Below are 144041 nucleotides of genomic sequence, written 5' to 3'. Positions count from 1 at the left end.
AGTTTTGGTGCAGGTAGGGTGTATGGTATATGGGAATCTCATTTATTTTTAATGTAACATTTTCTGTGATCTATGTACCTTATAAAAAAGGCAATAAGTATGTCAAAAATAATAAAATGAAAAAATTATCCATATAATAGAGTACTACTCAGAAATGAAATGGGATAAACATGATAAACACACAACAAAATGGATGATTCTCATTATAATTAAGCCCAGGAAAGAACCATCCTAATATATAAGTGATTTAATTGATATGAAGTTCTAAATTTTATTAAGAAATCAGAACATTGATTATCTCAGGAGGGTTGGGGAAGGGACCAGTTTAAGTTAGAAAGAGCAGGAGGGAACTTTCTGGAGTGATGTAAATAATTTATCTTCACAAGTGTACAAACTATTTACTGAAGATTTATGAGTATCACTGTATGAAATGTATACACCAATTTTTTTTAATCCTTAAAATGGATACAAAGGAAAAATGAAGTGAATGAAAGGCTGTGAAGAAAATATCTTTGATAACTATTAAAAGAAATTTCATGAAATTTTCTTTATGTGACTTCCACATATGATAAAGTAAATCCATAATATAGTATTATTATGGTGTTTACATATGGATGGTATTTACATATTGATATCAGCTATTTATTTAACATAATCAGTATTTTGTTTAAAACGTATGTTCAAATGAAAAGAACATTGGTAAAAATTCTCATTCAGCATGAAATACCTTAGTTAAAATACCACAGGACTGGACCCAGGGAGAAATGTTTGCACTGCAGACAGACCTGAAAGTCCAGACTGTGCATCAGGGTAACATTGAATGCTTGGAAGAGGTTGGGGCACAGGGGAGCTCTTGAATTTGTTAGTGTCTCTGACAGCTTCCCTTCCATTCACCCACACAATTCAACAGTGTGCCTACGATGTGCCTGAATAAGCCTAGTTCTGAGGAATAGAACCAAAGATAAGACAGACCCAGGCCTTCCCTGATGGAACTCATGTCAATACAGTAAGCAGACAATGGACAGTCAGTTCTCAATTGCATGGTGGTAAAGTATATTGAGGATAAGGGAGCATATGTGGCTCAAGCTGATGAGTGACAGCATCCCAAATGAGAGGTCCTGGGTTTGGTTCCCAGTGCCTTGTATAAAACAGAAACAAAGAAGAAGCAAAACAAATTAAAACAAACAAACAAAAAAACTCAGAGGTGGCAATGTGGCTCAGTGGTTGTGTGCTGACTTCCCAACATCAGGTCCTGGGTTCAATTCCCAGCCCCCAATTCATCAAAAGAAAAAAAAAGTTTATCAAAAGTCGATCTACACAGCATTGAGATATTTGGGTAAAGGAATAGAATTTAGTCATGCAAGCCCAACTGAGATGCCCACTGGCTAAGAACAAAGAGAAAGTCATTGAAGACGAGAGCATGTTTTTAACCTGTGACCAGAGTGACCAGAGTCGTCACTGTGGCATGTAAAAGAATGGCTAGAGGTCATGGTGAGTACTGAATATTTTCTTCAAAGAGCAAAGTGGAATAACTGATATATTTGAAATCAGGAATTCTCTCTTTCCCACATATTTGGTCTGCTGTGTCCCAGGAGCCCTTCCAGGCTGGATGGGGCAATGCCACTCTTTGTCTTGGGAGTCAGCTCAAGAGTAAAGAGGTCGGGAGAGGGGGCAAGATGGCGGCTGAGTGAACATCCCTGTTAGAGTCTTCTGCAGGGAATCGGCTGGGCAGTGTTGGAGACTCTTTGGGACCGGATTGTTTCAGGATTTTTGCTGGTCCGGAGGTGTCTGGACATCGATTTGGAGGGAAGTATACAATAGGTGCTACAGGGAACACCTCACATTTGCTGGGTTTTCCCATCCTCCACTGCCTCATTTCTGTGTGAACTGATTTAGGCTACCTACACTATCCCCCTTCCCCTGCATCTTGATATCCACTATCATCTACTGTCTCTCCTATATTCCACCCCCCACCTCCCGTTCTTTGATCCACAAAGTGTCTAACTCTTAATTTCTAATACCTTTGTTCTGTTTTCTGTCTATTATCCACTCTTGAAACTATTACCTTTCTTTTCTTTTTCCCTCTCTCATGAAAACAATAGCTGTGTAGTTCATACCATATTCCTCCAAAATTCAGTCATCAACTTCATAAAAGGTACTCTACCTACAGCTATAACTCTATACAATCTACATGAATCTAACCTCCATCCTTCCAGATCTCATATTCCTGCTTTATTAACATACATCACCAATACAACTTTACACTTTTCCCTTGCTTACACAATTGCCTTTCCCCAACACTAATACTTTCCTCTAAAGTGAACTTAACCAACAACAGGTAACTAGAATAAGAAGAAAAAAGTGACAAAGAGAAGATATAACACCTGTGCAAAAATAACAACTAATTAACCTCCAAGAGCAGACAAAGAAGCTAAGGAACTGATTAAATTCGTCAAAATAAAGAGATGACCAGAAAGCAACAAAAATCTACGAACCAAACCAATAATCAGGAAAACATGGCTGAATCCAATCAACAAACCAATAATCACGAAGGGGAGCAAAACTTGGCACAAGCAATGAAAGATCTCAGAACATTTATCACCGACAAATTTGATGCAGTAATGAAAGAGGTTAACAACATGAAGACATCACTTGGAGGGGAAATTGCAGACATACGCAAAAACATAACAGATATGATGGGAATGAACACCACAGTTCAAGAAATCAAAAATACACTTGCAGCAAATATCAGCAGACTAGAAGAGACAGAGCAGAGAATTAGTGATGTGGAAGACAGTACATCAGAAATCAAACAGATAGTAGAAGGGGTCAATAAGAAGATAGAAAAAATCCAATTAGGATTTAGGGACCTGAATGACAATGCAAAACGCTCAAACATACGTATTATAGGCATTCCAGAAGGTGAAGAGAAGGGAAAGGGGTCAGAAAGAGTGTTGCAGGAAATAATGGCTGAAAACTTCCCAAATCTACTGAAAGAGACAGATGTACATATCCAAGAAGCACAGCGCACTCCACAAGTCATAAACCCCAACAGGCCCACCCCAAGACATATACTTGTCAAATTATCCGATGCTCAAGACAAAGAGAAAATCCTAAAAGCAGCAAGAGAAAAGAAAACCATCACATACAAGGGAAGCTCAATTAGATTAAGTGCTGATTTCTCTTCTGAAACCATGGAGGCAAGAAGACAGTGGTATGATATAGTCAAGGTACTAAAGGAAAAAAATTTCCAACCAAGAATACTCTATCCAGCTAAACTAGCATTCAAACATGATGGAGAGTTCAAAATATTCGCAGACAAACAGAAACTGAAAGAGTATATCAACAAGAAACCTCCCCTTCAAGAAATTCTAAAGGGAGTTCTGCAGGAAGAAAGGAAAAAACAGGAAAGGCAAAGTTGGAGGAGAGTATAAGACCAACAACAACAACAAAAAAGACAAAAAAAAATATACAAACAAAATATGACAAACACAAATCCAATCAAAATATGGCTAACACAAATAATTCCTTGATAGTAATAACACTGAATGTCAATGGATTAAACTCACCTATCAAAAGATTCAGACTGGGACACTGGATAAGGAAATATGACCCATCCATATGCTGTCTACAAGAGACACATCTTAGACCCAGAGACGCATGGAGATTGAAAGTGAAAGGCTGGAAAACAATCATACAAGCTAACAATAACCAAAAAAAGGCAGGAGTAGCTATATTAATATCAGACAAAATAGACTTTAAATGTGAAACAATTGTGAGAGACAAAGAAGGATACTACATTTTAGTCAAAGGGAAAATCTGTCAAGAAGATCGAACAATCATAAATATCTATGCCCCTAACAAGGGTGCCTCTAAATACGTCAGGCAAACGCTGGAAAAACTAAGTGAAAGAATAGATACATCTACAATTATAGTGGGGGATTTTAATACACCACTATCAACTCTGGACAGAACATCTCAAAAGAGAATCACCAAAGAAACAAAACATCTGAATAGTATATTAGAGGAGCTCGATCTAATAGACATATATAGATCGCTACACCCAAACACAGCAGGATATACATTTTTCTCAAGCGCACATGGATCATTCTCCAAGATAGATCATATGCTAGGCCACAAAGAAAGGCTGAACGAATTCAGAAAGATTGAAATCATACAAAACATTATCTCTGACCACAGTGGAGTCAAGCTGGAGATTTGCAAGGGAAAGAAGCCCAGATTTCACACCACGATTTGGAAATTAAACAACACACTCTTAGAAAAACAGTGGGTCAAAGAGGAAATCTCAAAAGAAATCAATGACTACCTTGAAACAAATGATAATGATAACACAACATACCAAAATTTATGGGATGCAGCAAAAGCAGTACTGAGAGGGAAGTTTATAGCCATAAATTCATATATCAAAAAAGAAGAAAGAGCAAAAATTGAAGAACTAACTGCACATTTGAAGGAATTAGAAAAACAACAACAAAGCAACCCAACAGGAAGAAGAAGGAAGGAAATAACAAAGATAAGAGCAGAACTAAATGAAATAGAAAATAAGAAAGCACTTGAACAGATAAACAAGACCAAGAGCTGGTTTTTTGAGAAGATTAACAAAATTGACAAACCTTTAGCAACACTAACAAAGAAAAAAAGAGAGAAGATGCAAATACACAAAATAAGAAATGAGAAAGGCGATATCACCACTGACCCCACAGAAATAAAGACTATCATAAGAGGATATTTTGAAAAACTATATTCCAACAAAAATGACAATCTAGAGGAAATGGACAAATTCCTAGAAACACATAAACAGCCCATATTGACAAAAGAAGAAATTGATGATCTTAACAAACCAATCACAAGCAGAGAGATAGAATCAGTTATTAAAAATCTCCCAACTAAGAAGAGCCCAGGGCCAGATGGCTTCACAGGTGAATTCTATAAAACATTCCGGAAAGAACTGACACCAATCCTGCTGAAACTATTCCAAACCATCGAAACAGAAAGAACATTACCCAACTCCTTCTATGATGCCAACATTACCCTAGTACCAAAGCCAAACAAAGACATCACAAGAAAGGAAAATTACAGACCAATTTCTCTAATGAACCTAGACGCAAAAATACTTAACAAAATACTTGCTAATCGTATTCAACAACACATTAAACGAATTATACACCACGACCAAGTGGGATTCATCCCAGGTATGCAAGGATGGTTCAACATAAGAAAATCAATCAACGTAATACACCATATAAACAGATTGAAGGAAAAAAATCACATGATTATATCTATTGATGCAGAAAAAGCATTTGACAAAATACAGCACCCTTTCTTGATAAAAACACTCCAAATGATTGGAATACAAGGAAATTTTTTGAACATGATAAAGAGTATATATGAAAAACCTAAAGCCAATATTGTTTACAATGGAGAAATCCTAGACTCCTTCCCTCTAAACTCAGGAACAAGACAAGGATGCCCACTGTCGCCGCTCCTATTTAACATTGTCTTAGAAGTACTTGCTCGAGCACTGAGGCAAGAACCAGAAATAAAAGGCATTCAAATTGGAAAGGAAGAAGTCAAAATTTCATTATTTGCAGATGACATGATCCTATACATAGAAAACCCTGAGAGATCTACAACGAAGATTCTAGAACTCATAAATGAGTTTAGTAAAGTCGCAGGATATAAGATCAATGTGCAAAAATCAGTAGCATTTCTGTACACCAATAATGAGCAAGATCAGGAGGAAATCAAGAAACAAATACCATTCACAATAGTAAATAAAAAAATCAAATACTTAGGAATAAATTTAACTAAAGAGGTAAAGAACTTATACACTGAGAACTATACAAGATTGTTCAAGGAAATCAAAGAAGACCTAAATAAATGGAAGACTATTCCTTGTTCATGGATAGGAAGACTGAACATTATTAAGATGTCTATCCTACCAAAATTGATCTACACATTCAATGCAATCCCAATAAAAATCAATGCAGCCTTCTTTAAGGAACTAGAAAAACTAACTATGAAATTTATTTGGAAAGGAAAGAGACCCCGAATAGCCAAAGACATACTGAAAAAGAAAAACGAAATTGGAGGAATCACACTACCTGACTTCAAAACATACTATAAAGCTACGGTGGTGAAAACAGCATGGTATTGGCATAAGGAGAGACATATAGACCAATGGAATCGAATTGAAAGCTCTGATATAGAACCTCACATATACAACCACATAATATTCGATAAAGCCACCAAACCCTCTCAACTGGGAGAGAGTGGCCTATTCAACAAATGGTGTCTGGAGAACTGGATAGCCATATGTAGAAGAATGAAAGAGGATTACCATCTCACACCTTATACAAAGATCAACTCAAGATGGATCAAAGACCTAAATATAAGAGCCAAGATCATAAAAACCTTAGAAAGCAGTGTAGGGAAACATCTTCAGGACCTTGTAATAGGTAATGGATTTATGAATATCTCACCAAAAGCACGAGCAGCAAAAGAACTAATAGATAAATGGGACTTCCTCAAAATTAAAGCCTTCTGCACCTCAAAGGAGTTTGTCAAGAAAGTAAAAAGGGAGCCCACACAGTGGGAGAAAATATTTGGCAATCATATATCTGATAAGAAACTTATAACTTGCATATATAAAGAACTCCTACATCTTGAAAATAAAAAGATAAACAATCCATTTAAAAAATGGGAAAAAGACTTAAACAGACACTTCTCCGAAGAAGAAATACAAATGGCAAGAAAGCACATGAAAAAATGTTCCAAATCTCTAGCTATCAGGGAAATGCAAATCAAAACCACAATGAGATACCATCTTACACCCATAAGATTGGCAGCTATGAAAAAAACAGAAGAATACAAGTGCTGGAGAGGATGTGAAGGAAGGGGAACACTCATCCACTGCTGGTGGGAATGCAGAAGGATCCAACCATTCTGGAGGACAGTATGGCGGTTTCTCAAAAAACTAGCCATAGATTTGCCATATGACCCAGCAATACCACTGCTGGGAATATACCCAGCAGAACTGAAAACAAGAACACAAACCAATATATGTACACCAATGTTCATAGCAGCATTGTTCACTATTGCCAAAAGTTGGAATCAACCCAAATGCCCATCAACAGACGAGTGGATCAATAAAATGTGGTATATACACACAATGGAATACTACTCGGCTGTAAGAACAAACACACTACAAACACATGTGATAACATGGATGAATCTTGAGAACCTTATGTTGAGTGAAGCAACCCAGACATTGAAGGACAAATACTACATGACCTCAATGATATGAAATAAACAAGCTGCCCTAGATAGCAAGAGACTGAACGATAGGCTTGCAGGAAATCAGAGGATGGAGGAAGGATATGAGCCGATGTCTGCAGGGGTGGAATTTAAGACGAGATGGTGGTAAGTATGAACACAAAGAAGAGATAAAAGGGGGGCAAGGGGTTGCCTTTGCTTGGGGCTTTGCGGGTTTGAGGGTGGCTGGGGAGGGACGGGTGGGTAACGTTGCCCAAAAGTGGGGGGAGGGAGGGGTAGCATACGAACCAGGAGAGGGTCAGGTGTTGGTGGAGAGTAAAATGCCGAGAAAATCATATCAAAATATAATAAAGAGGGTTACCTGTTTAGAATGCTCGGAGGGGAGGGTGTGATGCAGGACGGGCTCCTGGGGAATGTCTAAATGCTCATTCTGCCAGAGTGGGTGACACCATGGGGTAGAAACCCAAGTAGTGAGAGTGGGGGTGGACCCACATCCTGGGGAGGACTAATGCCATCCAATAGAGGGAACTGTATCCCTCGAGAGAAAGGGTGGCTCCCAGGGCATTGGGGCAGTTGAGCAAGTTAGGCCCTGAACACTATTCCATCTATCTCTGGAAGTGGCTCCTCAGGAAACGGAGGTTGGCTATCACTGAGGGCACCAAGGTGGAAGGGAAAATGGACGTTAAATGTGTGGAACCAAAGTAAATGGGGGGTAAGAGAGGAGTTTCTTGAGAGTACACAAGGATGGATATAAAACATGTAATATTACACCATAACATATAGGAGATGACAGACTGATAATGTAAACCATAATGTAAAACATAGGATAACTAAAAATGTAAAGAACTGTGTATCCTAAAGTATGCACCATAATGTAAACACAGATGTCACCTTGTTAGAAAGCTAATGTCTCAGACTCTGTACATCACTTTAAGTAAATATGATATGAATAGGGCGTAAGAGTATCACTGTGGAAGGGAAAAGGTTTTCTGGTGGATGTGTGGGAGTGCTGTATATTATATATATACATTGCTGTGGTCTAGGACTCCTGTGAAGAAAAGCTGAATAATTAGGGGGGGGGGGGAAAAGAAAAAAACAAGAAAAAAATAGGATGTGGAATTTTTTCAAGTCAACATTCTTTATCTAAGTTCTTTATCTAACTTTATCCAAGTTCTTTATCTATCCTTTAAACTCATCGCTATATGCCATTCCCTAGTAAGGGACCATGACATTAAATTGGGCTTCAAATTTCGGGGAGTTCTGGATCACAGAGTGTTTCAACAATGGCAATGGAGGGATACTGGTATGGGATACCAATGACAGGTGATATATGACTGACAGGGAGCTGTACAGAACATATGTCCAGGGTGCATGGTAATGTTTGGATATACTCATAGTGGCAACAATTAAAAACCACAGTAGGGGGGGTACTGGGTTCCTGGCCAGTGGTGCTCTGTCGTGGTCCCTAGGGGAGCAGCGACAGTCTCCCAGGTACAGTGGTGGGGACCGGGAGGGAGTGAGGGTTCAACAGTGAGCCCCTGATACTAATGACTATGCTTGTGAGCTGATAAACCCAAAATAATAACAAGGCCTAGAGCAACTTTGTGCCTGGGAATTTCCTTCTGTCAGCCTTCATGTTACTCAAATGTGGCCAGTCTCGAAGCCAAACTCAGCATGTAAATGCAATGCCTTCCCCCCAGCATGGGACATGACACCCGGGGATGAGCCTCCCTGGCAACGAGGGACCACTATCAACTACCAACTGATGATGCAACTGGAAAATGACCTTATACGGAAGGTTCAATGCGGATCAGCAGAATATCCATGTCTACATAAAATACCATGACTTTAAAATGCTGTTTGACCTAAAGTAAGGGGGAAATGGAAAGGAGAAATGAGTTTATATGGCTACGAGTTTCTAAAAAAGAGTCTGGAGGCTGGCAGAAGGTTTGCCCTCATGCACAACTGAGCAGAGTCAGAGAGACAGATAAAGCAGATACAACCCCCAGATATTGGTTCCTTTGAGGGCTAAAGAGACCCATGGGAGTTATGGTCATGGCCGATGGGGTTAACTACCAGGGCAGATGGCCCCTCTTTGGAAATGGTGTTTATGTGTGATGAATCTGGACTCAGATGGGATCTCCCTTCATAAGGCTTCCATGCTAATGTGCTGGAGGTGCAGTTAATGTTGGGGTTTAAGATATATTTAGGGGATTTGAATCTCTGGACTGACAATGTGATAGCCAGATCCTGAGCCTCAACAGACTCCAGCACCTACAATCTGATTTATTGGACTTACCACACTCAGCTAAGATGGAGGTGAAGAAGGACAACCACCACACCATGGAGCCTAGAGTGATTACAACTGAAAATGGGAGGATTGCATCCAGCATCCAGGTGGAATCTGAGCCTCCTCTTGACATAAAGGTGCAATGGACACAACCAATCCAGTGTCCACATAGAAGAGGTGGCATTGGATTGGGAAAAGGGGACATAATGGACAAAGGGTATGGGGAAAGGCAGGAAGAGATGAGAGGTGGAGGCGTCTTCGGGACATGGAGCTGCCCTGGATGGTGCTTCAGAGGTAATCACCGGACATTGTAAATCCTCACAGGGCCTACATGATGGAATAGAGGAGAGTATGGGCCATGATGTGAACCAATGTATATGAGGTGCAGAGGTGCCCAAAGATGTACTTACCAAATCCAATGGATGTGTCATGATGATGGGAACGAGTGTTGTTGGGGGGGGGGAGAGGGGGGGTGGGGGGGTGGGGTTGAATGGGACCTCACATATATATTTTTAATGTAATATTATTACAAAGTCAATAAAAAAAAAAAGAGTAAAGAGGTCTGGGACTAAAAGAGATCTGACCCTCTCAATCTGCCTGTCTACTAACTGGGACTGATTGTTGTAGATGCATAGGTCAGTTAAATTATTTCCTACTCAGGAAAAGGGAAGGGCATGTTAGCAAAGGTTGGAGACCTGTCTAAGAGAAAGTTAGAATTCAAGGCCCTTAGCCTTCAAGCAGGAATCTATATCACATTGATCTAGTCCTTGTAGCAAACTTACTCACAGCACCAGGACCAAATACAGCTCACAGAACAACTCACAGCAGCCCATCAGGCTCTATGGACTGGGCACCACAGAGACTCAGTGGGATAGACTGTAGACCAGCAAACCTGCAGCAAGGCCCTGTAGCTGCCTCTCTATCCACAAAGAATAATTTTCTGAGTCTGAATTCAAAGAGAACTCTGACCACATATGACAGCTCTCATAGGGAGGTGACCAGAGCATATTCCTGTAGTGGGACCCCAGCTTATTTATTTAGCAACAGCCAGGACCAACATGGAGTCAATGGGAATTTCTTGAAAGTCATATGCATAAGTATGTATGTCAAGTTTGCCAGAAGGAGCCTCAATGAATCTCAGAGCAAATAACTAGGGGAGATACTTAACCCTCAGGAAGCCAGGACACACTCACTAAAGTTATTTTAAATTTATTTCTCTCCCCCGCTCCCTCATTTATCGGCTCTCTGTGTCCATTCTCTGTGTGTTCTTCTGTGAGCGCTTCTATCATTATCAGTGGCACTGGGAATGTTTCTTTTTTGTTGTTGTTGCATTATCTTGTGTCAGCTCTCCCTGTGTGCAGCACCATTCTTGGGCAGGCTGCACTTTCTTTCATGCTGGGCAGCTCGCCTTATGGGGCACATTCCTTGTGTGTGGGGCTCCCCTATGCCAGGGACACCCCTGTGTGGCAGGGCACTACTTGCACGCATCAGCACTGCACATGGGCCAGCTCCACACGTGTCTAGGAGGCCTGGTGTTTGAACCGTTGACCTCCCATGTGGTAGGTGGATGCCCTATCCATTGGGCCAAGTCTGCTTCCCTCACTAAAGTTTTGATGGAGGATGAAGATCATGGGCTATGTGGAGCTGAAAGAGGTGATATAGAAGATCAGCAGGAGCTGAATACCAATCATCATTAATGGTATTTGAACAACCCACACATGCTGTTGTGACATGTGTCATGTCAGACTGGAAGATAATGTTCAGGGAATAGTGGAGATATGCATACGTCATAGCAGATTGACAGTAGGGGAGAGTGAGGATAATGGCCATTGAACTTCACCACTAAGCTTGGAGAAGTGCAAGACAAGGAAGCAGGGCCCCAGGGGAAACATGCCAGTCAACTCTCTGGAGTTCCATTTGAGTGGTGTGTAGAGTGCCCACCTGGAAGTGAGGGCATTAGGGTCCCTCTTCTAGTCTCTCAGTCAGTTCCTAGGAGCACTTTAAAGTTGAAACACTTTTCTTGGTTTGTTAGCAACAGCTTTAAAGGCCCCGGACATCCCAGAAATCCTTTTTACTTACATCCTGTGGAGACCCCAGCATGCTACATGCACTGTGGACTGTAACACTTGTTCAGGTCCCTATCACAGCCAAGTGCATTGAGCAGCACACAGATCTCTCATATTATGTCTTGGAGCTTGAGGGAACTCATGATTTTCATCCTCCATTTCAAGTTCCATGAGTGCAGCTGGATTCAGATTACAAGTGTATGTCCTGCCATGGCCCACTGGGTGGACTGGAGGAGAGTGTAAACTACAGTGTAAACCATTATCCATGTGGTGCAGCAGTGCTTCAAAATGTATTCACAAAATGTAATGAATGTGCCATGATGATGAAAGAGGTTGTTGATTTGGGAGGAGTGGGGTGAGGGGGTTGGGGGGTATATGGGGACCTCATATTTTTTTAATGTAACATTTAAAAAAGTAAAGAGAAAAAAGAGAATTTGGACAACAACAACAAAAATAAATATATAAACACTAATTAAAAAAAGTAAAAAATGTTATTTGTGTTATTTCTCAAGAGTCTAATTTATAGTCAATTTATATCTCAAAGAAGCAGTAGCATATAGTGATTAGATCCATGGATGCTGATATCAGAAAGGCTGGGTTTTAATCCCAGCTCTGCCTTTTACCTCTATCTGTCTCAGATTCTTCATGTAAAAAAGTACAGCATCTATATGATTCAGCTGTTGAGAAGATTTACATATTTATATAACTCTTAGAATAGGGTATAGTCTGAAGTAAGTGATGCTTCTATGTTAGCTTTTATTATTCATTAGTCACTTGAATGAAAAGTTGTATTACATGAGTTAATTCACTTTTATCAAATTCAGAAATTTTTTCAGTGATTTTTCTTTAAAGAATTTTTAAATTACATAAAAGTTACAAAGAAAATATAGGGGATTCCCACATACCCACCCCTCCCTCTCTCAAATTTCCCCCTATAATAATATCTTTCTTTTAGCGTGGTACATTTGTTATAATGATGAACAAATACCAAAGCATTGCTACCAACCATGATTTATAGTTTATATTATGGCTGACACTTTGTACCACACAATTTTATAGGCTTGGCAAAATTTATAATGGCCTGTGTCCATCATTGCAATATGGAGAACAGTTCCAATGTCCCCATGTTACATCTATTCTTCCCTCTCTCCCTTCAGAAACTCTAGCAATCACTGTATTTATGTCAATATTACAAATTCTTTCATTAATTGAATAATAATAAGTGTAATTTCATCCAAAGTTGCCTTCCCCTCTTATGTTTGTTCTTTCCTCAGTCTTGAGGACTGGGGAATGGTGATGCCCATCTATTTCTGATTAAGAGAAGGCATAGATCCCATAGGCCAGATGGATGGACCTGTCTTGCTTGCAGTTGTAGATACTCGTTCAGAGGGATTTTTAAAAAAACAAATCAGTTTTGTTGATACATATTAATAAAGCATACAATTCATCCAAATTGTACAAATTTATTTGGTATAATCACACAGGTGTGTATTCATTACTTCAATCATTAGAGCATTTTCATTATTTCAATAATAATACTAAACAAAAACCAAACATGAAAATTCACCACCTCTCAATCTCTCTATGCTTCCCCTGCTGTAGTTACTCCTAATGATATCTTATCATTAAGATGTCTCTCCTACCCAAACTGATCTACAGACTTAATGCAATCCCAATAAAAATCAGCACAGCATTTTTTAAATGAATTGGAAAAACTATGAAATTTAATTGTAAGGGAAAGAGACCTTGAATAGCCAAAGACATATTGAAAAAGAAAAATGAAATTAGAGGAATCACACTACCTGCTTAAAAACATACTACAAAGGTATAGTGGTCAAAATGGCATGGTGTTGGCACAAGGATAGACATACTGACAAATGGAATCAAATTGAGAGTTCTGATATATATCCTCAAAAATATAGTCATCTGATATTCAACAAGGCCACCAAGCCAACTCAACTGGGAGAGAATAGCTTCTTCAACAAATGGTGCTTGGAGAGTTAGATATCCATATGCAAAAGAATGAGAGCTTTCCATCTCAGATCTTATAGAAAAAGCAACACAAAGTAGATCAAAGATTTAAATATAATAGCCAAGACCATAAAGACCTTGGAAATAAATGTAGGGAGGCATCTACAAGACCTAATAATTAAGATGGTACAGATGCAAGAGTGTCCTTTGTTACCTAGAACAAATGTATATCACTACTGCAGGGTGATGGGAAGCATGGGAAAATACAGCTGGAGTGACCTATGGACTGTGGTTAGTAGTAATATTTGCATCTGTGCAAAAGATGTACTGTGTTGATACTGAGGCAGTATGGAAAATGTGAGCCAAATGTACACTGTGGACATGGTAACAATCAGATGATATTATTTTATCTGTAGCAAATGATATACCACACTGTGGTGCGTTGTGGAGGGATGTTGTTTGGGAATTCTGCACATGTGCATGATTATTTTATTATTTTACAATTTCTGTTATAAAAAATATATATTTAAAAAATAATAACAGGGTGGGTTGGGGGAAAGCACATCAAATGTAAGATAAAGATTATGATTAGTAGTAAGATTTTGACAGTGTTCTTTCATAGTTTGTAACAAGTGTCTCATGACAATGCAAGGTGTTGGTGGAGTGTTGATGTGTGGGACCCCTGTATGATGTTATGCATGTTTGCTTTGTTAAGTTCACAACTTTTATTATAGACTTAATTGTTTATGTATGTTCATATATAAGTGATATAAAAATAATAACAATTGGATTGGTTAGGGGAAAACTACTTTGTTTAGTAGTAATATTTTGACAATGCTCTTTAGTCATTAGTTAAAAAAATTTAAAAACAATGTAAGTTATTGGTGGTAGGGTGAGATGTTATATATGTTTGATGTTATACATGTTTGGTGTATAAGCTCACAACTATTATACACTTATTGTTTATGTATGCTTATGTATGAGTGATATATATATATATATAAATAAATTTTAAAAAACAAACATTAGAAGCATACAACAGTAGACTCAGAATAATGGAAGAATGAAAAAGTGATACCAAAGACAGAAAAGCCAAAATTGAAGAGAAAAAGAAAAAGAATGAAATTATTGAACAAAGACTCAGGGAGTTTAATCACAACATGAAATAAAAATATATGTGTCACGGGATTTCTAGAAGAGAAGGGAAAAGAAACAGAAAGAGTATTTGAGGAAATAGCTGAAAATTTCTCAACTCCCATGAAATAAATGAACTTACCTTTCTTTTGCAGGTTTTATCTTAATTATGAATTCCAAAAACAGATATAGATTTTGTTTGTAAACTTGTCTGTTCCTCTGGGCATGATAACACTTTGATAGTATTAGATTCAGCTGAGACATCTGACTAAATTATGTTATGATTAGGGCTTTTATTCAGCCACATCAGTAGAGTGTGACTCAGCTTTGAGTCCCAGCCCCCTTGGTGGGCTGATAAAACACACTCTTTAAGAGGAGCTACACACACAGAATACATACAAAGAGGATCCTGTGGCCCCTGGAATACAGATGAGACTGATAATTTACACTTTACCTTGTAAAGACAACAGGGCAGCTGAACCTGGAAAGAAACCAGACCCAGAGGAAGAGAGATAAGCAGCATGCCAGGCTACAGCTGAGATCATAAGAAGGTGAAACCACAGAGCCTTAAACAGAAAGAGGAAAGCTGAACCTTCACAGACATCACCTACCATCTTGCTTTCACATGGAGCAACAGCCTTTGGATGAGGAAGTATCTAGGATACCTTGATGTGGACTCTTAAGGGCCTTGTAACTGTAAGATTTTACCATAAATAAATACCCTTTAAAAAAGCCAAGAGAATGTGTCATGATGATGGGAACGAGTGTTGTTGGGGGGGGGAGAGGGGGGGTGGGGGGGTGGGGTTGAATGGGACCTCACATATATATTTTTAATGTAATATTATTACAAAGTCAATAAAAAATAAAAAAATTAAAAAAAAATAAAAATAAATAAAAAAGCCAAGAGATTTCTGGTACTTTGCATCAGCATCACTATGGCTGACTAATATAATATCCAAGAAGTACACTTTATCCCAATTAGAATAGATTTGAATAAACTTACTCCAAGACATATACTAGTAGTATGTTAAATGTCAATGATAGCGAGAAAATTCTGAGATCAGGAAGGGAGAAGAAAACCATCACTTCAAAGGACACCCAGTAAGCCTTAGTTCATGCAGATTTCCTATCAGAAACAATGGAAGTGAGAAGAGAGTGGTATGATACAATTAGGATACTGAATGAGAAAAACTGCCAGCCAAGAATTCTTTATCCAGCAAAACGTACTTCAAGTATGAAGGTGACTGTAAAATATTCATAAACAAACAGAAACTAAGAGAATTCAAAAAAAAAAAAAAAGAATCCAGCATTGCAGGAAATATTAAAGGAAGCCTTAGAGCATGAAAGGATAAGACAGGAGAGAGTGGCTTGGAGGGGAGCATAAAAGAAAGAATAGCAGAAAGGATAACCAATAGAGTAAAAAGACAGATAAATATAGATATGACATATGAAAACCAAAGAAGAGAATGGTGGAAGTAAATAATACATTTACAATAATATAATTGATTGCGAATAGATTAAACTCCCCGATCAAAAGATATAGGCTACAGATTGGATAAAAAAATTAGCCATCCATATGCTGCTTACACACAGGGGTACAAACTGACTGAAAGTGAAAGGTTGGAAAAAGATACTCCATGCAAATAGTAACCCAAAAAGAGCAGGGTTAGCTATAGTAGTATCAGACAAACTTTAAATGCAAAAAAGTTATGAGATATAGAAGACCATTATATATGAATAAAAAGCACAGTCAACCAGGAAGGATTAACAGTCATAAATATCAATGCACCTAACCCATGTGCCCCAAAATACATGAAACAAACTTAGACAAAACTGAAGCAAGAAATAAACAACTCTACAATAATCATTGGAGACTTCAACACACCACTCACTTCATTAGAACTAGACAGAAAATCAACAAGTAAACAGAGACCTTGAACAATATGATAAATGAGTTAGACCTAACACCCATACAGAATGTTGCATCTCCACTCAATGGATCTTTCTCCAAGATAGATCACACATTAGGGCACAACGCAACTCTCAATATATACAAAACAACTGAAATTATACAAAGCATCCTCTGATATCATAATGGAATGAAACTGGGAGTTAATAGTAGACAGGAAAAAGGTAAATTCACAAATGTGTGGAGGTTAAACAACACACTGCTAAATAATCAGTGGCTCAAAAGAAGAAGTTGCAAGTGAAATCAGTAAGTATATTGTGACAAAGGAAAAGGAGAACACAACTTATCAAAACTTATAGGATACAACCAAGGTAGTCTTGAGTGGAAATTGATAGCCCTAAAGGGGCTTATATTGAAGAAGAGGAAAGAGATAAATTCATATTTAACTGAACAACCAGAGAAACTAAAAAAAAAAAAAAAAAAAAAAGGCAAACCACTTCCAAAGCAAGCAGAATGAAAGAAATAATAAACATTAGAGCAGAAAAAATGAAATTGAGGGAAAAAAATAAACATCAACAAAACCAAAATTGGTTCTTTGAGAAGATCAATAAAATTGACAAACCCCTAGCTAGACTAACAAAGAAAAAAAGAGAGAAGCAAACAAATAAATCAGAGATGAAATAAAAGAGGGAAAAGTTTGACTGACCCCTACAGAAATAAAAAGGATCATAAGAGTATATTATGAAAAACTGTATGCCAACAAACTGGACAACCTAGATGAAATGGACAAATTTCTACAAATACACAAACAACCTACACTGACACTACAAGAAATATAAGAACTTAAACCAATCACATTTGAGGTTCATTAGCCAGTCATCAAAAACTTTCCAACAAAGAAAAGTCCAGGACCAGGTGGCTTCACAGGTGAATTCATGTCAAAAAGAGTTAATACCCATCCTGTTTAAACTCTTCCAAAAAATTTAAGAGGAGGGAAAATTACCCAACACATTTTATGAAGAGAACATCACTGTAATACCAAAGACAGATAAAGACACTACAAGAAAAGAAAATTACAGACCAATCTCTCTAATGAACATAGATGGAAAAATTCTCAACAAAATAATTGCAAATGGAATCCAACAGCATATCAAAAGACACACATCATGGTCAAGTGGGATTTACTCCTGGTATGTAAGTCTGGTTCAACATAAGAAAATCAAACATTTTAACAGACCACATGTGGCATTTTATATTATTTAAGAATCCCAAAAAGAGATATTATGTTTGTAAACTGGTCTGTTCCTCAGGGCTTTATACCCCTTTGATTGTACTAAATTCAGAGGTTTCACTTTTACTTTATTAAATCCAGATTAGAAATAGGAGTCAACCATGTCATTAGGGCAACTCATACTTGAGTTCCCACACCCTTGGTGGAGTATATAAATGGATGCTCAATCAAGAAAGAGTATAAAGATTCACAGAGAAGAATGCAGAGGAAGAGAGACAGCTCCATAGCCACAGCAGAGGCCATGGGAAGAGATATTAGCCTAGTAGTTTTCAGCTGAAGAGAAGAAAACAGCTGAAAAGCCCTGAGAGAAAAGCTTTAGGTCATTCTACATCTGAAGAAGGAAGACAGAATGCTTGCAGACATCACCTGCCCTCTTCCTTCAACACTCAGAAACAGAGTTTACTGAGAAAGACCTCATATGACATCATGAGTTAGACTCTTTAGGGCCTTATGATGGTAAGATGTTATACCAAATAAATACCCTTTATAAAAGCCAACACATTTCTGGTACTTTGCTTAAACACTCCTTTTGGTTAATACACAATTTGGTAGCAGGAGAGGGTGGTGATTTTGCAATAACCAAAAATGATGGAACAGTTTTATAAATGGGTAAGGGATAAATTTTTGGAGCAATTGTGAGATGCTTGATAGAAAAGGCCTAGATTGTTTTTAAGAAAACTGTTGGTAGGAATATGGACACAAAAGAGGCTACTTATGACACCTTAGAAGTAGATGATGAAACCATTTTTGGAAACTGGAGGAAAGGTGATCCATGTTGTAATGTCTCAGAGAACTTACAATATTGACTCCTAATGTTGTACAGAAGGCAGAATTTGAAAACTACAAGGTTGGACATTTAGCCAAGGGATTTCCAAACTAAATGTGGAGAATGCACCCTGCCTTATTCTTGCAGCTTATAGCTGTTAGTGGAAAGATATGTTGATAACGGAACCGTTGGGTTAAAAGAAAGCAAAAACTCATTCTGGGAATTTTGAGCCTCTAGACATGAATTCCCCAGAGGAAAGCACACCATTTGAGGACTTAACTATACTTGGAACTTGTAAATCTGGATTGAAAATGCAGTTACCTAGGAAAAACTTGTGGAAAGTCTTACTCTCTCATGGCTTGGATACATGCTTCCAACATGCTAAACCAATAATCATTTTGAGAGAGCCATATGAATGGAATATCTGTCAGCCTGAATTAAAAGGGGCATAGAGGGGAAAGATGGAATGGAAAAGGGCTTTAAGAGGAAAACTACAAAAGCAGAATTCTGGAATTATGACATCTCCTTGGGCCAAGAGAGGAACTCCACCCATGTGTACAGAGTGTTAATTTGCCCTGGCATTCAAAGAGGGGGAGTTCTAATCCAATGATCAGGGAGAGTTTTGCTGTCTCAGGCTACAGAGAGGGTGGAACTCATCCCCCAAGTGTTTGGGTAAGTGATGTCAACATCCCAATGTCTGAGATTACTGGGCTTGTCTCCCATAGATTAGGGAAGGTCAGGTTTCCAATTAATTGCTCTGAGACTGTTGGATCTGTATGTCAGAGATTAGGAAGAATCTTACTGTCACCTCACTGTACTAAGGGGGCTAAGACTTCACCCACAAGATTGTGGAAGGAGTGGCCATCACACCAATGTTCTTGGAGAGTGAGATTTGAAGCTTTGTCCTGAGGTCATTAAGATCTGGATGCTTGATTATGGCGGAACCAAGTAAATGTCCACTGGGCAAGTGTGTGGAAAGGGTCAGTCCCCATGTGTACTCAGGGAAAAGAAATCACCATCTTGAGAATGACTCTCAAATTCTGAAATCTAAAGGAATATAAAATGCAGGTTTAAGGAACTGTAGGGGACCCAAGACTCACACTTCCCTCCCAATTTTCCTTCATGATAATGGATTTGTTTATGCTTTGTCCCTTTGTATAATGGAAGCAGAAAGTTTGTTTTATAACTTTCAGAGATCTACATCCAGGCATGACATTGTCTCAAGGCAATCTGTACTTCTATCAACTGACTGTGATGTAATTTTGTACTTAGCATTGTTACTGATTTAAGGTTTTTAAAAAATTTATGTAATATCTTTCTGGAATTCAGAAGGTGGCAGTTTGATATTATTTATGAATTCCAAAATGTTACATTGATTATGTTTGTACACTGGTCTGTTCCTCTGTGGGTGATACCCTTTTGATTGTATTATATTTAGTAGTTTCATGTTTACTTTATTAAAACAAGATTAGGGATTCGATTTGACCTCATCATTAGGTTGACTCAGAGTTGTGTTCCCACTCCCTTGGTGGGCTATATAAATGAGCACTCAATCGAGACTGTGTAAGTAGATACACAGAACACAGAGGAAGAGATACAACTTTATAGACAAGGCAGAGGCCTCAGGAAGAGAAATGAGCCTGACAGTTTGCATCTGAAGAGAACAGAGCAGCTGAGAAGCCCTGAGAGATGAGCCTTATGTCAACTGACAGCTGACATCAGAAGAATCTGGGACCATGGATTCTTAAGAGGAAGGAAAAAGGCTGAACACTTGTAGATAACATCTGTCTTCTTCCTTCAATATGTGGTAACAGAGTTCAGTGAGAAAGGACCTCTTATGGTACCTTGAATTGGACTCTTTAGGGCATTGTGACTGTAAGCTTCTATGCCAAGTAAATGCCCTTTATAAAAGCCAGCAGATTCTGGTATTTTACATCAGCATCCCTTTAGGCTAATACAACACATTAACCAATTGAAGGAAAAACACACACACGATCATCTCAATTGATGCAGAAAAAGCATTAGACAAAATCCAGCATTCTTTCTTGAAAAAACTCTTCAAAAGATAGGAATAGAAGGAAAATTCCTCAATATGATAAAAGGCGTATATGAAAAAAAAAAACAAACAAAACACAGCCAACATTGAACTCAATGGGGAATGGTTGAAACTTTTGTTTTTTAAAAAAAAGATTTATTTATTTATTTGTTTCTCTCCCCTTCCCCCCCTCCCACCCTGGTTGTCTGTTCTCTGTGTCCATTTGCTGTGTCTTCTTTGTCTGCTTCTGTTGTTGACAGCGGCACAGGAATCTGTTTCTTTTTGTTGCTCATCTTGCTGTGCCAGCTCTCCATGTGTGTGGTGCCATTCCTGGGCAGGCTGCACTTTCTTTTGCACTGGGTGGCTCTCCTTATGGGGCGCACTCCTTGTGCGTGGGGCTCCCCTATGCAGGGGACACCCCTGAGAGGCAAGGCACTCCTTGCGTGCATCAGCACTGCGCATGGGCCAACTCCACATGGGTCAAGGAGGCCCAGGGCTTGAACTGCGGGCCTCCAATGTGGTAGACAGATGCCCTAACCACTGGGCAAAGTCCACCACCCACCTTTCTGTTTAAGATCAGGAATTAGACAAGAATGCCTTCTTTCACCATTGTTATTCAAAATTGTACTAGAAGTTCTAGCTAGACAAATTAGACAAGAAATAAAAATTGAGGACATTCAAATAGGAAAAGAAGAAGTAAAACCCTGATTATTTGCAAATGACATAATGCCATCTTTAGAAAATTCTGAAATATCTACAAAGCTACTTCACCTAATGAATGACTTCAGCACAGTGGCAGGATACAAAAACAACAAGTAAAAATCAGTAATGTTTTGTTACACTAGTATTGAACCATCTGAGGAATAAATCAGGGAAATTTTCCATTTACAATAGTGACAAAAGGATTCAAATACCTAGGAATATATTTAATTAAAGATATTACAGAATCTATATGCAGAAAGCTACAAACAATGCTAACAAAATCAATGAAAACCTAAACAAATAGACATTCCATGTTCATGGATTGGAAGACTAAATATCATGAAAATGTCAATCTACTCAAACTGATTTATAGATTCAAAGCAATACCAATCAAAATTCCAATAGCCTATTTCACAGAAATAGAAAGTCACTTGCCAAATTGATTTGGATGGGAAAGTACACCTAAGTAGTCAAAAGCATTCTAAGAAAGAAGAGTGACATGGGAGGAATTTCATTTTCTGAACTTGAAACATATTGCAAAGCTACAGTGGTCAAAACAGCATGGTACTGGCATAAAGATAGGCACATCAATCTGTGGAATAGAATTGAGACTCTAGAAATAATCCCTCACATCTATGGTCAACTGGATTTTAACCAAATTATCAAGAACCTGTTAATTGGACAAAATAGTTTCTTCAACAAACCATTTTGGAAGAACTGGATAACTATTAAATAAAAGATTGCAAGAAGACAATTATATCATTCCCTATGTAAGAATCAACTAAAAAATGCCCAAAAAATAGATCAAAGATAAATATAAAAGTCAGGAACATAAAACTACTAGAAGAAAATGTAGGGAAACATCTTAAAAGATATTGTGATATGAGCTGGTTTCTTGAACCTTACACCCAAAGCACATGCAACAAAAGAAAACACAGATAAATGAGACCTCCTCAAAAATAAACTTAAACACTTTTGCATCTCACAGGACTTTGTAAAAGGGTGAAAAGGCAGACAACTCAACGGAAAACAATATTTGGAAATCACATGTCCAGTAAGTGTTTAAGATCCATGATATGTAGAGAAGTTACAACTCAACAATAAAGACAAATGACCCAATTAATAAATGGCCAAAAGACTTCTATAGACATTTGTCAAAAGAAGAAATACAAGTGGCAAGAAAACACATGAAAAACTTTTCAACATTACTTATGATTAGGGAAATTCAAATCAAAACTACAATGAGATATCTTATCTCCCTCATCAGAATGGCTGCTATTTAAAGACAGAGAACTGCATTGTTGGAGAGGATATGGAGAGATAGGAACACATTCACTGTTGGTGGGAATGCAGAATGGTACAGCCATTGTGGAAAACTGTTTGACAATTCCTAAGGAAGCTGAAAATAGATTTGCCACATATCCCAGCCATACCACTACTGAGTATATTTGCAGAATAACTGAAAGCAGTGACACAAATAGACATCTGTAACTTATGTTCATATTGGTGTTTTTTACAATTGCCAAAAATTGGAAACAACACAGGTGCCCATCAAATACTGAATGGATAAATAAACTCATATATTCAGTGGTAAAAAGAAATGAAATTTTTAAACATATGACAACATGGATGAACCTGGAGGACATGATGTTGAGTGAAGCAAGCCTGTCACTAAAGGGCAAAAATTGTATGACTGCATTAATATAAACTAAATGTATTATGCAGCATATTGCATAATTCCATTTGTATAAAATGTAAATATAAATCAATTTATAAAGGCGAAATTTGATTAGTGGTAGGGCTAGGGAAGGCATTCTAAGGGGTGTGGAGTTTTCCTTTTTGGAGTAATGAAATATTTCTAAGATTTTTTGTGATGGTGAATGCACAACCTTGTTGTTACATGAAAAGCAATTGTTCATTCACTTTAGATAGTTCACAGGGTATGTGAATATATATCAAAAATGCTTAAATAATTGTGCAAGACTAGCCAGAAATAGCAGCTATATACCGCAAGGGAAATAGAGAGAATGAGATGTGAAGTATTTTCTTATTTGTCTGTTTTTTGTTTATTACAGAAATAATGAAAATGCTCTAAAAATGATTGAAGTGATGAATGCACAACTATGTGATTATACCAAATACCTTAATTGTTCACTTTGGATGAATTGAATGCTTTATTTATATATATCAATAAATTGATTTGTTAACAAATAGAAAATAGATAAATGGGACATCATAATTTAGAAATTTTGTTGCTCAAAGGACTTTATCCTAAATGATAAATGACAGCCTATTCAATGAGAGAAAATATTTGGAAAGCACATATTGATAAAGGATTAATATCCAGTATATATAATGAAATATTTCAATTTAACAACAAAATGACAAACAACCCAATTAAAATTTGGATAAAAGACTTGTGTTGGAGATTTGGACCCAAAGGTATCAGAATGAAAGAAAGTGAAAGAAAGAAAAAGAAAGAACAAGAGAGCTGGGATCAGGGGGTCTGCAAGTAATAACTTCTCAGAAAACTTTATTGTTCACAAGGGGCTCTCTATATACCCCAGTGTGCATGTCAAGAAGCAGGCATACATATATAGTCTAAGGAATTAAAAAAATTTATCTCAACGTACAAAGTCTAAGTGTTCTATTCACTACAAAAGATATGTGCTCATCTTTTCTTTCAGCCTTTAACAGCTTCATCCCATTTGCCGGGAACTCCTAATTACCACATTCTTTAGGTTGCAAGCTCAGCCATGGAGACAGCACTAGCATGGAGACAACATGTCTCTCCTTGTGAGGCCACCGTGCCTCAGTTTCCAACATCTCCCCCTTTTTGTTTTTGCTGAGGTGACCATGCCTGTCTTAGGTTGCCCTCCTCTGAGAGTCTTACCCATCATTGACTACTGGCCAAGCTCTTTGACTTGGGGAAATTATTGAAGTGCTTTTGCTAACACCAGGTTATTTGCATGTCCCATGGCTGTTACGCTTTGCAATTTTCTTCAAAAGCACTGTCTGACACAGGCGAGAATCATGAGCAACAGAACAAATACGATTAGCCCTATTCCTAAAGCTGACAGGAAATGCTGTGATTTCCACCAATTAACTGGGTTAAATTTTATAATATGTGAAATCATATCTGAGAAAATATCCTTATCATTGGCTACATGAATTTGATTTTGAGACATCTCTAATATTTTTCTTCATAATTCCACTATTTCCAGAGAGATATTACTTTTATGGCCTAGCAAATGATTCTTATTTTTTCCCCATTCTATATCAGATGAATTATAGGCAAGAGGAGTAAAACAAAAGTTGCTTTCATTCCAATCACATTTCAATCCCCTTAAGTTTAAATTATACAATTGATCTCCAATATGCAAAACAGCCAATTCTAAATCACTAACCCAATTATTTAACTGTTCATCAATGTGCTCTTGGCTATGACACAAATCACTAGCATTTTTATGCCAATCATACACATATTGTTGAGTCTGTACTTTCACATAAACCTATCATAGCAGAAGCAGCAGCTGTAATGATTCCAATCAGTCCCAAAATGCTTATAATAAGCAGTCCAATAAAGCATTTAGTCCATTTCAAGAATTCTTATGTAGCAATAATTGACTTTCAGAAGATGACTGCCAAACCTGCATCATTCTCACTGGTATCCAGATGTATTTTCTTCATCTGGCCATTGCTAATATTTCTCCATCCTGCAACACACTTCCTGATATGTATACAAGGCACCATTTTCATAAAATTGTGAATCATTCTTAATAGTTATCTTAGCAGTTATGAAAACAAATGGATCTCCAACACAGGTTTTAAAATGTTATGTTTGATTAAGGGTCAAATACTGTCCTGTCTTATTTATATTTCCCAGCCATTCATATGGAGGGGCAATTCCAAGAAATAGTTTCCACAAATTCTTTTGCAGGTTATGACTATGAGTGCCATTAGGCCAAGGGGCTGGTATCCATTTTCCTTTGTAATGTTAACAGTTCCTGTCACAATAGCATAAGGAGAGAGCACACAGGTCCAAAACCCATAGGCAGACACAAGGTGCAAGTTCACAGTTCCAGAAAGTAATGAATACAGCTCAGGTGTTTTTTGTTGTATTACTCCCTGGAGGGTTTGAATTGTGCATCTGAGGGTGCACTCCTCTCAAGAGCAGGAGGGATCTGATCTGATGTTTCAGTCATTGGAGTAAGCATGAAGGAAGTTATGGGGATGTCTATGAGCTGTTGGCAAATAACAGGCAGCCGGAACTGCTGGGCTAGGCACCACAAGATTTGGTACTCATGATGTTCATCTTTTCAGAGGAGCCACTTTTGCCTTTTCTCAGGTTTCAGTGGCAGGGACATGACAGCCACCTGCTACTACTAGCAGGTATCCCAGATGTTTTTTCATAATCTGAGGGTGATTTACAACAGTCCATCATTTCTGTCTTGTTTTTAGTATTTGCAATCTACCCCTGGATAGGGATGGCAGTCTTTAGAGTGACTAAACACTATTGGGTTAGGTCTTTCGCTTTTAGCAGGGCCTCCCATGCTGCACACAATTGCTTTTTTATATTTTGCTTTTGGCCTCTTTTCAGAATTGTGATTAAAACCCAAGGGGTACTTGTTTAGAATTTTGCTTTTGCCACAAATCTACCCAAAGCCAATATGGGTGCTTGCTACATCCAATTCATAGGCTAAGTTAATGTCCACAATTTACCTTCTTGTTATTATTATTTAAAGCAGCTTGCTGGAGGTTTTCCTACTTCCATGAAGGACCTTTCCCAGTTAATACATACAATGGTTTTAATATTTGAGACTAAGTGAGAGATGAAAGATTTTCAGTATTCCAACAATATTACAAACTACATTAACATGAGAAAACATTGCAATTTATCAATTACAGCAGGTTATAGTTTTGTTTTACCGAATTAAACATCATTGAAGAATTTGATAGAGCAGCAGGGACCCTGCAGCCTGTCCCAATTGTTTGCTTAGTTTAGGCTCTTAAGATAAGATAGTATTGTTTCTGATGTTTCTTTTCATTCTGAAAAAAGGATTACTGGTTAACATAATGTCATCAGTAGAGTTTCACCCACTGATTTTTTCTATGCAGCTAGATTATCACCATGCCAGGACAGATGGTTGGGCTATGCACACAGCCTTGGGGAAGCACTGCAAAAGTCCATTGTTGGATTTTCCATAGGTAGGAGAATGCAGGCTGGCTTGACTTGCCTAAGGAAATACCTAAAGAAAGTCTTAGCACGTTTTAAAACAAAGTGATAGTGACATAGTTGGATATTAATTTTTTGCAACAAACTAGCAATATTTGTGACTGCTGCATACTACAATGTTGTTATTTTAATTTATGATAAGAGGTTGTTTCTGTGACACATATCTTTTTATAATAATTAAAACCATAAATAACCACATTGTACTTCTGTTTAATATTATGCTGAAGTATTGGTAAATTTATACGCTGTTAAGTAATCATTTGAAACTTTTACTCATACAACTTTAATTAACAGGGGGTTAAAAAATCTCGCTAATTTTATAACACTTTTAAACACTCAACATATAACATATTAAATTAACCTAACTGTTACTTAAAATTTTTTCAAGGTGAAAGAACAAATCTCTTGTAATTAGTTTGGAATAAAAAGTAAAGCAGGTTTAAACATTATTTTCCTTTAAAAGAGATAAGACCCTTTCTTCTTCAAACACAGGAAATGATGAGGTTAAAGCACAAGAAGCTATTTTGATAAAACAGACTTTCTTTGTATATACTGATTATTCAGGATAAAAACTCTATATCCTTAGTTCAGATCAGTGAGATAATGAAATATTTGTCCTTTAATGACTGGCTTACTTCAGTCATCACTGTCTTCAAGATTCATCCATGTTGTCTCATGTTTTAATACTTCATTCATTTTTACAGCTGAGTAATATTCCAGCATATATATATATACTGCATTTTATTTATCATTTCATCCATTGACGAAAACTTGGGTTGCATCCATCTTCTGGCAATTGTGAATAATGCTGTAATGAACACTGGTGTATTTATGTTTGCAGAATTGCTTTCAATTCTTCTATTAATGGGATTGTCAGATAATATGGTAATTCTATACTTAGCTTCCTGAGAAACTGTAAATCTATCCTCCCCACTGGCTACAGCATTTCAAATTCCCACCACTGTGTCCCAACAGGAACACAGGATAAGTATTCCTGTTCCACCACATCCTCTCCAACCCTTGTAGTTTTGTTCTGTTAATAGTAGTTAGGCTAATAAGTGTAAGATGATATCACATTGTAGTATTTCATTTGCATTTCGCTAATAGCTGGTGTGGCTGTTTGGGATTATTTATTAATTCAAAAAGGGAGATTATGTTTGTAAACTGGTCTGCTCCTCTGGGTGTGATTACCCTTTGATTATATTATATTCAGCTGAGATGTCTTACTAAATTATGTAAGATTAGGGATCATTATTAGAGATGGAACTCAGACTCTGATAAAAGAGACTCTCGTAAAAGTAGGCACATAGGAAAAGAGCACATAGGGATAGAGATGATGCCAAGACACAGATGAGGCCCCAGGAAGAGAGAGAATCCTGATAGTCTAGAGCTGGTCTTGTGAAAAAAGAACAGCTAACTCTAGAAAGAAACAAGCATTGGGGAGAGAGACAAACCTTATGCCAGCCTACAGCTGAGATCAGAAGCTGTGATTTTGGAGCATTAAGACGAAGGAGGGCAGAACCCTTACTGCCCACCATCTTGCTTCAACACATAGCAAATGACTTTGGATTACAAAGTACCACTTATGGTACTTTGAGTTGGATTCTTTCCAACTTTTTAATTGTTTGGAAAAGTGTAAGCAGGAATGGTATTAGTTCTTTGTGGAATGATTGTAGAACTCACCTGTAATGCCAGCTGGTTTGGGGATTTTCTTGGTGGGGGAAATTTTGATTTTTTTAACAATTCAATTTTATTGATACATGCTATTAAAGCATAAATCCATCAAAAGTGTACAATCAGTGCTATTCAGTGTAATCAAATATTTGTGCATTCAGCAATTCAACCATACTTAGAGCACTTTCATTATTCCAATTATAATAAACAAAATTCTTCACCTTTCAATCTCTCTATGCTTCCTGTGCTGCAAATAGCTGCTATTCTTTTTCCATCTCTCTAGCATATTTCTGTTTTTATTTAGGAAAATCAGTCACATATGAAATGTTACCCATATTTATGTTTTACATGAGGTATCACTATCTTATAGAGTTTGGTGGGGAAGGTTTTGATTACTAGTTCAATCTCACACTTGTGATTACTTTTCAGTTCTATTTTTTCTCTCATCAATCTCATTACTTGTAATTTAACTGTTGAGGTCTTCTATTTCTTCTTTCATCAATTGATTTGTGTTTCTAGAAATTTGTCCATTTCATCTAACTTATCCATCAAATATTTATCAAAGTATCTTATTATGATACTCTTTATTTCTGTGGTGTCAGTGGTGATATCCCCTCTCTCATTGGTGATTATATATGTATTTGCAATTTCACTTTTTTTAAAGTTTGTGTCAATTTTATTAATCTTCTCAAATAACCAGCCTTTTCCTTTCTTTCTAATATTTTTTATTGTGTTTCATTTTAATTATGCTCTATTCTTTGTTATATCCGTCCTTCTTCTTGTTTTGAGATTAGTGTGTTGTTCTTTTTCTAGTTCTACCAGGTATGGCATTAGAGCTCTGATTTTAGCTTTTTCTATTTTTAAGGTAGGCATTTAGGTCTACACATTTCCCTTTCAGCACTGACTTAATGGTATCCTCTAAATTTTCATAAATTTTATCTCATTGTCATCCTCTACAGGGTAGGTACTGATTTCTCTGTGTGTTTTTAGCTTTCATATATTTGTGCTTATTCCAGTTCTACATCCTTTATGGTTTTCTAGTTATATTCCATTGTGGTCAGAGAAAGTGCCCTGTATAAGTTTTTTTTTTTTTTTTTTCCATTATTAGTTTTTAATGCAACCTCAAACATTTTACTAACAATTCTGATTTCCTTTTGAAATAGGCTTCTGTACATATCCACTTATATACAAACATTATTAAACAGGATTTTAAAACAAACTTTATGTACAAAAGATCAGCATTCTTATAAATAAAAATATTAGGTGGCAAAAAGGCACTTGTAAGTAAAAATCGACAGTAGTTTGTACAAAACAAAAACATTTTTTACCTTGGATATTGTACAATAAACAATCCCTATATCATTGCTAACTAATGTTAATGATGTAACTTTTAAAAACGCATTTACATATACTCTGAAGTTCATTTAATAAAAGCACCATGATTCTCTCTAAGTTCACACTGATGTAAAGTTAAAACACAATTACCAAAAAACCCAGTGTTCAATATTTTCCTTGTTCAAAAGTTTTTGTATTTCTAAATGGGAAACTTTATCTGAAATTACCATAGTGTAAAACAAAAAATAAAACAAAGAAACCCTGCTGCTTTGACTTAAAACTCTACAATTATTGCAGGTTGCATTTTTTAAAGAGCACTACTCATGCACTCCTTGAAAACTTTTTAATACTATTGCTGGCAAAGTTTTTGGATATCAAATAACTTAAAAGTTACTTCAAACCAGTTGAAGCTTTATTTGAATGTTGACAACTTAAAAAATGCTGTACATCAGTTACAAAACTGAATAGGAATCATGCCAATTCATTTGGTGTGCAAAAATATTTTTCCACCACACAGAATTTAAGGGTTTCAGAGAATTTCTTTTTCAAATTTACATATTACAAAGAAATACTAAGTGGGTATTCCTTTCTCAAGGAGATGTTAGTATGCTTCCACTCTCGTCAAACTTCTTATCTTTTGACAAAGTGCTGCAACCTGTTTGAGCAGTTCTGTTTTTGTCCTGTAATTGTTCCACTGTTTCTTTGTGAGCTTTTTCCATACTGTTCATCTTTGTTCTCAAATTCGACTCTTGGTACTGAAAATCTGCTGTTACTTCAGTTAACTTTTTATCTTTTTCTAGAATGGTCTGGTCTCTTTGCTGCAAGAGACACTTAAGTGACATCTCTTCTTCTTTCAGTTGACTTATAAGGACAAAATTGTCTGTTCCCCCACTATCTGCTGACTGATTTATAGAGCTACTGACAGAAATGGATGCAACTGGCAAATTCCCTTACTAATGGCACACATTACATACACCTATCTCTATCGGATGGCTTAGATTCGAATGTGGGTTTTTTCTTTGGAGTTTCATTATGAATTGCTGCAGAGAATTTATGGCTTTTTTTCCCACAGTTCCTGCTCTTGTTCTGGACTCAGGTTGCTGATTTTGTGATGGCTACTGCTGTGGCGGTGGCGGTGGTGCTTCGGGTGAGGCTGGTCTTTCTACGGAAGAGATGAAGATAAGTTGGAATGTGACGACCCCAGGCTCTTCCTCTGCTCCTTTGTCTTCTGTAAAACCCTCTTGTATGATAAACTACACGACCAGCATAACTTCCCACCCACCTTTCTTCTTCCTTCCTCCTTCCGATGAAAAGCACACTACTGTTTGCACTGTTCACAGGTCTGAGGTGGTCCATATTTTTTTTCTGAATTTGTACAACGTTGACACTTGGTGCCAATAAACGCTGCAATTATGTTAAGTACTAAAAGATTTGGGCGTCCCAACTTGCTTCACATTTTGAGCACACTTCTTACAAATTGTTAGTTTTGCTCTCTTGTTGAAATTCTGATCTACAGTAAGTGCATTTTACAATAGGATGTGCAATCTGACATTTCTTGCAGAGCTGCTGTCCCTGGGAGAATGGGATAGGGCTGGGTGCACTTGGTGCAGGCGTGCAGGGCCGAGGCCGCCTTCCTGCGCCCGGTCTCCGCCCGGCGCCCTCCAGACCTCACCGCTGCAGCCCGGCCCCGCCTGCCGCCGCTTCCCTCCGCCGGTCCTTCCGCTGCCAGCAGCGCCGTCCGGCTCGCCCACTACGCCCGGAGCGGTGGACGGAGTCGCTGCGGCCGGCCACTGCCCGCTTCCTCCTCGCCCCCCCGCCCCGCCGCGATTGGCCGCCGGGGCGGCTGCTCAGCATGCCCACAAAGGCGGCGGCGCGACCAATGGCAGCCCGGCGCTTCGGGTGCGCGAAAGCCACTCTGAGCCGCCGCGCCCCGCGGCCCAGCCCTGCCTGGGGCTCCGCGGTCCTCAGGCTGGCGCCCCGCCCCGCGCCTGCTTGGCCGCCACTGGGCCAAGCGCTAGCCCCACCCGGTCTGCCCTGCTGAAAGGTAAGCCTTCCCATGGAGCGGCGGCCCCAGGCCTGGCCTACGCCCACTCGGGCCTTATCCCTGTATACATTTAATCTTTCTAAATTCATTGAGACTTGCTCAGTGACTTAGCATATAGTTTATTCTGGAGAGTGATCCATGAGTGGTAGAGGTAATGTATATCCTGCTCTTTTGGAGTGTGATGTTCTGCCTATCAGTTCAGGTTTCCTATCACATGTTTTTCAAGGTCCCTGTGTCTTTCTTGAGCCTCTGTTGAGATGTTCTGTCCAATGCCCATAATGGTGTGTCAACTTCCCCCACTATGATTCTAGAGGCATCTCTCTCTTCCCTTAGTTTTGCCAGTATTTTCCTGAAGTATTTTGGTGCTCCCTGGCTAGATGTATAAATATTTGTGATTGTTCTTTTTTCTTGGTTGAGTACCCATTTTGTTAATATATACTGTCCATCTTTGTCTCATACAAATGTTTTATATTTCAAATCTATTTTGTCTGATATTAGTGTAGCTACTGCTGCCATTTCTTGGTTAGTATTTGTATGTAAAAGAATTTCCAACCTTCCCCATGCAAAATGTTCTGGTCCCTGAGTCTAAAGTGGGCTTCCTGAAGATAGCATATAGATTGCTCATATTTCTTTATCCATTCTGCCAATCTGTGTCTTTAGTTAGGAAAGTATAATCCATTAACTTTCAATGTTATGACTGTAAAGCAGTACTTAAGTTAACCAATTTTTCTTTAGGCTTATGTATGTCATATTTTATTTTATTTTTTTAAAACTATTAATTACTCTTACCAATAATCATCCTTTCTACAATTTCCTCTAACCCTATCCTGCTTTTTCCCCTTTCAACCTACGGAACTCCCTTTAGTACTTCTTGAAGGGCAGGATTCGTGTTGACAAATTCTCTAAATTTCTGTTCATCTTTGAATACTTTGAGTTCTCCTCAATCTAAAATGAAAATTTAGCTGTATACAGACTTCTTGGCTAGACGTTTTTTCTTCTAGTACCTTAACTATATCATACCCCTGCCTTCTCAAGTCCATAGTTTCAGGTGAGTAATCATTACTACCTTCCCTTATAAGTGGTGAATCTCTTTTCTCTTGTGCTTTCAGGATTCTGTCTTTGTTTTGAGCTTTTTGACAATCTGATAACTATATGTTTTGGGGTATGCCTTCTAGGATTTACTGTGCTTGTTGTACATCACACTTCCTGAACATGTATGTCCTCATAAGAGTTGGGAAATTTGGGGGTATTATTTCCTCAAACACTCTGACAGCATCTTTCCCTTCTCTTCTATTCTGGAATGACTATACTGTATACACTTGTGCATTTCATGTTTTCATTCAATTCCCTAAGTTCTTGCTGAATAATTTCCATTTTTTTTTATGTTTTATGACCTGTGTGCTTTTAGTTGTCCTGTACTTTGTGTCACTAATTCTTTCATCTGATTGTTCAAATCTTTTATTATATGCTAGTATTGAATCTGGAAAATTTCTTTCATGGTGTCTTTCATCATGTTAAGATCTGTTATCATCAGTATGTCACCCCCATTGTCTTTCTGATATACTATAACTCTTCATTTCATTGAGCAGATTTAGGATATTTGGACATCTTTGGTTCTTCCATATTGTGTGTCTCCTTTTACTTGTTAGTTTGTTCATGAGATTGGATCATGAATTCTGGTTTCTTAATATGTCTTGTAATTTTTGCTGATATTCAGTTTATTTTGAAGCTCTCATTAGGTTGGTTAGTTTCTCTTTCTAGTGTAGGGTTTTTGGTTTTGTGTTAGGAGCACCTTTTATCACTCAGTAACTCTTTTTCTATATATCTTTGTCCATTTTCAACAGAAGAAAAAACTAACTCCACAAAAAAAGGAAAGAAACAAAAGTAAAAGAGAAAAAATAGAAAAGAAGGAAAAGGAGCAAAAAGAAAAAGTAAATATTGAGAGGGATAATAGGAATAAAAATTGTAAAGGTGAAAAAAAGAAAAAACTGAAAATAAAATAATGTATGTTCTACCATATAAGAAAATAAAATAAAACAGGGAAAAACTGGAGGAAAGAAAGGAAGAGGAAAATAGAGTATTAAAGATGAAAGAAAAATAAAAAGAGGAAGGAAAGAAAAATAAGAAAAAGGAGAATGAAATGACATGAAAAGGGAGGAAAAATAACAGATAAAAGGGAGGAAAATAAAAAGGGAAAAGTAAAAACATGAAAAGTGTAAAGAAAAGAAAAAAACTAGAAAAATACAAGAAGGAATGAATGAAAATGAGGAAAAGGAGAAGAAAAAATAGACAAAACAAAACGATACAAAAAAACAAAAATTTGGTTCTCCATTTCAGACCACCCAATACACACAGACTGCTTGATTTGGCCAATTGATAAGAACACAAGAATATATTTTTTTAAAAGCAGGCCTCCCTCTTAGGTCACTAGGACTTCAGTAGTCTACTCTTCTCCAACTGTTTTTACTTGCCATTAAATACACCCACAGCCAGCCTCTCTGCCAGGACCCAGATAAAGAAAAAAATTTTTTTTCAAAACTTAAAAGTAAAGGAAGTAGAAAAAGAAATATTTCTGGCTAATTTCCCTCTGCTCCCTCTATGTTTCACTCAGCTCCACCTACTCTAAGCAGGCTGGCCCATAGGTCTGCCTGTAAGATTGCTTCTCATGAGATTCTGTGATCCCTAAGAATTGATTGTGTGGTTCCCTGTCCCCCTGAGCCAGATGTGTGAGTTTCCTTTCCTGCGTTGATGACATTCATGTGATTTCACTCATGTTAGATCTCTCATGTTCTTTATGATAAAAATATCAACTGAATGCTTTCCCACAAAAGTGACATTCATGAGGTTTCTCTCCAGTGTGAGTTCTCTCAGGTTTTTTTTAAACAGAAGAGTGATAAAAAAGGCCTTTCCCACAGATGATATTCATGGTATTTCTCACCACTGTGAGCTCTCACATATTGTTTTAGGGAAGAGTATTGAATGGAGGCTTTTCCACAAAGATTACATTCATGTAGTTTTTCTCCAGTTTGACATCTCTCATGGTAGTTAAGGCAAGAGGTTACAGTGAAGACTTTCCCCAAAAAATGTCATTCATAGGATTTCTCTCCAGTGAGTCCTCTCATGTCGTTTAAGGGAAGAGCAATGAATGAGGCTTTTCCCACATAGATGACATAGGTAGGTTTTCTCACCAGTGTTGAGTTCTATTATGTTCTTTAAGATGAGAATGTTGTCTGAAGCCTTTTCCACATATATGACATTCATGGGGTTTCTCTCCAGTGTGAATCTTCTCATGGTGTCTAAGGGAAGAGCGATGAGCGAATGATTTACCACAAAGATGACATTCAAGGGGTTTCTCACCAGTGTGAGTCCTCTTATGTTCTTTAAGGGAATTGTGACGAGTGAAGCATTTCCCACATAGATGACAAGCATAGGGTTTCTCACCAGTGTGAGTTCTCTCATGTTGTCTAAGGGAAGAGCGATGAATGAGGGGTTTGCCACATAGATGACACTCATGGGGTTTCTCTGCAGTGTGAATCCTTTCATGTTCTTTAAGGGAATAGTGATGAGTGAAGCATTTCCCACACAGATGACATGCATAGGGTTTCTCACCAGTGTGAGTTCTCTCGTGTTTTTTAAGATTACAATAATAACTGAAGGCTTTGCCACACAGACGGCATTCATGGGGTTTCTCTCCAAGGTGAGTCCTCTCATGTCGTTTAAGGTAAGACTGATGAATGAATGATTTACCACATAGATGACATTCATGGGGTTTCTCTCCAGTGTGAGTCCTCTCATGTTGTTTAAGGGAAGAACAAAGAGTGAAGCATTTCCCACATAAATGACATGTATACGGTTTCTCACTAATGTGAGTTCTCTCATGTTGTTTAAGTTTAGAATATTGACTGAAGACTTTCCCACATAGATGACATTCATGTGGCTTCTCTCCAGTGTGAGTCTTCTCATGTTGTTTAAGGGAAGAGCAATGAGCAAAATATTTCCCACAAAATTGGCATAAATAGTATTTCTGTCCAGTATGAGTTCTCTCATGTTCTCTGAAATGATAATATTGACATTCATTATTCTGCTTATGCTGATTAAATGCTGAATGGTCACTGTGTACTTTCACCATTGGACTGCTAAAACATGTTTTCTTTGTCATGTAATTTAAAGCATATTGAGTCACTGTGGATCTGTCAATGGTTTCTTGCAAATAATTGCATTTGAAGGAATTCCTTTGAATGTTAGATCGCTGCTGTGGAGAATTAGGTGAAAGACTGTAAAACATTTGTTCTTATACATGAATTTCCTTATTTCCTTACATATGAATGCTAACCTATTTCCTCAGTGATAGAGTCTAATTAATATAATTCCCATGTTACTTTCATATATACATTATTATTCTCCATACGCAGAGATTTTCTTTATTATAGAAATCCAATATCAGAGCTATGTGATCAAGTTTTTAGAATGCTCATAGTTGAATCATACTTGCCCTTTCTATTCCATTTGTTCATGTGTTCAAGTTCTAATGGACAACCCATCAGATTTTATACATTAGACAAAGGTAGCTACAAGCCAATTGGTTACATGAGGATTACATAACACATTATATAGGAGTGCTGACTCAATATTATAAGAGTGTTGGTTCATTCTCAACCAGTTATGAATGGCTGGATGTATAAAAATTATATATGTGAAATGCGTTTATGCAACTCTTTTTTATATGTTCTCAGGGTAGAATTTTTGGCTTAGATTAATTTTTCCCTAAATTTAAACACAGATTTTTGATGGATTAACATTTAATCCCAACATTCATTACTATTAGGTTATTTCACTGAATTCCTAATTTGTTCCAACTCCAGGTATCTATATGTAAACTAGGGTTCACACAATGAAGCTTACCAATGACATGATTTCAGAAGTGTCTTTCCTACAGATAGGTCGGTTGAATAACTTTTCCATCATTTTCCATTTTTTAAAGGCACTTTTGCTGCCTGTAATAATTGGAAAAAACACAATAACATGTTAGAGTAGGATTAAGAGCATGAAAATGTTTTGAGTTTCCAAGTATACCTCTCGTTATGTTTCCAACATTCACAGTGATCTGGAAAAGAATATCAACTTAATGAATATTTTAAACATAAAACATTATAACCATATTAATGGTTGCAATAAAATTAATGCAATAAAATTGCATATATGACTTTTTTTTGAAACTGGACCAATGTATGTTAATACTACAGGGTGTTAATATCAGACAAAAACATGCTAAGTGAAAGAAATCAGATGCAAAATATTACATATGATTCCATTTATATAAAATGTAAATATGAATCAATTTATAAAGAAATTAGATTAGTGGTTATGTAGGGATGGAAAAGGATTGCTAAGAGGAGTGGAGTTCTTCTTTTTGGGGTAATGAAGTTCTAAAAATTTTTGTAGTGATGAATGCACAGCATTGTGATTACACTAAAAGCCATTGATTATATCCTTTGAATAGACAGGGTGGTATATAAATATATCTCAGTAAAACTGCTTAATAAATAAATCTGCGAGAATAGTCAGAAATAGCAGCTATGTACAACAGAAGCATAGAGAAATTGAGAAGTGAAGAATTTCTTGTGTGTCTGGTTTTAGTTTATTATAATTATTGAAATAATGACAATGCTCTAAAAACATTAGAGGTCCTTCAGAAAAAAGGGAAGAATCCTGTTAATTCTAAATAGGGAGAAATCTTTGTTTCCACAGTGATTTAATATCTTTAAACAATTCAATTTTACTGATACATATTAGTAAAGCATACAATCCGTCCAAGTTGTACAATCAATGGTATTTGGAATAATCACGTAGCTGTGCATTCATCACTTTAATCATTATTAGAGCAGTTTCATTATTTCAATAATAATAAAAAAGACAATAATTCATCACCTATCAATCCTGCTATGCTTTATGAGATTATTTTGTTAAAAAAATCCAGTAAACAAATCCACCAGAATGATCTAAATTCTATGTGGGAAAAGATACATGAAAAATTTTTTGATTGTATTCATAGCCCTTGGAGCAGAATACTTATTTCACAACAGCGAATTATCCATTCAAAAAGTATTCATTGAGTTCTCAGCACTGCACTGAATGTTGGAAATGGAGATTCATGAAAGACATTAAGTTGTGGTCAAGACCAAATTATATTGGGGTTAAATAGATGTAAGTAAAAAGTAAAGAAAGAAATTTCATTTAGGCAGTTGTATGTGTAATAAAATAATATAAATATATTAAAATTATAGCCTATAAAATATAAGAGAAAATAATTATATGACAGTATTAAAAAGGTGATCTAGGTATTGAATTAATAAATGGAAGATGATTTTTAGTAAATATAAAGGTAAATTGTAGATACATAGGTTAGAAAGGTGATAAACACAATAATAGATTCTTACTGACTGAGACGAGGTGATTGATATTCTCCAGCATCACTTCTCTGAATAGCTTTCTCTGGGAGGAGTCTAGTATGTCCCACTCTTCCTGGGTGAAGTCTACAGCTACATCTTTAAAGGTCAGTAACTCCTGAATTATCACAAAAATTGGGGTTCACATAGGGCTATCCTTACAATTGTCCGGAGCATGATTGCTCAAAATAACAGCACTAATCTCTAGAATAATCTCCCATCTTACATTGAATTATCTTAACCATAAAAATTCTTTCATACTTAATAATTCTATTAAAACACTGAATCATTGGCCAAGGTCTTTTTCCAAGTGCATCACTAGTTGGTGCTTCAAATTAATCCCTTGGTTCCAGGGAGTCTCATCCATGGAATTCATGTCCCATCCAGGTGGTAAGGTGGTGCATTTATTTGTTCATCATGGTTTTGGCATTTTGTATGTTTTATTAGGCACTGCTTATGTACTTGAAAGATTCTTGCCCCTCTATTTGAGAATGTAGCTGGAATGCCCAGGATGGGGGTTTAAAATGCTGTTATTGTGAGGGTCTCCACACACTAAGATAACATTCTATGCTAACATGAACATATTCCTATTTTAAAGAGGCATGCTCCAGGTGTACCCTTTACCATAAATGCCCCCTACTGACAGCATCCTGCTTCAGTGACCCTTTTCTGCCATAGCTGCCAAAATAACACTCCCGCAACTGTAATATCAACTACAGTCCTCCACCTCCATAAATTTCACTTGTTCCTTACTCCAACTCTTCCCTCAGCTTCATGGATAGCCTGAGCCATCCTGCAACCCTTCACACACACACATTCCAGCAGCACTGCCCCCACTCAAACTGTTGCTACACCATTAGCCCCATCCTGTGCCAAACCAACTGCATCCACCTTATCATAGTTTCTCCCCAGATTGAGCATCACCTCACCAATCTCTACTCCTTTTCTATCTACTGGCAAACTATCTTCCAGAATCAATTTCTGTGGATCTGCTAAATAACCTTAATTCTTATCAGTGAGATTATGCAATATTTCTCCTTTAGTGACTGGCCTATATCATTCAACATAAAGGGTTTAGTATTCATCTATATTGTCTCATGTGTCAATACCTCCTTCTTACAACTAAGAAATAGTCCATATATATGTGTATATTCTAAATCTTGTTTTTCCCTTCATCCCTTGATGTAAATTTGGGTTGCTTCCAAGTTTTGGAAGTAGTGAGTAAATCTATGATAAACATTTGTGTGCATATGTATGTTCATGACCCTGCTTTCAATTCTTCTGCAAGTGTATACCTTGTATTGGAATTCTTGGATCATGTGGCAATTCTATACTTCGTTTCCTGAGGAAACACCAATCTGCTCTCCACAATGGCTGCACCATTCTACATTCCCACTAGCAGTGGATGAATGTGCCTATTCCTCACCTTCTCACAACAATGTGCATTACCTTGCAACATATGACAACCTATTTCCCCAATACAACAGAGTTAGACTCATTTATAATTTGCCTAAACTTGATTATTCTACCCCTTTTGAGCCAATAATTAGTACCATACCAGTTAAATAAACATCCTTGAGATCTGAATCTTCAGGCTGTCAATATATCAGTTGAGCCCTGAATCTCAGCAGAGTTTCAGCCAACACCTAATGTATAGTTAATCAGACTCACATAGAGAACAAATATAATCTTGATGCTGGACAACCCCTAATCCCCAAAAGAGAGAGTATCTACAACTGCAAGTAAATCATTCCTTCTACCTGTCCCATATGATCTAAGCATCCTCTCAATCTGAAGCAGAGTGGAAACTGCCATCATGTAATCCTCAAGATTCAGGAATGAATAAACATAAGGAGGGAATACAATCATGGGCCAAATTAGATATTGTATTAATGGAAGAACCTGTTAAACTGACGTAAGATTGTGGTTAGTAACAATGTTTCAATATTTATTCATCAGTTGTAACAAATATACAACACTACTGAAAAATGTCAATAGGGACAATGTGGAAGAGGGAGAAATCGGGTGTACAGAAATTCCTTATACTTCTGATGTAACACTTCTGTAATCTAAAACCCTTCTAAAAATAAAATTTATTATTCAAATAAGAGTATTTTTTTTAAAAACCCACCCAGCACTTAAAAACAGATTAAGCATGTAAAACTCAATGTGTATGGGTTCCAATATAATTACAAATTCTCAACTGACATCTGCCTTTCTGACATGCTCACAGTCACATATACCTTCTGCATGGATAAAACCCTGTAGGTAAGGAATATCGCATGCCATATTGTATGATATACACATGGAAATTTCACAGTAAATTTGTAATTATGATATTTTGCTGCTGAATGTAAAGCTTTCACTCAAGCATTCATAAGTAAAACTATCTTTCCCTTCAATTTTAAGTTAATTTACAGACATCATCAATATTATTTTAACTGCCCTATAAGTTTGAAAGTATTTCAAAATAAAGTTTTTAAAAGAAAAAAATGAGTATGGTTAGATTATAACCCTTTATACATGACCTCGTTTTCCTCTCATTTATAACATTGTTTAATAATATGTTATACATTTTGACAAATCCAATCAGCTAATGTGTGAAGTACTTTCTACCTAAATTAAATTCACAGGTCTATTATTTATAAAAATGGCAGGGAGATTTGGAGAAATATCCCAAGATCTGCAAAACAGGTTTCATACAGAACTCAGATTCAATAAGGTTTGCTTGCCTCATCTCTACATATCTGACGTATTCATTATATTGTGAAAATACAGATAGATCAGGGCCACAAGCTGTGGACTCCTGAGACCATTGTACTGAAACTGGTCCTAGACTTACCTGTCCTATGTTAGGGGATTTCCCAATGTCAACACTTCCTGGGGTCTACATATATTAGTTCTCATTATCTCTATTTTACCTTCATGTCATCTGTCTGATAAAGATTAAGAGAAGCCTCTTCATTGCTTCTGGTATCTCCAAATCTTTAAAAATTTCCAAAGGGACATAAATTTTATTCTGCTTATAATAAGCCATCTGAATACACAGCCAAAATGAAGGAAAAATAATTCCTATATGTTACATCCATTTATAAAATTTGAATAAATTTTATTTAGGGAAATTGAAGTTGGGGCATTTAAAGAACAGTGGTAAGGAGAAATTTGTACAAATACATTCTATCAAAACAAAATTGGGGAAAATAAATAATTGATTCCTCATTTCCTTTTTTAAATTAGCTTCTCTTGTGTTTCTGGCAAATATACTTAGCCTTACACCCTAGTACCTACAACACTGTATTGATTGAATGCACCAGTAGTAAACAGCCTCTGTTCTAACTGTAAAATTATATTCTTACTCATCACTATCACCTCTACTCACTACATACCAAAGCAATTTCAGGCACTAGCATGATTCATGAATAAATTATTTCTCTAATGAGGCCATGAGTTGGATGAGAAAAAGAAAACTTCTCATCTTTCCAGAGAATACCCAGGCTTTATGGAAGCTGGAAACAACTATTATAATGGTTGGAAAAATGACTGCTTATTGATCAGTCCCTAACTTACCATAATTATTCTAGAGTCCTGTATAGTCTTAATTTAACCTCAGATACTTGAATAGCTCCTGAATGCACTTGGATTATCCATGCCAATAGGAAAAATCTTCCCATCTGCTGGCAACAGAGGTGCAATTTCAGTTAAAGAATTCCCAACTCACCTGTGAATCCATTGCCAATATTTGAGCTGGCATCTGTCTTCCTCTGGATTTTCACTCAAAACCAGACAAGCAGAAGGTTAGGAAAGCTGAGAATGGAGAAAGATGTCTTAAGAGTCAAGACTCGACCACAAATTCCAAGCCTACCTGTTATGAATGCTGAACCCTTCACCTGGTAATAACCCTAACCCAATCAACAAGAGGAACACAAAGTGTGCTCCAAGGGAAATAAGGGGAGGTCAGAGGTCTTACCTTCACTGGCTAATAAAGATGATATGAATACATTCATTGTACAGATAACATGAAAATGCATTAATTCCATTTATTAATTAGCCCATGATATTCAAAGACTTTCTTTTATAATTTTTAATTAAAAAAGATATTTAGATTACATAAAAGTTACATTAAAAACATAGGGAATTCCCATATGCCCTGCTCCCCACACCACCCACATTTGCCCCCATTAACAACAGCCTTCCTTAGTGTAGAACATTCATTGCAAAATTGATGAATTCATTTTGGAGCATTGCCACTAAGCATGAATTATAGTTTACACTGTATTTTACACTCTCTCTCACCCAATTCTGTAGGCTATGGCACGATATGCAATGGCGTATATCTCTCATTGCAATGTCATTCAGGACAGTTCCCAAGTCTTGAAAATGTCCCCATATTACACCTGCTTTTCCTCTCCCTGACCTCAGAGCCTCCAATGGTCACTGTCTCTACATCAATAATATAAGATTTTCCATTGTAGAATCACAATAAGTCTATAGTAGAATACCTGTTAAGTCCAGTCTAGTTCATAGTTCACTCCCTAACCCTGAAGATTCTGGGATGGTGATGCCCACTGCACCTCTAATTGAGAAGGACTTTAGTCCTATATGGCCAATGGATGGGACTATCTTGCTTGCAGTTCTAGGCTCTATTGGCTCCTTGGTATTGTGGTTGTGAATCAACACCTCCTTGTTAATTGTCTTGGGTGAGTCCAATGAACTAGAGAGTAGGTGCTGCAAGTCCATTGAGGCTCAGAGTCCAGCTGGCACATGGACAGTCCAAAGATTCAAGTCTACTGGATGTACACGTACCAACTCCAGCTCCGACTGTAGTTTCAAATAGAAGGGAATGAAGAGCCATGTGTAGGGAAACCACAACTGAGTCGAATTCTGTCACACTGGGGAGCAGAAACCCCAAAGTAGGGCCCCCTGGTAAGGCACCAACCTCATGAGTTATCTACTCTGACCATAGTGACTGGGTGTCTCCAGAGCCCTCAGGAGCCCTGCTATTTTGGGTACTGTCTAATTTGGCAGTCAATGAATGCTCTACAAGATCTTGCAATGATGGATTCAGGCCATGGTAAGTTTCATCAAAATTTATAAAAGTGTATACTCCAAAATGTAAACCATAATGTATACCACTGACCATGGTTGGTAGATATACTTCAATATTTGTACATCAGTTGTGACAAATGTATGATCCACATATAAAATATTATTAAGAGGGAAAGGGGGAAAAGGGGGGAGAAGTAGGATATTTGGAAGTCCCCTATATTTTGCATGGGACATTGCTGTGACGTAAAACTCCTTCGAGAACAAAATGAAAAAAGTAAGACATTGGGGGAAAATTTGAGGAAACTGCCTGTATGTACAGGACAACAGATCTTACAGTGATGAAAAGTGAAGTGTCAAAAAAATTTATATTTTTATTATTTTTTAACTCCATTTTTTTTTTGTATTTTATTTCCCATTTTTAGAACTAACACTATTTCATTTTCTTATTAATTGTATTTGGTCATTTTGATGGCTTCATTTTTGAAGAATTTTGGGATCACAGAAGGCTTACAACTGTGGCAGGGGAGGATCATTTTTGTGGGGTGTCAGCGAAGGGTATACAGGGGAGAAGGTTAACATGGGCATATATTTTAGACATGTAAATCTGTTCAGATGTTCATGGAGCATTTTTGTAGTGTGTGGAGATTTGCACAATAACAACAAGAATATTGAATTCCCATCCTGGGGAGCTATGCCCCATTCTCTGATGAAACAGCAAGAATCCAAGTACAGAGGCAGTGGCTAGTGAAGAAGGATGGTCATTGATGGGCCCTTGATATTGATGACTGGACTTATGAAACTTTACTTTTGAAATAGAAACTTAGCATAGTATTATAGGGTGCCTAAACATTACCTCTTGAGAACCTCCTTGTTGCTCAGTTGTTCCCTGTCTCTAAGCCAAACTCAATATATAAATGCAATAACTTCTCCCCAGCATGCGACATGACTCCCAGAGGTGAGCCTCCCTGGCACTGAGGGATTACTACCAAGCACCAACTAGCAATGCAACTAGAAAAAGACCTTGATCGGGGGGGGGGGGGGTGGAGGGTAAGGATACATGAGCTTATGTGGCTAAGAGAATTCAAAGTGAATCAGGATGGGAACGAGTGTTGTTGGGGGGGGGGAGAGGGGGGGTGGGGGGGTGGGGTTGAATGGGACCTCACATATATATTTTTAATGTAATATTATTACAAAGTCAATAAAAAATAAAAAAATAAAAAAAAAACAAAGTGAATCAGGAGATCATTCCAGAGGTTACTCTTATGCATATCTCAGCTGGATCTCATTGACTGTCAAATTAGACTGAGACTATCAATTGCATCTATGATTCTAAAACATAGGAATCCCTTACCCAAGCCTTCATTGGAATTGTGCGTCCACCACAAAAACAGAAAGCAGGCTGAAATTACTCAATTATACTTATTGGTTTTTGCACTAGCATTGGTTCTCCAACATCAATCTCAATCTCAAATAACTTAAAGGTTACATGCCACCCTTAGGTATTACCTGGAATGTCACCACTCATGTCACTAGTCAGATCCTTACCATGTTTACAAAGCATCTTCCTTATATAGTCTGTTACCACAATTACACCTCATGCCCAGATTTTCCTGTCACAAAGAAACCTCCATTGCATGGAGTGCACTTCCAAAACATCAGCTTCCACCTCACTTAATGTTTACTACCAATCAATCCAAGCATAATTATGTCAGCATATTCTCCCTGAGAATGACATTCCTGATGTCGCTTTATTTATCCTATCTGCCAAGAAATATCTTAGTTTACCACTTCTACACTAATAGGAGATCACTCATTATCTGTCTTGTTTTTATTGCATCTGACACAGCACATTACTAAGTTCTTGCTTTAGGTCTCAGTGCAGAATCATGACTCCTAGTGCTTTCAAATGTATCTGATACATCTTGATAATTGAGTCATTTTTCCACATTCCATAATTACTTAATGTCCCATAGGACTTTTGGACATCACATTCTCTCACATTTCACATTACCTCCTAATTACCAGTTGAATGACATAATTTGAGAAATCACCTCAATTTAGCACCATAACACTACTGCAATCATTATTTTTGCATTCCTACTCATTAGTTAACCCTTCTCTTTCATGAAGAGTCTTATCATCTGATTGAATGTCTCCAACTGAATTCCCATCTTTCCTGTTTCCTCTTGCAATCTTTACCAATATCATGTCTCTCTTATCATAATCACCTCATCATTTAACATCGTTTCTCTTCTATTAAGAATGAAAATGTCCCCTGTGCCTATTTTCTCTCTTGTGCCTGACCTCTTCCTCCTCTCACAATCAATCTGTATGGCATTTTTAACCTGTCACATACAGCCTAAAATGATGAGTGAATAACATCACTGACTTCCTCTTTAAAAATCATGCTATCATCTCCAATGAGCTCCCCCTGGATAAATCCACTTTGTGTGCCTCAGTCTATAACTTGGAAGTAAAGAATTAGACCTTTTGAGAATTTTCTTTTTCCTAGACTTCTGTGGTATCTCAGTCCCTTGAATGTATTCAGGCTATTCTAGTTACTTCATTTTGTGTTCTGTGTGGTACTTCTTCCTCAAACTATTTTATAAGAACATCTCAAGACTCAATTGTAGCCCCTTTCTCTAACATTTCTGTACACAGTCATTACATTCTTACACATGTATTCAAATGCTTCAAGTTATCGCACCCACAGCTCTAAAATGACAATGAAGATCTCTATTTACACAGGTAGAGACACAGAAAATCAAATATAACTTAAGACATTACTCACACAAACCCAGAAATCTAAAACAAAAGTATCTTCCTATACAGGTCACTCTCTGGTTAATCTAGATGTCAATCAAGATAAATATAATCAAGATATGCTACTTTAACAAAATATTTCCCTTCAAATTGGGTAAACTGCATTGAGGACTCTTCAGGTATCCAAGGATTAAAGTATAAATCTGCTCAGGAACACACAAATGCATTTAAGGCAAGCTATTATTTCATCACTGAACACCACAATCATCTTTCATTTCTACCACAATCCCTTCAAACATTTTCCCAAATCATATTATGATCCTTCAGTCTCTATTTTGCATTTCTTCAGAAATCCTTTCACTGAACTCCAAGGTAAGATAGGTTTTGCCCTTCCTATAGCCTCTATTACAATTCTACTATTCCTTCAGGTCACAAATATAATTTTTCATTACACATTTATTTGTTTGTTCATATGTTTGTCTCTCCCACTTGTCTAACTGCATAAAATTGTTCTCTGAATGTTAATTTTAGGTGAATTTCCCTTTGAAAATTAATAAATAATTATAAGTCCAGAGATACTGTATATCCACAGTAACTTAACAGGATGTCAGATGGCCTGGATGCAACTGCCTGCAGTCAAATTAAATAATACTTTCCAAATAAAAAAATATTATTTCTAAAATAAATCACAACTCTCCCACCTGATAATTCTCTCTTTTACTAATCAGAACAAAAAACGACTGAGAAGGGAAGGAATCTAAGTCTTATTGAGGCTATCACCACACTCTGTAGTTCAGAGTTTCTTTCTCTCTAGGAAAAGCACCATTTTGATGAGTAATCCTCTTTTTATGCAGTTGATAACCTCATCACTCCTGTAATTCAAAACACATCCCTCAGTTAACTCAGATGTAGTCAAGATAAATCTAATCAAGTCATGCCTTGTGTCATTGACTTCTTTCTAACAGTCTCAAAATCCATCTTCCTACCTTGTACAAGAGGCTCACACTTTTATGGATTTTGCTTGTGTTAAGTAAAGTAGAGCATCTATAGGAAGAAGGTGTCTATTAATATGTATATCTATAGACTTGTAATCAGAGTCCTTAGGATTGGGGAATAAAATGTAGACTAGAGTGGACTTACTGGTATTCTACTACAGACTTTTTGTGATTTTAGCAATGGAAGAAATTATATCATTGATGTGGAGACAGTGGCCACTGGAGTTGTTAAAGACAGGAAAAGGGAAAAAGAGGTGTAATCTGGGGGCATTTTTGGGACTTGGAGTTGTCCTGAAGGAACAGATGCAGGATATAATATATCCTGCCATAACCTACCAAATGGACTGAGAGAGAGTCTAAACTACAATGTAAACTATATTCCATGCTGTGTAGCAGTTCTCCAAAATGTGTTCATCAATTTGAATGAAAGCACCACATTAATGAAGTTGTTGATGTGGGGAAAAATGAATGCGTGGAGTGGGTCATATGGGAATCCCCTAAATTTTAAAAATGTTACATTAAAAAAAATGAAGTCCCCTTTCCCGCCCCCCTCCCCACCCTCACCCCACTCCTCCCACATCAATGACGTCTTTCATCATCATGGGACATTCATTGCATTTGGCGAATACATTTTGGGGCACTGCTGCACCACATAGATAATGGTTTACACTGTAGTTTACACTCTACCCCAGTCCATCTAGTGGGCCATGGGAGGACATACATTGTCCAGTAACTGTCCCTGCAGTACCGACCAGGACAACTCCAAGTCCCAAAAATGCCCCCACATCATATCTCTTCTTCCCTCTCCCTACCCTCAGCAGCTACTGTGGCCACTTTCTCCACAGGAATACTACAATTTCTTCCATTACTAATCACAACAGTTCCATAGTAGAATATCAGTAAGTCCACTCTAATCAATACTCTCTTCCTCCATCCTGTGGATCCTGGGGTGGCTAAGTCCACTCCACCTATATTGAGAGGGAACATGGATGATGGATGCAATTCTCCTGCTTGCAGTTGTAGGACTCTTGGCTCCCTGGTGTCATTCGTGGTTGACCTTCTTTACCTCCCTATTCACTGGCCAGGGTAAGTCCAATAAACAAGAGGGTAGGAGCTACAAGTCTGCTGAGGATCAGGGCCTGGCTGTCACATGGACAGTCCAGAGATTCAGGTCTCCTGAGTATATACCAACCCCACCGCCAACCACAGGTTCAGTAAAAGTGACAGAAGAGGCATGTGTAGCAAGGTCACATCTGAGTCCAACTCCATCACACTGCAGAACACAAAGTCCAAAGTAGGGCCAACTGACATGACACTGAACTCCAGAGCCATCTGCCATGACCACAGAACCTGTGGGTCTCTGCAGCCCTCAAGAGAACCAGCACCTGGGTTTCCATTCACCTTGGCTGCCATGACCATAGAATTTGTGGGTCTCTGTAGGCCTCAGGAGAACCAGTACCTGGGGTTGTATTTATTTTGGCTGTCTCTGGGACCCTGCTGAGGCATGCATAAGAGTGACCCCTCTGATGACCTCCCACCTCTTTTTTGGAGACTCATAGCCATCGAAACTCATTTGTCCTTTCCATTTTCCCCTTTTATTCAAGGTCAAAAAACAGTTTTTAACACCTGATATTACATGTAGGCTGAGATATTCTGCTGGTCTGAGTTGACCCTTTTATTCAAGGTCTTTTTCTAGTTACATCATCAGCTGGTGCTTTGTAGTAATCCCTTAGCACCAGGGAGGCTCATCCCTGGAAGTCATGTATCTTTTTAATAATAATATATTTAAAAATTAAAAAAAATAGAAAAGGCTTGAACTCAATCAATATTTTCTGTCACTCATTACTATAAAAATAGAAAATTTTGTTTTGGAAAAACATATTCAAGAAAAAATATTTTAATTGTTCTTGAATATGTATATTTTACTACCAAGAAAAGGAGAGACCATCCAGTAAAGGTCTCATTATGTCAGATATTGCTTCAAACTTCAAATTATTTAATGTTCCCAAAATAAGTGATTAAATTTCACAGTTGATTTTCCTATGAATAAGATGGGCTTTAAAGAATTTTTAAATTTAAAATTACAAAATAATTATTCAGACATACCTTGAGATATAGAAGCAGAAATTATTTCTGTAGGGAAATCAAGCAATGTATTTCTATTTTAGGTACCAGCATTTACATCCAAACAAATACTTTGCCATTTTTTAAAAATTCACTCTTCAGAAATTAAAACTTTGTGCTTTATTATTTTGGTAACATGCATTTTAGGTAATCAATTACTCCATTTTTATGATTTTATAATATAATCCTAATTGTTTTCAGCCTAATTTCTGTAGCATTAGTAAAATAAAATCTGCAGAGCATACCAAGTACCTGAGGATAGATATAAATTTTTGCAGGAAAGCAGTTAAGTTCTGTCTATTTGCTTTCTTTGATACTAAGCAGACCTTATATTTCCTCTTTGTGAAGAAAAGTGTATGATGTAAGCATGGAATGCTTCACACATTCTTTTATCCTTATCACCATGAGACTTAGAGTTACCAGGCATCATATTTATCTTGAAATTAACTAGAGTAGAACACTAGAGAAAACTCCTGAGCCCATTCCCAGAGAAGTCAGCTCAATAAACTTCTTTGTTTTATATCCAAATAAAAGCTGTATGAAATCCCTCAATAGGGAGGCAGATATGAGATGGATTACATCTCCTGTCATCTACCTTTTGATAAAACCACTTTTCCTCCCTAGCCTAGTTTGCTGTGTCTTCCTATACTGCTGTGCCATGTGATGACCTGTGGACCATTCTTGACACCTTTAATTTGGTAACCAAGATGGGACTAGTGTCCTCATGATAAGGATGCTGCTCTGTTAGATGTTCATGGGCTCTGGCTCTGCAGCTGCCAGAGTATTTTATTCTGAGATTTGGAACACGGAACTCTTACCCTGGGTATCCCTAAAGGTGGTAGAGCATAAAGGGAAACAGGTTAACTTCTCTGTGTATTGTGTGTGAGGTTGTACTCTCCTTCTTAGCAGCACAATAGCTCTGGCTGAAGCTGGAAGTAGAAATATGTCATGCTTGATTTTGGAGCTTGCACTGGGAAAGGGAACAGCCCCTGATATAAGGAGGTGTTACTAACATTGGTTGCCTAGGTTTCTTGGAACTTGTTTAGCCAAATTACTGAAATGAGAAATAACCAGATACCTGAGGTGAAAGAAAAGAGTAACCTAATAGTACTGTACAATAGTACATTATTAAGTACTGGGAACAATTTGGGTATGAACTAATGAAAAAAAGGAATGACTGGTCTTTGAAGGTAAGTCTGGCCTCAATATGCATTAGAGGATGAACAGAACAAAAATGACCAGCACATGGGTCCTCAGAGTACAATACTGTTCTGCAATTGGATCTATTCCAAAGAAGCTTAAGCAAATGGGATGGGATTCCTTATATTCAATATTTTCTGGAGTTAGCCCCAAAATTTAAAAAAATTTTTTAAAAACTTGAGAGATTATTTCTTTTTTTAATTTAATTTTAATTTATTTTTTCTCCCCTTCCCCCATCCCCCTGCCCCGGTTGTCTGTTCTCTGTGTCTATTTGCTGTATCATCTTCTTTGTCCGCTTCTGTTGTTGTCAGCGGCACGGGAATCTGTGTTTCTTTTTGTTGCATCATCTTGTTGTATCAACTCTCCATGTGGGCGGCACCATTCTTAGGCTGCACTTTCTTTCGTGCTGGGCGGTTGTCCTTACGGGGCGCACTCCTTGCGCCATGGGGCTTCTCTAGGCAGGGAACACCCCTGCGTGGCACAGCACTCCTTGCGTGCATTAGCACTGCGCATGGGCCAGCTACAAACAGATCAAGGAGGCCTGGGATTTGAACCATGGACCTCCCATGTGGTAGATGGATGCCCTCACCACTGGGCCAAGTCCACTTCCGAGAGATTATTTCAAACATAGTGTACTGCCAATTCGTCAGGCCCTGTGTCCCCAACACTTGAAAGCCAAAAATGGCAAGGGTTTACCACCCTACCCAGTAAAAAATTACTCATACCTCTGAACCAAAGCAGGAGTTAAACAGCTGTAAGGATGGGTGAATAAAAGTAAAAAAAAACCCTCCATGATTCTATCCACACTGATGATGTTTTTTCTTTCTGGTGATGTTTTAGATACCATCATTTTGAATACATTGAGACTTGAGATTTTCACAACTTCTATATCACCTCCACTGCCATATAAGAGGGAAAGAAATGAACTAACCTGATTTACCATTAGATCTCCCAGAAATTAACTCCCTACCCTACACCAAAAGGGGTGAGACTTTTAGTCAGGGTGCCTCTACCTTGGAAGAGCAAAGTCAGGGCCAATTCCCTCTTTGACAACTACCTGCAGGAATGGATGAAAGAAAACTCAAGGGGCTATCTATATATGCATACTCCATTTCCAATAGCAGACTTATATAATTGGAAAGATTGAGTCCTTAACTACAGATAGGATACCAGAAAGATGAAAATCTCTCTTCAAATCTATATTTGGAACCCTCACAATAAATTGGGCAGCTATCCAATGAATGTAACTGTAACTTCAGAGGAAAAGTAAATTTTATTAGAAAATGATCAAGATCATGCTGACTTTATAGTCAACAGTAACCCTCACAACCCTATTCATGTCCCAGGGAGTCAGGCGGTTCAAATAACTGACACCATTTGAAAACTGAATGAACAATGAACCCAAAAGTGCATAAATCCTAGTAAAGCTACTGTGAGACATCTACTGTTCAGACTGTCAAAGACCAAACATTAAGAGAGGATTGCTTACAAGGGAGCCTTAATAAAGCTAGGTTCTGTTCTGTCTTCAGAAACTATGGAGGTGAGAAGGCAGAGATATAGTATGTTTAAAGTATAAAAAGATAAAAATGGCCAGCCAAGACTTCATTATCTGGCAAAAGTATCCTTCACAAATGAAGGTGAGTTTCAAGTTTTTACAGACAATCAAAAACTGAGTATGTGACCAAGAGACTGAATCTATAAAAGATATCAAAGAGTGTGTTACATTCTGAAAGAAAAAGACAATGACGAGCACCTTGGACATAACAGAGAAAATCAAAGCATTAAAAGACAGAAAAGAGGAAGATATTACAATAGAAAGCAAAAGGATAAAATGTACAAAACAAGCAATGCTTTTATAGCCATAACACTGAAAGTTAAAAGATTAAACTTCCCAATTAAAAGACATAGACTGACAATTGATTTTTGAAATAAGCCATCTTGATTTTCTGCAGGAGACTCACCTCAGATGCAAGGATACAATCAGGCTGAATATGAAAGAATGGAATAAGATATTCCATGCCAATAGCTATAAAAAAGAGGAGGTATGGTGATAAAAAAGACTGTAAATGCGAAACTGTTATAAGAGATGAAATATGGTTCAATATTTTAACAAAAGGAACAACTGACCAAGAAAAAAATCAATATTAAATATTTATCCACTTACCAGAGATGCCCCAAAATATATGAGACACACACTAGCAAAACTGAAAGGAGAAATAAATGTCTCTAAATAATTCCTAAAGACTTCATCACTCCCAGTCAGCATTAGAACATCCAGGCAGAGGATAAATAAGGACACTGAAAGCTTGAATAATATGATAAATGAACAAGGTCTAATAGATATTTATAGAAAATTATACTGCAAAACAACAGCATATATGCTCTACTCAAGTGCTTATGGATCTTTCTTCAAAATAAGAGGCATAAGTCAGATCTCAATAATTATAAAAACATTGAAGTTATACAAAGCACTTTCTCTGACCCTACTAGAACAAAGTTGGAAATGAATAACAGGTGTCAAAAAGGAAAAATCATAGATATACGGACACTAAAGAACATACTCTTAAATAATCTGTAGTTTAAAGAAGAAATTGCAAGAAAATCAGTAAGGAACTTAGGTTTCCAGAAGAAGCAATGGAGAGAAGAAAATTTATAGTCTTCAATGTTTACTTTAAAATATAAGAGCTAAAATAAAAGACCTAACAGCACATCTGTAAGAATTAGAAAAAGAACAGGAAATCAATACTAAAGCAAGCAGAAGGAAAGAAATAAAAATTAGAACAGAAATAAATGAAATGGAGAATTAAAAACATTTAGAGGAAGCAGACTTGGCCCAGTGGTTAGGGCATCCATCTACCACATGGGAGGTCCACGGTTCAAGCCCTGGGCCTCCTTGACTCTGTGTGGAGCTGGCCGACACACAGTGCTGATGCGCACAAGGAGTGCAGTGCCACACAGGGGTGTCCCCGTGTAGGGGAGCCCCACGTGCAAGGAGTGCACCCCGTAAGGAGAGCGAACCAGTGTGAAAGTTCAGCCCGCCCAGATGGCACCACACACAAGATGACACAACAAAAAGAAACAGATTCCCATGCCACTGACAACAACAGAAGTGGACAAAAAGAACATGCAGCAAATAGACACAGAGAACAGACAACTGGGGCGGGGGGGAAGGGGAGAGAAATAAATAAATAAATCTTTAAAAAAAAACATTAGAGAAAATCAACAGAATCAAAAGTTGTAAATCTTTCAGTTTACTGATTAACCAAAAGCTAGATTAACAAATAAAAAATAAAATCAGAAATGAGAAGAATGAATTATCCCTGACCCAGCAGAAATAAAACAGAGTATGAAGATACTATCAAAAACTGTATGCCAACAAACTAGACAACATTGATAAATGGACAAATTTCTAGAAAACGTAAACAAACTACACTGAACCTCAAAGAAATAGAAGATATCAACCAAACACACACAGTAATCAAAAACATCCCCCAAATGACAGTGGTTAGGTACTGGTGCTCCTGAGGGCTACAGAGACTCACAGGTTCTACAGTCACGGCATATGGCTCTGGAGTTCAGTGTCTTGTCAGTGGGCCCTATGTTGGAATTTGTGTTCCTGAGTGTGATGGAGTTGGACTCATATGTGACTTTCTACATATGCCTCTTCTGTCATTCTTACTGAACCTGTGGTTGGAGCTGAGGTTGGTGTATACTCAGGAGGCTGGAATCTCTGGACTTCCATGTACCAGGTAGGCCCTGAGCCTCAGCAGAGTTGCAACACCTACTCTCCAGTTCATTGAACTTACGCAGTTTGGCTAACAGGGAGATGAAGATGGTCAACCACCACAATAGGGAACTGAGTGCCTACGACTGCAAGCAGCAGAAACGCATCCATCATCCATGTGGGATCTAAACCCCTGCTCTATTTAGCGGTGGAGTGGACATCACCATCCCAGGGTCCACAGGGTGGAGGAATAAAATATGGTTTAGAGAGGGCTTACAGGTATTTAACTACAGAACTATTGTGACTCTAGCAATGGAAGAAATTGTATCATTGATGTGGAGACTGTGGACATGGTAGTTGCTGAGGGCATAGAGAGGGAAGAAGAGGTGTGATGGGGCATTTTGGGAACGTGGAGCTGTCCTAAGTGATATTGCAGGGACAGATGCTGGACATTGTATATTCTGCCATGGCCTGCTGGATGGACTGGGGGAGAGTGTAGACTACAGTGTGGACTGTGTTCCATGCAGTGCTGTAGTGCTCTAGGGTGTATTCACCAAGTGCAATGGATGAGCCACAATGATGAAAGAGGTTGGTGTGGGAGGAGTGGGGGTGGGGGTGGGGGAGTGGTATGTGGGAACCTCTTATATTTTTTAATGTTCCTTTTTTTGTGATCTATGTATCTTTTAAACAAAGGACAATTGAAAATAAAAATAAAATGACAGTGATGAAAGGGAAGGAGGTGGGGCAAGATGGTGTCAGAGTAAGTGCATCCACATCCTCTCTCCTACAATAAATGGCTGAGTGGGGACAAAATCCTGCCTAAATGAGCAGTTTTTTGAAACAACAAAGCAGGAGTCTCCTAGATACTGATCTGAAGAGAGTGCAAAAAAAGAGTGCTCAAGGTAAAACCATTTTTTTTTCCTGGTTCTTGTGACTGGAGCCCCCTTTCAGGTCAGGTAGCCATGGCATTCCACAAACCCTGCCAGTCACACAGCCAGAGGAGACAAACTCTGATAGTGGGAGTGTTCTGCTGAAGGGTAGAGAGGGTTCCCACGAGTGCAGGTTCAACTGTCCGGACACCCCTTGTTGAGCATTGAGGAGAATACAGCTGGTTTGAGGAGAAATCAGAAAGAGGGGAGAGGTGAATCTGTTGAAGCACCCTGATTTACCTAGCCAACTTGGGATAGGAGAAATTGGTCTGGGAGAAGGTGGAATCAAGCAATTAAATAGTCCTGTGCAGCACAACTAAGGGAGGAGGACAATAAGAAGAGCTTAGTGGGCTTCCTATAGCATATATAGGATTTGGCAAGGTGTGGGTGTTCTCTCTCAAAGAGGTTAAGCGTCATTATTTTCTGCACTGCATTGGTTCATCAGGGTTCCATTTGAATTTCAGAGGGGAGCACTCACATGGGCTTCATGCTGCCCTGGGAGAGAGTGAAGTGAGGAAGGGAGAAAGGGGGGAGGACTTTTCATAATCTGTTTATTCAATAGCAAAGAGTCAATCCTACCCCAGGAAGGGGACTCATTTTGAGGAGCAGGTTGACCCAGAAGGAGGATTTGGCTTAGTGGAGGTGTTTCAGCCTTGAATGTGCAAGGTCTCTGTTTCAGTTCCTGGATACTCTTTATTAGAGTAGTGACCCCACTGGGATATTAAAAGGCTAGCTGATACTTTGAGACAGGGAAAACATAGACATTGTTCTTGTAGTAGCTTCCCTTGGGCCTCTTATTTTTCATAAAAAATTATTTTTGTTACATAATTTAACTTAGTTTACTCACTAAAACCCACTTCAAAATCTGCAGCAAGAAAGCTGCAGGGTAATTGATTGATAAACACCAGGAGCCTGACAAGCTCAGCTGGGGCTGAAGAGGGAAGTCTAATTTTTAAAAATATTTCGTTGACTTCTTGCTCAAGGGCTTGTCTGGTTTTTTGTTTGTTAGTTTTCTTGTCTTTTCTCTTTCTCTCTCCATCTCTTTTTTTTTTTTTTTCTTTTTTTCTGTTAGGTGCTGCTGGCTTGTTTCTTTTTGCTGTGCTTCCTCATCCTCAATTTCCTCTTTTCTATGTGTACTGATTTTGGCAACCAATGCTCTCTCTTTTAATTCCTACATCTTTCAATCTTATACTGTCTGTTATTGCTCTTACATTCCACCTCTGTTTAGCCCCCAATTTTTCTAGTTTTTTTATTTCTAACACTTCTATTCTGTTTACTATCTTTTATTGACTCTTTCTGTTATTGTTCTCTCTTATCTCTTTTCCTCTCTCATGATCATGCTGGTATTTTAATTAATACTCTATTCGTCTCTGTATTTAGTTTCCCATATCATTGTAGGTACTACACTTTTTTTATTTCTATAACTCTACACAGCTTACATCAGTTTAATATTCATTCTCCTAGGTCTTATGTGGTTCTTCCACAAATATTTACATTCAATACTACTATTATTGTTTTTCCTTTCTTGTAACTTTTGCTTTCTATGGCTGTAATCTTTTTTCCTTCAAGGAAACTTAGACAACAACAAGGATATTGAATAAGAAGAATAAAGTGTCAAAGAGGAAACCTAACGCACACACAAAAATACACTGAAATAGAACTGAAGATTGGATGGAGAAGCTAACCAACTGAACAAACCTGTACACCAAAAATGAGCAATCTGAGGAGGAAATAAAAAAATACCCCTTTACAATAGTAAATTAAAAAATCAAATACCTTTGAATAAATTTAAAGAGATAAAAGACTTATACACAGAAAATTATGTAACACTGTTAATGGAAATCAAAGAAGACTTAAATAAATGGAAGCATATACCCTGTTCATGGATAGGAAGACTAAATAACATTATGATTTCTCTCCTTCCCAAATTGATCTACAGATTTAATGCAATCCCAATAAAAATCAAGAAAGCATTCTTTTAATGAACTGGAAAAACTAACTATGAAATTCATTTGTAAGGGAAAGAGGCCCTGAATAGCCAAAGACATATTGAAAAAGAAAAATGAAATCAGAGGAATCACACTACAAAGGTATAGTGATGAAAATATCATGGTATTGGCACAAGGAGAGACATACTGACCAGTGGAATCAAATTGAGAGTTCTGGGGAAATGGACTTGGCCCAGTGGTTAGCGCATCCGTCTACCACATGGGAGGTCCGAGGTTCAAACCCCGGGCCTCCTTGACCCATGTGGAGCTGGCCCATGCGCAGTGCTGATGTGCACAAGGAGTGCCGTGCCATGCAGGGGTGTCCCCCGCGTAGGGGAGCCCCACGCGCAAGGAGTGCGCCCATAAGGAGAGCCGCCCAGCGCGAAAGGAAGTGCAGCCTGCCCAGGAATGGCGCCGCCCACACTTCCCTTGCCACTGACAGACAACAGAAGCGGACAAAGAAACAAGATGCAGCAAACAGACACAGAGAACAGACAACTGGGTGGTGGTGGTGGGGGATTAAATAAATAAATAAATCTTAAAAAAAAACAAAAACAAATTGAGAGTTCTGATATAGATCCTCAAAAATACAGTCATCTGATATTTGACAAGGCCATCAAGCCAACTCAACTGGGAGAAAATGGCTTCTTCAACATATGGTTCTTGGAGAATTGGATATACATATGCAAAAAAATGACAGAAGATTACCATCTCACACCTTATACAAAAATCAACAAGAGATAGAATGAAGATTTAAATATAAGAGCTGAGACCATAAAGACCTTGTAAGGGAATGTAGGGAAGCATCTATAGGACCTAATAATTGGAAACAAATTCATGAACTTCACTCCCAAAACACAAGCAGCAAAAAAAAAAAAAAAGATAAAAATGGGACCTCCTCAAAATTAAAGCCTTTTGCACCTCAAAGGAGTTTATCAAAAAAAGTGAGAAGACAGCCAACACAATGGGAGAAAATATTTGGTAACCAAATATCTGAAAGAAGCCTAATATCCAACATGTATAAAGAAATTCTGTATCTCAAAAATAAAGACTAACAACCCATTTAAAATAATGGGCAAGAAACCCAGATTGTAAATGCCTTACCTTCCCCCCAGCATGGGACATGACTCCTGGGGATGAGTTTCCCTGGTGCTGAGGAATTACTACCAATCACTAACTGGTGATGCAACAAGAAAATGACCCTGAATGAAAGGGGGAAATGGTAAAGACAAATGAGAATATATGGCTAAGAGTTTTCAAAAAAGAGTTGGGAGGTCATCAGAGGGGTCACGCTTATGCATACCTCAGCAGGATCCTAGAGACAGACAATGTGTATACAACCCCAGGTACTGCTGCTCCTGAGGGCTATGGAGACACACAGGTTCTACGGTCATGGCAGAGGGCTTTGGAGTTCAGTGCCTTGTCAGTGGGCCCTAATTTGGAATTTGTGTTACTTAGTGTGATGAAGCTGTTACCTTTATACACATGCCTCTTCTATCCCTTTTACTGAACCTGTGGATGGGACTGGGGTTGGTGTATACTCATGAGACGTGAATCTCTGGACTGGAAATGTGCCAGCTGGGCCCTGAGCCTCAATAGAGCTGCAACCCCTTTGCTCTGGTTCATTGGACTTACCCAGAAAAGCTAACAGGGAGGTGAAGATGGTCAACCACCACACAAGGGAACTGAGGGTGTCTACAACTCCAAGCAGGAGAATAACATCCATCAACCCTGTGGGATCTAAGCCCCCTTTCAATACAGAGGTAGAGTGGACATCACCATCCCAGGGTCCATAGGATGGAGGAATAACATAAGGATTAGAGTGGATATCCTGATATTCTACTATAGAACTGTTGTGATTAGTAATGGAAGAAACTGTAGCATTGATCTGCAGAAAGTAGCCATGGGAGTTATTGAGGGTAGGGAGAGGGAAGAAGAAATGTGATGTGGGGGCATTATTGGGATTAGGAGTTGACCTAAATGATATTGCAGGGCAGATGCTGGACATTATATATACTGCCATATCCTGCTGAATTTACTGAGGGAAAGGGTAAACTACAATATAAACTATTATCCATGTGGTACAGAAGTGCTCCAAAATATATTCACCAAATGCAATGAATGTGCCACCATGATGAAAGAGGTTTTTGATCAGGGAGGAGTGGGTAGGATGGGATGTGGGTTATGTGGGAACCTCTTGTATTTTTTAATGTAACATTTTTTGTGATCTATGTATCTTCAAAAATACTATAACAAACATAAAAATAATAAAATTATAATAAACACAAATACATTTTTTTTAAATGGGCAAGAGATTTGAGCAGATGCTTCTCCAAAGAAGAAATACAAATTGTTAAAAAGCACACAAAAAGATGCTCAACATCACTAGCTATTAGGGAAATGCAAATCAAAACTACAATAAGATACATTTTACACCCATTAGCCTGATGGCCATTAAAGAAATAGAGGATGACAAGTTTTGGAAAAGAAGTGGAGGAATGGGAACACTCATCCCCTGCTGGTGGTAATGCAGAAGGGTCCAGTCATTCTGGAGGACAGTTTTGCAGTTCCTCAAAAAACTAGCTATAGATTTGCCATATAACCCAGTAATTTCACTTCTGGATATATACCCAGAACAGAAAACAAGGACATAAACCTATATATGCACACCAATATTCATAGTAGCATTATTCACTATTGCTAAAAGTTGGAATCAACCAAATGCCCATCAACAGATGAATGGATAAACAAAATGTGGTATATACATACAATGGAATACTACTCAGCTGTAAGAATAAAGAACTAAAGCATGGTATAACATAGATGAATCTTGAGGACATTACGTTGGGTGAAGCAAGCCAGGCAATGATGGACAAATACTACATGACCTCTCTGATACGAATTAAGTAATTCAAACTCTCTCAGAGAGCTAAAGACTGGAAAATAGGCTTATAGGAAATAGTGGATGAGACAAAGGTTGTGACCCAACATGCACATGGGCAAAATCTATGATAAAGTGGAGGTAAGTAGTTGTGTATTGAAAGGATAAGTACAGGCATAGGGATACTATTGGGTTAGGGATTGCAGGCTTTAGGGGTGTCTGGGTTGGAAGGGTGGGTCAGATGGTCAATGGAATTGGGGAGATGGTTGAAAGGAAGCAAGTGAACATGGGAGATTGTCAGGTACGTGTTTGAAACTATAACATTGAGAAAACTCTCTGGAATATATAATAAAGAAGGGGTACTGGTTTAAGGTGTTTGACAGGCATCTGGCATAGGGTACACCTGGGGCAGGCTTCTAGGAAGTGTGTGAAGGCTCATCATTTCATAGTGTGTTTTATCAATGGGTGGGTATGCATACGATGAGCAGGAAGGTGTTATGCCCCCTCCTGGGGAGACCTGATGTTCTCCAACAGAGGGGAATATGTCTCTTGAGAGCACGGGTGGCACCCAATGGGGGAGGACAGACCACTTTGTCATATCCTCAGAACAGTTGCAAGTATCTATGAATCTGTCCTTCAAGCAGTGAAGCTTGGTTTTCACTGTGGGCCCTGATGGGAGGGAGAGAGAGGAATAGAATAGTTGGAAATGTGGGTAAGTGGGGGGCAATGGATGTGTTCTGCATGATCCTGCAATGATGGATACAGACATGTTAAATATCACCAAAAATTTATAAAGTTGTATAGTCTACAATGTAAACCATAATGTAACCAACACTTTATGAAAGTGTACAGTCTAAAATGTAAACTATAATTTAAGCCATAATGGGACCACGGTTAGTACCTATGGTTCTATATCTGTACATCAGTTGCAGCAAATGTAGCATCCACATGTAAAAAGATCATTGCTAGGGAAAGGGGAAAAGGGTTGATATTGTATATGTGGGATTTCCCTTTTATCTATATGTGATTTTATTGTGTCCTGAAACTTTTTTGAAGACATAATTGAAAAAAAAATGTAGACACCAAGGAAGAGATTGCTTTGCAACTGTACATATAGAGCAATAACTATTACACTGATGAAAGGCAAAACTTCAAAAAAAGTTTGATATTTTCATTTTTTAATACCCCAATTTATTTGTTACTTTGTTAGTTTTTCCAAATCAGTACGTATTCTATTTCTAATCTTTAAATCTAGCATTACGATTTCATTTTCCTATTAATTTAATTTGGCAATATATTAGACTTCATTTTTGAAGATTTGGAACACAGAGGGTTCAACTTTGGTGGGGAAGCATTGATGTGAGGTGTCATTGATGGAGGATACAGGGGTGGAAGGGATTTCTCCAGGGTATGCGCATACATAGGGTATATAGGTATGTTCAGATGTTTATTCGGTATTGACATAGGGGGTGGATTTCTACATGACAACTAAGGGAGTACTGAGTTCCCATTCTGGGAAACTCTGTTGCACTCCCATATGGAGCAGCAACGACCTCCAAATGCAAGGGCAAGGACCAGTGAAGAAGGATGGTCCAATGATGGGCCCTTGATACTAGTGACTATGCTTGAGTATGTATGTTTGAGGTGTCTACTAGGCCTAGAGTTACAAGGTGCCTAAGAGTTACCTCCTGAGAACTTCCATGTTGCTGAAATCTGGCCAACTTGTAAGCCAAACTCAACATGGAAATGCATTGCCTCCCCCCTAGCATGGGACATGACTCCTGTGAATGATCATCAGTGGCACAGAGGGATTACTATAAAGCAGCACCTGGTGATGAATCTAGAAAAAGACTGACTAAAAGGTAGAAATGGTAAAGAAAAATAAGTTTTATATGAGTAAGAGACTTTAAAATGTGTCAGGAGGTCATCAGAGGGGTTATGCTTTCGCACCCCTCAGCATCTCAGAGATAGCCAGAGTAGCTGCAACCTCAGGTAATGGTGCTCCTGAGGGGTATGGAGACACCCAAGTCCTACAGTTATGACAGATGGCTCTGGGGTTCAGTTCCTTGCCAGAGGAATCTACTTTGGAATTTCTGCTCCACAAGTGTGATGGAGTTGGAATCAGATGTGATGTCCCTATGCATGCCTCTTCTATCAATTTTACTGAACCTGTGGTTGGTGCTGGGGTTGGTCAATGCTCACTAGATTTGAATCTTTGGAATGTGTATGTGCCAGCTGGGCCCTGATCCTCAGCAGAGTTGCAATGAATATTGTGCAGTTCATTTGCCACACCAAGGTCAGGTAACAGGGAGGTGAAGATGGCTACCCACTACACCAGGGAACTGAGTCTACAGCTGCAAGCAGGAGAATTCCATCCATTAGCCATGTGGGATCTAAGCCCATTCTCAATTTAGAGGTGGCATGGACATGGCAATTGCAGGGTCATCAGAATGGAGGAATAAAATATGGGTTAGAGTGGACTTACTGGTATTCTACTATAGAAATATTGTGACTTTAGCAATGGAAGAAATTATATCATTGATGTGGAGACAGTGGCTGTGGGAGTTGCTGAAGGCAGGGAGAGGGAAAAGAGATGTGATTGGCGCATTTTTGGGACTTGGAGATGTCCTCAATGATATTGCAGGGAGAGATGCAGTACATTATATATCCTGCCATAAAACACTGAATGAACTGGGAGAGAGTATAAACTAAAACATAAATTATAATCCACACTGTGTAGCAGTGCTCCAAATGTACTCATCAAAAGCACTGGATGTACCACACTAAAGAAAGAAGTTGTCCATATGGGAGGAGTGTGGGTTGAGGGCAGTGGTGTATAGGGGAACCTCTTATAATTTTTATGGTAACATTTTGTGTGATTTATATATCTTTAAATAAAGGTAATAAGAAAAAGATTAAAAAAATCCAGCAAGGAGTTAGGGATTTGAATGACAACATAAAACACATAATGTACACATTATAGGCATTCCAGAAGGAGAAGAAGAGGGAGAGGGGACAGAAAGGTAACTGGAGGAAATAATGGATGAATGCTTCCTAAACTGATTGAGGAAGATGGATGTACATGTCCAGGAAATGCAATACACCCCACACAGTATAAATCCCAACAGGCCTACCCCAAGACATGCTTATCAAATTATACAATGTCTGAGACAAAGAGAAAATACTGAAGGCAGCAAGAGAAAAGAAAACCATTACATGCAAGGGAAGTTCAATAAGATTGCTGATTTCTCATCTGAAACCATGGAGGCAAGAAGGCAGTGGTATGACATAGTCAAGGTACTGAAAGAAAAAAATTTCTAGCCAAGAATACTCTATTCAGCAAAGCTGGCATTCAAAAATGACAGACAGTTCAAAATAATCACAAAAAAACAGAAATTAAGAGAATATGCCAATAAGAAACCTGCTCTTCAAGAAATCTTAAAGGGAGTCCTGCAGATTGAAAGAAAAAACCAAGAGAGACAGAATTGGAGGAGAGTGGAAGAACAACTAAAACGCCAAATAGAGAAAAACAACATATGACATACACAAATCCAAAGAAAATCTGCCTAATATAAGTAATTCCTTGAGAGGAATGACACTGAATGTTAGTGGATTAAAATCACCTGTCAAGAGACATGGATTGTCAGAATGGATAAGGTAAAATGACCCATCTATATTCTGTCTACAAGAAATCCACCTTTGACACAGGGATTCAAGAAGGTTGAAAGTGAACACCTGGAATTAAAAATAACCAAAAGGGCAGGAATAGCTATACTAATATAAGACAAATTAGACTTTAAATGCAAAACTATTGTGAAAGACAAAGATGGATACTACATATATTTTTAAAGATTTATTTTTTATTTATTTCTCTCCCCTTCCCACCCTGCAGTTGTCTGCTCTCTCTGTCCATTTGCTGTGAGTTCTTCTGTGACCTCTCCTATCCTTAGCAGCACCAGGAATCTGTGTCTCCTTTTGTTGCATCATCATGTTGTGTCAGCTCTCCAGTGCATGCTGGACTTGCTTGGGCAGGCTGCACTTTCTTTCACACTGGGCAGCTCTCCTTACGGGGCTCACTTCTTGTGCATGGGGCTCCCCTATGTGGGGGACACCCATGCATGGCAGGGCACTCCTTGTGCAGATCAGCACTGCACATGGGCCAGCTCCACATGGGTCAAGAAGGCCAGGGGTTTGAACCACGGACCTCCCATGTGGTAGGCGGACGCCCTATCCATTTGGCCAAGTCTGCTTCCTGAATACTACATATTAGTAAAAGAGGTAATCATTCAAGAAGAAAGAACAATGATATACATTTATGGACTTAACCAGGGTGCCTGAAATACATGAGGTAAACCCTGGGAAAAATTATGGAAAAATAGATGCCTGTACAATTACAATGGGAGGTTTTAATACACATTATCTCCATTATAAAGAACATTTCAACAATGAATCAATAAAGAAACAAGGACTCTGAACAATGTATTAGACTATCTGGACCTAATAGACATATGCAGGACATTACATCCAAATACAACAGGATATACATTTTTCATGAGTACACATAGGCCATTCTCCAAGAGAGACCACATGCTAGGCCACAGAGAAAGTCTCAGTGAATTCAGAAAGACTGAAATCATGCAAAATAATTTCTCTGACCACAGTAGAATGAAGCTGGAAATCTGCAGGGACCAGAGAACCAGAATAGGCACAAAGATGTGGAAGCTTAGTAACACACTCTTAGACAAACAGTGGGTCAAGAAGGAAATCTAAAAAGATATCAGTAACTTCCTTGAAACTAATGAAAATGACAAGAAAATATATCAAAATTTATGAGGTGCAGAAAAGCTGTACTGAGGGAAATTCAAAGTCATAAATTCTTATATCAAGAGATGAAAGAGCTAAAATTGAAGACCAAACTGCACATTTGGAGGAACTGGTAAAAAAAAAAAACCAACCAACTAACCCTAAAGGAAGAAGAAAGAAAGAAATAACACAATATGAGCAGAGCAGAAATAAGTGAAATAAGAAAATAGAAAGCACTAGAAAAAATAAAGAGCTAGTACTTTTTTTTTTAATCTTTTATTTTTTATTTATTTTTTAATTACATTATGAAAAATATGAGGTCCCATTCAACCCCACCGCCCCCGCCCCCCACTCCCCCCACAGCAACACTCTCTCCCATCATCATGACACATCCATTGCACCTGGTAAGTACATCTCTGAGCATCACTGCACCCCATAGTCAATGGTCCACATCATAGCCCAGACTCTCTCACGTTCCATCCAGTGGGCCCTGGGGGGATCTATAATGTCCCGTAATTGTCTGTGAAGCACTATCCAGGACAACTCCACGTCCCGAAAACGCCTCCACATCGCATCTCTTCCTCCCGTTCCCCACACCCAGCAGCCACCATGGCTACCGTTCCCACACCCATTCCACATTTTCTCTGTGGACATTGGATTGGTTGTGTCCATTGCACATCTATGTCAAGTGAGGGCTTAGATTCCATATGGGTACTGGATGCACTCCTCCCGCTTCCAGTTGTAGACACTCTAGGCTCCATGTTGTGGTGGTTGACCTTCTTCAACTCCATGTTAGCTGAGTGGAGTAAGTCCAATAAATCAAAGTGTAGGAGCTGAAGTCTGTTGAGGCTCTGGGCCTGGGTGTCATATTATCAGTCCAGAGATTCAAATCCCCTACATATATCTTAAACCCAGCACCGACTACAATTCCAATAAAGTAGCATGCAAGTCTTGTGAAAAGAGATCCCATCTGAGTCCAATTCCATCACGCAGAAACACCAGCTCCAAAGAAGGGCTATCTGTCATGGCAGTGAACCCCTTCTGCCATGACCATAGAACCCGTGGGTCTCTTTATCCCTCAAAAGAACCAATACCTGGGGTTGTATCTACCTTATCTGTCTCTTAGACTCTGTTCAGTTGTACATAGGGGTATTCCTTCTGACAACCTCCAGACTCTTTTTTAGAGACTCACAGCCTTATAATCTCATTTCTCCTTTCCATTTCCCCCTTACATTAGGTCAAACAGCTTCCCGAAGTCATGTCATTATATGTAGACAGGTATATTCTGCTGTTCCGCATTGAATCTTTAATTCAAGGTCATTTTCTAGTTGCTTCTTCAGCTGGTATGTGGTAGTGATCCCTCGGTGCCAGGGAGGCTCATCCCCGGGTGTCATGTCCCACGCTGGGGGGAATGCATCGCATCTACATGCTGAGTTTGGCTGTGAGAGTGGCCACATTTGAGTAACATGCAGGCTGTCAGGAGGAAACCCCCAGGCACAATGCTACTCTAGGCCTTGTTCTTATTGCAGGTGTATAGGCTCAAAAGTGTAACCATTAGTATCACGAGCCCACTGTTGGGCCCTCCTTCCTTCCTGGTTCTTGCCGTTGCAAGGAGCTAGTACTTTGAGAAGATCAATAAAATTGACAAACCCTTAGCTAGACAAACAAGATAGAAGATGCAGGTGTACAAAATAAGAAAGGGGATAATACCACTGACCTAACAGAAATTAAGACTACCATAAGAGGATATTTTGAAAAACTATATGACAACAAGAAGAACCATTTAGAGGAAATGGACAAATTCCTAGAAACACATAAGCAGCCTACAATTTAGAAAGATGAAATTGATGATCTCTACAAACCAATCACAAGTAATGGATAGAATAAGTCATTAAAAACTTCTTAAATAAGAAGAGCCATGGGCCAGATGGCTTCACAGGTGAGTTCTCCCAAACATTCCAGAAAGAACTAACGCAAATCTTCCTTAAACTATACCAAAAAATCAAAATACAAGGATCACTGCCTAACTTATTCTATGATGCCAGCATTACCAAGCAAAGACAAACAGGGATACCAAAAGAAAGAAAATTACAGACCAATCTCTCCATTGAACATCGATGCTAAAATCCTCAACAAAGTAGTTTCAAATCATATTCAATAGCACATCAAATGAATTATACACCATGACCAAGTGGGTTTCATTCCTTGTTATGCAAGGATGGTTCAACATAAGAAAATCAATGTAATATACCCATAAACAGATCAAAAGAAAAAAAATCCCATGATCATAATGACCAATGGAACGTAACTGAGAGTTCTGATAAAAATCCTCACATATAAAGTTATCTGATATTCAACAAGGCCATCAAGCACACTCAAATGGGAAATAATGGCCTCCTCGACAATGGTGCTTGGAGAACTGGATATTCATATGCAAAAGAATGAGAGAGTATTACCATCTCACATATTATACAGAAATGAACTCAAGATGTATAAAGATCTAAATATAAGAGCCAAGACAGTAAATCCATATGGAAGCCTAATATAAAGCATATAAAAAGAAATCCTATATCTCAAACATAAAAAGATAAACAACCCATTTAAAAAATGGGCAAGTGATTTGAACAGATGCTTCTCCAAAGAAAAAATACAAATGCTAAAAAGCGCATGAAAAGATTCTCACTAGCTATTAGGGAAATGCAAATCAAAACTACAATGAGCTACCATCTTTCACCCCTTCACTTTGGGCCCACAGGGGAGAAGAGAGAGGAATAGAATTGTTGGAAGAGGTGGTAACTGGGGAGCAATTAATTTGTTCTGCATGATCCAGTAACAAAGGATACAGACCATCTTAAATATAATGAAAAATTTATACAAGTATATAGTCTAAAATGTAAACTGTAATGTAAATCATAATGGAACCATGGTTAGCAGCTATGTTTCAATATCTGTATATCAGTTGCAGCAAATATAACATACACATGTAAAAAGATCATTGCTGGGGAAGAGGAAAAAGGGTTTGATGTAGGGTATATGGGAGTTCCTTATAATCTATATGTGACTTTCCTGTGACCGAAAACATTTTAGAAGACAAAAAAAAGGACACAGACACTTAAGGAAGAAATGTAAGATATTGCCTTGCTACTATACATACAGGGCAACACCTATTACACTAATGAAAGGCAAAATGTAAAAAAAAATTTAATGATATTTTCCCTTTTTTAATATCCCAACTTATTTTTAACTTATTTTAGCTTTCCTAAATTATTATGCATTCTATTTCTAATCTTTCAAACCTATTATTACTATTTTCTTTTCCTATTAATTGAATTTTACAATATATTAGAGTTCATTTTTTAAGAACTTTAGGATCAGATTTGAGCAACTATGGCAGGGGAGGAGATCTGATGTGGGTGTCATTGATGGGGAAGCATGGGTGGGAGGGAGTTCTCCAGGGCATGCATATAAGGTATATTATATTTGGAAGATCAATGGTTATTGACATAGTGGGTGGAGTTTCATATGACAACTGAGAGAGTTCTGTGTTCCCATTCTGGAAAACTGTTTCAATCCCCAATGGAACAACAACAGTCCCCCAAGTGCAAGCGCAAAGTCCAGTGAAGAAGGATGATCCAATGATGGGCCCTTGATATTGATTACTATCCTTATGAGCCTGTGTGCTTGAAATTTCAAATAGGCCTAGACCTGCAGGGTGCCTAAGTATTACCTCTTGAAAACCTCCATGTTGCTCAAATGTGGCACCTCTCTAGGACAAGCTCATCATGTAAATGCATTGCCTTCCCCTCAGTGTGGAACATGTCTCCTGAGGATGAGCATCCCTGACACTAAGCAATTACTGCCAAGCACCACCTGGTGAGGCTACTAGAAATAGACTTTGAATAAAAGCGGGAGATGGTAAAGACAAATAAGTGTATATGGCTAAGAGACTTCAAATTGAGTTGGAAGTTCATCAGAGGGACATGCTTGAGCATATCTCAGCAGGATCTCAGATAAAGCCAAAATACATACATCTCAAGGTAGTGGTGTGCCTGAGGCTTACAGAGACACACAGGGCCTTTGGTCATGGCAGATCACTCTGGATTTCAATGCCTTCCCAATGGGCCCTAATTTGGAATTTGTGCTCCCCACTGTGATGGAGTTGGACTTAGATGTTACCTCTCTTTGCATGCCTCTTCTGTCACTTTTACTGAACCTATTGTTGGAACTAGAGTTGGTGTATGCTCAGGAAATGAATCTCTGGACTCTCTCTGTGCTAGCTGTGCCCTAAGCTTCAGCAGGGTTGCAACACTTCCTCTTCAGTTTGTTGAATTTACCCAAGTCACGTAACAGGGAGGTGAGGATGGTCAATCACCACACCAGGAAACTGAGAGTCTATAGCTGCAAGAAGGAGAATTCCATCCATCAGCCATGTGGGATCAAAGTCCCCTCTCAATTTGCAGGTGGAGTGGACATCACCATCCCAGGGTCCTCAGGATGGAAAAATAAAATATGGATTAGAGTAGACTTACTGGTATTGTAATATAGAATTAATGAGACTCTAGCAATGGAAGAAATTATATTATTGATGTGGAGACAGTGGCCAAGGGAGTTATTGAAGGCAGGGGGAGGGAAAAAAGGTGTGATATTGGGGCATTTTTGGGACTTGGAGTTGTCCTCAATGATATTGCAGGGACAGATGCAGGACTTTATAAATCCTGCCATAACCCACTGAATGGACTGGGAGAGTGTAAACTATAATGTAAGCTATAATCTATGCTGTGTAGCAATGTTACAAAATGTACTCATGAAACGCAATGAATACCACACTAATGAAAGAAGTTGTCAGTGTAGGAGGAGTGGGTGATGTGGGAAGTGTGGTATATGGGCATCTCTAATATTTTTTTAATGTAAGATTTTGTGTGCTCCATGTATCTTTAAAAAAGATAATAAAAATCCAAAACAAGAAAAGAAAGATAAGGCCTAAGAACATTTGTATTACTAGAAGAAAAGCTATAAAACAGGACTGTATAACATAGTGAAACCTCATGTAAAATATGAATGGGTGAAATTGTATATATGACTGCTTTTACAAAATATAAATACTAATAAATTGGAGAGAAGAAAACAATAGCAGCTATGTATATCAGGGTAAGCATAGAGAGATTGAGAGGTGATTGGTTTAGTTTGTTTGCTTGGTTAGGTTTTTTTTTGTATTATTATTATTACTGGAATAATGAAAATGCTCTGGGAGTGACTGGAGTGATGAATGCAAAAAAGAATACCATGGATTGTATACTTTGGGTCAACTGATGTTTTATTAATATGCATCAATAAAATTGACAAAATATAACACCTATTCTTGATAAATAAAAAAAAATCACTCCAAAATGTAGAAATAAAAGGAAACTTTTCAATATGGTAAAGTGTATATATGAAAAACCCACAGGAAACATTGTACTCAATGGTGAAAGACTGAAAGCTTTTCCACAAGGATGCCCACTCTCCAGTTATTTAATATGGTGCTAAAAGTTCTAGCTAGAGCAATTAGGCAAGAAAATGAAGTAAATGGCACCCAAATATGAAATAAGAAATAAAACTTTATCCACTGTTAATGTGAACTTATTAGAAAATACCCCAAAACCCACCACAAAACTATTAGAATGTATAGAGAATTTCAGGAAAGTGGCAGGATACAAGGTTTATATGCAGAAATCAATAGCTTTCTATACACTTTAAATGAGCAGTCTGAAGAGCGAGCCAGAAAAAAATTTGATTTACAATATTGACTAAAAGAATCAAATATTTCTGAATAAATTTAACCAAGGACATAAAGGACCGTATTTAGAAACTATAAATCATTGCTAAGAGAAACCAAAGATGATCTAAATAGAAGGATATTCTGTGCTCATGGTTTGGAAGTCTAAATATCTTTATGAGGTCAATTGGATCTGAACTGATTTACTGATTTAATTCAATCCTAACAACAATTCTGATATCCTTCTTGGTAGAAATGGAGAAGCCAATTAACAAATTTATGTGCAAGTATAAAGGTCCCCAAATAGCCAAAATTATTTTTTTAAAAATGAAGCTGGAGGACTCTTCCTTCCAGGCTTTAAAGCATATTATCTAGCTTACAGTGGTAGAAACAGCATGGTACTGGCATAAAGACAGATAGACTGACCAATGGAATCAAATCAAGAGTTCATAAATAGATCCATAAATCTATGGTCAAGTGATTTTTGACAAGGCTGTTAAACACACTCAAATAGACCTTAATAGCCTAATCTCAAATAGTGCTGGGAAAATTGAATATCCATATCTAAATAAATAAAGAGGACCCTTATCTCACACCTTATACAAACATTAAAACAAAATGGATCAAGGACCTAACCATAAAAACTAGAACTATAAAACTCCTAGAAGAAAATGTACAGAATCATCTTCAAGAACTTGTGGTTAGTGAAGGTTTCTTGGACCTTATACTCAAAGCACAAGTAACAAAAGAAAAAATAGTTAAATGGGGCTGTCTCAAAATTAAAAACTTCTGTTCTTCAAAAAACTTTGTTAAGAAAGTCAAAAGGCAATGTATATATACAATGATAAAAAAATCTTGTGAAGCACTATACCTGAAGAGGGATTTATCTCCATGATATGTAAAGAGATCACACAACTTATCAAGAAAATGACAAGCAACCCCATTTAAAAAATGAGCAAAATAAATGAACAAAAATTTTCCTGAAGTGGCCAAAAGACATGTGAAAAAAAATTAATATCACTAGCTATTAGGGAAATGCATATCAAAACTCATCTCCCAAAATACAGTATGGCCATTATTAAAAGAACAGAACAACAGTGGCAGCACAGGCCCACATGCAGTAGCAGATCCCTATCACCAACCTCCCCTCCCCTACCTTCCCCTCTCTCCCTTCCCCCTGGGACCAAGGGAAAGATCATTGCACACCCAGAACTGCATGCTGCCTGAGGCCAAGCATCTCCACTGCCAGCAACTGTCCCCTCCCCACCCCACCCCAGTCCTCACTCTTCCCCCAGAGCCCAACTGCTGCCTGGGTTGCTCAGCCACCACCTAGAATCCCCACAGGGATGTGCCACCATGCCCCAGCTGGAGGCTGTGCAAGGGAGTTTGTGCAGTGGCCTGAGATTGGGCTTCTGCCCCTGGGAGGACCAGAAGTGAGCCATATGCCCCACACTCCCCTAGGTCACCAGCCAGACCTGGTGAGAGTAGGAGCAGCAGCAGCAGTAGGTCCTAGGCCACACACCACTTCTGCAGGGCAGTTCTGACTCATTGCACTTTAAAGAGCATCTGTAGAAGAGGAAGAAGGAGATGGGTGATAAAATATTTACTTCTCTTCCAACAGCCAGGAAATGCTTGGAAGGCTAAATATGCTGCAAAATGATGGACATTTTTGTGATATTACTACATGTGCCCAAGACAAATTCTTCTGGGCACATAAGGTGGCCCTAGTGGCTTGCAGTGATTTCTTTCCCACCAAGCTTCTGGACCTAGCCAAGGATGAGAACAAGATTGTGTTGGGTTTATATCATGTTACAGTGACTGGCTTCTACCCGTTAGAATATGCTTACACAGTCACTCTGTCAAGTAACAGAGAAAATATTATTGATGTTCTAGCTGACTCCAACTACATATGAATATTTAATATTGCCAGCACCTGCTTGGTGTTCATGAAATCAAGCATTTTATGGAATACACCCAACAACCAACCAGAAAATGGTCAAGATCCTGGAAAAGAAAATAATTCCAACTAATTTTATTTATCAAGTTGGAAGCATTATTCCTGTGTCTTCAGAGTGCAGTGTGACAGAATCATTCCTATTTGCCAAGAGTTCCAGAGAATGCATAAAAGCTACATAGTTATGTTTCCTGAAAGTCCTGGAAAGTGTGGCAAACAAACAAGTTCACCTCAGGTATTGAATTCTTCAGCTTCCTACTCATAAAGTAGAAATCAACCAGCTGATGCTTCTTCAGCTTTTCCTTGAACTTTTACTTTTGGAGTTGATCAAATGATGTAGCCTGAAAAGGTTAAGCAGGTGGAAAATACCTGGACTTTATAATTTTCTTGCCCATCTGAGCCATGTAGAAGAATGGTTGAGTATGTGACTTATGAGAGCACAATAACTAGCTTGCCTCTGTGTACTGAAGAAATCCATATCAAAGTTAAAAAGTTAAGTGAAGAGGATGTTCATGAGAAGTTTCCCAGCCTGTCCGTACATCTCAGAGTTCTCTGTTTGATCAGCTGACAGTACTTGGAAGTGAGCAAGTTCAAGAGGATCTCCTCATTAATCCGTAGTCTTCCTCCATAAGTATGTCTTCTGTGTTTCTCATGATACTATGTAACCAATTCAGCAAATATTTTTAAGTGCCTATTAGATAGCTATGAAATGTAAAGAAGGGTAAAATATGATAACTAAACTTTTCTTAAAAAATGCTATTAGCATTACAGTTTTTTTTTTTTTTCATTTACAATTTGGGGAAGAAAATACATTTAAACAGCAGTTGATGGGCCAAAAGCAAATGTTACAAATTGTAAATTACTTTCAATGCAAAAAAAAAACAACCCCCCCACAAAATGCCAATTTAAAAAACAACAGAAAACTACAAGTGCTGCAGAGAATGTGGAGAAATAGGAACACTCCTTCACTGTTGGTGGGAGTATAAAATGGTGCAACAACTGTGGAAGATGATCTGATTCTTCATAAGGACACTAAATATAGAAACACCATATGATCCTGCAATCCCATTACTAGGAACATATCAGAAAAACTGAAAGCATTGATTTGAACAGATATTTGCACACCAGAGTTCATAGTGGCACTATTCACAATTGCTAAAAATGGAAAAAACCTAAGTGTCCATCAGCTGATCAATGGATAAACAAGATGTGGTATATTCATATGATGAAATATCATTCAGCTATAAGAAAATGTCAATTGGGGAAGCACATGAAAACATGGAGTAACCTTGAATATATTGTATTGAAAGAAACAGGCCATACTCAAAAGGAGGAATATTGCATGGTCTCACTGATATGAACTGAATATGATGAGTAGACTTACAGAGTTGAACTATGAAGTGTAGGTTGGTCAGAGATGGAATGGGATAAGAAGGGGAAGAAGATATTGGAAGTATGTAGTATGTTTAATAAGATCAAATGTAAATGCATAACAATGGTCAGACTTGATGGTAACCTTATAATGAATGTAAGAAACACTTTTGGTTTATGGATGTGATTGTGGCTGAAATGAGGAGTCTAGGAAGGTTAATCTTACTTGGAGAATAGCTGGAGGAAAATATTGGGAATGTGTAGCAATGATTTTGGAAGTAGATGAGGATTGTAGTTAATAAGATAAATACAGGAATGTTCTTCAGGGTGTTAAGAATGTGGTAGTACATGTGAAAAATATAACTAATGTATTTCATGGATTATATTAATAACAATATTGTAATGTTTTTGTACCAAAAGCAAAGTTGGTAGTATATTAATTCTAAAGGTAAAAAAGTAATATGGGGTTAGATTTTGTGAGGTATGACTATGACTAAGCATTTTTTCTCCTTTTTTTATTAATAAGAAGACCTGTTTTATGTCATTTAATGAATCTTTGTTCATCTGTATATCTTTCTGAATGCTAGAGGAACAACGGAATTTGTAGTTGTAATTGATGAGCTATAAATGCCTGAAAAAGAAAAAAAAGTGTTCCTCATTTGGGACCTAATCAGACCTTGCTTGTCAGACTTTAACCTCTCCATCTTACCAGTCCTGAAACCTGGCACACAAGAGTAGAGATCTGTGCAAGACTTAGGAGTTGATAATCAAGTGGTAGAAGACATCCACCCAATAGTGCCTAATCCATATATATTCCTTGTCAAGACCTTAGATGTTTAAGCTTTGATCATTTTTTAGAAATGAAAGATGATTTTACTGTGTACCCTTAGAGAAAGAATCAAAAAAACATTTTTTTTTTGTTTTTGAATGGGAGGATCCCAATACTGGAATAAAACAACAACATTGTTTGACTGTATTGCCACAAATATTCAAAAATGTGCCAACTCTTTTTGGACAGACACTGTCCAAGGACTTAAAATGAATATGTCTCCAAGAAGGACATTTTCTTCTGAGTGTTGATGATATAGCTAGCAAAACCCAGGAAGCCTCAAATCAAAACACAAGAGTAATGCTGAAGAGACTACCAGAGAAAGAATATAAAGTTCCTGTAAAGAAAACTCATATCTTTTATTGCCATTTTTGATCCTCAGTTCAGATGGATGGATTTCAGAATTAAGAAACATCTGAAGACACAGATGTTTATTTGAGTACAGCTCAGTATTATAGCTTGAGTTCACAGTGTTATACCTTGTGTGTTAGCCTGGCTGTGATGAGTATGGAAGTGCCCTCAATATTATAGCTCAAGCCTTGCCTGGGCAATGGTAGAAGTGCCCTCAGCATTACAGCTCAAGGCTGGTCAGGTGACAATGGATGTGCACCTGGGACAAAGATGGAAGTGTGCCCAGGTCTTTGGGGCTGTGCTTGATATAGGTTCATTGTGTAGCCATACTGGTGGTTGAGCCTTAAGTTGCAATGCTCAAAATGGTTAGTTATTGGGTTCCACAAGGGAGCATGTACTGGGGTTTCCAAGCTAGATTAGCATTTTATGTTAATAGAGTATACTACCTGGGAGGCATCAGATTGGTTGATTAATTAGGGTGATGGCTTAAAAATCTTTTCCTATTGGTTGGCTATTCCTCCCTCTGCCTAAGGTCAAAGTTAGGCCACCAGCCCACTCAAAACCCATTTAAAATAACTTGAGTTTGGGGGTGTGTGGAGTATATGGGAGCCTCTTATATTTTTTAATGTAACTTTTCTTGTGATCTATGTGTCTTTAAAAAAGAAATTAAAATAAAAAGTTTAAAAAATTAAAAAATAAAATGCCTTGGGCTTTAAATTTCAGAAGGACTGAGTCCTTCTGCCCAGGAGAAAGGAAATCTTATGTTAAGTGTCAGAGACCCAAAACAGAAAGTACTTATATGGTTTTTAGGTATGGCAGGCTCTGGATACCAAATTTTGGACCCACTGCTAAATGTCCATATGGAGCCTTAAAGAGGGAAGAAAAGTATCTTTTAGAATATACCCCAGAATTTCAAAAATTTCAAGAGCTCCTGTCAGCCCCAGCCCTGAGGCTCCCTGACCTATGACAAGGCACTGCATTGGGACAAATTGTATAAGAATTTGGAATAAACGTCAGGCCAGTTGTTTACTTATCAGAGCAGCTCAAGTCTGTTGCCTTCTCCAGGAAACAGAGTTCTCAATGGGTAAGACTTTTAAAGGGTCTGACTTGGAGCCCCACACACACATCTCTCTCTGGAGCATGCCCACAGTCCATGCTTCAGACCATGTACTTTTCTCATTTTCTTTGTTTTTTTAATACACCCTTTTCTCCCTTGCCTACCAAAGACCATGTCCTTAAATTCCTTTATGTGACATAAGCCAAGAATCTAAAGCCCAGAACCCAGAGCTTTCTGCTAACAGACTAATGTCCCATTATCAGACCCAGCAGAAATTTTCTCTAATGGGAACAGTTCCATGGATCATGGAAAGCACAAGGCGGACTACTCGGTCGTCACTCCCACTGAAATATTAGAAGGAGAGTCTTTGCTCCCAGGAACTTCAGCACAAAAAACTGAATTGCTCTTTAAGAGTCCTGCTATTGAATGCAGGACAAAAATCAAATACATATACTAACTCTAGATATGCTTTTGCCATCCTGCACACCTATGGAGCTTTTTGGAAGAGTGTTGGTTTGCTAACCACTACCAGTAATATTAAACATGAAGATTTAATCCTGCAACTGCTAGATGTCAGTTTTTCAATCAGTGGACTTTGATATAATCACATAGTTGTGCATTCATCACCTCAATCATTTTCAGTGCATTTTCAGTATTTCAATATTAATAATAAACAAAAACAAATAAGAAAATTCTTCAACTCTCAATCTCCCTATGCTTCCCTTGCCTTACAGTTGCTATTTCTTGCTGTTCTTGTTCAAGTATGTATTTATTAAAGTTTTATTATGATATATTCTATCCAAAGTATAATCCAAAGTGTATAATCGATGTCTTTTAGTACAATCAAAATTTTGTGCATTCATCACAAAAAGATTTAGAACAATTTCATTACTCTAAAAGGAAAACTATGCATACATTAGCAGTCCTTCTCCAGTTCTACCACAATCTAATTTTATCCTTTAAATTGATTTATATTTAAATTTTATATAAACAGAATCATACAATATGTAGTGCTTTGTGTCTAGTTTCTTGCACTTACCATGGGCTTTTTGTCTGATAGTAAAATTTTGTAACATTAACATACATTTGTTTAGTTTCAATGAAAAAGTCATGTATGTGCAATTTTATCCATAGTAATTTTTCACACATACTTTTACTATGTTACACAGTTCCATGTCACAATTTTTAGAATAGAAAATGCGAAATTGCAGCACATTTGTAACTAGAAATATTATTTGAGTATGACTGTGGCTTAAAAGGAAACTCTAAGGTCACGTATATAACAAACAGGATAGATGCAGTTTCATAACCAAAAACAACTGGTAGTCATCCACTCTAAAGGACATCCATCTAATAATAGCAAAGATGCTAGATGCAATAAGCTAGCAGATAGTGCAGCAAAAGAAATATCCAAGAGGGAAAACCCTTCTGCAACTCTTGTCATGTTTTATCAAAAACTCAAACTGTTACCTCCCAGTAAATGGGGACCTGAGCTTGAAAGACTTGGGAATCTTCAATATTCAAAAAAAGCTTGGCAAGGACAAAGAATTGGAATTTTAAAATTTAACAGAACAAGGATGGTTAGCAAGTGGTCATGACCATGATGATCTATATAAAATTCTTGCCCCAGAAAGACTCTGTAAACCAATCATAACATACTTTTACCAAATTACTCATTATGGGTGTGAAACTCTAAATGGATTAGTAAGTTCCCGGGGGGGGGGGGGGAATCCCAGTTTATCCTGAACCATTCAAAATAAAACTGATCAATGTGTGACTTGTACTCAAGTGAATCCTTGACCCCACAGTAAATCCCCACATAATCAAAAGGAGTAAAATATTGAGGGTTGGGTGGAAAAGACTGGTAAGTTGATTTTACTGTGATGCCAAAGACCCCAGAAAATTTTAGATACCTGTGTTTGTTGACAATTTTAGTGGATGAATGGAAGCCTTCACAGACAGAAAAAGCCCATAAAGTTGTTAAATGTCTACTAAAGGAAATTATTCTAGGTTTGGACTCCCTCTATCCATTCAGTTTTAATCATTTCCATGTCTAAAGTAATCAGAGGGGGTTGTGATTTGCTGGGCATTGATTGGTGACTTCTCTCTTCTTATAGGCCTTAAACCACAGTAGAAACAGAACATATGACCTGAACATTAAAGGAATATCTAGCAAAACCCTGCCTAGAACCACAACTAAAATGGGATAAAGCCCTCCTGAGGATAAAGAGTAGCACCCTGAAGTGGGCTATGTTTAAGACCTTATGAAATAATTTATAGAAGGTCATTTCTAAAAGCTGAATATGATAGCAATATGCATCCTAGTTCTGAACTAGCCACCATACAATATGTGAAATTCTTAGGAGCTATCCCAACTGAAAAACAATTATGCTTCCAACTACCTTAAGGTCCCCACTGATACTCCTTTACACAATTATCAACCTGGAGAGTGGGTGTGGTTGTATACGTGCAGAAAACTACCCCAACGACAATTAAATCCCAAATAGGTGTTGCTTGTCACTCACCCTTCTCTTGAGTTACAGGGCCTAAAACCATGGATCCACCGTAGCAGAATCAAGCCACAACCAATCCTAGAAGGTGATTCTCCACCACTTACTCAAAAAGTAGCCATTACCATTGACCCACCCAAAGATCCACAAGTATATATATCCAGTATACTTGTGAACCACTCTCTGGATGCACTCAAATATTTGTTTAAAAAATCTTCAGTAGTAAGTAACTGGTGGTTATGGTTCTTACTGTTAATTGTACCTTTTCTCATTTTCCTGGGACTTGAGATCTTGGATAATTTAAAAATTTTTATTTATTTAGGATTGTCTGAAAATTGATTCAACAACACGATTACTGAACTCTGATATATGCTCTATCTCCTGTCCTTAACTGTACAATCACAAGACAAAAGTCAGTTCCTCCAATGGGATCATTCTTATGATAACTCTATAAACCAGTCCAATTCTTGAGTCTGTGGACAGCAGCCAACTTCAGGTGTTTCTGGATTACCTTTGGGATGTCTCCCTTACAAGTTACTGATTGGAAAGCTTTAAAGTATTTTATAAAAGTAATGCAAAAAATGGGAAGGAACATTAAATACCATAGATATAAGGAGAGCCAAGCCTGATTATTGACCAGTAAATAAAACCTGGTCTCTGATTGTTTATTAATGTTACTAATAGAACTGCTTTGCAGTATTCCTCTCAGTTACATGATCAAACTGACAACCATAGGAGAAGAGTTTGGACATTTTCAAGTTTGGGATGGTATGGTTTGGCTCGCCTCTGGTTGTGGTAAATTAAGTCAAGCAGTACCTCTGTTTTGGGAAAAACAGAATCACTCCCAGAGCACAATCCTTCCCTTAGTCATAAACTAGTATACCTGTTACCTGAAATTTGCCAGGAATCACTTTGCAGCCTGCTGAATTGTTTGGAACTGACTGAGAAAACAGACCAGGAATATACTGGATAGCACCAAATAGCACACAGTGGATTTGTGGGACAACCCAGTGCCTCTGATTACCCCAAGGCTGGTTAGAAAGGTGTACCTTGGGGCCATGATGGGCACCAGGCACAATATGTATTGTAATATTAACCAGAGCAGAACACTAGAGAAACTGTCCAAATCCTTCCCAGTGATCTCAACTCAATGATTAACTTTCTTTGCTTCCAACCTGTATAACTGCTATAAGAATACCCCTCATTGTGGAGTCAGATTTGAGATTGGTTAGATCTCCTATCCTCCATTTACCAATAAAATCACTTTCACTTCCTAGCTTAGTTTGGGATGTCTTTCTATTCTGCTCCACCAAGTGCCAAACCTATGGACTATTCTAGTCACCTTTAATTCCAGAACATATTCTTCAGGAAAGTGATAATCTCTTTGTTCATTAATGTGTAAGTATTGGAGGTCAACTCTGAGCTAGGCCTGTCCAAGGGCATACTAGTGATTAAAACAGAGAAACTTACCCTATGTAGTTTAAGAGCCAGTTTAGACGAGAACATCTCTCTTAGAAATAATATTTTGAGTGAAGAATAGCTCCAAGGTTTCTGAGCCACTGTGTGCCAGGTTAGCTCATTCAATAAGGTTGGTTTTACTTAAGAAGAGCAAGATTTTTAAAATGTGAGTCCACCTAAGTTACTGATGATAAAATTCTGAGAATCTTAAGGCAGAATATATTTTCAGGTCTGGAAATTAGATATGATATTTGGACTGGTAAGTAAATTCTATAAACATAGATGATAAGTAAGGTTGAAGGAATTGAAGATATTGCCTAGGTTGAAAGAAAGGAAAGGCTAGGATTGAGATCTGATGAGATTCAACATTTAATGTTTCAGAGATAGCCTGACAATATGTAGAAACACCAGAAATAATCCAAGAGAGTGAAGCAACCTAGGAGACCAGGAGAGAATTAGATTATAGATTAAGGAAATGAGGGGATTTGTTGAGGAAACTTAAAGGTGAAAAGGGATTCATTGGTTACATTGAGATGAAAATAATGAGCCTTTCAAGGGTAGTAGATGTATGGGATATATGAGGTGACGGTGTAAGCTATATCAGAGCATATTGCAGAGTGAGCAGGAGATGAAGAAAAACTTACTAACTGTTGCTCATTGAAAAAGGCTGGCCTCAATTGGAAAGAGAATTGAATACCTGGGGATGTAAAAATTATATACCAATAAAATTCAAATATATTAAGATGTTCAGGGGGCAACAAGTAGCATGACTGAGGAAAAAGCATGTCTTAAAGAAATGTAGTATAATGTTTAATAAGCAGGTGATATCTGCTACATCTAAGACTATGAACACTTAAATTGTATTTTATTTTATTGTTTCTATTTCTCTCCCCTTCCCCTCTCCCCCGCCCCAGTTGTCTGTTCTCTGTGTCCATTTGCTGTGTGTTCTTTGTCTGCTTCTTTTGTTGTCAGCGGCACAGGAATCTGTGTTTCTTTTTGTTGCGTCATCTTGTTGTGTCAGCTCTCCATGTGTGTGGTGCCATTCCTGGGCAGGCTGAACTTTTGTGCTGGGCAGCTCTCCTTACGGGGTACACTCCTTGCACATGGGGCTCCCCTATGTGGGGACACCCCTTCATGGCACAGCACTCTTTGCACACATCAGCACTGTGCATGAGCCAGCTCCACACGGGTCAAGGAGGCCCAGGGTTTGAACTGCAGACCTCCCATGTGGTAGGTGGATGCCCTATCCACTGGGCCAAGTTGGCTTCCCTCAAATTGTATTTTAAATTAAAAATCTGAATGATGAAAGAAATAGAATCAATTATAGAATCAATATATGGAAATTGATAGTAAAGGGTAATGAGGAAGGCAAAGCCACATCTCATAGTTTGGAGAACAGCCCTGTAATCCAAAAAATAAGAGAGGACCTGGAGGCCAAGTCAATTCTGAGGCAAGTTCCAAGAAAAGCCACACTTTGCTCTTATTCCCATATTCTAAACTTGTCTTTTTCTTTCAGAAAATGCAACCACTATTTGCATTCCCCTTGTAAAAGGAAAACACTTAGTAAATCAAATGAGTGATACATTCCAGGAAACAAACCTTGACTGCACAGTTACTGAGTTTAGTCAGGGTTTCATTTTGATGGATTTAGAAGGCACTGCCCAGCAGTTCTGATGGATATAAAATGACTGAATACCTGAAACAAGTAACTTGTTTCTCTACTGTTTGCTAGAATACAAAGGAAAGAATTGTATGTAAATCAGAAGTTAATGAGATGCAACCCTCTCTCTTTTTGCCAAATTCCACATTTGATGGTTAAGAATATCCTGTTGAAGCAATGAAGTATGAAAACCAGCTTCAATTAATTGTCAGGACTTGTGCAGAAGAAACCCCTTGCTGTCCTCACTTCAACTTGCTTAATTAACAAAGAAAATTTCCACCCAGGGGTGGAGTTGTTCACCTCTTTCTTGATCATGCAATGTATGTGTAAGCATGATTTCCTGAATATACTAATCATACAATTATATAACCAGCTATGTGTGTTCATCCATATGCATAAAAACTAATGTATAACCAAAACAAATGCTAACTAATAACTTGGGTATTTAAGAAAGAGTGAAAATGTAGCTTGAGAAATCAAGTCGGGGCCTCACCACCCCTCGCTCGCACGCACGCACGCACGCACGCACGTTCATTCTCCGTCCTCGCGCCCCTTTTCCTACGCTTTCCTCTTCTCCCCACCGGAGGAGCCGCTCTCTCCGCGCGGTGCATTCTGGGGACCCAGGCCAAGCCCGCCACCGTCGCTTGAGGAAAGCGTGAAGAGGCCACAACCGGGGAGAAAACACCGGAGAGGAGTCGACTCCCCAGCAGCTGCAGCCAGAGAGGCCCGCCCACCCGCTCGCCCGCCCCTTGCCCCGTTCACAATGCAGCCTGCTTCTGCAAAGTGGTACGATCGAAGGGACTATGTCTTTATTGAATTTTGTGTTGAAGACAGTAAAGATGTTAACGTAAATTTTGAAAAATCCAAACTTACATTCAGTTGTCTTGGAGGCAGTGATAATTTTAAGCATTTAAATGAAATTGATCTTTTTCATTGTATTGATCCAAATGATTCCAAGCATAAAAGAACGGACAGATCAATCCTATGTTGTTTACGAAAAGGAGAATCTGGCCAGTCATGGCCAAGGTTAACAAAAGAAAGGGCAAAGCTGAATTGGCTTAGTGTGGACTTTAATAATTGGAAAGACTGGGAAGATGATTCAGATGAAGACATGTCTAATTTTGACCGTTTCTCTGAGATGATGAACAACATGGGTGGTGATGAGGATGTAGATTTACCAGAAGTAGATGGAGCAGATGATGATTCACAAGACAGCGATGATGAAAAAATGCCAGATCTGGAGTAAGGAATATTGTCATCATTGGGATTTTGAGAAAGAAAAATAACTTCTCTGCAAGATTTCATGATTGAGAAAATTCCTGAGTTGATAGCTCTAAAGGCAAATGCTGTATTTGCCTCCTTTAACACATTTTTTCAAGCTGTTTGTTTTTTAAAAGGCTTCACTAAGGGTTGATATGTACCATTGTATGGGGCAATTTTAAGTCAGCTAAGGCAATAACCTTATGCATGAACATTTCCCAGACTTCCATGAAGCTGTTGAGATCCTAGGCAATTGATACAGCAGTTGTAATAAATAAAAACATTTCACCTAAGTCTCCTTTATTCATAACATAGATAACTGACATGATAGGAAGCTCTCAGCTTAGAGAAAGGTAACTAAATTTTAGATTTTAGAACATGGACAAAGTGGCTGAAATAAATTGGCTGATACCGTAAACTGTTAACCTGCTATTCCTCTGGTGTATCCTTCAGGGTTGTTCCATTAAAATTTTATTTTTCAAAAAATTTACTTCACATTATTGTATGTAAGTGATCACTTGTCAATGTTCCAGATGTATCTTAGCTAAAACTAGTGAATGCCCTAACCTAGATGGTTTTTGAAGCCTGTATTTTTGGTATTGTTTAACCCTTAGGCTTTTACATCTCTTAGTGTGGAGGACAAAAAAAGGCTGTACATGTTGCTTGAGAGTCTGTACATTAGACCAAATTTGTATTTGCACTGGCAGTATGGCAAATGAGTGAAAAAAATGTTAAATACACTATTGGATTTTTTATTTCTTTTTTTTTTTTTTTTTTTTTGATTCAGCTTATTCCAGGGCTGAGAAACCTCAATTTGTGTTCTTGACAGTGGGATTTTTTTAAATGTCTACATTCTTTCTAATAAACTGTTGGAAGACTTCTTGGCTATCAAAAAAAAAAAAAAAAAAAGAAAGAAATCAAGTCGGAGTCACGTTAGTTTTGGCCTTGGCACCTTACTTTGGCAGATGTAATAAATATGAGTTTGCCTAACTCTTGTGTTGAGTTTTCTTCATGCTATCTCTGGTTATCTATAAAGGTCCTGCCTTGTAGTCTAATAAATTGTCAACTCTGATGGGACTTATATAAATAAATAAAAATAGTAACCAGAGAATGCTTCCAAGGTGAAAATTGCAGAGGGGGATGTCTGCACTGAGGCATCCCGGCATCTAGTAGCTGCTGGGGATTCTCCCAAGGACTCAGGGGTTCCCCAGGGCAGAGCCCCTTTCCAGCCACCAAAGGAACAAAGTCTCATAAGGTTAGGATGGAGAACCAGGTCATTTCCTTCCCCCGGCAGGTGAGATCATTCCTTTATTCATTATGTTTTTCTTCTAGCTGACCATGAGTTAGCATTTGGTTTACCTTTGCTAAAATAGTGAAGGTTTGGTTACAGTGGGAGAGGTTTTGGTGGGTTGAGTCCCACTCCCTCACTACCTGAGAAGGGAGACCTGCTGTTTGGTTTCGGCTAACTGCAAGCTAGCATTTAGTTTACCTTCACTAAGGTAGTGGAGGTTTGGTTACAGTGGGAGAGGTTTTGTGGATTTGAGTCCCACTCCCTCTCTCCCTTTAAGGGGAAGCCTGTTGCCTTTATTTTGGCTGTTCTCTCTGTCTCTTTCTGCCACCATGGGGAATGAGGCATTGGTACCTGAGTGTTCCCTACCAGGATGCATCCTGAAAAATTGGTCTAAATTTGGGGGATTTGGATTACAGGAAAATAATTTTAATTATTTTTTGTAATGAAACTTGGCCTAGATATATAAATGACAGAGAAATTTGGTCAGAAAATGTGTCTTTGAATTTTAATACTATACTGCAGTTGGGCTTGTTTAGTAAATAGCAAGAGAAATGAGCAGAAATCCCATATGTTCAAGTCTTCTTTGAGTTGTAGAAAGATAAGGAAACTAGGAAGAGTTGTGGGTTAATATATGGGTCCCCTGCAGCCATAGTTACAAAAACAGTTGAGGTCCTGGGATCCCTTCTCTTAGAACCCATTGATGAACTCCTTAAGTACCCCGCCACCTCATTTTTGACCACCTCTACTTCCCCACCAGGGCCACCACCAAAACCCATACTTCCCTTAGAGGTATCAGGCCCTCTTTCCCTTCCATATGGGCCTTTCCTCCAATCTCCCTCTTATACTCAGAGTAGAGCTGTTTTTGGCTAGTATAGCCCTACCCCCAACCCAAAGGAGACTGTAGGTCAGTTCCTGCTCTGGCAAGTTCCAAATGGAATTGATGATCAAGGATGCCACTGAGGCTTTCTTTTTGTCCATACTCCTTTTACCACCTCTGGTTTGTTTAATTGGAAAAATAACACTCTGGCTTATTGTGCAGATCCCAAGAAATTAAAGGCCCTGTTTCCATTTTTGCCACACACAACCCAAGCTGGGTTGATATACAAGCCCTTATGATTATCTTCCTCACCCCTGAGGAAAGGCATATGGTCCTGAAAGAAGTACAATGAGAAGCTGAGGCATTGAGGCAGGTGGCACCTCAAAACCCTATTTATGGCCCCCCAAAGGAGGCAGTCCCTGAAACTGATCTTCATTGGATTCCTAACGATCAAGGCCATATGAACACCTTGATCATTATAAGATCTGCATTCTTGCTGGACTGTAGAAAGGTGCTCCAAAGCAAAAATCAATCACTAAATTACAGGAGGTCCAACAATAACTGCATGAATATACTTCTGCTTAAAGCATATCTTTAATGCTTTTTGCAGATATACAGGCATAGACCCAGAAAAGCCTGAAAATACATTCATGGTAAATTTAACCTTTATTAGTCAAAACGCCCCTGATATTCATCAGAAATTGCAGAAGTTAGATAGGGAGCTTTGTATGCCTATCTCACAATTAGTGGAAATGGCCTTTAAAGTGTAGACAAATAGGGATCAAGCCATGGAGGAAAAACAACAGAAGCCGATGAAACAGCAAGCAGTGCTATTGGCACTGGTAATAGTGCACAGGATACCAAGGCATGTGGGCAATCTTGGGAACATAAAGCCAGGACACCTGAATGGTTCTGAGCACCAAACTCAGAACCACAACAGTGCCCCTATTGCAAACATAAAGGTCACTGGAAAAAGGAGTGCCCCAAGCTAAAAGAAGGAAAACCCCAAATGATGGTGATGGGGAAACCCACAGTGGCTCTTAATGATGGAGTCTAGAGCTCAGGAACTGGAGCCTTCCGCCCAGTATCCCCATCTTGGAATAAGAACCCTGGGTAATTGCAAGAGTGGGAGGGAAGCAAGTCAAGTTACTCATGGATACAGAGCTACTTAGTAGTTAATGAACAACTAAGCCGTCTTACTAAAAAGGAAACCATTTCTGAAGTCATGGGAAAAACTTCACAACTACAATTTTTAGCCCCTTTAAGCAGCTACATTGGAAAATAACCAGGTTCACCAATTGTGCTACATGCCTGAGTGTCCAATCTCCATTTTAGGAAGGGGCCTTTTAGCTAAACTTCAAGCAGAAATCACTTTTAAAAATGATATCTAAATGTGAGAGTTCCAACAATCCAAGCAGGGGCCCTCCAGGATGCCCTTTTAGCTGAAGCAGGAGGAGGACATGAAGAGAATAACTACCCCTTCAAATAGACTCTCAGATAAATACACTGGTTTGGGCAACAGGTCTTCCCAGCCACTCTGTGTGTGCAAATCCAGTAAAAATAGTTAAAACCTCACACCCAGTCAATTCATATCCAGCAGTACCCACTTCCCTTTAAAGCAAAAAATGGGGTTAGCTCCAATAATTCAATGGCTATTGGCCATGGGGCTGATCTGAACTTGCAAATCACCCTATAATACTCCAGTTCTACCTGCTTTAAAGCCTGGTACAAGTGGAGAGTACAGGTTCATCCAAGATTTAAGGGCTATAAATAAAATAGTTGAGGACTGTAAGAAAGAAATCACCTTTTGGAAGAAAATAAGGCTCACCGGATTGTGGAGAAGAAAAGAATTTATTCTCAGTCGTGCAAGAAGGGGTGCACTATCAAAAAATGTGGCTGGCACCCCAAAGAAAATTACACTCTTTATACCCCTAAGCCTAGCACACTAGCCCTTCCTCTGTTTCTCCATAGATTGGTACTTCAGAGGGTTACAACATATCTGGGAAATTTAACTTTACCATATAAGTTCTGCAGTTTTTGATTAATGCCTTCCCCCATCGCATTTCCACTCTTCTGGCTTTTACCTGTTCCTTTTGCCAAATAAGGTATGGAATTTAGTGCTGAATTGGTATTGACTTAGCTCTTTCTGGTGCATCCTTTTTACTGGCTATAGGACAGGCTTGAGCTGGTTTCCTTTTTTCCTGCTTAACCCAGAAGTGGCAGTAGGCTGCCAGGTTACATTAATTAATATATTATTCCTTTATGTGAAAACTAAACTGATCTCCATCTCTTACAATCACTCCTCTTTATTTTAAACTCTTTTTAGTTTCCACATTTCTTTTTTTTTTTTAATTTTTTTAATTTTTTATTGACTTTGTAATAATATTACATTAAAAATATATATGTGAGGTCCCATTCAACCCCATCCCCCCACCCCCCTCTCCCCCCCCCCCAAAACACTCGTTCCCATCATCATGACACATACATTGGATTTTGTAAGTACATCTTTGGGCACCTCTGCACCTCATATACATTGGTTCACATCATAGCCCATACTCTCCTCCATTCCATCCAGTGGGCCCTGTGAGGATTTACAATGTCCGGTGATTGCCTCTGAAGTACCATCCAGGGCACCTCCATGTCCCAAAGACGCCTCCACCTCTCATCTCTTCCTGCCTTTCCCCATACCCTTCGTCCACTATGTCCACTTTTCCCATTCCAATGCCACCTCTTCTATGTGGACATTGGATTGGTTGTGTCCATTGCACCTCTATGTCAAGAGGAGGGTCAGATTCCACCTAGATGCTGGATGCAATCCTCCCATTTTCAGTTGTAATCACTCTAGGCTCCATGGTGTGGTGGTTGTCCTTCTTCAACTCCATCTTAGCTGAGTGTGGTAAGTCCAATAAATCAGATTGTAGGTGCTGGAATCTGTTGAGGCTCAGGACCTGGCTATCACATTGTCAGTTCAGAGATTCAAATCCCATAAATATATCTTAAACCCCAACATTAACTGCACCTCCAGCACATTGGCATGAAAGTCTTATGAAGGGAGATCCCATCTGAGTCCAGATTCATCACACATAAACACCATTTCCAAAGAGGGGCCATCTGCCCTGGTAGTTAACCCCATCGGCCATGACCATAACTCCCGTGGGTCTCTTTAGCCCTCAAAGGAACCAATATCTGGGGGTTGTATCTGCTTTATCTGTCTCTCTGACTCAGCTCAGTTGTGCTTGAGGGCAAACCTTCTGCCAGCCTCCAGACTCTTTTTTAGAAACTCGTAGCCATATAAACTCATTTCTCCTTTCCATTTCCCCCTTACTTTAGGTCAAACAGCATTTTAAAGTCATGGTATTTTATGTAGACATGGATATTCTGCTGATCCGCATTGAACCTTCCGTATAAGGTCATTTTCCAGTTGCATCATCAGTTGGTAGTTGATAGTGGTCCCTCGTTGCCAGGGAGGCTCATCCCCGGGTGTCATGTCCCACGCTGGGGGGAAGGCATTGCATTTACATGCTGAGTTTGGCTTCGAGACTGGCCACATTTGAGTAACATGAAGGCTGACAGGAGGAAATTCCCAGGCACAAAGTTGTTCTAGGCCTTGTTCTTATTTTAGGTTTATCAGCTCACAAGCATAGTCATTAGCATCCGGGGCTCACTGTTGAACCCTCACTCCCTCCCGGTCCCCGCCACTGTACCTGGGAGACTGTCGCTGCTCCCCTAGGGACCACGACAGAGCACCACTGGCCAGGAACCCAGTACCCCCCCTACTGTGGTTTTTAATTGTTGCCACTATGAGTATATCCAAACATTACCATGCATCCTGGACATATGTTCTGTACAGCTCCCTGTCAGCCATATATCACCTGTCATTGGTACCCCATACCAGTATCCCTCCATTGCCATTGTTGAAACACTCTGTGATCCAGAACTCCCCGAAATTTGAAGCCCAATATAATTTCATGGTCCCTTACTAGGGAATGGCATATAGCGATGAGCTTAAAGGATAGATAAAGAACTTGGATAAAGTTAGATAAAGAACTTAGATAAAGAATGTTGACTTGAAAAAATTCCACATCCTATCTTTTTCTTCCCCCCCCCCCCCAATTATTCAGCTTTTCTTCACAGGAGTCCTAGACCACAGCAATGTATATATATAATATACAGCACTCCCACACATCCACAAGAAAACCTTTTCCCTTCCACAGTGATACTCTTACGCCCTATTCATATCATATTTACTTAAAGTGATGTACAGAGTCTGAGACATTAGCTTTCTAACAAGGTGACATCTGTGCTTACATTGTGGTGCATACTTTAGGATACACAGTTCTTTACATTTTTAGTTATCCTATGTTTTACATTATGGTTTACATTATCAGTCTGTCATCTCCTATATGTTATAGTGTAATATTACATGTTTTATATCCATCCTTGTGTACTCTCAAGAAACTCCTCTCTTACCCCCCATTTACTTTGGTTCCACACATTTAACGTCCATTTTCCCTTCCACCTTGGTGTCCTCTGTGATAGCCAACCTCCGTTTCCTGAGGAGCCACTTCCAGAGATAGATGGAATAGTGTTCAGGGCCTAACTTACTCAACTGCCCCAATGCCCTGGGAGCCACCCTTTCTCTCGAGGGATACAGTTCCCTCTATTTGATGGCATTAGTCCTCCCCAGGATGTGGGTCCACCCCCACTCTCACTACTTGGGTTTCTACCCCATGGTGTCACCCACTCTGGCAGAATGAGCATTTAGACATTCCCCAGGAGCCCGTCCTGCATCACACCCTCCCCTCCGAGCATTCTAAACAGGTAACCCTCTTTATTATATTTTGATATGATTTTCTCGGCATTTTACTCTCCACCAACACCTGACCCTCTCCTGTGTTCGTATGCTACCCCTCCCTCCCCCCAATTTTGGGCAACGTTACCCATCCGTCCCTCCCCAGCCACCCTCAAACCCGCAAAGCCCCAAGCAAAGGCAACCCCTTGCCCCCCTTTTATCTCTTCTTTGTGTTCATACTTACCACCATCTCGTCTTAAATTCGACCCCTGCAGACATCGGCTCATATCCTTCCTCCACCCTCCGATTTCCTGTAAGCCTATCGTTCAGTCTCTTGCTATCTAGGGCAGCTTGTTTATTTCATATCATTGAGGTCATGTAGTATTTCTCCTTCAATGTCTGGGTTGCTTCACTCAACATAAGGTTCTCAAGATTCATCCATGTTATCACATGTGTTTGTAGTGTGTTTGTTCTTACAGCCGAGTAGTATTCCATTGTGTGTATATACCACATTTTATTGATCCACTCATCTGTTGATGGGCATTTGGGTTGATTCCAACTTTTGGCAATAGTGAACAATGCTGCTATGAACATTGGTGTACATATATCGGTTTGTGTTCTTGTTTTCAGTTCTGCTGGGTATATACCCAGCAGTGGTATTGCTGGGTCATATGGCAAATCTATGGCTAGTTTTTTGAGAAACCGCCATACTGTCCTCCAGAATGGTTGGCTCCTTCTGCATTCCCACCAGCAGTGGATGAGTGTTCCCCTTCCTTCATATCCTCTCCAGCACTTGTATTCTTCTGTTTTTTTCATAGCTGCCAATCTTATGGGTGTAAGATGGTATCTCATTGTAGTTTTGATTTGCATTTCCCTGATAGCTAGAGATTTGGAACATTTTTTCATGTGCTTTCTTGCCATTTGTATTTCTTCTTCGGAGAAGTGTCTGTTTAAGTCTTTTTCCCATTTTTTAAATGGGTTGTTTATCTTTTTATTTTCAAGATATAGGAGTTCTTTATATATGCAAGTTATAAGTTTCTTATCAGATATATGGTTGCCAAATATTTTCTCCCACTGTGTGGGCTCCCTTTTTACTTTCTTGACAAACTCCTTTGAGGTGCAGAAGGCTTTAATTTTGAGGAAGTCCCATTTATCTATTAGTTCTTTTGCTGCTCGTGCTTTTGGTGAGATATTCATAAATCCATTTCCTATTACAAGGTCCTGTAGATGTTTCCCTACACTGCTTTCTAAGGTTTTTATGGTCTTGGCTCTTATATTTAGGTCTTTGATCCATCTTGAGTTGATCTTTGTATAAGGTGTGAGATGGTAATCCTCTTTCATTCTTCTACATATGGCTATCCAGTTCTCCAGACACCATTTGTTGAATAGGCCACTCTCTCCCAGTTGAGAGGGTTTGGTGGCTTTATCGAATATTATGTGGTTGTATATGTGAGGTTCTATATCAGAGCTTTCAATTCGATTCCATTGGTCTATGTGTCTCTCCTTATGCCAATAACATGCTGTTTTCACCACCGTGGCTTTATAGTATGTTTTGAAGTCAGGTAGTGTGATTCCTCCAATTTCGTTTTTCTTTTTCAGTATGTCTTTGGCTATTCGGGGTCTCTTTCCTTTCCAAATAAATTTCATAGTTAGTTTTTCTAGTTCCTTAAAGAAGGCTGCATTGATTTTTATTGGGATTGCATTGAATGTGTAGATCAGTTTTGGTAGGATAGACATCTTAATAATGTTCAGTCTTCCTATCCATGAACAAGGAATAGTCTTCCATTTATTTAGGTCTTCTTTGATTTCCTTGAACAATCTTGTATAGTTTTTGGTGTATAAGTTCTTTACCTCTTTAGTTAAATTTATTCCTAAGTATTTGATTTTTTTATTTACTATTGTGAATGGTATTTGTTTCTTGATTTCCTCCTGATCTTGCTCATTATTGGTGTACAGAAATGGTACTGATTTTTGCGAATTGATCTTATAACCTGCGACTTTACTAAACTCATTTATGAGTTCTAGAATCTTCGTTGTAGATCTCTCAGGGTTTTCTATGTATAGGATCATGTCATCTGCAAATAATGAAATTTTGACTTCTTCCTTTCCAATTTGAATGCCTTTTATTTCTGGTTCTTGCCTCAGTGCTCGAGCAAGTACTTCTAAGACAATGTTAAATAGGAGCGGAGACGTGGGCATCCTTGTCTTGTTCCTGAGTTTAGAGGGAAGGAGTCTAGGATTTCTCCATTGTAAACAATATTGGCTTTAGGTTTTTCATATATACTCTTTATCATGTTCAAAAAATTCCCTTGTATTCCAACCTTTTGGAGTGTTTTTATCAAGAAAGGGTGCTGTATTTTGTCAAATGCTTTTTCTGCATCAATAGATATAATCATGTGATTTTTTTCCTTCAATCTGTTTATATGGTGTATTACGTTGATTGATTTTCTTATGTTGAACCATCCTTGCATACCTGGGATGAATCCCACTTGGTCGTGGTGTATAATACGTTTAATGTGTTGTTGAATACGATTAGCAAGTATTTTGTTAAGTATTTTTGCGTCTAGGTTCATTAGAGAAATTGGTCTGTAATTTTCCTTTCTTGTGATGTCTTTGTTTGGCTTTGGTACTAGGGTAATGTTGGCATCATAGAAGGAGTTGGGTAACGTTCTTTCTGTTTCGATGTTTTGGAATACTTTCAGCAGGATTGGTGTCAGTTCTTTCCGGAATGTTTTGTAGAATTCACCTGTGAAGCCATCTGGCCCTAGCTCTTCTTAGTTGGGAGATTTTTAATAACTGATTCTATCTCTCTGCTTGTGATTGGTTTGTTAAGATCATCAATTTCTTCTTTTGTCAATATGGGCTGTTTATGTGTTTCTAGGAATTTGTCCATTTCCTCTAGATTGTCATTTTTGTTGGAATATAATTTTTCAAAATATCCTCTTATGATAGTCGTTATTTCTGTGGGGTCAGTGGTGATATCGCCTTTCTCATTTCTTATTTTGTGTATTTGCATCTTCTCTCTTTTTTTCTTTGTTAGTGTTGCTAAAGGTTTGTCAATTTTGTTAATCTTCTCAAAAAACCAGCTCTTGGTCTTGTTTATCTGTTCAAGTGCTTTCTTATTTTCTATTTCATTTAGTTCTGCTCTTATCTTTGTTATTTCCTTCCTTCTTCTTCCTGTTGGGTTGCTTTGTTGTTGTTTTTCTAATTCCTTCAAATGTGCAGTTAGTTCTTCAATTTTTGCTCTTTCTTCTTTTTTGATATATGAATTTATGGCTATAAACTTCCCTCTCAGTACTGCTTTTGCTGCATCCCATAAATTTTGGTATGTTGTGTTATCATTATCATTTGTTTCAAGGTAGTCATTGATTTCTTTTGAGATTTCCTCTTTGACCCACTGTTTTTCTAAGAGTGTGCTGTTTAATTTCCAAATCGTGGTGTGAAATCTGGGCTTCTGTCCCTTGCAAATCTCCAGCTTGACTCCACTGTGGTCAGAGATAATGTTTTGTATGATTTCAATCTTTCTGAATTCGTTCAGCCTTTCTTTGTGGCCTAGCATATGATCTATCTTGGAGAATGATCCATGTGCGCTTGAGAAAAATGTATATCCTGCTGTGTTTGGGTGTAGCGATCTATATATGTCTATTAGATCGAGCTCCTCTAATATACTATTCAGATGTTTTGTTTCTTTGGTGATTCTCTTTTGAGATGTTCTGTCCAGAGTTGATAGTGGTGTATTAAAATCCCCCACTATAATTGTAGATGTATCTATTCTTTCACTTAGTTTTTCCAGCGTTTGCCTGACGTATTTAGAGGCACCCTTGTTAGGGGCATAGATATTTATGATTGTTCGATCTTCTTGACAGATTTTCCCTTGGACTAAAATGTAGTATCCTTCTTTGTCTCTCACAATTGTTTCACATTTAAAGTCTATTTTGTCTGATATTAATATAGCTACTCCTGCCTTTTTTTGGTTATTGTTAGCTTGTATGATTGTTTTCCAGCCTTTCACTTTCAATCTCCATGCGTCTCTGGGTCTAAGATGTGTCTCTTGTAGACAGCATATGGATGGGTCATATTTCCTTATCCAATGTCCCAGTCTGAATCTTTTGATAGGTGAGTTTAATCCATTGACATTCAGTGTTATTACTATCAAGGAATTATTTGTGTTAGCCATACTTTGATTGGATTTGTGTTTGTCATATTTTGTTTGTATTTTTTTTTTGTCTTTTTTGTTGTTGTTGTTGGTCTTATACTCTCCTCCAACTTTGCCTTTCCTGTTTTTTCCTTTCTTCCTGCAGCACTCCCTTTAGAATTTCTTGAAGGGGAGGTTTCTTGTTGGTATACTCTTTCAGTTTCTGTTTGTCTGCGAATATTTTGAACTCTCCATCATATTTGAATGCTAGTTTAGCTGGATAAAGTATTCTTGGTTGGAAATTTCTTTCCTTTAGTACCTTGACTATATCATACCACTGTCTTCTTGCCTCCATGGTTTCAGAAGAGAAATCAGCACTTAATCTAATTGAGCTTCCCTTGTATGTGATGGTTTTCTTTTCTCTTGCTGCTTTTAGGATTTTCTCTTTGTCTTGAGCATTGGATAATTTGACAAGTATATGTCTTGGGGTGGGCCTGTTGGGGTTTATGACTTGTGGAGTGCGCTGTGCTTCTTGGATATGTACATCTGTCTCTTTCAGTATATTTGGGAAGTTTTCAGCCATTATTTCCTGCAACACTCTTTCTGACCCCTTTCCCTTCTCTTCACCTTCTGGAATGCCTATAATACGTATGTTTGAGCGTTTTGCATTGTCATTCAGGTCCCTAAATCCTAATTGGATTTTTTCTATCTTCTTACTGACCCCTTCTACTATCTGTTTGATTTCTGATGTACTGTCTTCCACATCACTAATTCTCTGCTCTGTCTCTTCTAGTCTGCTGATATTTGCTGCAAGTGTATTTTTGATTTCTTGAACTGTGGTGTTCATTCCCATCATATCTGTTATGTTTTTGCGTATGTCTGCAATTTCCCCTCCAAGTGATATCTTCATGTTGTTAACCTCTTTCATTACTGCATCAAATTTGTCGGTGATAAATGTTCTAAGATCTTTCATTGCTTGTGCCAAGTTTTGCTCCCCTTCGTGATTATTGGTTTGTTGATTGGATTCAGCCATGTTTTCCTGATTATTGGTTTGGTTTGTAGATTTTTGTTGCTTTCTGGTCATCTCTTTATTTTGACGAATTTAATCAGTTCTTTAGCTTCTTTGTCTGCTCTTGGAGGTTAATTAGTTGTTATTTTTGCATAGGTGTTATATCTTCTCTTTGTCAGATTTTTCTTCTTATTCTAGTTACTTGTTGGTTAAGTTCACTTTAGAGGAAAGTATTAGTGTTGGGGAAAGGCAATTGTGTAAGCAAGGGAAAAGTGTAAAGTTGTATTGGTGATGTATGTTAACAAATCAAGAATATGAGATCTGGAAGGATGGAGGTTAGATTCATGTAGATTGTATAGAGTTATAGCTGTAGGTAGAGTACCTTTTATGAAGTAGATGACTGAATTTGGGAGGAATTTGGTATGAACTACAAAGCTATTGTTTTCATGAGAGAGGGAGAAAGAAAGGAGAGGTAATAGTTTCAAGAGTGGATAATAGACAGAAAACAGAACAAAGGTATTAGAAATTAAGAGTTAGACACTTTGTGGATCAAAGAACGGGAGGTTGGGGGTGGAATATAGGAGAGACAGTAGATGATAGTGGATATCAAGATGCAGGGGAAGGGGGATAGTGTAGGTAGCCTAAATCAGTTCACACAGAAATGAGGCAGTGGAGGATCAGAAACCCCAGCAAATGTGAGGTGTTCCTTGTAGCACCTATTGTATACTTGAATTAAAATAAAAATAAATGGAAGATGAGGGACAAGAGGGAAAGAGAAAACCGAAAAAAAAAAAAAACTAATTATAATAAAGAAAAAAGAAAAACATGAAGAAAGGAAGAAAGAAAAAGAGGATGGGCAAACGGTGGGGAACGGATAGGGAGAAGAGAGATACAGGTATACACGTGTCACAATTGCAACACTATCTAAAACAACAACTTCCCCCCGCTTTGCCCTAAAACCCCCCGTCTGTCTGCCCAAATGGGTCTGCAAGCACCTCCCTTCCCACAAACCCCCAATAGGCCGCCCAGGGCCCACGAACTCCCCAGTACTGCAGATGCTCCAAAAAATAAAATAAAATAAAATAAAATAAAGTAAAATAAAAAAAAAAAAAAAAGAACAGAAACCCCTCCGCAGGCCCGGCTCCGCCCGCCGCGGAGGCTTGGACCGGCCCGGCTCCTTACGCCGCCTCGGCCTGGCCTGGCCTGGCTCCGCCCGGCTCCGCTCGCTACAGCGGCCCAGCCGGCTCCCGCGTCCACCTCCCGCCACCGCGGCCTGAACCGGCCCCGCCCGGCTCCGTACCCGCCGCGGCCTGACCCGGCTCCGCCTGGCTCCGCTCGCTACAGCGGCCCGGCCCAGCTCCGGCGTCCACCTTTCACCACCGCGGCCTGGACCGGCCCCGCCCGGCTCCGTACCCGCCGCGGCCTGACCCGGCTCCGCTCGCTACAGCGGCCCGGCCCAGCTCCAGCGTCCGCCTCTCGCCACCGCGGCCTGCACCGGCCCCGCCCGGTTCCGTATCTCCCACATTTCTGTTCTTCAAATTTTCTAAGAATTATCTCACACTCTTTAACATAGGGATCTCCTTCTTTAAGGGGTACAGATTGTTTTGTCTATACTTTGTGAAGATTTGGTTAGGGCAGTTTCAATCAGTCTTTGAACTAGCCCTTGGGCACATAGAATGATACAGCATCTGACTGTGGTAAGCACCCCAGCTGAAATAATGAGGGAAGTTAAGAAGGACAGTGCAACCCCTTTCCATTTTCCAAACTTAAGTATCAAGCCATCTTGTGAGTGAATTGTTAATGCCAGAATTCTCTACTAATTCCTCGGATAGGGCTATTAGGCCATGTAAAGCTTTAGTGATAATTCTGTCAGGGGCAGTGTTATTGGGAATGAATGTACAGCAACTATCTCCAATCATAACACAGAATTCCCCCTTCTCAGCTAGCATTATATCTAAGGCCATTCTATTTTTCAATGCCATTCTGCTAATAGCATTTAATTGTCCTGCAGTTTCATTAGCTGTATCCTGGTGTAATTAATAAATCTCGATTATAATAAATGTAATTAATCTAATCTACAGTTTTATTAATGGTGACCCATCAGAACAAGAATGACTCAAAACCAGCTGCTACCTGGTTTCTAGCTTTAAATTCATCTGGGACTCCTTCAGGACCTCATATTATCCAAATTTGCTCCTCAAAAGAACCAAGTAGGCTTCTCTTTTCTCTCCCTCTCTGGGATGTTATAGTAATTTCTTTTTCAAATACCAAGGTGAATAGGATAGCCAAATGGACCAGAGCACAGGATCCACCCCACCGCTCAGCCAGTATTGGTTGGAGAACACCTTTTCCACAGTACCCCTACAAATCTGCTCAAGGTATGACCAAACTGGAGAAATTATCAGTACTATCATTGCTCACATTCCACACTTGTGTACATGAGGCCATGGTTCCAAGGTCCCAGAGTCCTTCCCACTGTCTAGAGAGACAAGCAGAGTGATTCCCTGGGCCTAGGTGGGTGGTGGGTATGGCCTTGACGTTTCCTTTTTTGACCAGTGGGAAGAAAGAGGATAATGTACTACCATTTTTGCCCGAAGTAGCATTCTGGAAGAGGAATATTATGTACTTAAAATTCCTTTCATCCTTCTCCATACCTAATGGAAAGGGAACAATATAAACAGTAGGTCAGCCTGTGTACAAGAAAATAGTTGCTTTTGTTTAGACTCTGAACTGTGTATTTGATCCATTCTGCCCAGGCATTTGTGTCTACATATCCTATATCTATTTCTATGGTCTGCCTTAAATTCTCTTCCTTAAGCATCCTGACTGCTTTGGAATCATTCTGCATCAAGGAACTGGCCTTTAGTGGGTTTTCCCTTGATATTTCTGAAGGGTTAGCTGGAGGGGATATTGTTGACATCATATCCACAGGAAGAAGAAGGATTTGAATACAGATCTTCCCTAGAGGACCTTTACGTATAATGTCCACCCCTATCCATAGACTCTGTCAGGGGAAAAATAACGATTGTTACTGCTGAATTTGTCTGCCTTTCTAATGGTTATTACTACCAGGTTACCCTGGAGGCTTTGCATTCAGGTGGGTTATTACCTTTATAAAAGATTATCTTGTCCTCTAATGGTTTCGAGTGAGTATGGCCTCCTTCATTCCCAGTGGTCCACTCCTTGTACAGAAGTAGTCCACCACACAAGGCTCCAATTGAGATGGGGGGGGGGTGGTCTGAGATAACATCTTGGTGACTCTGAGCATAGATATTTATTTTGCCCACTCAGCTGCTGCTGCTGTCTTAAATCTCCACACCTTATCACTTGGCAGGCAACAAATTGCATGGTCTGAGACTCTAGGCCTTTGGTTGTATTTACTATCAATTTAATGGGGTTTGTCATGACCTGATTCTGAAACATCATAGTCAGTAAAAATATTCCTATTTTCAGAAACTTTAAGTCCTTCATCTGCTAGTCTCTTAAGGCACTAGACAAGGTGGATATAGATAATGGCCTTCCCTCTAAGTGGAGGAATATTTTCCCACAAAGTTCACTGATATAGAGTCTGACCTGTCCCTCCCCCTTTCTGATATGCCTTCCCAACTACTGCCTTCTCAGAGTGATCTTTAAGGGATCTGAAGTTGGAGTTATTTCCCAGGACTCAGACAGTGTTGTTGGTTATTATTGTCTGGATCATCTACTGGTCCCTTTACTCGAGTGTAATGAGTCCAGCCTTTTTCTGCCATTTGACTGCTGTTTCAGTTGTCAGCAAGACTTGACAAGGTCCTTCCCAGGTTGGCTGGAGTTTGGAATCTTCCCATGACTTGATCAGTACTCAGCTGCCAGGTCAATATGTTATAGATTAGCGATATTGACCAGACTCAGACTTTGAATAAAGTTCCATTTGAGAGCTTTATTAGCCATGCAGCAACTGTCTCATCCTACACAGAGGAGACAGCAGCCCCGAGTCTAAGGGAAGAGGTGTTTTTATACCCTTTCAGGAGGGGGGAGGTTACTAACAAGCGAGCAGGCATAGAAGCGAAACACTGCAGTTAGCTGAAGATAGCATATCTATTTTTTTTCTTTTTTAAAAAGCCCTTTCTTGTGAGCAGTCCCATGTTATTTATTGGCCCTTTTCTTGGGGACAGCCCTAAGTTATTTGTTGGCACTCTCCTTGGAGACAGCCCTAAGTTATTTATTTATCTGAAGGCACTTGCAATTCCTATTTCCTAATGTAGTTCTATTCCTATTTTCCCAATGTGGCCTTACCCTTACAACTGTTGGTGGACTGCAGAGTTTAGAGGCTGAGTCAGAGCTAGTAGACCTCAATATCTGAGGGATGACAAAGTAGAAGATAAGGCCAGTAAATAGTTCTTAAGGGAGTGCGGTCACCCCTCGGGCTGAAGAGTGGTTTGCTGGCCCGGCGGGGGAGCGGCCGTGGTAGGCCAAGCCGCTGCCCCCATAATAGGGTGGCTGGTCGGACTCACCGCCACCCCTGAAGGGAGCTCAGCATGGGTGCAGAGTGCCCTCGGGTCTCCCCTTCTCGGCAGCCATGCTTCCGCAGCCGCCCCTCCTCCCGGATGGCGCCACACGATGCCTGTGGGGCAGCACCCTTCTTCTTTCTCCCTGCGCAGGCGCAGGGCAGAAAATTCCAGTCTGCCCTTTTCCCCTCCCCCGACAGCAGCAACAGGCGTGGGCGGAAAAATCCAGTCTGCCCTTTTCCCTTCCCCCGACAGCAGCAACAGCCAGGCGTGGGCGGGAAACTCAAGTCTGCCCTCCACCCCAGCAACAGCAGCCACCAATCCCTAAACCCTGCCCCTTCCCCCAGCAACAGCGACAGCCAATTCCTAATCACCACCCCTCCCCCGTCCAGTACCGCCACTGACCTTTCTCCGGCAACCAATCAGAACAGGGCGTGGCTTCGACCAATCAGCCTTCCCCAGCCCCTATAAAACTGTTGCCTCTCCCTCAATAAAGTGGACTTGCGTGTTTACCTTGTCTCCGCGGTAGTTCTTCTGCTGTGCGCCCTCCAGTCCTGAGAGCCCCCGACAAGGGCCTGGCCTCCCTTGTCCCCAGTTCATCACCTGCTTCTCCGGGCGACCCCTTCGTCGCCGGCTTCGCCGGGCGACCCCGTCAGCCGAACCGCACAACCCCTGTGAGACCGACCCCTCGTCTGCTGCCGGACCGACCCCTCGTCCCAAGCGGGACTGATCCCTCGTCCCGAGCGGGACCAACCCCTTGTCCTGAGCTGGACCAACCCCTCGTCCGCAGCCAGACCCCACCTCTACCGACCGAGCAAGCCGCCGCAAGGGAGAGATTTTTTTACTTTAAGGAATGGAGGTTTCCAATCTCCCGACAAGGTGTAAAACCCTCTTACTATTCTATCATGGTTGGAAGAAGATGACTATGGCACCCTGGGTGAAACTGGATGAAATCTTTGTATGGCTAACAAGATGGAAGAAATAAACAAGAAGAATTTGATGATATTGGGTTTCACTGAAAGGATACTGGGCCACAAAAATAGAAAAAGCCAAGTGCCTAAGGGCTACATCTTTTCAAAGTTGGTGGGCTTTATTTTACAGGTTTTTATAAGAAATTAGTTTTCAGGTCTTACACAAGGAATGGTTACCCACAGATATCTTGAAGGGGTTAAACTGAAATGGATCCCAGCCACCTCATTTACTGTTTCCTTCCTGGCAGAAAAATGTTTAGCCCTGGCAGGATGTCATGTGGGTTTGCCAGTCCTCCCCAGGATATGAGTGGTCAGGTTTTAGAATAAGGGCTAGGAGGGAGGCTTGGATTAAGCAAGTTCATTAACTACTTAGAAAATGAAGTTTATCAGGATATTTTACCCTGTTCAATATTCCTCTGCATATAATTTAGGAAAGATATTACTATAATCATCAAGCATATATCTAGAATAGGACAGAAATAGGTATAGTACTTAATACCAATCAGTGCACTAATGAATGAGTAAGGTTTGTTTGTTTTTGAATTGCAATTTTCTACATCCAAGGTCCATGTTTGTAGCACCATACAAGTTCTCTCTACATCAGAGCAGGTCATAATGCCAATTATGTTTATATTCTACTCACAGCACTCTGGTAATCACTGCTCCACTTAGCATGTCCTTCACATTGCCAGCATGCTGCAGCACTGTTGACCCTACAGAGAAGCTAGGAAGGTAGGCACCAGTATTCCACAGGCCTGGTGCATAGTGCCCTTCAGCACCATGGAGATATTTACTTTTAAAACTTCAGCATGATCACATTAAGTAACAAGTAGTTCATTTCAGCAATACAGATGCCCAATGGAATTAAGATTATCTTCTTTGACCATCACTTCAATATGCAGATTGAAGGGGCTTCTGACAGTTTTTCCTGTTATGAAGCTACTTTTTGTTATTAAAATCAATTCAGTTTCTGTTTAATACTGACTTACTGAAATTAGCCATTCAAATAATGATTTAAACATTGCTTGTACAAACTTCTTACAACTATTCATAACTAGTTCCTTCATCTATAATAGTTACTTCATTTTAAGACAAAGTTCACTTTCACAAAACACATTCCTTTACTAAATGCTACCTTCAACAATGCCTTCTACCACTTGCCATATGCATTCAAGTTTTGTCCTAATTACTTCCATTCTGATTTTATGAAATCCAGCAATTGTATTTTAGGAAAACGCACATCCCTTTGAACAAACTTACCAAATTTTAGTCAGCACTCCCACAAACATTTTACATCTTTCTATATCTACTTAAGTCTCACATTCCTCATTCTGTTCTGTGAAAAAAAAATAAACTCACCTCCATTTTGGCATTTCAAGTATTTCCATACTTTACCAATATAAGTTTATTTATTTATTTTAGCCATTTGAATAGAGTTAAGAATTTTCAAGGTCAATTTTATATTACCACCCATATGTATTAAAACATACACTGAACAAACAGAAAAGCACAAAAAGAATTATGAAATCAAGGTTGGCATGGAGCCAATCCTCATTTGCCCCATATTTTGCCAGAATACATTGGGCAGTCACTTCCTTTCCCTTGATCTGATCATTACTGGTCCAGTGTTCAAACATCCTCCCTAAAGGACTATCCACAAGAATGTCCCCAGGGAATCCTACAGATACCCTCTTCCCCTTTTTCCCAGTTGACCTACTGCCTCTTTTTCCTCTTCCAAATCTTGTCTGGGTCTCTGTCTCAAATCCTTCACTTCATCCATTTCCAGACCTTTCTCTCATGGAAGAAGGGAAACGTGAATTGGAACTCTACACTCACTCATGCAGTATGTCATGTGTTTCATGTATGAACAGTCAACCTCAGCCTCATCAGAATTTCTGACCATCAAGGTAATACTTAATAATCCTTGTTCTTTCCCTGGTCCATGCATGGAGTCATCTGGTTAATGAGAGGCAAATTTTCCTTTCCCTTTTTCTCATCCACAATCAGCAGATCTAAGTGTCTGTTCTTGGGTTCCTTGGCTGCTAGAGGCAAGGCCCCCACCAGTGGAGTCCAAGACCACTTAAACAGCAGGTGATACCTCCCCATCTTCCACCCTGGAGGTCTGCTCTCTGAAGCTTCAGGATCCCAGATGAGCCCCCAAAGTTTAAGAAGGAAATCTCCTTCTGGAAGAAAATAAGGCTCACCCAATTGTGGAGAAGAATAGAATTTATTCTCAATCTTGCAAGAAGGGATACACAATCAGAAAATGTGGCTGGCACCACAAACAAAGAAAAATGACACAATTTATACCCTTAAGCCTAGCATGCAAGCTCTTCCTCTGTTTCTCCATAGATTGGATACTTCAGACGTTATATCCTATCTGGGAAGTTTAACTTTTCCATGCAAGTTCTCCAGTTAATTAACAGCTTCCCCCATCACATTTCAACTGTTTGGGCTTTTATCTGCTCCTTTTGTCAAATCAGGTATGGAAGTTAGGGCTGAATTGTTATTGACTTAGCTCTTTCTTATGCATATTTTACTGGTTATAGGACTGGCTTAAGCTGGTTTCCTTTGTTCCTGCTTAACCTGGGAGTGGGCCATTGAGGCAGTAGGCTGCCAGGTTACATTAATTTTTTCTTCTTTTATGTGAAAACTAAACTGATTCCCATCTCTTACAAGATATCCACCCAGTTGTGTCAAACCCATATACCTTGCTTACTACTCTCAATGCAGAAAATGAATGGTTTGCAGTATTAGATTTAAAAGATGCCTTCTTTTGCATTATTTTGGATAACTCCCTCAACAAATTTTGCCTTTGAGTGGGAAGAACCAAGTGCAGGACATAAGCAACAATATACCTGGACTGTGCTGCCCCATGGGTTCAAAAATTCCCGAACCATTTTTGGTAAACAGTTAGCCTAGGACTTGTGAGAGACAGGTACATTAAGTAGGCAATATCTTCAGCATGTAGTTGACATTATAATTGCAAGCCCAACCCAAAAAGAATGTGCTAAAGATAAATTGAAATGCTAAATAGATTAGAAACCTTAGGGTACAGAGTCTCAATGAGTAAAGCACAGTTAGTTCAGAAATCAGTCCACTACCTTGAGTTTGAACTAAAGAAAAGAACAAGGACCCTGAACAGCTAGAGTAAAAGCTATTTTAGAAATAAAAAGCCCAAAGATTCATCACCAGCTGCTGGGATTTTTAGGCATGGACAGGTTCTGCTGAATCTGGATTCTAAATTTTGGGCTAATAGCTAAACCCCTGCACACCACTTTGGTTGTTGGGGATGCAGAGCCCCTCCACTACACCTCTGAATGTAAGCAAGCCTTTCACCAACTGAAGAGGGAGCAAATGAGTGCCCCTGCTGTGGGATTACCAGATCTCAGAAAGCCTTTTGATTTATTTGTCCATGAAAAACAAGATGTAGCCCTTGGAGAATTTACCCAGAAATTGGGAGGTGATCATCATCATTCAGTAACATATTTCTCAAAATTGCTAAACAATACTGCAAAAGGGTGGCCAGCATGTTTAAGAGCTGTCGCTGCAACCTATCTTACTACAGGAAGCTGAAAAATTTACATTAGGACAGCCCCTCACCATTCACACCCCCATCAAGTACCCACACTGCTTGAAGGAAAAGGAAATCTGTGGCTAACCCAAGAGAGGCTTGGAAAATATCAAGCAGCACTCCTAGAGAAGACAGAAGTTAAATTAAAAGTTTGTGCAACCTTAAATCCAGCTTCTCTGCTCCCATCAAGTACTGAGGAAAATACCTATTCATGATTGTATAGAAATGTTGGAGGAAGTCTTTTCTTCCAGGAAAGACTTGCAGAATACTCCTCTACTAAATCTAGATTTAGAAATCTTCACTGATGGAAGTAGCTTCATTGAAAGGGGTATTTGAAAAGCTGGATAGGCTATTGTAACTGTGGGGGAAACACTAGAAGCTGTACTGTTCCCACAGAGAGTTCTGCACAAAAAGCTGAGCTTGTTGCTCTTCTTAGAGCCCTCTAAAGAGGAGATGGAAAAAGAGTGGACATTTACACTGATTCAAAATATGCTTCTCTTACCTTGAATGCACTTGGGGCCACTTGGAAGGAGAGAGGACTTTTGTCATCTGGCCAGAATGACAATAAGCATGCCACACAAATAACAACTTTAGAAGCAGTAAAACTACCCGCAGATGTAGCTGTAATGCACTGTTGGGGACATCAAAAGGGAGATTCCTATGTAGCCCTAAGGAACAGGCAAGCAGACCAAGTGGCAAAAGAGGCCACAAGGAAAGGCTATCCTCCTAGTCAAGTAGCTGCAGTCATTAAACCTCAGATTCCTCAACATATAGAGGAAATTTTGTCTGGTCTATATCCCTGCAGACCTCAAACATGCAAGAGAATGGGGTTTTCAACAAAATTCAGAGAAACCAGAAACGGGATAAGTGGCTGAAAAACAGCCAAGGACAATTTTATCTGCCTGAAAATCTAGTATATCCCCTACTCTCATCATCAAACCACACATTTGGGACAGCAAGCACTGCTGAGCCTTCTTCACTGACTGGTGGTGGAACCTCACCTTGCTCAAGCAGTGCAGAAAGTCTCTAACCAGTGTTTTACTTGCCAGAAAATAATCTGAAGGGGACATCATGAACTTCTATTGGGACACAAAATTGAGGACTTGTCCCAGCTGAAGACTGGCAAGTAGGCTTCACAGTAATGCTAGAATCCATAGGAAATTTTAAATATCTTTAGTCATTTGTAGATACCTTTTCAGGGTGGGTGGAATCCTTCCCTTGAAACACAGAACAGCATTTCATGGCAACTATACTCCTCCTCCAGGAAATCATCATGAGGTTTGGACTGTCCCAAGCAATTCATTCAGATAATGAAACAGCTTTTATTTCAGCTGTGGTGGAAACAATGAACTATACTTTAAAGAAAACCTTATGTAAAATTTGTCAAGAAACACTGTTGAAATGGACAGAAGCACATAACCTAGCTCTCCTTCAGGTCAGAGTGGCCCCTGGAAGAGAACATAAGTCCTTTCCAGCTTATGTAAGGAAGGCCCTTTCTAAGTAACCCGAGGGAAAAACTGAATTTGCCAGCAACTTTAGAGGGAGCCCTCCATAAATGGGCTTTGCAATTAGGAGACCTCTTTAACACTATGCATGTATGCAAAAATGAACCTAAAATACCCCCACTGTCCAGCCTCCCCACCCCTTCTCAGTCTGGGATCAGGTTCTTTTAAAAAGTTTGGAAAACAAACATCCTGAAGATCAGCTTAAACCCAAATGGGAAGGAATTTACACAGAAGAAGCCCACTAGTAAGATAAGGAATCAACTGACTTATATGGAACCTGGCAAAGAGTCCACATGGACATCAATAACCCCCAAGAGGCTGCTGGAAGACTGTCCACAAGATTCTGCCTTTCAGCAAAAAGACTTCCTCTGGAAGCCAGGAGAAGCCCCGGATATTCCCCAAGGACTTTACCATTTGGTCCTCATGGGGGATTGATGGGTGGGGTAATCAATCAAAAGAGCAAACAGCTGTAACTGCTCCTATGCCATTAGCAAAGGGGTGGAATAATTAATGGTTCAAAAAGCAGGCAGAAGGCCTGAAAGGGCTCTCTCACCTGTGGACCTCTGTTCCTGCCCTCTGGACCCTGTTTTTGCCCTTTCTCCCTGCATGGTTGCCACACAAGTAAAACCTGGGCATTTATAATCTACAATGGGGAATTGCAGTCTGTAAATCAGCCCACTTGACCACTTTTCAGCCCATTCTTCTTCAGCTGCAACCATGATCTGTTATTTTCTCCCATTTCTCATCCCTCCCTACCTGAATAAATTACTGGCCTAACTCCCCTAATGCGCTCTTTAAATTTATTTCTGCATCATAGTCAAGAACCTAGACAAAATCCAGTAACATTACTATTAACCTCTTATTCTTAAGTTACAGGGAATCAAGCCCTGGGTCCATCATACCAGAGCAAAACCTTACTACTTATCAGAGCAAGCAGATAGAGGAGGTCTTGAGGCAGAGATCACAACAGAGCATGAAGCAAAATAGGAGATGGAGCCAGTTGAGAACATGCAGTTCCTGTTCAAGAAGAAGAAGAAAAAAAATTTCACCAAATACTTATCTTGTTCTTTTTTCTACAGGACCTGCCAGTAACTAGTGCTGAGGGAAGATCGCTCATCTCTCACAAATAATTTGCAGATGATCTAAAACCTCTGCAATAGAACAAAGTGTTGGTACTATGTAAAATTTGCAACATCAATATCAAGCAATGCCTGGCCCACCTATGTTATGGAATGCTTTAGTCAATCTGCACTTTGAAAGCAGCAGTCAGGAAAGCCCACTCAAACAAAGTTCACTTGAACCACTTGTCCATCTCCTAAATGCGGTGTACATCAAATCATCACAACACCTCCAATAATCAGAAAAATGTTTACTGTGGATACATGTGCATTTTAGCCAATTCTACAAGGCCTGGACCCCAATTTGGTTCCCTGCACCTAAATCAAAGTAACTTGACTGCCTAGGTATCCCCCCAAAATGTTAAAAGCAGAAGTGCAAATGTCTGTACCATACCTACTAGCTCAACAAATTGTCTTAATTTGCATCTCCAATTGGGGTCTCAAATTCTTAAGAAACAACCATGTACTCATGTTTTCATAGGAAATTTAAAACAAAATTCAACAAGCTTTGTAAAGGCAGACCCTGAGGTATGTATAGCATCCTCATTAACAGCACAAATGATCAAAGCTGCAGGCAACCGAACTCTTCCTATGTAAATCACCGTAACATGTATTACAATGAAGCTAATCCATGTTCTTTTTCAGAACTCCTAGTGGAAGGCAATCCCATCACCCAAAAATAGACCCATTCCTTAGTACTGCCCTAACCCAAGGGGAAGTTTCCCTTTTTATATTGTACTCTCGGCCATAAAGCAAGTGAGAATGGAAACAAGGTGTAACAAATATAACTTTTACTACTAGCTTAACGTCCAAAATATCAGTATATTTTCTTTGTGGAAACTCTGCTTATCTATCCCTTCCACCATATTGGAAAGAATTTTTAAGCTTGGATATATTTTCCCTGCAGTATTTACAATGAAGGATAGCACCACCCTACCCTTCCCAGTAACACAATTTAGTCCAGAACAAAGAGAGCAATACCATTAATCCCCTTATTTACCTTCTTAGGAATCACAGCATCCACTGGAACTGCAGCTGCATCTTTGTACCTAGCTACTGATCTCTCCAAAGTAGAGGTAGCAGACATAGCTCAGATAGCAGATACTATCTACACAGTGCAAAAGAAAATAAACTCCTTAACTGCAGTAGTGCTGCAAAACCACGACTTTATTTACTAACAGCTGCACAAGGATTACATGTTTATTCCTCAAAGAGTGTTGTTACTCTGTAAATGAATCAGGCAAAGTTCTTGAGAGCATTGATGAGCTAAAGAACAAAGCCAATGACCTCATGACACGGGAAAGTACTTTTCCTTTTTGAACCCATCTAACCTTACCAAATGTCTGCTCCCCTACATAGGACCATTAATTATTATTAATTCTTTTAGCACTTGTACCTTTACTTATATCATGCATGTGACAATGCTTTATTCAGAAGCAATTGTATACTTTAACAGACCAACTTTCCCTCCTTAGACCACTCTCTTACAATAGTTTCCTAAAAGATCAACACCCATAATGTCAGCAGAAGTAGTTACAAAAGATCTGAACTTTGTTCCTTTCACCTGCAATAAGAATAGTGCCAAAAGTAGAAGGAGGGAACTGATAGATGTAGGATGACTGAATATCTGAAAGTAACTTGTTTCTTTCCCTGTTGCTAGGACACAAAGGAAAGAATTGTATGTAAAACAGAAGGTAATGAGGTGCAACCCTCTCCCTCTCTTTCTGCCAAATTCCACTTTTGGTGGTCAAGAATATCCTGCTGAAGCAATGAAGTATGCAAATCATCTTCAACCAGTTGTCTGGGCATGTGCAGAAGAAGCCCCTTGCTATCCTCACTTCAACTTGCTTAATTAACATAGTAAATTTCCCACCCAGTAAATTTCTTGATCATGCAGTGTATGTGCAAGCATGATTTCCTGAACATACTAATCATACAATTATATAACCAGTTATGTGTGTTCATCCAAATGCATAAAAACTAATGCATAATCAAAACAAATGCTAAGTAGTAACTTGGGTATTTAAGCAAGAGTGAAACTGCAGCATGAGGAGTCAGTTCTGAGTAACTTCAGACTCACCTTGGCTCCTTACCTCTGCAGATGTAATAAATGTGACTTTGCCTAAATCCTGTATTGAGGTCTTCTTCATGCCATCTCTGCTTATCCATAAATGCCCCCACCTGTGACAAACCAGGCTGGCTCTGTGAGACCCTGATGGAAGTTCAAGGAAGACCTTGAATGAAGATGGTTGAGGACAATAGTTGTCATCATGTTTGGCTGAGGAGCCTTGTAAGTCACATAGTACCCATATAAATTTGTTTGGTACATAAGGGGATGAAAGTGAGTATGATGTTCTGAACACAGCCTGCTGTAAACACACAATGAGATATTTAATCACAAGCTGTACTAGGTTAGATGTACTTATGATTAACCAGGAAAATAGATTTATGAGTTATGATTCATTGTTAATTCTGCATCAAGGCTAGAAACAAGGTAATATGTACAGGGAGAAAAAGTTAAGAGCTTCTTCTTTCAGCATACAACTGCAGGGTATTTATGTACTTTCTTTATGTGTCTGAGTCTTGCTGGACAAGACTTCCCAGTTCTGAACCTCAACAATTGGTGCCCAAACAGTGACCCAATGCAGCAACAAGGACAAGGAGGGACACTGATCATCATATGTTCCTGGTAAGGAAGCAGGACAATTCACATCCATGACTCATTGTAACTATGGGAGCACAGTTATCTAAGGAACAGTGAAAATTTCTTAAGATTTTGCAGCAGTCACACAAAGCTGCCAGAGCTAAGGTAGCACAGGAGCAACTTGTGTCTTTTTTCCAATGTCTCTTTGATTATTGTCTTTGGTTTCCCAAGGAGGGGAGCCTAGATTTTCAAGACTGGAAAAAGGTAGGTGAGAAATTGAACTATCATCATGAAGCAGCAGGACAGGTTACTGTTGAGCATTTAGCCCTCTGGGGTTTAATTAAATTTGTGCTTGACCCAGTACAATTGGATTCTGATCCTGAACCATATGAGACTTTACCAGCACCCTCAGCCCCTGAGGCTTCCAAAGAAATAATTTCTAAAGCCTATGTACTTGAGAGAAATATCTCTGAATATGATCACAATTTTGTTCCCCAAGTACAAAAAGGTTTAAAAGAAGCCTTAAAGGAGGGGGATATATCAGCCAGTCTATATCCTGTCATCTTAAATCCTCAACAACAGCCTGTCCATAAGTCCCTTCCTTATAATGTGTTTAAAGAAATAAAAAGGAATATGAATGACAATGGAATGCACTCCCCCTATACAGAGGGACTCCTTGGAACCTTGGCAAATGCTCATGCTATGATACCAGTAATTCAGAAATGTTATTCCCCACTCTAACTATACCAGTTCAATACAGTATTGGGTTAACTGAGTATCATGAATGAGCTGAACAGCAGAACACTCATAATCTTAATTACCAGATTCCTATTATTCTTGAAGCTCTTCTTGGTATAGGCCAATTTGCCAATCCTTGGGCTCAGGCTCAAACAGATCAGAGGTTGCTTACTCAATGTTCTGAATTCACTCAAAAGGCATGGAAGGCTGTGCCAGAAGGTAAATGCCCTCAGAAATCTTCACCTCCATTAGACAGGGTGCCAATGAACCTTATATGGATTTTATAGATTGACTTAAAGAGGCCATTGGTCAATAGACAATATTCGGGCTGCTGAGATGTTACTTATGCAGCTAGCTTATGAAAATGCTAATGCTGATGGTCAACAGGTTCTGTTACCTATCAAATCCACTGCAGTTGCCATAGGAGATTATCTGAAAGCTTGTTAAAATACGGGCACTGAAATCCATAAAGCAAAAGTTCTTGTTGCTCTTAATAATGCCAATGTCACTTGTTTTCAATGTGGAGAAAGAGGACATGTTCTGAGGAATTATACTGTTAAAAATTCTTCTCCCTCTGAATGCTTTCCCACTCAAGTCTGTCCTAAGTGTAAAAAAAGAAAGCATTGGGCTAAGCAATGCAAATCCCAATTTAACAGTCAAGGGTGACCCCTATAGGGAAATGCCCAATCTTCAATCACTAACCTTAAAGCAAGCACCAGAGGAAGTGTCAGACTTGACCATGGCTCCACCCAAGAAATAATTCAGAAAGATCAAAGATTGAATTAGTTCCTACAGATGTCTGGGGCCTCTACCCAAAAATACCTTTGGACCTCTTGTAGGATGATCTAGTGCTATTAACAGGCTCACTGTTCACCCTGGTATTTTTTTTTTTAAGGTTTATTTATTTCTCTTCCCTTTCCCTTTCTGTTGTCTGCTCTCTGTGTCCATTCGCTGTGTGTTCTTCTGTATCCATCTGCATTCTTGTCAGCAGCACTGGGAATCTGTCTCTTTTTGTTGCATCATCTTGCTGCATCAGCTCTCCATGTGTGCAGTGCCACTCCTGGGCAGGCTGTGCTTTTTTCGCATGGGGCTGCTCTCCTTGCAGGGTGCACTCCTTGCACATGGGGCTCCCCATGAGGAGAACACCCCTGCCAGGCACAGCAAACCTTGCATGTAACAGCACTGCACATGGGCCAGCTTACCACATGGGTCAGGAGGCCCTGGGTTTAAACCCTGGATCTCCCATATGGTAGGCAGATACTCTACCACTTGAGCCAAATCCACTTCCCATACCCTGGTGTAATTGATAATGATTATACAGGAGAAATAAAAATTATGCTTAGTTCCAATGTGTTTCAAATTGTTCCACAGGGGCAGTGTATTCCACAATTTTTGCTGTTTCCTATTCCTCTTATCAAATCAAAATCCAAGGATAGAGCTTGGCAGTACCACTGTTCAACAATTCTGGCCTCAGGCCCTATAGCAGAATAAACCTATGCTAACAATATCCATAAATGGAATAGAATTTCCTTGGCTAATTGACACCAGAGCTGATGTATCAGTTATTTCAGAGTCCTTTTGGCCATCTGTCTGGCCTAAAGAATCTTGCTCCTTTCCAACGAATCACAGTTTCAACAAAAGAGAACACAATTCTATGCTGTTACAGGTAACTGGGTGTAGCAGTTTGATTTAATTGATGAATTCCAAAAAGAAATATTGGATTATGCTTGTAATCTGACCTGTACCTGGGCATGATTGAGTTATGATTAGGGTATTGCATCCCTACCCCTTGGTGGGTGGGGACTCACACATAAAAGGCATGATGAAGAACAGAGTGGGGGATTTCTGTTAGAGTTTGATGTTGAAGACCCAGGAAGTCAGCACCCAGAGGAAAAAGAAGCCAGCACCAGGAAAGAAGGAATCTTAAACCCAGAGAAAAGCAAGCCCAGGAATGTAGGAACACAGGAATCCTAAACTCTTGCAGACGTCATCAGCAATCTTGCTCCAAATAGATTTTGGTAAGGGAAGTAACTTATGCTTTATGGCCTGGTATCTGTAAGCTCCTACCCCAAATAAATACCCTTTATAAAAGCCAACCAGTTTCTGGTATTTTGCATTAGCACCCCTTTGGCTGACTAATACACTGGGCCAAATGAACAAGGACATTTTCAACCTTATGTTGTCCCTATCCATATCAATTTGTGGGGAAGAAATTTACTATTTCAGTGGAATGTCAAAATCACCATTCTGCATTTTTAATAATGGTCACTGATCATTTGGCTCCTTTGCCCCTTACATGGATCTCTAACAAACCTGTATGGGTTGATCAGTGACCTTTATCAGAGGAGAAACTTTACCATGCACATCAACTGGTAAAAAAACAATTAGCCCTTGCTTGCCTAGAGGTGTCCCACAGTCCCTGGAATACTCCTATCTTTGTTATTCCAAAAAAGTTTGAAAAATTGAAACTTATTCATGATCTTAAACAAATTATTCAACCCATGGGAGCCTTACAACCAGGTCTCCCTAACCCCACTTTGACCCCCAAAATTGGCCTTTAATTATTCTTGACTTGAAAGACTGTTTCTTTACTATTCCCCTGGCTGTGCAAGATCACCCTCGTTTTGCTTTTTCCTTGCCAGCTATTAACAGTGCTTCTCCCATGCAGAGATATCAATGGACTGTGCTTCCTCAAGGAATGGTTAAGAGTCCCACCATTTGTCAATATCTACTTTGTCAAATTTTACAGCCTATTCATGAAAAATATCCAACAGTTATTCTCTATCATTATATGGATATTTTACATTCAGCTGATACAGAAAAAAGCTTAACAGGTTATTTGACATGAAGTCCTTCACATCATCCAAATTAATGGGTAATTCATTGCTCAAGAAAAAATTCAGAAAGTTGAACTGTGGCAGTATTTAGGTTATATTTTAGACAGCAGAAATGTGCAGCCATCAGCCTTTAAGTTAACCATTCCTTCTGAACTTAATTTGAATGATTCACAGCATATTTTAGGAGTCATAAATTGGATAAGACCCACATTGGGTATTCCTATGTATCAACTGCAACATCTGTTTAATATCCTGATGGGAGATACAAATCTAGCTTCCAAACCTGTGTTAACTGATGAAGCCAAAGCTGAATTGGACTTAGTGTCACAAGCTATCTCACAAAGGTATTTACAACATCTTAACCCTGACTTCCCAATACATTTTTTCTGTCTTTTTGCACCACATTCTCCAACAGGATTAATGGGTCAGTTGACTCCAGCATTTCATATTCTTGAATGGGTTTATTTATCCCATATCCCAAAGAAATCACTTACTCCACATGATCAACTTGTTGTCTCTTTGATCATAAAGGGATGGACTCACTGCTTGCAGGTAAGTGGAAAAGAACCTTCACCATTTTTCATTTCCTTTACCACCTCACAGTTCAATGATCTGCTACAGCATTCTCATGATTTTCAAATTGCTTTAAAAGATTTCTATCGGAATGTTAACTTTTCCCTTCCTGCTGATAAATTCCTCCAAAACCTGCATACCTTGACCTTTACTCTCCCTACTGTTACTTCTCATCATCCCCTTCCTCATGCTCTCACTGTTTTCATCTACAGACCTGGAAAAACTGGTAAAGCTACCTGGAAAACACCTGACAGCTGGCAATCATTCACTTTGCAGGGCTATTCATCCACTCAAAAAGCTGAACTCACAGTGTCATTACATCCTTATATTTTTCTTCATAGCCTCTAAACATTGTTAGCAACTCTGCTTATACTGTCTACATGGTTTGTACTATTCAAACTGCACTTATTAAACCTTCAGATGACAAAGTTTTACACACATTTTCTTACCCTCCAATCTCTTTGAGATGCTTGAGTTAACCCTGTTTATATTTCTCACATCCATTCTCAAACTTTTCTACCAGGACAAGTGACAGAAGGGAATGCCAAAGTTGACCACTTAGTCATGACTTCTACACTTGCTTTTCAACAGGTTCATCTTTCTCATGATTTCTTTCACCAAAATGTCAGAGCTCTCATGAAAGTTTCATTTGTCCCTAGCTCAAGCTAAACAAACTGTCCACATCTGTGCCAATTACTAAGCTGTTAATTCACTGCAACCTGTAATAGCTGTTAACACATGCAGTTTACAGCCCAATAAAATTTGGCATTTAGATGTAACTCACTATCCCTTGTTCAGTCAATTGAAGCATATTCATGTTACTATTGACTCATTCTTGCATTAGTTATTTACTTCTTTGCATGCTGGAGAATGATCTTCTCATGTACACTTGCATCTTCTTCAGGTTTTCTCTGTCATGGGTCATCCCCGCACTTTGAAAACTGATAATGGTCCTGCTTATACTTCACAGGCTCTTCAATGTGTTTTACAGTATTGGATTATTCAACATATAACTGGCATTCCTCATAATCCACAAGGACAAGCTATTGTAGAACATTCACACCATCTTAACATTGTAGAACATTCACAACATATCTTAAACAAACAAACAAAAAAAGGGGGAATACAGACCTCCCACCATGGGATCAGTTACAAAAGTCTCATGTCTTCAATTTTTTGAATTGTGATGCTCATTCCCATTCTGCCATAGAAAGGCATTTTTCTAGCCCCTCATGTCCTCATTCACATCTGCTGGTTTGGTATAAAGGTCCTAACTTGAGCCCTGAATGGCAGGGACCCACCTCTCTCATTACGTGGAGATGGGGGTATGCTTGTGTTCCTACTTCTACAGGAATCCACTGGCTGCCAGCCAGGAATGTTAAATTGAACCATGGATCTCTCCATGAAGGGTCTCCAACCCTACACCTTCAAGCTGAAGATGACCATTACCCCAGATGAGTTGGACTTTCTCTGCCTGCTGAAGCTTTTGAAAAATTATGAGTCAAATACTTTCTTGGCACCTTAATAGCTGCAATAATTTTCATAGTAGCCATTGCAGCACTGACTACTACTACTGCTGTTGCTCTAACTGCTTCAATTCAAACCGTGAAGAATTAGATTCATTTATGAACAATATGATGAACTGTTAATTCAAACAAGTATAAATAGTGATTTATGTCTAGATTAGATGCTTTAGAAGCTGCTGTTGGGTGAATAGGACAATGCCAAAAAGCTTTAACTGTGTGATTTAAGTTGTCATGTGTATTAGCCAAAGGGGTGTTGATGCAAAATACCAGAAATTGGTTGGTTTTTAAATATTTATTTGGTGTAGGAGCTTACAGATACTAGGTCATAAAGCATAAGTTATTTCCTTCACCAAAGTCTATATTTGGAGCAAGATGGCTGATGACATCTGTGAGGGTTCAGGCTTCCTGGGTTCCTACATTCCTGGGGCTTGCTTTTCTCTTGCTTCAAGGTTCCATCCTTCCTGGGGCTGGCTTCTCTTTCCTCTGGGTGCTGACTTCCCAGGTCTTCAGCATCAAACTATAACATCAGAAATCTCCAACTCTGTTCTTTATCATGGCTTTTATCTGTGAGTCCTCACCCACCAAGGGGTGGGGATCCAATGCCCTAATCATAACTCAATCATGCCCAGGTACAGATCAGATTACAAGCATGATCCAATATTTCTTTTTGGAATTCATCAATTATATCAAACTGCTACATCATGTGATAACTTTTTTCATATTTGTTTAACCCCCCTTTTGCAAGATTTATGGAATGAAACTTGGCAGACTGTCCAGCATAATCTTAATACTGCTTTCTCCTGTAATGTGCCCCAAGAGCTTGTGTTATTAAAAACATGTTTGTCTCAAAATCACCACAAGCATAGTCAAACAGATATTAATGTAATTATGTCCATGTTACATTGCTTCTCCCCTTCTAATTGGCTTCCACATCTCAGTCTACACAACTGGATACAATCTGTTTTCATTATATTATTGATTCCAGCCATTCTTTATCTGTGCTATAAGTTTATTTTATTGAATACAGGATACATTACCTGTGGAGGGCAGCATGCAGGGTAATTAATTGATGAGCACCAGCAACCTGAGAAGGTCTCCAGGGGCCTGAGAGGGAAGTCTGTTTTTCCTGGTGGCTTCCTGGTTGTTTTTTGTTTCTTGTTTGTTTTTGTTTGCTTTCTTTGTTACCTTTTTTGTTTTACCTATTTTTTCAACCTACTTTATTTCTCATTATTTCATTTTCCTGTCTTCTGCCTTTTGTTACTTTTCTTTCATTCCACCACTTCTTCTGTGGTCTTCATTTTTTAATTTTTTCTTTTCCTCTGTATCCCAGTGTTTTCTTTCCTTTTATTGTCTCCTCATCTCTCTGGTCTTTTAATTCATTCTACTTTTTCCTATTTTATTTTTTGTTTAACTTTTTTCTACTCATCTGTCTGAACTTTTAATTCATTCTAACTTTCCTGTTTTTTCTTGATTTTTTCCTACTCCACCTTTTCTTAGTCTTATTCCTTTGTATTTTTTGATTTTTACTCATATTACTTAGTTTGTACTTCCTTCACAGTTCTTCTGCCACCTTTTAAAATATTATTATTACTATTATTCTCTTTTACTTCTTATGTATATCCTTTTCTCTGGTCCTAACTTTTTTTCAGGGCAATACAGACAACTGCAAGGATATAGAATATGAGGAACCAAACATCAAAAATTATCCTCACCACACCCAAAAAAAAACAACAAAAAATTAACCCTAGAATAAAAAGAGAAGCTAACCAACCAAATAAGCCAATCAAGAAAAACAGATACCAGACATGAAAAAAATCACAACCAATAATAAGGAAAAAGAAGATATGACTCAGTCTAATGAACAAACTAAACATGGGAGGTGCAGAATGTGGGACAAAAAATCAGGGTTGTCCAAACAAACATCATGAATCAACTTGAAGTGAAGAAAGAGATAAAGCATATTAAGAAGACACTGGGGGAACATACTAAATAAATTGTAAACACACACAAAAAGATAACATATGATGGTGATAAATGGCAGGATGCAAGAAATCAAAATTACACTGGAAGCACATAATAGCAGACTTGAACAGGCAGAGGAAAGAATCTACAATGTGGAAGACAGTACATCTGAAATCAGACAGATAGTAGAACAGATAGATTAAAAGAAAAAATCCAGCAAGGACTTAGGGATTTGGATGACAACATGAAACACAAAAACATATGCATTACAGGCATCCCAGAGGGAGAAGAGAAGAGAAAGGGAGTAGAAGTATTGGAGGAAATAGTGTCTGAAAAGTTCCCAATTCTATTGAAGGACATAGACCACACATGTCTAGGAAGCACAGCACACTCCAAATATATAAATCTTAACTGGCCTTCCCAAAAACATATACTTGTCAAATTGTCCAATGCTCAAGACAGAGAATACTAAAAGCAGCAAGGAAAGGGGATCCATCACATATAAGGGAACTCAATAAGATTAACTGCTTACTTCTCATCTGAAACCACAGAGGCAAGAAGGCAGTGGTATGATATAGTTGAGGTGCTAAAAGAAAAACCTCCCAGCCAAGAATTTTCTATCCAGCAAAGTTGTCATTCAAAAATGACAGAGAGTTGAAATATTCAAAGATATAAAGAAATTAAGAGAGTATTTCAATAAGAAAATTGCCTTTCAAGAAATACTAAAGCGATATCTGCAGGATGAAAGGAAAAAAACAGGAGAGGGAGAGTTGGAAGACAGTATAAGAATAACTAAAAAGAGAGAAGAGAAAAAAATAACATAGGGCATACATTAACTGAAAGAAAATATGGCTAATGTAGTTTAATTTCTGGAACAGTAATATCATCAAATGCTAATGAATTAAACTCACCAATCCAGAGACAGACTGGCAGAATTGATAAGGAAATATGACCCATCTATATGCTGTCTAGAAGAAACTCTTCTTAGACCCAGCAATGCAAGGAGGCTGAGAGTGAATGGATGGAAAACAATGCTACATGCAAACAATAATCAGAAAAGGGTGGGAGTAACTACACTAATATTGGGCAAAAGAGACTTTAAATGGAAAACTACCATTAAAGATAAATAAGGACACCATATATTAATAAAAGAATAATCCATCAAAAATAAAGAACAATCATAAATGTTTAAGCAACTAATTAGTGTGCCTATGAGGCAAGCACTGGAAAACCTAAGTGGAGTAATAAAAGCCTTTAAAATTATAGTAAGGGAATTTATTACACCATTATCATCATTAGACAGAACATCTTAAGAGAGAATCAATAAAGAAATGGAGACCATAACTAATATATTAAAGAATCTGGACCTAATAGATGAATACAGAACATTACATACAAACAGCAGGATACATTTTCTTCTTGAGTGCACATTGAACATTCTCCAGGATAGACAACTTGCGAGGACACAGAATAACACTCAATAAATTCAGAAAGATTGAAATTATACAAAATAATTGCTCTTACCACAATAGAATGAATCAGGAAATCATTAAGGGGCAGAGAAGCAGATTAGGTACAAAGATAAGGAGGAAATTTCAAAAGAAATCAATAGCTACCATGACATGAATGAAAAAGACAACACAACTTATCAAAACCTATGGAATGCAACAGAAGCAGTGCTGAGAGGGAAATTCATAGACATAAATGCCTAGATTAAAAAAGAATAAAGAGAAAAAAATCAAAGACCTAACTGCACACATGGAGGAATTAAAATAGAAACTAACCCCAAAGCAAGTAAATAGAAGGAAATCACAAAGATTAGAGCTGAGCTAAAATGAAATTGAAAACAAGAAAGCACTAGAAAATAAAAATAAAAAGTTGGTTCTTTGAGATTAGTAAAATTTATAAGTACTTGCCTAGATTAACAAAGGAAAAAAACACAAAATGAAAATACATAAAATACAAAACAAAGAAGGGGATATCACCACTGAACACACAGAAATAAAGAGGATATTTTGAAAAATTGTATGTCAATGAGATGAATAATTTCTCCAAATTCCTAGATATACAAAAACAGCCTACATTGATGAAAGAAGAAATGGATGAACTCATAAGACCAATCACAAGTAACCAGGTAAATTATTCATCAATAACCTCCCAACCAAGAAGATCACAGGACCACATAGCTTCAAAGGCAATATCTACCAAACTTTCTGGAAAGAACTAACTCCAATCTTGAAAAATGTCTTCCACAAAGTAGATGTGGAGGGAACATTGCACAACTCATTCTATGATGCCAACATCACCCTAGTACCAAAGCCAAAGATGCCACAAGAAAGGAAAACTATAGACCAATCTCTCTAATGAACCTAGATACTAAAATCTTCAAAATACTTGCTAACTGTATTCATCAGCGCATCAAATGAATTATACACCATGACCAAATGAGTCTCATCCATGGTATGCAAGGATGGTTCAACATAAGAAAATCAATGAATGTAATACACCATATAAAGAGATCAAAATTAAAAATCAAACGATCACCTCAATAGGTGTGGAAAAAGCATTTGAAAAATACAGCACCTATTCCCAAAACAAGGATGTCCATATTCCCTGCTCTTCTTTAACACTGTGTTAGAATATTTGCTTAAGCACTGACACAAAAGAAAAGATATGAGCTCAGTAAAGTGTCAGGTAATAATAATGTGCAAAAATCAGTAACATTTTTGTACACCAATAATAAGCAATCTGAGGAGGAAATCAAGAAAAAAATCCATTTACATTAACAAAGAAAACAAATACCTAGTAATAAATTTAAATGTAAATAACTTGTATGCAGAAAACTATACAATGTTAAGGGAAATCAAAGATCTATATAAATGGAAGAATATTCACTGCTCATGGATAGGAAAACTAAACCTCATTAAGACGTTTATCCTACACAAACTGATTTACAAATTTAATGTAATCTCAGTAAAAATTATCACAGCATTCTTTAATGAACTGGAAACATTAACTATGGAATTTATTTGGAAAGGCAAGAGGCCCTGAATAGCCAAAGACATATCAAGAAAGAAAAATGAAATTAGAGGAATCACACTACTTGACTTTAAAACATACTAAAAACCTAAACTGGTGAAAATTGCATGGTACTGGTACAAAGACATACAGGCCAATGGAACTGAATTGAGAGTTGTGATACACACTCTTGGATATACAGTCAACTGATACGTGACAAGGCACCAAGCCCTTTCAACTGGAAAAGAATGGCCTCTTCAACAAATGCTGCTTGGAGAACAGAATGTCCATATCCAAAAGAATGAGAGGTGAACACCATATCACATCTTACACAAATATTAACTCAAGATGGGTCAAAGATCTAAAAATAAGAGCTAAAACCATAAATATCTTGGAAGACAATGTAAGGAAGCATCTACAGGATCTTGTATTAGGGAAATGGTTTCCTGAACTTTACACCAAAAGCATGAGGAATAAAAGATAAAATACATAAATGAGACCGCCTCAAAATTAAAAACTTTTGCACCTCAAAGGAGTTTGTCAAGAAAATGAATAGGTAGCCTACTCAATGGGAGAAAATATTTGGTAACCATTTATCTGACAGGAGTATAATACCCAGCATATATAATGAAATCCTACACCTCAAAAATAAAGACAAGCAACACAATTAAAAAACCAGCAAGTAATTTGAATAGATACTTCTACAAAGAAGAAATGTAAATGGCTAAAATGCACATGAAAAGGTTCTCAGAATCACTATATATTAGGGAAATACAAATTGAAACCACAATGGGATATCATCTTACACCCATTACTCTGGTGGCAATTTAAAAATACAGAAGACTACAAGGGTTGGAGATGTGAAGGAATGGTAACCCTTATCCACTGCTTGTGGGAATGTAGAATGTTACAGCCATTGTGGAGGACAGTTTGGCAGTTCCTCATGAAGCTAACTCTAGAACTGCTATATGATCCAGCAACCCACTTCTGATTATATACCCAGACTTGTATCAGGGACATGAACAAATAAATGCACATCAAAATAGCAGCATTATTCACTATTGCCAAAAGTTGGATACAACCAAAATGTACATCAACAGATGAATGGATAAGCAAAATGTGGTATATAGATACAATGAAATATTACTTTAGCTGTAAGAAGGAATGCAGTTTTAACACACAAGATAACATGGATGAATCCTGAAGACCTTATGTTGAGTGAAGCCAGCCAGGCACTGAAGGATAAATATTACGTGAACTCACTGATATGATCTAAGCAAATTGAGCAGACTCACAGTGCTAAAGTGTGGAATATAGGTTTAGAGGAGAAAGAAAGGGAGAAGTTTGTAAGTCAGTGCCCATATGGGCAAAATCTATGATAAGGTAGAACTGTGTAGATGTGCAGTGGATTGGCATGACAGTGGTACAGGGATGCTACTGGGTTGGGAAGTGCTGGTTTGGGAAACTGTAGGGTGTGAAGCGTGGGTTGGGCTGTCCATGGAACTAGGAAAGGGTTAGAGAGGGAGCAGGTGAACATTGGGGATTTGTGGGTATGTGGCTGAAACTACAATGTTGGGGATGTTCTTTTGGCAAATATGGCGAGGGTGACTGGTCTTTGGTGTTGGATGTGGGGGACATGTGGGACAGGGCATACCTGCGGCAGCCTAAGGAGTGAGTACTCATCTTGTCCTAACGTGTTCTATCATTGGGTGCAGACCCGCACAATGATTGGGAAGGTATTGGTCTCCTATCCTGGAAAGTATTGCTCTGTTCTCAAATAGAGGGGTGGGAGTCACTAGAGAGCACAGGCAGTGCCTAATAGGGGAAGACAGGGCAGTATGTCAAGCACTCAACATTGTTACAAGTAACTATGAATCTTGTTCTTCAATGAGAGAAGCTTGGTTGTGCCATGGTTCTTGAGGGAAGGGGGAGGGAGTAATAGAGCAGATGAAACATGGGACATTTGGGGGTGATGGAAGTGTACTACATAAATATTTTTGATGATGGATATAGCCATGTTAAATTTTATCAAAATTTATAAAATTGTATTGTTCAAAATGTAAACAATAATATAAAGCATTCACCGTGGTTAGTAATAATGTTTCAATATTTGCACATCAATTGTAACAAACGTACCATGCACATGTAAATTGTTATTAATAGGGGAAAGGGAAAAAGGGGGAGGATGTTGTGCTTATGGGAATCCCCTATATTCTGTACATGACTTTTCTGTAATCTAAAACTTCTTTGAACACATCAAAAAAATTAGACACTGTGAGTATAAATGGTGGAAATGTCACTATACATACAAGACAAAAGATTTACAGTGATGAAAGAAATGTAAAAAAATTTAAATATTTTGACAGTATTTTTTATTGTTCCAAATTTTTTATTTTTTAAAATTTCTTGTATTTTATTTATTTTAAAAACTATCTTATTTCATTTTCTTAATTATATTTGGTCATTTTTTTGCTTCATTTTTGAAGGTTTGGATCACAGAAGGGTTACAACTATGAGTGATCATTACTGTGAGGTCTCAGTGATGGGGGATACAAGAGATGAAGTTCACATGAGGCATAACTATAAGGCATATAATTGTGTTCAAATGTTCATGGGGCATGGTTATGGTGGGTGGCTATTTACATAATAACTGTAAAAATATTGAATTTCCATCCTAGGGAGCTCTGCCACATTCTCTAATGGAAGAGCAAGAAACACCTGAGTATAGGGGCAGTGACTAGTGCAGAAGGATGGTCCATTGATGGGCCCATGATATTGATAATTATACTTATAAAAGTCTAATCTTGAAATTGAAACTTAGCCTAGTGTTCTAGGGTGCCTAAGAGTTACCTCCTGAAAGCCTCCTTTTTGCTCAAATGTGGCTTCTAAGCTAAACTTGGCATATAAAAGCATTACCTTTCCCCAGGGTGGGACATGACTCCTGGGATGAGCCTCCCTGGCACTGAAGGATTACTCCCAAGCACGAACTAGCAATGCAACTGGAAAAAGACCTTGACCAAAAGGGGTAAGAGGTAGAGACAAATGCGTTTATATGGCTAAGACACTTCAAAGTGAGTTGGAGGTTATCCCAGGTTACACTTATGCACATCTCAACAGGATCTCATTGGCTGCCAAAGTAAATATTGCCTCAAATAGCATAGATACCCAGACACTATAGGCATGCCAGAGAACTCAGGAGTTTGGTGCCCTGCCAATGGACCCTACTTTGAAATTTATGCTCCCCAGTGTGACAGAGTTGGACTCAGTGGTTATTTCCCTACACATGACTCTTCTGCACCATCAATTTGGACCTATAATTAGTATTAGAGTTGATAGCTGTATGTCCAAGAGACTTAAATCTTTGTGCTCTCCATGTGCCAGCTGGTCCCTGAATCTCAACAGAATTGCAACATCAACTCTCTAGTGCATTTGACTCACCCAAGACAACTAAGGAGATGATGGACAATGACAATTCCAGGGAAGAGAGAGTCTACAACTGCAAGCAGGATAGTCCCATCCATCTGCCCTAAGGGATCTAAGCCCCCTGTCGGTTGGATGTGGAGTGACTATCACCATCCCAGAATCCTCAGGATTGGGGAATGAACAATGGACAAGAATAGTATTCTAGAATACTAGTATTCTAGTATAACCTTATTGTGATTCTTGCAGTGGAAGCACTTTTATCACTGATGTGGAGGCAGTGGCCACTGGAGGTTCTGAGGGGAGGAAGAGGGAAAAACAGGTGTAATAATGGGACATTTTCAGGACTTGGTAATTGCACCAAATGACAATGCAATGACAGATACAGGCCATTATATATACTGCCTTAACTTACAAAACTGTGCAGGAGAGAGTGTAAACTACAATGTAAACTATAATTCACATTTAGTGACAATTTTCCAAAATGTGCTCATCAGTTGCAATAAATATACCACACTAATGAAGGATGTTGTTAATGTGGGAAAATATGGGTGGGATAGGGAGTGGGGCATATGGTAATCCCTTACATTTTTTTTGTGTAATATTTATGTAATCTAAATATCTTTTTAAAGCATGAAATATATACTAAAAACAGTCAGAAAAAAAAAGAATAGAAGGAAATTCCCTCAAAATAATAAAGGACATTTAGGAAAAGTACAAACTAATGGGGAAATACTGAATGCTTTCTCCCTAAGATTAGAAATGATACAAGGAAACTTGTTTTTACCACTGCTATTCAATATTATGTTGAAAGTTTTACCCAGAGCCATTAAACAAGAAATAAAAATAATCTTGTAACCTGAAAAAAAAATAACAAAGTATAGCAAATGTAGCTCAATATTTGTGCATTTGCTTCCCATGTATCAGGTCCTGAATCCCATCCCCAGTATTCCTTAAATAAATAAAGTGAAGATGAAGAAATATGAATACTTGTGATTGGCATTAGTCTTGTGAACAAAATGAAACTGGATAGTGTTATGGAGTGTGGAGGAGGGGAATGTTAGCGCAGAGGCCACATTGCAGTTTCTAGAGCATTTATTCTTACTAATTCTAGGATAAATTGAGAAGACTATTTTATAATTTTGTTTCTGTACATTACAAATTAAACACTCACTTGTTCCTTCCATTAATGCCTACTTCCATATTTATTTTTCTGTATTGTAGCATTTTGTCATTTCTATCAATATATTTTTCATAAGTTTTCCTTGTGGTTATATATAACAATCATATTTTATCTGATATTTTATTACTATTATTGTTTTTTTTTATTTTTCAAGCCCTGAATCTTTTTGTGCCCAGGGTCTGCCCACTCATGCTTCTCTATGAGAACTGTGAAGTTTGAGTCCTAAGATATTTTAAAAATTTAGAAAATTTTGCATGCAATTATTTGAAAAAGAATTGTATAGAAACAGTTGAGTACTGATTATAATACATGGATCATAGAAAATAGGCCCATCCTTAGGGAATGGGTATTGTTCAAAATTTTCCACATTTTCTAAATAATATCATACATCTCCATGTCATTGATTCTTGGAAGGAATAATTCTACCAACATCTAAACCTCACAGGATGAACTGAAGAAATGAAGATTTTATGGACATATTTCTGTCATCATTATTAGAAAATCTGATGGTATTAAAATAACTACAAATAGATATCATAATTCAAATAATCCAAAAAATATTCATCATAACTTTGATAGAAAACATGAAAGTTACATTGGTAAAATGGAAAAGGGAATCCTTTTAAATAATGTACTAGGACCCTCAACAGCATGGGGCAAAAATATACTTTTTAAACTTGCCTACAAATAAATGACTTCATGATGAGAATTTATTGTCATTGCTATTGGTGAAATTCTCTATTAAATGACTTTTATACTGAAAACAAGGAGTGTTAAGTATTCATAAATTTATAGAGTTTGAATTACACATTCTTTTATTACCCCACCATCACCAATCTCAGTTCAGGTTTCTGTGAAAGGGTTTGGGACAGTGAACACTGATGGCTTTCATTCAGTCATCCTTGAAACTGACTCAGGTAGCCCACCATATAAAATCCTCATCAATGCCAAGCATTCCTTGGTTGGTTAACTGACTTTTTCACAGCTTTTAAATTACTTCCCTTACAAGTGGTTTCCATTAATATTAACCCCAAAATTTGGGCTTTAATAATAATAAATACCCAAATCAGTGTCTGTCATCTGTCATCAACATTTCTGAGCTTCTTCATACACCAAACTCTGATGTAAGATGAGACAGACTGACTAGACTCCTGAACATTTGTAGTTCATTGTCTGGTGAAGGATGAAGTCAAGAAGTTTATTATTACAGAGGTACAGACTTTGATAAAATAAGAGAGGTTCTGGTAAGCTTGACAGGCATTATTATTGGAACTGAATATTCAAGTAAGTTTTCCAAATTGTTATATTTACATCAGAATTTGAAAGAAGGCCATCCTGGAGGTTTTTGTATGCTGTATCACCAATAAAAGACTTCATAGACAAATCATTAATGAACTTTAGAGGAAAGCGCTATTATTTTGCCCCACAAACCCTAAAGCAATGGAATTGAACAATATCATAAACCACATTGACCCTGGAAAATATATACAAGTCATGCCAAACAGTAGCAGAATGTACCTACTTCACTAGTGTACCTGGGGTATTCTTCAAAGTAGATCAAATATCTGGTCACAAAAAAGTCTAAAAAATTTTTAAAGATTAAATATATTCTTGAACAATAATGGAATGAAAGTAAAATTCAATTCCAGAAAGAACCCTTGAAAACTCACACATATATGAAAATTAACAACATTTTTAAACAAGTGGGTTAAAAAAAATGAGGAAATTAGAAAATACTTTGAGATAAACTAAAACCATAACATAATGTACTAAAACTTATGTGATGAAATTAAAGGAGTGTTCAGAGTATAATTTATAAGTATAAAAGATTACTTTATTAAGAGGAAAATCTTAAATAGCAAAAACCTAACCCTACAAATTAAGGAACTATGAAAAAAAAGCAAACTAAGAGAGATATCATGGGAAGGAAGGAAATAATACGGATTAAAATGGACATGACGGAATAGGGAAGAGAGAAAATAAAGAAAAATGAACAAATCCAAAAGGTGATTTTTTGACAATAAAATTGCCAAACCTTTAGCTCCACTGATAAGGAAAAGAGAAAACAAGAATAACTAAGGTCAGAAATGAAATTGTCCATAACTACGGACTATAGAAATTAAATGATTGTAAGATAATACTGTTAATAATTGAACATCAACAAATTATAAAAGTCCTGCTTTATTTTGGAACCTGACTCAGAACCAAGCTGACTTCGCCACGTCTTCCAATTGGGGGTTCTGGTGAATTCTTCAAACAATAAATGTGAGCAGGCCTCATTTACTTACACTTTTATAAGTCCTGACTATATTCAATCTTTTTATACCAAAGAACTATCTTCCATTTTATTGTATCAACTTTTGCCTCATCATTCTTATTGCCTATTTTTGACTACTTGTCTTTTATTGATTTTTGTTCTAAATCAATTTCATTATTTTTAATTGTGTTGTCCAAGATTTAAGGTCTTTGCTTTTCAATACTATAAGCAATAGCCATACATAACTATTAAATTTAAATTAACTAAATTTAAATAACATGAAAAATTTAGTGCTTTAATAGTACTAACCAAATTTCAAGTGTTCAATAGCTGTATGTGACTATCAGCAGTCATAATGGAGTGTGCAGATACAGAACACTATCTTTATTGCAGAAATAATAGGCACATTGATCTGAACCTAGATATTTCTTCTATTTATAAATTATTTGTTTTTGTTCTCTATTAATTCCCTTCCATGTCTACACTCCAGCAATTGTTCTTTTATTTCTTTGAACTTTTTAAGATACATATTTACATCATTTGTTTATTTTAATTTATATAAGTATTTGACACAATACAAGGCCAATAACTACCACAGGAATATGGGTCTAGATTTGTGACTCTAGAAATTTTATGTAAAATATTCAAAAAGAATTATTATTTTTCATAACGTATGTTTGTTATTTGGGCAAAGGATATTTAGAAGAATATCACCCTTAATTTTCAGTTCATAGATTGCATTTTCCATGCTCACCATTATTTTCTGGTTATGTTTCCTTTTGAATAAGGAATCTTGGTCATCCTTTCCAAATTTTTGAGGTTTGCAACCATCCTATTGTATGAAACATTTATATCATGGGACCATGTGTTCCTTAAAGGTAGTTTTTTTTTTTTTTTTCCATTTCATATGTAGTTCTTTAATATATACTTTGTTGAACAATTGTGGAAATTATTATACTTTTGAGAAAGTAGTAAGGATATTCATTGTCAAAACAAGCAGAGATACAAGCCTAATGATGTTAAATAGATTACATAGGTCTGAGATGGAATCCTTCATGCTAAGTGCCATGTCAGCAAACCAAAGCTTAACTGAGTTCCTATCTTTTTAAGTATTCCTGTCCCAGGGTCTAAATCTTGGGAACAACAAATCACAATGCAACAGCTCCCTTCTTCTTCTGTAGCTTAGTTCCTCTTAGTCAAGGATAAGCCAAGGCAGGAACACTGCCCTGTGCCAATCAGTAAGACTGCTTCTTTAAGACTAACTTTTTCTACTACAGAATCCTTCTTGCTTTCACTCTTCAAAGCCCCTTCCACTTTATGGCTTGTATGTTACCTGATTCATGAAGAGATTTAAGAAGCTGTGAGACCCAAAAAGTTCATTCCCTTTGGATGTTTCTATGGTCTTATTTTTGGCAATTCTGGATATGAGGATAGAATCCAATGGTAACTGCTAATGACTCTGGATACAAGAAGACAGACAGACAAAAGTGCCTGCTGAACTCTGTATTTTCTTTTCTACCCACCATTTCCAAGGTTCATGGATGAGTCTCTCTCAGATCTGAGCTCCACTCTTTTTGCATTTGAGCTCTCTGATTTTGCTAGCTCTCAGACCAAAGGTTAGTGGGTCAATCTTAATTGATGAGAAAGTCCAAATTTTGAGCTTGGACTGAGTTGCTAGTCTTTTGTTACACCAGCTTCATTTCTGCTACTGTTTTTTTTTTTGTCCTGTACACAAGGTAAGAAGTAAAATGATAAAGAGGGATCATCCCCTTTATCTAAAAACTTTGATTCCCTATACTCTGGCATATTACATATTCAAAATTTCTGTGGTTGGATGCTGTGCCAATCTAACAAATAGGCATGAAAGACAACCTGGAATTTCAGTGTCTGTTCTGAGGATCAGAACAATTAGACAAAATTATTCATCATTCCATAAGATGAGCTCTAAAACTGATCAGCTGAAAGGAATGTCCACTTTAATTTATACTCAGAGTTTACTAAGATATCACAAGACTTGAAAATAGTTTCATTAGGATTCTTTGCAAAAGGCAAATGAGAAATTATAAGATGATGAGATTTTATATTTATTTCTATGATTTTATGTATGACAAAGGGCTACTTTTTTTTTTTTTAAGATTTATTTATTTATTTAATCCCCCCCCTCCCCCGGTTGTCTGTTCTCTGTGTCTATTTGCTGCGTCTTGTTTCTTTGTCCGCTTCTGTTGTCCTCAGCGGCAGGGGAAGTATGGGCGGTGCCATTCCTGGGCAGGCTGCACTTTCTTTAGCGCTGGGCGGCTATCCTTACGGGCGCACTCCTTGCGCATGGGGCTCCCCTACGTGGGGGGGCACCCCTGCGTGGGGCGTCACTCCTTGCGCACATCAGCACTGCGCATGGGCCAGCTCCACACGGGTCAAGGAGGCCCAGGGTTTGAACCGCGGACCTCCCATGTGGTAGACAGACGCCCTAACCACTGGGCCAAGTCCGTTTCCCCTTATTTTTAATTCAAGCTATAAGCTCTCTATTTGTGTCTGTCTATAATTTTGATATTTTCCTACCTCTGAATGGTATTACAAAATTAACTTCTCAAATTCCCTCAAAGAGCTCTGTTCAAGTTTACACAAAGGTAAAATAAGCACTTACACATATAAATTAATTCTCCTTTAGTTCCAGAAATTAAGGAAAACAAACTTCTAATATTTCCAGTGAAAGCAGAATATTCAAAGAAATGAATCTAATCTTTTGATGAGAATTTAAGTTTACACAGTTCATGTAAAACCTAGGCAAAGAGGACTGATTTAATATTGTTAGCTAAATAGAAATAACTATGTCTTTGGAATTATCAATACTAAGTACAATATAACAATAATTTCATTCCACTTGGGTTATTTCTTCCTAAATGTATAGATTTCAATCAAATAATAAAGGATTATATCTACTAGATTCTTAAGATAATAAAAAAATGTATATTGTGTTCAGAGGGATGTTGGGTTAAAGACAGTTTACAAGAACTTTTATAACTTAAATATGTAAGGAAGGCAGGATGTATTTTGTTAAAAGAAAGGAAAAAATTTTGTCATGAAATGAAATGACATGTCGTTCAAAATGAGAAACAATATGTAGGGCAATCCTGAATATTGAAAGTTGTAAGAGGTTTACAGAAAAGAGTTTTTATTTTTCATGATCAAGGTTGCTTGAAGTTTGATAGGTTTATAAGATTTTTTAATGTTTTCTTATCAAACAGTATCGCCCATGCAACACTGGCATTTGATTTTCTTTCTGTTAAAATGACAAAGTATTCTTGGATTATTGGTTTCCTGTTACTAAAAATTAAAAAACGGTTTTTCTAAAATATCTGAGTAACTTGCTTAGAAAGTAAAGATTTTGTATTTTCTTTTAAAAAAGTCTCCTGTGCTTTATATTGATCTTATCCTTTATTGTTTAAGAGAACAAGTCTTCCTAGTTTTGAAATAAGTTTTTTTTTACCATCATGCTATATCCTCTTAACTTTTAAAATCTTTGATGTCACTTTCATTAAGTAGGTAACTAAATGTTGTTTCCCAATTTCCCATGATCCTGTTTAAGAAAATCTTAAACTCTGGAAACTTTTGATATGTTCCTACCAAAAACTGAACCACAAACGATACCTGCTTGATCTTAAATTCTCAGGAATTCCCAGAGCCCCCCGGAAAATCACAAAAAGATTTTTTCTTTTACACTGTAAAAAGATAAGTATTAAAACTAGTTTTATTTGCCATGTTAGTTGCATAGAAAGTGCTATCAAATTAAAAAGGATTTTGTAACCTTCTGTTGGTTAAATTTATAGGATAAAATGTTGCTATAAACACTTCAGAAATTATATAAAGTTCTTAAAATTTGTCAATAACCTCACTGTCCAGGAGTTATCCAAGTACTGATATATCTGATATTGGACAATAGTATTGGTCAGAAGTTCAGCTGTTCTTAAAATAATATTTCATACACTCTCACCTGATTGTTCTCTTCCACAAAAGAGCAATAATCAACTATGGACAATTTAAGATTTTTTTGTCATCTACTAATAGTTTTTGCTCTAATGCATCCATGAAAACAGAGTCAGCTAGAGGCCAGTGTGCTATGACCAAAAATGATTGTCTCAGTCCCAAAGAAAGGGCTATGTCAACTTCTCTGGGGTATCAGATTTTAATGACATTTTAAAATAACTTTGAGAGCAGACCACTGTACTGGGTCAAGAACTCCAGAATTCTAGTGAAGAAGTAAATAGGTTTATGGGATTGATAGAAAGAAGATCCAAAGAAGGATTAATTACCTAAGGCTGCATGAACTGATAAAGAATGATTACAGTTTTGTTTGGATTACTGCTAATATTTTATTATTCTATTTTCCAGATACAAGGGATCCTCCCTGAATTAAGCTACCTATAATTCATAAAATATTCATCTTTTATTCTATCTTCCTGCCTGACCCCATCACAGTTTGAAAATCTTATGGAATATTCTTATATTTTTGGTCTTATGTAATACAAAATAATAATTGTATTGTGGTAATACAAATATTTACATAGTTCAGTCAGGATCTGTCCTCCTTGTTAACAGGAAATAATTGGAGTCAATGGTTATATAACCAAGTCTTAGGAATGTTAACTCAAGAACGGAGGAAATTCCAAATCTATTTATTGCTTTTTAGTTCCTGCACCTTGATACAGCTGCCTGTGCTTACCCAAATTGTGTTAAAGCTATAGCAGAAGCTGCCAAATTATATAAAGCCTCAGCAAACTAAACTCTAAGCATACCTAACATTTTTTCCTCCATAAAACTGACTTTCAAGATCTTTTACTTTACCTCTTAACCTTCACGAAAATGTTGCAATGTTCTTAATCCTACCACTCTCCTACATTTATCTGATGACGGTGTTCCCCTTGACTGTAAACTGGTAACTTCAAAATTAACAACTCCATTTCTGCTCTTATGATCAACCCAGATATCATTCTGTATGTTAATGCTTCTTATGCTAGAAATTTCATGGTACATTCCAAGTAGGGTATGTGGTAACCATTACTGACTGAATAATGTAGCCTTCCACAATTTTCTTCTGCCAAAGAAGATGAACTCTATGCTCTTACTCTGGCTTCCATGTGAAGGAAATTCTAACCTCTGTAGTGATAACAGATATGTTTTTGCTTCAATTCATAATTTCAGCATGCCATGGAAACAAAGAGGGTTCCTAACATTTTCTGGCATGCCAGTTGAAAATTGTGAACAATTATCTCCTTTCTGCTATTTTATTCCCAGCTATGGTTTCCTTCATTAAGACTGATACACATATAAAGAGAAATGAACCTGAATATTTTTTTAAATGTTCTTGCATACTTTCATGTGAAATGAGTACTTGTAAAACTGCTGTTAGTATAAACTTAAATTAAATCTGTGTAAATTAACTGAAGAATATGGCCTTCCATGAGCCAAAATTTTACCTTTGTTCCTCATACCATTCACTTTGGTGAACACAATGTCTTCCCATGTGAAATCGTTACTAGTACACCTATCCGTGTGAATAAAATTGAGAACTGATAACTTGTTGTCATATCATAATATAACTCAATTTGTAAACCCTTAATGCATTATGCCAAAGATTATCTTCAACAGGTAAAGGACACCTTTCTTATCCCACATGACAGAAACCCCATTAATCTTAATCTGACATTAGGATAATGGGTCTACAGCAAATGACAGCAGACAAAAGGAGCCCTAGAGCCTCATGAAAATGAACTCTATCACGTACTCCTAACTTCTGACAATAGGTCTTAATGACAGGGTATTGAGCCATGGGTCCACATGACTCAAGTAAAAGAAGTTGTATCAGACTCCTGGACTTGTTCTAAGTTTGGAAACTTAAAAAAAAAAAAAACTAGCCAGGAAGTAAAGTAAACAATGTCACGTGATAGCCTCCTTTACCCAAGGCGGCAGACCAAGTGTTCACATAAATGAGATGTCAAAACAACTTTACCTAACACTTATAAAGCATTTATTTTCCTATTCTTTATCCTTGCACCGGCCTGTAGAGACATGCCATTTTATACTTCTCCAAGGACATTTCAAAGGGAAGTAACATCACAGACTGTTGGATTTGTCACCATATACCCTGATCTATATACACTGCAGGGGACCTCTTTGTCCTACCCATAACAAATTTCTTTCTTGTCCCAAATAAACTACTAGGGAATTAGCCTAAGCATTACAAGTCTCTTAGGATCTAACTGTACCATTTGCTCTACATCAAATATGAATACTAGACCCAAGGTCCTCTTTACTCTGCTTCAAGCTTTCTTGGACATGTAACCCTGTAATTAAGAATTAACAATTATAATAATAAAAGTTTATGGTTACTGTATTGTTATATAAATGCAGTTTTCCCTTTTTCCTCAATTTAATACTAAATAATCAAAAGTTAATAACTGAAATTACTGAAATTGGCTAGCTCAAACTCACCTTTCTTTATGGTTATTTGAAACTAGGCTCCCCTTTGCATATGCTTACCATAGTGATGGTTATTCTAACCTGACCTTACATTTGCTGGCAGTGATTTCAAAGCTAGGCTCACCCTTGTGAATAAATATTTTGATGGTTATTCTAGGCTGACCTTATATTTGTTTATGGTTATTTGAAAACTACACTCACCCTTCTATCTATTTATGATGATTACAACCACTCCATCCTCCCCTGTTTGAATCCATAAAATCCCTAAGCTCCTCAAAATCTGGAAGGCAGATAACTACAACTTACCTTAATAATGCATGTCCACTTTCAGATTTAAGGTACTGGATATGCAAAAGATTCACAACACAAATTTTTGTCAGCTCCTCATTTATACTCTGAATACCACATAACCTTGGATATAAAGGACAAATAATAGTATTCCTAGAAATGGATTTATAAACAAGACTAGTTTGGCTGTACTGACATTGTTGTCAGGCAATATTTTTATTGTGGAAATTTTATAAGATTTGCCTGGGCAGTAAATTGCCTTAATAGCTGGTAAATACCTGGTCACTGTGCACTTGGTCTCCTCACAGCCCCTTAGGAGTTTATAATCAATCTGAAACTTCTCACTGGACTACTGCCCTCAACCTATATTCTCAAGGAAAACAGGATAATCCCAGGGAGTTAATGATTCTGGTTTTGCCTCTTTTGGCAGATTGTTGCTACCTTGGCTTGGGGGTAATACAAATGAAAATAGGATATTTATCAATCACAATAGAAGAAATTACTAAATCTACTATTAGAACTACAGCAGCATAGCAAGTCATTGGAGTTATTTTCTTAACTTGTTTTAGACAACCTCATTACCAAACCATTATTACTTAGCTGTACAAGGAAGCATTTTTGCCACTGCCAACACCACCTGCTCTACTTGAGTAAACACTTCTGGTGAAGTTGTTCCAAATATAAGACAATAGTATAAAAATAATTAAACATGCTACATGGTTTAAACCTGTAAGGCCTTCCTCAGGACCCTGATTTGATTACTTTGCTTTCAGTTGGTTCAAATCATGGGCCCTGCCTGGGCTTAGACGCATACTATGAGGTGGGCATTTGGCCACTTTTTCATTCATAATACTCATTTTAGTCTCCCTGGTACATTGTTTGCCCTCAAGAGTTTTGAATGCATGTGAAATAACAAATGATTTCTTTATGTCTGTGGTGACATAAAAATGTTGATCAAGGAAAAATTGGCAGCATCATGACTACTTATGTGCCCAATATGAAAACACTCTGTATCACTCCAAAACCTTAGTCAGTAAATGTAAATGGGCTCAACATCTTAAATTTTGGTCAACAGCTGAGAGACAATAGCTGAGAGACAGATCAAACTGGGAGAAATTGTTAAATTAACTAATTTATGCCTTCGGTGGAGTCCCTCTATCAGCTAAATGAAGCTTAACTACAGTCCTGTTGTTACCAGATTTTGCCTAGCTTCTTGCCTATGCTGCAGAAATGAATTTCAAGAGTAAGCCAGGTGAGTCAGGCCAGTAATTAATCAGGTAGGGAGGGAAGAGAAATGGGAGAAAATAACAGTGCAGGGGTCCCAGGTAGAGAGGAAGGAGCTGAAAAGGGATAAAGAGGGCTGATTTACAGACTACAATTCCCGTTAAGAGGTTATAAATGCCCAGGTTTACTTGCGTGGACACATGGCAGAGGAAAAATGGTGAGAGTGGTGCACAGAGGGCAGAAAAAGGTCCAGAGGCAAGAGAGAAGGGTGAGAGGGCTCTCAGGCCTCACAGTTTGCTTTATAAACTATTAATTATTCCACCCCTTTGCTAATGGCAGGGGAGGGGCTCCAGCTATTTGCTGTTTTCATTGTTTACCCCACCCATCAATCCTCCACTGAGGACTGAATGATAAAGTGTTTAGGAAATATCGGGGCTTTTTCTTGTATCCAGAAATCTTTTTTCTGGATAGCGAATCCTGGGGGTGGGGGGGGGGAGGTCTTCCAGCAGCCATCTTGGAGGTTACTGATATCCACATGTACTCTCTGCCAGCTTCCAGATCTGTCCATTAATTCCCCATCTTACTAGCCTGCTTCACTCTCTCTTGTAAGTGCTCATTTTCCCAGACATAAGAACATACTGCCTTAATTTGCCAGCTTCTTTCCTCTCTGCCTTCAGCAGGAAATTTGATCAGCTCTCTTTATTTTTGTGCAAAATTTTGTCCCCATTTCCTGTGATTTCTTTAAATTCTCTTCCTCTCCCAGTACCCCATTTTCCCTGCACATTTCATCTCTGGGACCCTCCAGTCACTTAGCAATTCAGTTTAACCCTCCCCAGTTTTTATACTGCCTCTGAGAGTCAGATGGAGTCATTCCAGAAAGGCGAATCCTCCAGAAAAGACCTTTCTGCATTTAGAATCCCACCAACAGTAACGATCGAGTGAGTACACCACTTAGCTACAGCCATTCTGCCGTGTTTTAACTTCTCCCCTCAACCCCGGAGCCCTTTTGTTTTCAGCACTCTTCAGGAGCTTGTTTTCCACCCTGAGCCTCGGTGGATGAACTTGGGTCTTTGTTCCTGGATATGCGTGGGGTTCTAACTCACTGCTCTGAGTTCTTATAAAATCTTTTTCTCCAGTGAGAGGAACCCATGCTGCTGGCCGCCTCTGGAGAACTCCCAAGCACCGCATGAGACCCATTGAGAGGGAAGGGAAGTGGACCGGCAGGTCGTGGATGGAATTTGCCTACCTGATATTTTTCTCTTTCTCCAATTCACTGTTTGTGGATTCCTTCTCCAGCTTCTACCATCCTCTGGAGTACTGGGATCTGCCCTTATAGTCACTCAGTATTTATGAAGTTTTTTCAGGGGCTACCTTCCGTCGCTGTGTTGATGACGTCAGCCCTCTGTTAGTATGGGAGGGGACGGTGGAAGGGAGGTGTCTCAGAAATCAGACCAGGGGCAGAAATCAGTTCTAGCAAAGCCTTTAATAAGAGAGAGAGAGCTTAGCAGACTGGCTGAATCAGAACAGACTGTAGCAGCCAAGGGGGGGAGGTGGGTATTTATAACTCGTTTTGGGGCTAGACTACAAAGGGGCTAGTTTATGATAGCTTTGCAGTTTTCAGGTCAGGGCAAGATAACTCATATTGGCATTGTAGTTCCGTCTGCGTCCCTAAGACACAGGTTGCTACTATCAGAACAGAATATTTTGGGAGAGGCCAGGGACAGGAACTTTGGTTTAATATCAATTAAATTAGGAATACAGAGCTACAGGGAGGGGGAGGGATGGGGATGAAGAGGGGGCAGAACATGAACTCTGGGCCTAACACCCTACCGCCACTGATTTTTTTTAGCTTCATTTCAAAATGAAAAAAATAAAATAGATGAAACCCAGGTTAACAAATTATGGAAGCATTACTCTAAAAAATTCTATCCAGGCTCAGTTATCTTATTTAATTCTAAAAACAAACAATGGTTTCTCCAGTGTTTGGAAAGATAAATGAGCACATATTGGTTAAATAACATGACCAAGTTCTCCTTGTTAATGAAGAAAATAAAGGAAAAAATACTTAATCGTATTCATATCTCATATTCTAAAATCTATTTTCTTCTATGAGTTACATGGTTATAGATTTTAGATTTAGCTCCTTGACCTATTTGTGAGGTAATTTTTTTATGATTTGTGAGATGTGTACTCTTTCTTTCTTTTAGATATGGATATCCACTTTTTCCTGCACAATTAGTTTGAATAGGCTTTTCTGACACAGCTGGGTTGGTTTGACAGTCTTATCAAAAAACACTTGACCATAGATCTGAGGGTCTATTTTTGTACTCCAGTTTGGATTTCATCAGTCAATCTATTATGCAAGTACAGGCTCTTTTTACCATTGAAGCTAAATAATATACCTTCATGTCTAGAATGCATGTCTTTCAAATGCATTCTTCTATTTATAGGTATTTTTGGCTATTCAGGGTCCCCTTTCTTTTCCAGATAAATTTGATAACTGGCATTTCCAATTCTACAAAGAAAGTTGTTGAAAATTTTATTGGGATTGCACTGTCTACAGATCAGGATGAGTACAATTGACATCTTAATGATATTCAGTCTTCCAACCCATTAATACAAAATGTCCTTCGATTTATTTAAGTCTTCTCTGCTTTCTTTTATCAATATTCTATAGGTCACTGAATACAGGTATTTTATGTCCTTGTTTAGATTATTTCCAAATATTTGATTCTTTCAGTTGCTGTTTTAAAAGGAATTTTGTTCTTCCTCAGTTTTGCTCGTTAGTAGTGTAAAGTAAATCTGTTGGTTCTTTGCATATTAAGCATCGAGGCACTTTGCTGAAAGTCTATTATTTCTAGTTGTATAGTTGTGATTTTACAGGATTTTCTATATATAGGATTATATCACACATGAAAAGCAAAATTTTTACTTTTCCCTTTAGTAGTTTGGTGACTTTTATTTCTTTTCTTGACTAATTACTGTAGCTAGAACTTCCAGCACAATATTGAATAACAGTGGAGGCAGTGGGCATCTTTGCCTTTTTTTCCCAATTTCAGTGGGAAAGCTTTCAGTCATTCACCATTGATTATGATGTTTTTGTGAATTTTTCCAATATGCACTTCATTATATGAAGCAAGTTTCCTGCTATTCTTATATTTCAGAATGTTTTCATAAAGAAGGGATATGGCATTTTGTCTGTGCCTTTTCTACGTCAAATGAGATGACCCTGAGATTTTTTCATCTTCATTTTGTTATTTTCATGTATATACTGATTTACTATCTTGTGTTGAACCACCATTGCATTCCAGGTATATAAGCAATTTCACCATATTGAGTAATTTTCTAATGTGCTTTTTTAATTAAGTTAGAAAATATTCTTGTTGAAAATGTTTCATCTTTATTTATTAGAGAAACTGGTCTATAATGTTCTTTTGTCGTAATATCTCTATTTGACTTTGGTATTATAGTGATGCTGGCTTCATTGAATGAGTTTTTTAGCATTCCTTCTTGTTCAATTTTTAGGAAGAGTTTGAGCAAGATTGGTATTAGAGCTTCTTTAATTTGTAGAAATCACTTGAGAAGATATCTGGCAATGGGCACTCACTTGGGGAAGGTTGTTGATGACTCTCAGTTTCCTTTTGTTTAGTTTCATGAAGTCTCCAATTTCTTCTAGGGTCAATATGGGTTGCTCAAGTGTTTCTAGTAATTTGTCCATCTCATCAGTATTGTCAACTTTGCTGGTGTACAGCTGTTAATAATATCCTTTTATGATCCCATTTATTTTTGTTGGGTCAGTGATCATGTCCCCCGTCTCATTTCTGATTTTATTTATTTACATCTTCCCTCTATTTTATTCTTAGTCTAGTTGAGGATTTGTCAATTTTCTTGATCTCAAAGAATGTGCTTTTTATTCTATTGATTTTTAATTCTACATTTTATTTATTTCTGCTCTAATCCTTGTTTCTTTCTTTTTGCTTGCTTTTGGATTAGTTTCTGTTCTTTTCCTAGTTCTTCCAAGTGTTCAGTTAGGTCTTTGATTGTAGCTCTTTCTTGTTTTTAATGTAAGCATTGAGAGCTATCAATTTCCCTCTTATCACTGCTTTTACTGTATCTATGTTTTGATATGCTACCTTCTTGTTTTCAGCCATCTTGAAATATTTATTATTTCTCTGGAAATTTCTCCTTTGAACTGCTGAGTATTTAACTGTGTATTATTTAATCTCCATATATTTGTGAATTTCTCCCTTTTTTCCTCCCATTATTAGTTTCAAACTTTATTCTATTATGATCAAAGAGTGCTTTCTATCACTTCAATCTTTCCAAATTTATGGAGATCTGACTTAAGTCCCAACATAAGGCCTATCATGAAGAAAAATCCATGAGCTCTTGAAAGGAATATATATATATATAAATGTTTGGGGGTGTAATGTAATACAAATGTCTGTTAGGTCTCGTTCATTTTTCATAGTAGTCAAGCTCTCTATTTCCTTACTTTTCCTCTGTTAATGTTCTACCCTTTGCTTATAGTAGTGTGACCTCTCCAATAATTATTGTAGAGACATATATCCTTCTCTTAAGATTTGCCAGAGTGTGACTCATTTGGGGGCACATAGTTAAATGAATAATATTTATTATTGTTATTTATTCTTGCTAATTGTCCCTTTTATTATATATAGTGACCTTCTTCATCTATTATAACAGTTTTTCTTTTAAAATCTATTTTTCTGATATTAGCATTACTACTCCAGATCTCTTTTGATTACTATTTGCATGGAATATTTCTTTCCATACTTTCACTTTCAACCTGATTATATCCTTGTGACTAAGGTGAGCCTCTTGTAGAAAACAACAGATGGCTTATATTTTTATCCATTCTGTCATTCTACATCTTTTGATTGAGGAGTTGTATAAGTCTGCCAAAGGGATGTCAACGAAAAGTACCAGAAATTTGTTGGTTTTTATAAAGGGTACTTATTTTGGGTAAAAGTTTACAGTTTCAAGGCCCATAAAGATCCAACTCAAGGATGATTTCTCAACAAAGTCAGGTTGGCATGTTTTGAAGATAGATAGTCACTGATCTTTGCAAGGGTTAAGTTTTCCCCTCTGGGCTTCCTTTCTCTCAGATGCTGGCTGGCATAGGTCTTGTCTCTCAGGGCTTCCTCTCTCTCATGGCATAGGGCTTGTTTGTTTCTGGACTTTCTATATCAGTCTAGGCCCGGGGCTCTTAACCTTTTTTTGTTCCACCCTTTTGCCAGTCAGGTAAAAATCATGGACCCTTTCTCAGAATGTAGCGGTAGATAGTTTTATGACTCTTGACATCAAAGGTCAGAGAAAATAAAAATAATAAGTTAAATTTTTAAAATTCAAGCTCATAGACACCTTGATATCTTTCCATGGATCCTTGGGGGAGGTCTGTGGACCCTCATTAAGAGCCCCTAGTCTAGGTTCCCTTCTCAAGGTTAGCTGTAAGCTATCAGGCAAATGGTCCACCTCTCCCTGGGGCTTTAGCAACTTGAGACTTCTTTCTGTCACATGGCAGGATTAAAATTACAAAGTTCTTTCCTCTGGCATCTTCTTCGTTAAGTGTCCATTTATATCTATCCACCATGGGTGTGGGGACTCAATCTGAGTCATGCCTTATAGGCATGATCAAATCAAAGTCTTAATCTTAACAGGTAATTTAATCAAGGGCCCCTCAACTAAATACAGTATAATCCATTATAATACTGTTATATCTTTCTGTTTTCTGTTTTTTAACCTTTCCAGTTACCTTTGCTTAAAATCTTCATTTCTATACTCTTCTACAAGCCTTTTGCCTTTGTCATTTACTTTCAGGCTCTAACTCACACTTTTGTACCTCTTATAGCTCCAGTCTCTTGGTGACTTACTCTCTAAATTTTTATTTGCCTGTGAAGATTTTAAACTCACCTTCATTTCTGAAGGGTAGATTTTTTTTGGATAAATAATGCTTGACTCACAGTTTTTCTTTTCTTTCACTATTTTAAATATATTGTACCACTGCCTTCCTGCCTCCCTGGTTTCTGATGAGAGATAGCACTTAGACTTATTGAGACTCCTTGTAAATGGTATATTTCAATTCTCTTTCTGCTCTCAGAAACTTCTTTTTATCTCAGAAATTTGACATTCTGAATAGTAGATGTCTTGGAGTAAGTCTATGCAGATGCATTCTTTTCGGGGTACGTTGTCTTGATGATTGATATTCATGTCTTCCATAAGTACTGGAAATTTTTCAATAATTATTTCTACAAATATACTTTCTATCCCTTTTCCATTCTCTTCTCCTTCGCAGATATCTGTAGTGCATATGTTTGTGTGTTTCACAGTATCAATAAATTCCCTGAGATCCTGCTCAATTTTTCTATTCTTTTCTCCTTTTATTCTGTCTTTTCGAATTCAGATGCTTCACCTTCCAATTCACTAATTCTGTCCTCAACCAATTGAAATATGCTATTACACGGCTCTAATGTGTGTGTGTGTGTGTGTGTGTTTAATGTCATTCATTGTGTCTCTTATTCCCATAAACTCTGTCACTTTCCTTTGCAGGTTTGAAATTATTCTTTATGCTCACACAATATCATCTTAATATCCTTTATATTTTTAGTCATATTTTCTTCCCACTCCTTTAATTGATTAAGGAGGTTTTTGTGACCATCATGGATTAGTTGTCTTTTTCTCCTGAGTCTCATGTGGAATTTTGGTTTGTTCCTTTGGCTGGGCCAAATCTTTCTGTCTCCTATTGTGTCTTTTAATTTTTATTTTATCTGTGCACCTGGTTGTGTAGGTGATTTTACTGTGTTAATCAATTTCTCTCTAATGTCTTCTGTTTATATTTCACAGCTCTTCTTTGATTTTTGGTTCATTTCTTCTAAAACTTTAATATTGCTCAATTTAAGTTATCATAACATGGGCAGGAAACCACTAATGAAACACTCTTTGGCAAACTTTTCCACTGATACAAATCCTTCAATTTACAGTGACTGGACTGGATATTTTGAGCCTGGGATTCAAAACTCACTGAGTGTGAAGAGGAAACACACTCAGGACTCCACTGCACATTCCGTCTTCCATAGGAAGAGAATATCCCTTCCCATCTCCATTGGAATCTCAGCTGAAGGTTTTACCAAGGCTGTTCAACTTGAAGGTGTGATGATAAGAGCTACTCCCAGCTGTGGGGCCAGCAACTCACAGTTTTTCTTTTAACTTATTACTCTTTCCATCCCACTCTTTCCTGGATGATGCCTGCAGCACTCTCTTGGTCTGCAGGGCCCCAAGCAGCTCACTGGGATGATTTCTGTGCTTTGTCCCCATTTTGTTTTTTTTGTTTTGTTTTTTTTCTGTCTTCTTTTTTTTTTTTAATTATTTATTTATTTATTTTTAAATTACATTATGAAAAATATGAGGTCCCATTCAACCCCACCGCCCCCGCCCCCCACTCCCCCACAGCAACACCCTCTCCCATCATCACGACACATCCATTGCACCCGGCAAGTTCATCTCCGAGCATCACTGCATCCCACAGTCAATGGTCCACATCATAGCCCAGACCCTCTCACGTTCCATCCAGTGGGCCCTGGGGGGATCCACAACGTCCCGCAATTGTCCGTGAAGCTTTGTCCCCATTTTGTTAGAGAGTTGAATATCATCTGAACTTCTTTGAGGCCATCTTCCTGGAAGTCTCACCATTGATTCTTGTTGCTTGGGTTCACTTTTGTCCCAAACTCTAATTTCTCTTATTTCACACTTTGGGAAGACATACATCACATGCAAATTTTTGCAAACATTCCTGTTACCCTTTTCTATATTTAAAGAGAGCATATCTCATATTCATGTTTATGAGGATTCTATATACATAAGACTCTTCAATAGTATCTTTCCTCATGAATATGGATTTTCTATCATGCCCGCATCCCATCAGGACTGAAGGCTGAATTGAGGGCAGATACTCTACTTGAGCTCATAAATAACAGTTTATCCCACTTTCCCAGAATCTGTAATGGGATATTTTGTTATGGGACACACGTATTTACACATGTAAATTTTTACTCCAGGGCCTTTTACATAAATTTGTGTACCACCAAAAAAAGGAGATGAGCAGTACCAATTGGTAAATAATAATCACAATAGAAAATAATGAGGAAGTAAAAATTCTATCCCACAATGAGGAAAGCAGAAAATATTACAAATATAATTAATTGTAATAATTAATAACTCATGTCAACATGTGGAAAAGGAAGAAGTATAAAAACAAGAAAAAACCTTTCAGATTCAGGCCCACACCATTCCATTGAGTTTAGTAGTAGTAGTAGTAGTAGTAGTAGTAGTAGTAGTAGTCATCATCGTCTGAGTTAATTCATTGGTTTGCATGCCAGAGGTTCAAATCATCCAAATAAACCATGCTCTCAACCCCAAATGGCAAATATTGGGGTCCATATACCATAAAATTTGTCTAATACAAGCTCTATACCTCCAAAACCTTGCTGTTTTTTCTATAAACAACTGAGGCAACAATTGAGGCAAGAACCTCATAATAATTGGATAAATTGGAGGGGCTGACTACAGTCTAACGCTGAGGTTTCAACCTCAGTCACAAGTATTTTAATTACCAAATATCCTGATACATTATTAACAACATGCACCCAAATCAGGACATATGATTTTAAACATATTTGTAACAGAGTCGTCCTCATCACCCAGCTGAGCAAAACCTTGGATTCTTGGGAGCTTTTACATTCAGCAACCATCAATTGGGGCTTTAATTGTGCTAATCAGGTACTGGGTCTTTGGTCAAATTACAGCAACATCAAGTTCACTACTTAATGCTCTCACAATTCTCCTTGATTTAATAAATATTTACAAGTCAGACTCCTGGACTAAAATTGCTTTCAAATTCTACAAACTGCTTAGCCTCATTTTAATGCCACAGAGCTGAAAAGAAAACATGACATCTTCAATTCAATAGGTCTCTATATGTGCAAGGCCAGGAACTCACTGCTACAGATGACATCACCTCAGACAACAGTCCCCTATCCCAAGAGATTATAGAGATCATTCACCCCTGTTTCCTAACCAAATATCATGAGTCCCAACTATACCAGAGCTGGGAAAATCTCACCACCCATGAAAGATCACAGTCATGATCAAATTTTCAGAGACTATTCACTTGGTCAAGTCCTATTTTAAAAAGTGAGAACCACCAAACTGATTTTCTAGACAGTGCACTTTGCTTACCCTGTGACTCAGTCTTGCTTGGACTGCAGACCAGACTATAAAATTGTAATTTAATTTATGTCCCCTCATGGTTGTAATACTAATATTTGCCATGTT

General features: G+C 38.2%; 2 protein-coding genes and 1 pseudogene across 6 annotated transcripts; 2 read left to right on the top strand and 1 right to left on the bottom strand.

The window, feature by feature from the left end:
- Positions 1-23613: 23613 nt before the first annotated feature.
- LOC101434656 (zinc finger protein 596-like) lies at positions 23614-136100 on the bottom strand. Of its 5 annotated transcripts, none has more exons than XM_071215936.1 (5): positions 135940-136100; positions 41914-41999; positions 38187-38313; positions 36652-36743; positions 23614-27504 (listed from the first exon to the last, which is right to left on the bottom strand). In XM_071215936.1, exons 2-5 carry the CDS (start codon positions 41944-41946, stop codon positions 27445-27447), a joined length of 312 nt encoding a protein of 103 aa, XP_071072037.1. In that variant the 5' UTR covers positions 41947-41999; positions 135940-136100; the 3' UTR covers positions 23614-27444. The 5 variants fall into 5 exon arrangements, with proteins under 5 accessions (XP_071072037.1, XP_023441824.1, XP_012377008.1 ...); XM_023586056.3 differs by having other exon boundaries at positions 23614-30867; positions 135940-136062; XM_012521554.3 differs by lacking the exon at positions 23614-27504 and adding an exon at positions 32474-36001 and having other exon boundaries at positions 135940-136083.
- On the top strand, positions 72017-73044 carry LOC101438923 (zinc finger and BTB domain-containing protein 44-like; annotated as a pseudogene).
- Positions 82180-83146, top strand: LOC101434230 (prostaglandin E synthase 3). Its single transcript, XM_012521564.4, has one exon. The coding sequence runs from the start codon at positions 82357-82359 to the stop codon at positions 82837-82839; it is 483 nt and encodes a 160-aa protein (XP_012377018.1). The 5' UTR covers positions 82180-82356; the 3' UTR covers positions 82840-83146.
- Positions 136101-144041: the final 7941 nt, after the last annotated feature.

This window comes from Dasypus novemcinctus, chromosome 6 (genome assembly GCF_030445035.2).
Source record: "Dasypus novemcinctus isolate mDasNov1 chromosome 6, mDasNov1.1.hap2, whole genome shotgun sequence".
Lineage (NCBI taxonomy): Eukaryota > Metazoa > Chordata > Mammalia > Cingulata > Dasypodidae > Dasypus > Dasypus novemcinctus.
The sequence above is the reverse complement of the archived record's forward strand: the minus strand, read 5'-3'. Positions and strand labels throughout refer to the sequence as shown.

Excerpts from the sequence above, each read along its gene's own strand:
- LOC101434656 (XM_012521554.3), bottom strand. The coding sequence starts at position 41,946 with ATGCCAGCTCAAATATTGGCAATGGATTCACAG. Across the intron at positions 36,744-38,186 it reads CAATCACCTCGTCTCAGTCA|GCAGCAAAAGTGCCTTTAAA; the intron begins GTAAGAATCTAT and ends CAATTATTACAG. Across the intron at positions 36,002-36,651 it reads CTTCTGAAATCATGTCATTG|CAGCGATCTAACATTCAAAG; the intron begins GTAAGCTTCATT and ends AATTCTCCACAG.
- LOC101434230 (XM_012521564.4), top strand. The coding sequence starts at position 82,357 with ATGCAGCCTGCTTCTGCAAAGTGGTACGATCGAAGGGACTATGTCTTT.